At 39.7% G+C, this 144,179-nt stretch overlaps 1 protein-coding gene and 1 pseudogene across 5 annotated transcripts; both read left to right on the top strand.

The window, feature by feature from the left end:
• Positions 1-12,627: 12,627 nt before the first annotated feature.
• LOC116742235 lies at positions 12,628-38,889 on the top strand (annotated as a pseudogene).
• A 43,170-nt stretch (positions 38,890-82,059) lies between these two features.
• Positions 82,060-143,484, top strand: RNF19A (ring finger protein 19A, RBR E3 ubiquitin protein ligase). 5 transcript variants are annotated; one of them, XM_032609890.1, is made up of 12 exons: positions 82,089-82,327; positions 99,717-99,794; positions 108,243-109,008; positions 120,329-120,537; positions 120,989-121,030; positions 125,405-125,549; positions 126,384-126,546; positions 129,567-129,681; positions 130,188-130,349; positions 135,877-136,090; positions 137,787-137,930; positions 138,588-143,484. In XM_032609890.1, the coding sequence occupies exons 3-12, from the start codon at positions 108,335-108,337 to the stop codon at positions 139,276-139,278; spliced, it is 2,559 nt and encodes an 852-aa protein (XP_032465781.1). In that variant the 5' UTR covers positions 82,089-82,327; positions 99,717-99,794; positions 108,243-108,334; the 3' UTR covers positions 139,279-143,484. The 5 variants fall into 5 exon arrangements, with proteins under 5 accessions (XP_032465784.1, XP_032465785.1, XP_032465782.1 ...); XM_032609894.1 differs by lacking the exon at positions 120,989-121,030 and having other exon boundaries at positions 82,066-82,327; XM_032609891.1 differs by lacking the exon at positions 99,717-99,794 and having other exon boundaries at positions 82,068-82,327.
• The last annotated feature ends 695 nt before the right edge of the window (positions 143,485-144,179 follow it).

Below are 144,179 nucleotides of genomic sequence, written 5' to 3'. Positions count from 1 at the left end.
GAAAGAAACCTAATACAGAGTGTATTATATAGTTGAATATATGCCAACTATGACCCCACTAACATAAACTACAAAGATGCTTTTAAAATGAACCGAATTTGCAAATGTTAATATATTCCACATATTTTAAATGGTAATATGACTTTACCACAAATTCATCAGGGCAGTCAGAAGAAATGTGATATTTAATGAGGAAAGACTTAGTTTAACTAAGTCACTGAAAGATAAGTTATTATGTAACCTAGTGCTCAAATTCATGGAAAATAATTTTTTTCAAGTACATGTGACATTTAAATTGTTTAATAAGTCTTTTTGGGTATAGCAATTAGTCCAATGCCTAGAACAGAAAACATTTGTGAATGAATGAATGAACAAATGAGTAAAAGAATGAAAGCCAGTAAGAACACTTACGTTCTAATCTTGGCTTTGTCACAAAGTAACCAATTAGGTAAGTCAATTAACTTCCCTAGGAATTTCTTTCTTTTTTAAAAAAAATTAATTTATTTATTTATTTGGCTGTGTTGGGTCTTAGTTGCAGCACGTGGGATCTTCATTGCAGTGTGCAGGCTCTTTGTTGTGGTGTGTGGGCTCTCTAGTTGTGGCACATGGGCTCAGTAGTTGTGGCGCACAGGCTTAGTTGCCCTATGGCATGTGAGATCTTAGTTCCCCAAGCAGGAATCAAACCCACATCCCCAGCATTGGAAGGTGGATTCTTAACCACTGGACCACCAGGTAAGTTCTGAAATTTATTTCTTAACCAGTAAAACTAGGGGGTAGAATTTACTGGGGGTTTCAATCTTTAGCCATATCACTCTTTTTTCAAATAGAGTATTATTTGGAAGATGGCTGTCAGTGGAGGGGTGTGTGTGTGTGTGTGTGTGTGTGTGTGTTATATGTGTGTTGTGTGTTGGGGTGCATTCTTGGTTCCTTTTCATCTTCCCCTCCCCTGGTGATCCAAGAGTCATATCCTCCAAAGAGTAGAGTCTGAGAGCTACTGGTCTGGAGGATCCCTGAAGTCATTTCCAGCTCTGACACTGGATAATCCTATTATTGCCAACCATTTGGCCACAGAATACTAGTTGAGAAAATGTCAGAGAAAACTTAAGCCCATCTGTGGAGAGAGAATGGGGAAAATTGGGACATTTTGAACTGACCAAACTTGGTAGCATGTCTGAGAAGCCAGAAACAAAAGACAGAGCAGCTCTTTATTCTGATTCACTTTTAGATTAGGTTGTTAAATGGAGAAAATATAAATTAGCTTAGGCCCAGAGTCAGGTCTTCCAGAAGGATTCAAGGGGCAATTTCCCCAGCACAGTGAGGTGGCTTTTCTCAGCCTTCTCTGTTTAATGCTCTCAGCCAAAACATCACAGAGGAGAACTCCAGGCTTGAGAAAGTCATGCTATTAATACTAACCCAGCCCGCCCTACTGATAACAGATGTGGTTATAATGGGAGCTGAGTGAACAAAAACACATTTCCCCAACTCCAAGCCTCAAGCACATTTTCCATCCTCTGTAACAGATTGAAACACTGGCTCAGAGCAGATGCTTTTCCTTGCTCATTTGTGGGCATTGCTTCATGCCCTCATGGAAAAGGAGAATCTGAGGTCTCTAGTGGCAAGTATCTGCAGGAATTGGCAGGGCTGCAGAGAATCCCTCTCCCTTGCTTATAGGAACTGCTTTGGGGCTGGTGCTATGAAGGCCTTTTTGTCCACACACTTCATCTCTGAGATAACACATTTCTCAGAGAAAGGTTCCAGAAAGCTGAGCATTGCTGAGCTGAACCTTCACAGTCTTATGACTTATGCCTTGGCCAAAGCCACCTCCATAATCCTCTGTTGTGAACTTCATCCTGTGTTAGTGCAAAACCACACGCCATCTGGAAATAGCCTTGAGGAACTCATGCAATAAGAGACCAAACCCCAAAACTTCACCCTCCCAAAGCCAAGCCACCACAATCGATCACTTTGTCAACCCTGAAAGTTTCTCTGGGAAAAGAGACTGAGAAATGACGATGTGAGAACTGAATACTACGTCAGCAGCAGAGGCCTGATTGGAGCTTCTGGTTTCCAATCTTGCACCTAATAAATTAGTCCAGCCACTTCTTTGTACAAATTTACTTCTGTAGACTATGGGGAGAAACCATTGTCCAACAACGTGCATTTTATAGACAAGTTCCAAACCACATAGCCTTTCATTTTTCTCAACACAGCCCTCTGTGTTGAATGATTCGCTGTGGCTCTCTGAATAGCCTTCATCTGAGCATCTGGCAGGAAGGAATCTGATCTTCCAATGGATCAGTATTAGCTAAAATGTTTGTCGTTATATATACCCAGGAGTTCTGTATGCTTTGTTAGGTCAGCTCCTGTCCTTTTTGGCAGTAGCCTCAAAATCATTGTCAGGGAGCTTGGTTTATACTACCGCTGTGAAGTCACCCAGGGAAGCTCTTGTTTAGACTGGAGTTAAAGCCCTTGACTGGATACTTAAGCTTTCCCTTCCCTTTGTCCAAACTCCCAAGGATGGAGCGCCCCAGCTAGTGCCACACCACATCTGTATTATGTCTACTAAAGACGAGTTTTAGTCACCCAGAGCAGCATCCTTTAAATATTGTGTAATCTGGCTACCCAGCAATGTCTACAGTATGATCCATATTTGGTTATAATAAATGTGTTAAGACTGGAAGGAAATTCCCCGATCAATAACTGTCTTTCTCAGGATGGTAAAAATCTATATGATTTGTTTTCTTCCTCCATCCTCGTATTTTCCAAAATGTCTACAAAAAACAGTATTAGTCTTTTTGTTTCAGTATTTATTTATTTATTTGGCTGCGTCGGGTCTCAGTTGCGGCATGCGGGATCTTTCGTTGCGGCATGGGAAATCTTAGTTGCAGCATGAAGGATCTAGCTCCCAGACCAGGGATCGAACCCAGGCCCCCTGCATTGGGAGCGTGGAGTCTTAGCCCCTGGACCACCGGGGAGGTCCCAAAATAGGTATTACTCTTACAGTAGGAAAAAAAAAATGTGTGTATGTTGAGTGTGATATGGCTGTAATGCCATAACCAGCATAGAGTTTTCTCTCTAGAGAGCTCAAGCTCTCATACCTAGACTGTTTATTGAATTTCCTAGAAAACTTTCTTAGCCTCAGCAAAAGTGTTTTGAAGCAATGGAATCATTCCCAATAATATCAGAGAAGATGGGTTTGAGCACTTATAAACAGCAGTCCCACCATAATGGTGAAGAGTAAAGCCTCCCATGATACAACTTAAAAAGCCAACAGTGAGTTAGGACAGGCACAGCAACACAGCCTAGAAAACCAAGACTTGACGGGTTAAAAGACTTTGAGAAGCGGAGGTTAAGAGTCAGCATTTTTAAGATGTCCTTGTATGAGTGTAAATAGGAAGAAGGGCTCATAGGGTAAGTTTTAATAATTTAGGCAGCTAACAAAGGAACTTTATTAGACTCAAAATTGGCATTAATCAGAATTTTCCATTAGACTCACTTTCCTTTCCATGCAACACTCAAAATCTCAAAATGCTTAGACATTAACCAGTTGTTATGAGGACTGCATGTTCGTTATTATTTTACACAGGCTGTGGGATTATTTTTCACAATAAAATTTTAGAAGTTTATAGTTGCCTGATAAAGATTCGGCCTTGCCAAATTTTGGCATGCCTTGTTTCAGCGCCCTTCCCAGAGTGAATGTTTATTAGGATAATATGCTATAATGATACTTTATGAGAGAGGAAGTTTGCATGAGACATAATTTTGGAAACAGGCCAGGATACTCAGATGTGCTATCTTTGAATTCCTAAATCCTTTCTTGTTTTAACACCACTTGATTCTAATAGTTATTAAGTAGCCCTGGAAGAAGTGCCAGAGTTTTCTTTAGTAATTCATAAATCATACACATAAATGCCAAATCCCTTAAACAAAAGTCAGGATAGAAGGGTAGGCACAGAAACACACACACAGACACACACACAGGGAACCAGAAGACAGTGTGGAAGGAAGAGATTTTTCTGAAATCCCTCTTTGTGAGCAGAGTTGGGGAGTTGTGAAAGGGAAGCCCATTTTTTTCTATAACAATGGTATTCTCTTCCCATAAGGATGTTTCTAGCAGTGATGAATCTGAATGCATTCATCCACGCACTCCAATCATATATCTTTCATGACTAAAGAATATGTTTTTGCAAGATGACTGCCTGAAATAGAGATGGAGGAGGGGAAGGGGAAGGTAAATGAGCAGTCTGTAGCCCCAGAACAGGAAAATGCATCTTCTTGACCTTGGCCATGTGACTTAACAAGATAACCGCTAGTTCTTGGTGTCCCTGTTCTAGCCAAGAGACTCTGTGACATATTATTGGGTTCATAGATAATGTGAGAGAAAAGCCATGCTCCCTAAGCCAGCATCTCCTTTTTGTATCCTGAAAGGGCCTAAAAATTTGCATTTTGTAGTCACTTGAACAGGGGTGAAGATTAGAAAGAAAGCATGTATTAGAAGAGCACTGGTGTAAATCGTAGAAAGCACAAAGTCCCAGGCCAGACAGCTTGGGTTCAAGTTCTGACCACCACTTAGGGCTGCCAACTTCGGGCAAGCTTCTTTAACTTCTTTGTGCCTTCGTTTTCTCATCTGTAAAGTGGGGGATCATAACACTACCTGCCTCACAGAGTTTTTGAGTAGATTAAATAAAGTGATATATATATATATATAGCGCTAAGTCTACAGGTATCGTATGTGTGTTATTATATATTGAATACCCAATAGGTGCCAGACTCCATGTTAGGTGCTTTTATATAATGTTTGATTTAATCTTTATAGCAAATTTAAAAGGCAGGTAATATTATTTCCATTTTATATTGATAGATAAAGACATTGAAGCTCAGAAAAGTTCAGAAAATTCTCAAGTATACATGGGTAAGAGGCCCAACTGGAAAGCATCAAATCCAGGTGTGTCTGCTCCAGCATTATATCAAACGCCATTAGTGATCCTGGCTCACTTCAGGAGCTAATTGATAAACACCTACATTATAGTCTAGACCATTACATTGCTAATCAATTTTATTGATTAGAAAATTATTCTTCTCTGCATCATCATTTGTCTAACTCATTAAAATTAATGGGCAGCATTGGGAAATATGTTTGACACCTGAAATTGAGTCACTCTGGACCTTGGGAGAAAGCCCCGTGTATCATGGTTTTCAATGCAGTTGGAAGGAAAGAGAACAGTTGTTGTTCCTTCCTTCCCTCCTGCACCAGACAGGAAGGGCCAGCAAATGTACAGCTGCCTCTCAACAAAGTGACAAAGCCCAGGGCAGCCTTCTTTCCTGAGCTAGGCAGCATCTGCTAGCTCAGTTACCTGGAAGTTATTCTCAGATGGGTTATCCTTTAGGGGCCCCAAAGCACTCAGAAATTTGGGAACAGGGCTTTCCTCACCAAGCGCACTCAAGCAGGAGGCCGGCCTTCCTCACAGGCTGCCCTGCTCAGCTTCCTGGTTACACACAAGGAAGAGGGAAGAAAATGCAATGGAAAAACACTAATCAGAAAAAAAAAACAAAAACAAAAAACCCACAGCAAGCAACAGTGTTGAAATAGCACAATGATTTAAAGTTTGAGTTTATAGGAGATGTTGTAGTCCTGGCTGACATTTATCATCTTTATCTGCCAAACGTTGACAAAGTCCTTTGGAAGCTTCTCTAGGGGTCTCCTGCTTGGGCAGAGGGGATGGGGGTGGGAGAAGAGGGTGAGTATTGTTGGAGCCCAGAGAGGTAATACCTAAAAGACCCAGCAGACAGGATGCTATGACAGCACCATCAGAGAGAGGCTTTACAAGGGGTTGGTCTCTGTAGGGCACATGGGCTGGTCATGGCCAGAGAAAAAACATAGCTCATTGATACATCCAGAGATGAGCTTGTGACCTAACCAAAGTTACTAACTAAAGCTTTACTTTAGCACATCCAAACTGGTGTTTAAGATGAAAATAATAGATAGGCAGAAGGGGCCAACTTTCTCTGTTGAAAAAATGCTCCTAGACAACTTCTTTATACATGTGCCCTCTTTGAAGGAAATACAATGTATACATACTTGGATGCATAGAACTGATTAGCTTTTATTCATGTTACAAAGAGTTCTTTTCTTTACAAAAATTGTCTTTCTGTCTACTCTTAAATAGCAAGTTCTTTTGAAAATACATGCATCTTTCTAGGCACACAACTCTTTCTAGGCACACAACCAATACTCCTTGCTTTGCGTCAGTGATTCCCAAATAAGAATCCTACGTGTGCATCAGAATCATCAGGGTGTTTATTAGAAACAGATTCCTGAGCCCTTCCCCAATCCTACTGAATCTGAATCTCTGGAGATGGAAATCTGTGGAATCTATTTGTGTGTGTGTGTGTGTGTGTGTGTGTGTGTGTGTGTTTTTAAATTGTCTATGAGTTATAGTCTTTTTTTCTTCCAGTTTTATTGAGATAAAATTTACATACATCACTGTATACGCTTAAGGTGTACAGTATAATTATTTGACTCACATCCATCATGAAATGATGACCACGATAAGTTTAGGGGAATCTGTATTTTTAGGGTCCAGGTGATTCTGATGTGTGTGTAGAGCTGGAAAGCAACTCTCACACAATAGATTTCTAAAGTGTTGCATAATTTGAGTTTGGGATTAAAAAGAAAAAGGCAAAAATAAAGAGGTATAGAATACCTCTTTATTTTACTTTAATTGTTTAAAGTTTACCTAACCGTGAAATATTTGAAACATATGGAAGAGCACAAAACATAATAAGAGATGCTTGTGTATCCACCAACTCCATTCCTCATTCCTTTCACTGACTTGCTTCCCCACCAATGGTGTATTGCTAAGTCTACTCTCTGTACTTGGTTATTTCCATTACGGCGCTTAAATGGCTTGATATCTTATAAATTTGTTTGCTTTATGAGACTTTTTAGACAGGCTCATATTTTGCACTAGATTGATGTTCTAAGAGGGCAGAAATCATATCCATCTTATTCATTCGCCATTGTATTCTTAGCATGTAGCACAGTGCCTGGCGCATAGTAGGTAGTCAATAAATACCTTTTGAATGAATGAATAAGAATATACCCATCCCAAATGACATATTTTTTTGGTGGCAGGAAATAAAGAAATTTATAAAATAGTGATAATAGTAGACAGTAGTGCTTTTTAATGATCTTGGTTGGCAAAATTCAACAGACTCCAGAGTTCCAAAGTACTTTTTATCATGAAAGTGTGTTGAATTTGTAAGCAGCTTTTTTCTGCCTCAGTGGAGACGATCATGTGTTTTTTTTCCTTATCTTGAATTATCCTTGCATTTCAACAAACTAGGAATAGAAAGAAACTACCTCAATATAATACAAGCTATATATGAAAAAACCACAGCAAATATCATACTTATTGGTAAAATGAAAGATTTTCCTCTAAGACCAGGGACGAGGCAAGGATGTTCCCTTTCACTACTTCTATTCAACATAGTACTGGAAGTTCTAGCCAGAGCAATTAGGCAAGAAAAAGTAGTAAAAAGCATCCAAAATGGAAAGGAAGAAGTAAAATGATCTCTGTTCACAGTTGATATCTTACATGTAGAAAACCCTAAGGATTCCACACAAAAAAATTGTTGTAACTAATAAATGAATTTAGCAAAGTAGCAGGATACAAAATCAACACATAAAAATCAGTTGCATTTCTGTACATGAACCATGAACAATCTGAAAAGGAAACATATAAACAATTTAAAACAATTCATTTAAAATAACATCAAAAAGAATAAAATATTTAGGAATTAACTTAACCAAGCAGGTGAAAGACTTGCACAATGAAAACTACAGAACATAGCTAAAAGACATTAAAGACATAAATACAGTAAGTGCCCTACATATGAACGAGTTCCATTCTGTGAGTGCATTCGTAAGTCCAACTTGTAAGTCCAATTTGTTTGTAAGTCCAACAAAGTTAGCCTGGGTACCCAACTAACACAATTGGCTATATAGTGTAGTACTGTAATAGGTTTGTAATACTTTTCACACAGATAATACATAAAAAACAAACACAAAAAATAAAACATTTTTAATCTAACAGTACGGTACCTTGAAAAGTACAGTACAACAGCTGGCCTACAGGGGCTGCATCGAGTGAACAGGCAAGAAGAGTTACTGACTGGAGGAGGGAGAGGAGGTGGGAGATGGTAGAGCTGAAGGATCCTCAGCAATGGGAGACGGAGGGCAGGCTTCAATTTCACTCAGGGCTGACGTTGATGGAACGCACGTTTGCATCTTTGAAAGTTCACAACTGGAATGTTCAAATGTAGGGGACTCACTGTCATTCAAAATGTTTAAAAACTTGTATATGGATCTTGTGCCTGAACTCTGGCCTCAGATTTGCTACCCTGGTCAGAGGCACAGAATTGGACTGACTTGAGGGAAGGAGGTGGAAGTTGTGAGAGAAGGAAGGAGGCTGTTTGGCTTCCAAAAGCACTTGACCCCAAAGAACTGGGTTCTGGAAAGGCGGGGTCAAGCCAATCCCACTTTGAGACACACCTCGAAGGTAGTAAGGTCTCTGCCAGGGCTGTCTGCATGCTGTGTGAGGACCAGAAAATTGAGGCCCAGAGAAGTTAAGTGACTTTAGAGTTACTAGGCTCCTGATTTTCAGCCCACTGCTTTTTCTACCACAATGTTCAACATCCCAAAATATGTACTATTCCATCTTAATGTGTGCATTAGTATAGTCCTTATTTTTTAAGATAAATTTTATTTATTCATTTATTTTTTTTTTTTATGGCTGCTTTGGGTCTTCATTGCTGTGCGCGGGCTTTCTCTAGTTGCAGCCAGCGGGGGTTACTCTTCGTTGAGGTGCGCGGGCTTCTCATTGCGGTGGCTTCTCTTGTTGCGGAGCACGGGCTCTAGGTGCATGGGCCTCAGTAGTTGTGGCTCGTGGGCTCAGTAGTTGCGGTGCATGGGCTTAGTTGCTCCACGGCATGTGGGATCTTCCCGGACCAGGGCTCAAACCCATGTCCGCTGCATTGGCAGGTGGATTCTTAACCACTGTGCCACCAGGGGAGTCCCTCATCATTTATTTTTTTCAATTACTTCCTCCCATAAGTGGGCTTTTAAAAAAATTGAGGTATATGTCAGGTAACATACAATTCATCATTTTAAAGTGTATGCTTCCATGGTTTTTAGTATAGTCACTACTGCTTTCTAATTCCAGAACATTTCCATAACCCCCAAAAGAAACCCTGTACCTATTAGCAATTACTCTTCATTCTCCATTTCCTCCAGGCCCTGGTAAACACTAATCTACTTTCTGTCTCTATGGATTTGCCTATTCTGGACATTTCATGTAAATAGAATCGTATGACCTTTTGTGTCTGGCTTCTACCAATTAAGTGTGACATTTTCAAGGTTTACTCATGTGGTAGCATGTATCAGTGCTTCATTCCATCTTATTAGCTATATTTATGGGATTTTTTTAAAAAACAATTAGACGTTGGACTATTTATTTATTTACTTATTGACTTCACCACGCAGCATGTGGGATCTTAGTTCCCCAACCAGGGATTGAACCTGTGCCCCCTGCAGTGGAAGCACAATGTCTTAACCACTGGACCGCCAGGGAACTCCCAGAGCTCTCTATAGGCTTTCTATAGCGGATTCTAGACTGATAAAAGAGTAAGAGTCTTTCCCTCTGAAGATATTTTCCTGGAGGTAGAACTTAGACGTATCTGATCTGGGGAGTATGCAGCCCTTTTCTAGCAGGCAATTTCATTGCATGCAACTCGCCATGTGGACTTAATTTTCTCTCTCTTTGTACACACTCTTTCTTCTCTTCAGCTGGAGAGGCCTCATAACAGGAAGCATGCTTTCAAATTCAGCCAGGATATTGTGACCACCTTGTCCAGTCTTTAGCAGTAATGTAACTCAGAGATGCAATCAGGCAAGTGCTGCCCTGTAATTAATTCCCTTGCTTAAATATAATAAGATATCACAGAGGAAAATTCTACTAGACATTGTGCCTAATTGTACCTGAACATAGCCCAGGATTACTGAGCCAGTTCACCTAGCAGCGTACCCAGACGAATACATAGCTGGAATCAGAGGTAAACCAGCCCTATTTAAGCTACAGCTAAATACAATTCACTGCCTTGTTTCAGAGCTTGGGGTGAGTTGGGGGTAGGGGTAAGGTGCAGGGGGGAGGCTGGGCTGCCATTCGCTCTTTTTCAGCAGGAATATGCTATGCTTTCCTTGTATTATAAAATATCCCCCAAATGTGAAGTTTCTATAATTGGGAAAGCTGTAGTACCATTGGATCCATTCCAGGTGGATTTATCATCTATCATAATATAAAAAGGGAATTTGGCTTTATTTTTTAATGTTCAAATCTCTTTTAATAGGTTATATTGGGCATTCAGAATTTTTGGATTTTGTGATTGTCTTTTTTAAATTTGTTACTTTCTAGAAATTCCTTTGCTAGCTGATTTTCAAAGTTCTTCTCTGGAATAGGTGAAATGTTTCAGAAACCAGGAAGTCTTTCCTCCACCATGTTCATGGATAATTTGGTGTGTTTTCTTAGGAAGTTTAGGTAGGATTTCATTATGAGTATTTGAATGTTTGAGATAGGGAGGAAGATGAGCTGGGGGAAGTCACTACTTGATGGCAGGACAAAATGGGAAAGTTCAGCATTATTTTTCTCTAAAGCATGAAGTCCTACTCATGTGTCTCACATGAACTGAGAAAAGCACGTCGTGTAGCATTATTTGGCTTCAGAAATGCATTGTGAGAAGATCAAGAAGGTGCGAGTACTACAAGCCATCCACTCTTCCAGCACCTGTTGTTTGGCTGACCCACCTGTGGGTCCTTCCCATCTCCTTTTGCCCATCTCCAGTCATTACGTGTTCACTTTCTCAGCCTCCGTAGCTAGGAAAGTCCATTTGACACAGTCACGTGGAGAAAGCTTTTGCTTTTCTGATAAAAGAGGAAAGTATTGTCACTGTGACCCACTTCTCCTTTTCTTCCTTCCTTAAAAGTGGTATAATGCCTGGAGCTACAGCAGACTTTGGGGGCCGTCATCTTGTTAGGATAAAGAAAGGCCAAGAGAACTGCAGAGATATTAGCATGCACCACATCACTGAGCTGATGAATCCAACATCATTAACTGCCTACTTCTACCCTTTGTGTGTTTGGAGAAATGTAAACCCTGTTTGTTGAAATCGCTTTTAGTCAGATTTTTGCTACTTGAATGCACTGATCACTGATACAATTTATGGAAAGAACTTCATTACATACCCATCCTCTGCTTTACTAATATTTATTCTAACACTTCTTCCTAAATGTCCATCATTTGCCTCTTTTCTCTCTCCTGTGGATTTCAGTACTAAAGTCTGTTTTTATTGTCCCTGCAGGTTCTTCTCACAGAGAAGTTTAAGTTTTAATTTTTTGCATGTGATGGGGGGAGATTTACAAAATCAATTTTGAAAGAAATACATTCATGAGTAGTTTTATTTTCAAATCTAATGTGTGTTGTTCCATTTAGATTAAAGTGTTTCCTGAGGCAGTTGCAACCCACACGTGGCAGAACCAGTTGGTGTAGAACCAAAGAGGGAAACTGTGACTGGTCTGTAAGCACAAAGCTTTCTGACTACAGGCCTGTTTGTGCATGAAAACAATGCTTTCAGAAACCCATAACCTTTAGCAACCTCAAATGCCAAAAGCAGAGTGTGAAGTAACCAGAGGCAAAAAAAAAAAAAAAAAAAAAAAGAATGGGAGCCTTATTATTGAACTTTATTACAGTACTATACCTTTACATTTTTATTTCTTAGAAGAAAAAAAAATCTCTATTTATAATCATTTTCAATTTAATGCCTTGAATATGTGCATCTGGTCTGTTTAAGAGACTCTGAGTAGCTGATACATTGTTTTGTCTGTCAAGGATATTGTCCATTGTATCTCATAGTTTCCTGTTTATCAAAGCCCTTGGAGAAATTCTTCTGTCTGATCATAGAACTGAGAATATTTATAGCTGAGCAATAGGTTTATTTTTATCCCATGAATTGTAGCTGATTTAATTGTCAATGGGCTGCTGATTTTTGTTTTATTGGATGTTTAAAGAACAGGTATCCAAAATGGTGTACAAGTCTCACAGTGTTAGTTTCTGTTTGAAAAAAAAATGAGTTAGGTCAGGTTTTGATATAAAGGGCAAGAATGACTCTGGCCAATCATATACCCAACACGTCCACTTCATGTTTTCCGTTGACTCAGGACGTGCAGTGTTAACTAACATTATATGAATTTGATTCATCACTATCACCAGCTTTAATGACTTTTCACTCTAATGACAATCAACAAAGGTTAGTGGGCATTTAAGTTAACATAACAAACAGTTTTCAAAATACCTAATTGCTTTAACATCATGATTGAAGTTTATATTTCACTCAGGTCAAGTCCAAAATGGATGCAGCTTAACTTGAAGAAGAGACCAGCCTGGGAATCGTGAGACCTTGTGTCTAGTTGGAGTTTTGCCACTGATTCACCAGGCGACCTTGAGTGAGATAACCACTTTTCCAATCCAGAGCCCTTGCAACTCATGGCTCTACCATCTTTAATACATAACTTCCATGATTGCCCTGCTGCTCAGCGTCAAGCCTGCAGAAGAGGAAAGATCCTGGATGAAGGAGCCTGGAGAGGTTTTATGGGGCAGCCTACTCATATTTCATTGGCCGAAAATCAGCCCCATGGCTACACCTAACTGCAAGAGAAGATGTGAAACGAAGTCTGGCTCTGTGCCCAAGAAGAAGAGGAAACAGGTGAGGTGAGGACCCAGCCAGTCTCTGCCACAATGAAACAGATAATGAAGTAAAAGATACAAAGAGTTCTATAAACTGAAGAGGGATGGAAAATTCAATTAAATCTAATCACTTGGTGAAAAGATAGGCTACACCCCAAGGGGGACTGCAGAATTCTATCTACCCAAATCATGTGTTAAAAAGTGAAAGAGGCTGTGATAAAATTAGGATAAGGGTGAAATTTGAAAGACACTCTGGGATGCATGGCACACTCCTCCTCCGGTGACACAGTAGACAGAACCAATCCAACTATGAAAAGCAGCTCAGTGTGTTAACCCGTTGCTCAGATAGGACCATTCAGGAAAAAAATCCTAGTCTTGTATGTCTTACTGAGAATCTGTATGGCAGTTCTAAATAACTCCATCCTGCCTGAATTGCCCTCCTGCTCCCCTTGGCTGGTTAAAGTGACTTTACTTCCATGGAAAAGGTGTAGAAAAAATATGCAGATGATGAAGCCAATCAAACTTGTAGTATTATTACTTCCGTGTTAAGTTTTATGAGTTAAGTTTGTGTGTGTTATTAAAGGAGTTTGAAATGTTTAAGAGAATCTAACCAATTAGCCTTGTGATTTTATTTTGAAATGATAAATTGGTACTCCATTTGTGATTTTCATCTGAAAGTTGTAAAATAATTGAACATGTTCCTAAATAGTGTTTGAATGTTTAAGAGAACCCAATTTACGACAGGTATAAGTTAGTTTTATTAGATTTGTAAGAGTTAATTGAGATGTAGAAAGATTTTACTTGCTGGGTTTTGTAAGTGTTGCCCCATCAGGCATTTGAAATACTTCAGAAGATCAAATATATCAAATTTGTAAGGGTAGTTGAAAAATATTTTAGGAAACTTAATTACATGTGTAAACGTGGTCAGTTGAGGAAACTCAGTCTTTTTAAATATATAAGTTAATTGAACACTAATCAAATAACAAAAAAGCTGTCATTCTCATTTTTACATAAATCACTATTTACAAAAAGAATTTATAAGTTAGATTTATAGGTTAAGTTTGAAGACTTAAAAAAGGTAAAATCAAGTGTTCAACTTTAATAAACTGAATATTAATTAGAGTAGATATTAGTAGTTCCTTTTGCTCACAGATCTCTCGCACTTAAATAGGTAATCGATAGGAGTGAAGAAGAGGAAAGAGAGAGAATGATAGGCATTTTCTAACAAGCAGAACCAACAACACTTACACAAACTGGTTTCTTTCAAAGAAAGATATGTAAAGTAGTCAAACTCCTAGAAGCAGAGAGGAGAATGGTGGTTGCCAGGGGCCAGTTAGCAATACTGTTTTGTACACTTAAAACTTTGTCAAGAGGGTAGATCTCATATTAAGTGTTCTTACCACAAAAAGAAAAAAGATAGAATGATCTGCTTGTACTTAAATTTTTTTTTCAATTATTTTTCTAGTTGGTACATTGGCTTACTTTTTCATGTTAAGAATTAATGTATGTTTACCATTATAAATCTATTTTTAATGCATTTAAACATAGGTATGTTACTTCTCTGGGGTTCTTAACATTCCTGTTGGAAAACCGACTTTGTTTAAACCACAGAGCCCATTATGTTACTTAAGTGAGCGGACCAATCACCTAGTGGTAACAATAAGAGGCAAAGGGCACAGAATGGTGGAGGAAAGCACAAGATACCTTTAACATCTTCCCCCAAATACCAGGTGTAATAGCAACATTTCAGAGGAAACTCTGGTTGGCTTAGCAGGGTGAGTAAGATTTTGATGGATCTGGGAGGCCAGGCCACAAGTTGTTTTAAGGTAGTGGGCACCAGAGTACCATATGTTAGTTACATGGTGAGCACAGTTCCACGTTGTCAGTAATGCCCGGAAGAGTCTTCAGGCATTGGTGGGCAGGGTGGACAGCAGAGGGGAGAGATGCACTAGGATGGGCTACAACACAAAGTAAACCAAGGGAGTTGGCTGCTGGAGCTCAGAGCCAAAGGAACGCAGTGTGGCAATTACCGCAAAGCTGTGCTTCTGAGTGAGGACAGGGTTTCCATGAGGCTCACATTGTCGGTTTACAGTTCACTGAATTTAACAATGTGATGATGATAATGGATTTATTTTCCTTTTAAAAGTGACTCTGAGAAAGAGTTAGTAAGCCAGGGTCATAAAGACCTGGGCAAACCAACTGCTCTCACTGCTTTAGACAGCCTCGACCGTGGAGTAAAATCCAGTGTTATCTGCAAGTGAGGGGATTATTATGTCTCAAGGCTAATCAGCTTTAAGATAAAATTCTAGGATGGAATCTTTACTTTAAAAATCATTTTCATTAAGATCTGGAGAACAATTTTCAGCTATTATGAAGATACAACCTCTTAGCCATGCTTTTTAAAATATATACATATTTTATGACACTGTGGCAGAGAAAACAAGAGAAGCCCCTATATCCATTTTTAAAAATCTCCTTCAGTAACAGAATCCCTTGTTTTTCAGCTGGGGATATGGGTTCTCAGACACCACACCTTATGTCCCAGCTTCCCTGTTGCTAAGTTCTGACTGATGAGATGGGGACAGAAGTATTGTGCGGCAGCGTCCTTACAAGACACCCAGTGTCTGCTCTTTGCCCTCTTTTCTCCAGCCCCTCTGCCAGGACCCAGCCATCCTGGGCCATGAGGAGGCTGACCACTCTTAGGGATGACAGAGTGGGAGGCCGAGGGGGCCTGGGGCCTTGAGGACTTTGAAGCGCTTTCCACACCAGCCCTGGGTCACCTAACTGGACCGTCACAGGAGACAAAAATAATCTCATATTTTGTATAAGCCTCTCTCTGGGGGATTTTCTGTTACTTGAAGTCAAACTAATCCTCAGTAATATAAAAAATAAAATTCTGTTCTATTTTCTCTCACTCACCCTGTTAAAAATATTCTTTATCTTCTCTCCTCCTTCATTTCATTGTCTTCACAATTTGTCGAAGACTTTCTTTTCCAAAGACCACACTGTTGCCTAACATAGCTCTCTCCATCATTCTCCTTGGTATCCTTCTTTGATGGTGTCTTGTCTGATTAAAACATACTGTGATTGAACATCCCCAGAAGTACATAGTCTTATTACTTAACTTACTTTGATAGAGCTTTTTTTTTTGTTTTTTTTTTTGCGATACGCGGGCCTCTCACTGTTGTGGCCTCTCCCGTTGCAGAGCACAGGCTCCGGACGCGCAGACTCAGGGGCCATGGTTCACGGGCCCAGCCGCTCCGCGGCATGTGGGATCCTCCCGGACCGGGGCACGAACCCATGTCCCCTGCATCGGCAGGTGGACTCTCAACCACTGCGCCACCAGGGAAGCCCCTGATAGAGCTTCCAATTTTATAGCTGATACCAGATTTACTTTTGCATTTCCAATTTTATAGCTGATACCAAATTTACTTCTTAATTACATCCTCTGTCCAGCCCAACCAACAGTCCTTTGCCTCATCTATTCTGTCACTGAGGAATAAGGTCCTACTATCTGGGTCAAGTCACGTCCACACAATCAGGCCAGGCTACACTACATGCGGCCCTGGGTATTGGAAGTCATGATCCTCCCCTAATTTCCTGCTCACATAAATTTCCCAAAACTCGCTTTCCCCTTTTGTGAACACACACCTCCAGTCAGCTCCCCTAATCTTTTCTTCCGCCTCTTCTGTTCCTAAAGGCCATTCCCAGCAGTCATTCAACCTGCATCGAATCACAGTGCTCTCAGCTCTCCTCATTTCCAAAGTTTGCTTCTGTTCAACAGACCTTTATTGATACGCTCTCTCATGCCAAGCCCTACACTATGCTGTGGGGATATAAAGAAGATTAAGGCATGGTTTCTGCTCTTGACAGGAAGGGCATATAGCTTCCCCCTTTCTTTTTATACACTTAACATTCCTTCAATCATTGGTCCACATGGATAGAACATTTCCTAGGAATCGCCATGTTTTTCGGGGACGGGGGCTAAACCACATGACCCTGCTGTTCAGGCCGACAAAAGACATTCAAATGAATGTCAGGGGAAAGAATCTCTCTCTCTCATTCCTCTTTCCTTACTCCAACAAATTTTTTAAGATTTTTATTTATTTATTTGGTGGTGCCGGATCTTAGTTGCAGCAAGTAGCCTCCTTACTTGCAGCACATGGGCTCCTTAGTTGCGGCCCGTGGGCTCCTTAGCTGTGGCATGCAAACTCCTAGTTGTCGCGTGCATGCGGGATCTAGTTCCCGACCAGAGATCGAACCCAGGCCCCCTGACAATTTTGTACCAGAAATGCCTAATTTGACTTTTCCTATATGCTGCAGGTGAGATTTGGGAGGGAAGGGACTTGCTTGTTGCTTTTTTTTTTTTTAAATAAGTTTCTTTTTATTTTTTATTTTTTTTTTGGTGGTACGCGGGCCTCTCACTGTTGTGGCCTCTCCCGTTGCGGAGCACAGGCTCCGGACGCGCAGGCTCAGCAGCCATAGCTCACGGGCCCAGCCGCTTTGCGGCATGTGGGATCTTCCCGGACCGGGGCACGAACCCGCATCCCCTGCATCGGCAGGCAGACTCTCAACCACTGCGCCACCAGGGAAGCCCAATAAGTTTCTTTTTAAATATTTATTTATTTGGCTGTGCTGGGTCTTGGCTTGCCAGCACGCGGGATCTTCGTTGCCTCATGTGGGATCTTTGTTGCGGCATGCAGGATTCTTTAGCTGCGGCATGTGGGCTTTTAGTTGCAGCATGTGGGATCTAGTTCCCTGACAGGGGTCGAACCCGGATTCCCTGAATTGGGAGCATGGAGTCTTAACCACTGGACCTCAGGGGAGTCCCTTGCTCGTTGCTTTGAAGCAAAATGAAACTTGGGTCTAGAACACTTAAACCAATTGATTGGCTCCTATTGTTTCACCCTAACAGGATTATCTGGGTATCTTGCATGACAACCTGGTAAGTAGAAGAAGGTCCACCATCAGGGAAAAAAAAAAAGAAAGAAAAGAGTGATGGAATAGGGTATACCAGTTGTCTCAAGGAAATCTAAGACAAGAGGATGGGAAGAAAACTATGAAAATATAAATCTGTGAAAGGTTACATTTCCTTTGCTTTGATTCCTCCCATTCCCCCACAACTCCTGGGCTTTCCTCCTGGTCTTTGATCTGGAGGAAGTATCTGTAGCTCTTCTCTGGGGAGAAGGAAGTCCACCGAGGAGTCAGTGTTTCTACTTCTCTAGCTAGGCCATCTCCATACATGGTCCCCTCTTCACTGGTGGCACTCCCTAAAGATATCATCTTCTGGTTAATCTCTGCAATTAGCATCCACTAGGTCTTTATTATACTTTTTTTTTTTTTTTTTTTTTTTTGCGGTACGCGGGCCTCTCACTGTTGTGGCCCCTCCCATTGCGGAGCACAGGCTCTGGACGCGCAGGCTCAGCGGCCATGGCTCACTGGCCCAGCCACTCCGCGGCATGTGGGATCTTCCTGGACAAGGGCACGAACCCGTGTCCCCTGCATCGGCAGGCGGACTCTCAACCACTGCGCCACCAGGGAAGCCCCTATTATACTTTTTAAATATCTCTCTTCTTTCCTATTTTGAGTTTCATTACAAAGCCTTTCCTCTGTGAACTTAGGGCACCATGCCTGATCCTGGCCTTCCCCCATCAGCCACATGAGCATGTGGATGGGGATGGGGGCATCCAGGACAGTCCCCTCAAATGATAACTGACAGGAAAGATGAAAGTCAGGGACAATTACTACTGGAGACTTTTGAGATTTCTTGAAGTTTTTTTTGCCTCCCCCGTGTTTGTCTTTAGGTATATGTGTATATGTATTCATGTGACTTTATTTCCACCAAGCAGTAAAAACCTTTAAAAATAAAAATGAGGGGCTTCCCTGGTGGCGCAGTGGTTGAGAGTCCGCCTGCTGATGCAGGGGACACGGGTTCGTGCCCCGGTCCGGGAAGATCCCACATGCCGCGGAGCGGCTGGGCCCGTGAGCCATGGCCACTGAGCCTGCGTGTCCGGAGTCTGTGCTCCGCAACGGGAGAGGCCACAACAGTGAGAGGCCCGTGTACCGCAAAAAAAAACTTTAAAATAAAAATAAAAATGGGATTGTGTGCTTGTCTCACAATCACAGCAGAGGATGAAACTGAAGGGTGGGATGCATGCCTCTACACTATTCTGAAACTCAAATTAAAGAAAGGGACTCACAGTGAAGAGTCGCTGCAACCCTGGGAAGAAGAGGTAAGCAAAAGACATCCTTGGGACTTGTGTTATCAGTAAGAAGGAAAGAGTTGAGAAAGGACCCTGCTTGGGACTGAAAAGAGAGGGTTTTCATCGAAAGAGAGACCCAGCTCCCCAATATTTCTGTGGCATGATAGTAGGTTTTTGACATTTCTGCACATTTATAGAGTAGATGAATGAGAGTCCAAGTACTCTAAACTCAGTTGCTGGGACTTTTTCCTGGAAGCACCACTGTGTTTCAAGACAGAGGCCAGGATTCAAGTCCTGGGTCCTGAGACCCCTAGCTGTGTGATCATGAGTCTGCTCTTATGCTCACTGGCTTCTTGGTTTCTTCCTCTGTGAGAGGGATAATAATACCTGCTTACCTACTGCCCAGTCAACAGGTATCTATAGAATATAATTACACTCCAGGTACCAAGCTAGATGCCTGGAGCCAGCAGCCTCTCGTAGCTTACATTCTAGTTTGAAATCGGACGTGAACAAGTAACTGCAAGTGTGACATTGTCACAATGGAAAACTTCCCAGACGCATGGGCATGTTCACCAGGGCACCTCACCTAGGCTGGGAGGTCAGGGAGGTTTTCCTTGAGCAAGTTGTTTGAGCTGAGATGCAGAGGATGAATAGCAGTCAGACAGATGAAGGGGGAGGTGAGAGCTGGTCACGGTAAAGGCACAGCGGTGAGAAGACTCAGTGGGGGAGGATGTCGTGTGTTGAACCAAGAAGAGGAAAGAGTGACCAGGAGCACAGAAGGTGGAACAGACCATGCTTAGCCTCATGGGCTGTAATAGATGGATTCTAAGGGGAAACAAAATGATAACTAAATGTTAACATTTCTTGGGCCAGGTGGCCTGGTCATCACCTTATGGGTATCATCTCATTTATCTCTCCCAACAGCCCCAAGGTCACATAACTATTTAATGGTGGAGCCAGAACCCAAACTCAGGCAGCCTGTCCCAGCCCCCTCCCGCTGTAATGTGCTTTATATAAGAACTCTGCAGACTCGAAGGCAGTAATGCCACTGTCATATATGGACAGTTTAAACCCGAAAGGAGTCATTTCTCCTTAATCTCTTTTGGATAGTTCTATTTTTGTAGAAGGTGTTTCCCAAGGCCACAGAGAATGTGAAAATAAAGAAAGAAATCAGCTTCTTTTTAAAGAAACTCCTGAGGAACAAATGATTCTTAGTCAGGCTGTTTCTCTCTCTGGTCAACATCCTGGCAGGAAACTTCCAAAGTAAAGAGACTTGCTAAGGAAGGAGTGTTTTCCTTGCCTATAATTTGACTTCCTGTTTTGCTTTCCAAAATTTGCATAGATTTTTTAAATGCTTTTAGGAAAAGTGGGTTGTTTTTTCATCTTTTCCCTGAGACAAGATTTATGTTGGTGAGAGATCAGCCACAGGAGTTGCACAGGACCAGCTAGCTTGAGTTGCCTGGATATAAACTCGGCTACCTCCTCTTTGAAGCCTATTCTGTGTCCCTTTACCTGTTCACTTAGAAATACCCACTCCTTCATATGTGCTCTCACTCTGGCCCCACGTATTCCTGTGGCACGTGGTCAAACTTATTTGTTTATGTGCCTGTCACTCTACCAACTGTCAGCTCCTTGCAGGCAGGAACTGTCTGACTCCTGTGTTTATCCCAATGCTTACCCGGTGCCCAGCACACAGCAGCCACTCAATAGATGCTTATAGAATGAATGAGCAATGACCGCTTGAAGGGTAGCAGCCTTGAGTTAGTGCCTACTTTGTGACAAGCACTATGCCAGTCGTTTGCCTGCATCGTCTCTTTAAATTCTTATGAGTCTGCTAGGCAGTTTCTCTTATTCCCCACCTTTCAGGTAAGGAAACTGGGGCTCAGGGAGCTAAGTAAATCACACAGATAGCAAACAGCTGAGCCAGGAGTCAAGCTCAGGTGTTCTTTCCCATTACATCTCTTTGCCTCTTCCCCTAAAGTGGCAGATGAAGGAAGTCAGCAGTTCAGAGCCTTTGCTGATCCTAACAGATACTGATGAGTTTTTACAAGCTGTCTCCTATTTAGCACGATAAAGCTTGCTTCTGGGAACTCCGGCAGGATGAGGTTGTGGACACAATAACTGCCTTGATTTTCTGAGATCTTTCCTAGAAGAGGCTGCATGGAGTGGGGGACGGAAGGAGGCTGTGGGTCAACCAGCCGGGGTTCAGATCCTGGTTCTGTCACCAGCTGTTTGACTTTGGCAAGGCGTTCAGCAGTTCTGTGTCTCTCGTAGAGGGACAACCACACCTACTGCACAAGAAAGAGTCCATCAGAAGTTTCAAGCAGAGTTGCCGGTGCCCGGTGAGTGAGCACTGTATAAATGGTAGTTGTCTTTAATGTGAACGTGCCCAAGAGGTGACGATGTCACTGCGTCAGTGGCCTCTGGCTAGCCCTGTCCTCTAGCTGTAGTAGGCACAGGGCATCAGGCACAGCTCAGTCCCTCTGCCTGTAACACCCTCCCCCTTATCAACTCGGATGGCTTGATCCTCTACAAGACACCTTCCCTTACCTCCTTTAACCCTGCTGCATGGTTTGTTTGTTGTTTATTTGGTGGTTGATCGGTAGTTGGTTGGTTTCTGGTTGGTTGTTAGTTGACTGGTATAAGGGGGATCTTGGAATCTTGACATAAGCCAGGGGATGACAAATTCGAATCTGCAGGCCAAATTTCTCTCTCCCCCTATTTTGGGCCACGAAATAACAAAAGTTTTTACATTTTTCAATAGCTGAAAACATTTTTTAAAAGAATACCATTTCATGACCAATGAAAATCACATAAAATTCAAACTTCAGTGTTCATAAATAAAGTTTTATTGAACTCAGTCATGCTCATTTGCTTACGTATTGTCTACAGCTGCTTTCCTGTTACAAGGTCAGAACTGAGCCGTTGCAGCAAAGACTGTATGGCCCCTAAAGCCTAAAATATTTCCTGTCTGGCCCTTTGCAAAAAAAGTTTACCCATATCTAGCATAAGCAAATAGCAGCAGAAATACCCGACCAAACCTCTTCCCTTACCCCATCCCCCAAAACAGCCTCAGTTCAGAAATCCTTTCTGATTAACAAACTGCAAATAACTGCCTGAGAACTTTACAGAGTGCACACCATTCTTCACGCTTTGATTTTTATTGGACGTAATCACACCTGAGCTCAGCGCAGAGGAGAGAAAACAAGGTGGAAGTAAATGAGGAAGAGAAAGAAAGGGAAAGAGGGAGGCAGTGAGAAGACTAAGCAAAGTCATAAAGAAATTTGTTCCAAACAAGCAATAACGCCAGTTAGAGAAGATGATTAATTGAGCAAATGTTGTTGAAACAGTCTAGTATTTACTCAACTGAGGAACTGACCAGTTGACAGAGATGAACTCAAAACTCCTGGCAAAATTTGCCTGTTCCAGCACATGAGGTGAGGAGTGAGGTCTCTCTATGAGAAGTCACTGAATCCCTTACGAAGAAACAAGCAGCAATTTCAGTGGTAAAACCTTAATGTTAAAAGACTATAATAATCAACAAGGAAAGCCTCCGTGGAAAAAAGACGAAGATACTATTTTTAAAAATAGAAATTAAGAAGTATACACATTCACTTGATTAGCATAAATCTTATTTTTTTGAGAGAAAGAAAACCCCCAGTGATGGTAACATCAGAAAAGATCTGGTTTTATCCTTGGAGCCTAGGGACCTCATAGCAAGATTTCTAGGCACAGGCATAGGGATGGTTAAAATACCAGAATAAGCCTAGCAAGGCATTTCTCCTTTTTAAGATGAAGACCAGAGATGAAGACCACAGGAGCACAAGAGTTTGCCAAGGTCGAATCCCAGTGGGCTTTGTTTTTTCCAAGTATGCACTTGATACAGAGGAGAGATGTAAACTAAAGAGGACTCACTGAGGGATGTGAAAAGCTGAAATACTCATTTCCTCACCTCCAAGGCACCTGCTAGTAACAAAAGAAGATAAAAAAGGAGAAAGCAGAAAAGCAAAGCAGTGCAAGCAAAAAGATGCATGCACCCCAATGTTCCTTGCAGCACTATTGACAATAGCCAGGACATGGAAGAAACCCAAATGTCCATCAGCAGAGGAATGGATAAAGAAGATGTGGCACATATATACAGTGGAATATTACTCAGCCATAAAAAAACTAAATAATGCCATTTGCAAGAACATGGATGGACCTAGAGATTGTCATACTGAATGAAGTAAGTCAGATAGAGAAAGACAGATATCATATGATATCACTTATATGTGGAATCTAAAAAAAGGCTACAAGTGAACTTATCTACAAAACAGAAATAGAACCACAAATGTTGAAAATAAGCTTATGGTTACCGGTGGGTAACTGGAAGATTGGGATTGACAAATACACACTACTATATATAAAATAGATAACTAATAAGAGCCTACTGTATAGCACAGGAAACTCTACTCAATACTCTGTAATGGCCTATATGGGAAAAGAATCTAAAAAAGAGTGGATATATGTATATGTATAACAGATTCACTTTGCTATACATCTAAAGCTAACACATTTTAAATCAACTCTACCCCAATAAAAATTATAAAACAAAACAAACAAAAAAAGGTGGTACAAACAAGAAGAATAGTATACCAGTTGCAATGCTGTCCACACCCTGGTTCGTTCAGCATTTGCTTGTACTCCTGGCTCTCCCAATCCAGGGGTCCTTCATCTCCCATTTGGAAGAGTTTGTTCACAGGTTTATGCAAAAACTGTAAAGGGCACCCCAATGGTTGATTTCCACCAATTAAATAGCAAAAGGGGAAGAGGAAAATTAAAAGGAACCATTCTAATCGGTACTCCTGCAGACTGTCAAGGTGACAAAAGAACAAGCTAGTCTGAGAAACTGTCACAGCCAGGAGGAGCCTAAGAAGCCATGACGACTAAATGTATTAACGTCATGGATGGGGTCCTGGAACAGAAACAGGATATTGGGTAGAAACAAAAGAAATCCGATTAAAGTATGAACTTTGGTTAATAGCATATCAGTATTGATTGATTGTGACAAATCTACCGCAATAACAGAAGACGCTAATACAGGAGAAAACCTTGTGCAGGGTGTATGGGGACTCTATGTGTTAGCTTCACAACTCTTCTGTAAACTAAAGCTGATCTAAAACAATAAAGTTCATTTTTCCACAGAAGGAATTATTCATTCAGTGGACATTTAGCAAATATCTACACGGCAGGCACCCTGCCATGAGTCTCACTTGAAGTCTGGCGTTTCCGTGAATTTGCATCCTCCAAACTTCCTAATTGTCTCGCTACAGAAAGGGTTAAAGGAGTAAACTGTCCCCTTGACCTTGCAGTAACCAATGTCAGTGTTTTCCAAAGGTAAATAAATTCACTGTGAGATTTAATGGGTGTTAGAGAGAGAGGGAGAAGAGGGGTCATCTCTGGTTCAACAAATTTCAGAGAAATTAGATTAAAACAAATTAAACACGTTTCTTTATTATAGCACCTCTCAGGGCCTTTATTTTGCTTGTGCATATTGCAGCTATCCAAAAAATATCTATAGAATGCAGCATTTCCCCAACTTATTTAACTATGAAACTCTTTTATTGCAGAACACTTTTGGGGATTAGCTTCCTCCTGAAAATACTTTGAAAACACTATACAATCTATAAAGAGGACTGAAATAGCTGAAAACTGCCAAAGGAAAGGCCTGATACAGTGAATTGGAAAGAAACACGATGAAAGTGATCTCGTTAGACATTACTGATTTTTAACTGGTTGCCTCAGGGACCTCAAGAGCCAGAAATTCTGCCAAACTAATTGCTGAAAAATTTTTCATTTTATGCCCAAGGCCTTAAACAAGAGCCTAATGGACTGTGTGTCTTGTTAAATGTAACTGCACGAGGAAACTATTAACATTAGGCTCAGTTGATGTCCTTTGTGGCTGAACAAAAGGCATTTGTATCTCAGTCCTTTGAAAAGTTACACAGATTTGGGTGGGCAATGAATATTTGGTCGAGATTGGTTAATGCAGAGATGAATAAATCATCCCTATCTTGGGGAACAAAGACAATTCAGTTTGCAAATAGCTGCAGACACCCAAATGTACCTTGGACAGCTAGAATCTTAGGAACTCATTTATGGAAACTGTACATTTTATTCCTTTAGACACACAACTTTCTGAACCTAAATTGCATTTTAATTTAATCAGTTTGGGCAGTTGTATCTCTTCAGCAGAGATTAAAATAATAATAGGCTCAGATGGTGGGGGGGGTGTCAGTGGTCTTACAAATTTGTTTCAAAATATAACACATGACAGGGGATAAGACTTGACTCTTGACAACACATGCTTTGTTATGGGATACAGAAGTAGCATTTTTACCAACCTCTGACTGCCTTTAGCGCAATCCTTGAAGAATTGGAAAAATCTTGCTTGAGATGCATTTAAAGTAGCAGAAAAATTATTCTTGAGGAAACAGAAGACCTGTGATAGCGGAATAGGGTAAGGAATCAGAATTCAGCAGAAAGAGTGCAGGCTTTCTCCAGGGTGAAAGAGGTGGGTTTGAATCCTAGACCCATCGCGTGGAAGCTGAGTAACCCTGGGCAAGTGACTTTTGTAACCTCATCTTCCTCATCAGAAAAATGGGAACAATAATATCACATTTGCAAGGTTGTTGTAACAGAGAAAGTGTTTGCCTTTTACGGTACTGGACACCTACTATACCCTTAGTAAATGTTTACTCTAATAAGAAAGTACCATCTTCAATCTTAAACAGCAGAGTTTAGCAAGGATTCAAGCATCACCACAGAACAACTGGAAACCATGTTTATGAGAAACAGAGGAGGGAAAATTTTTCAGGCCAGCTAAAAGTGAATGCTGTATGGAAAGAACAACTTAATTTGCATCAGCAGGGTTTTGGAAGGCAGGCAAGACTAATAAACTTTTAGCCATTTGGCATAACTGAACTCAATTACAGTGGTTCTGCTTAAGTCAAGTTTGTCAAATGGGCTTCTCTAAAAAAAAAAAAAAAAATGGGCTTCTCTGTACTTCTCAGATCAAAACCTTCTAAAACTAGTAACTTCCTAGACTCAAATAAGAAAACTATTGGATCCTCAAAAATGAGACAATGAAAGGGAACCAAGGAAATGTTTCCTAAAGTACATTCTGCGTGTTATTCAGGGGGGAAAATCATGGAATTATATAATTTAGGAGCTGTTGGGTTAAACAAAGTTAAACCAGTTTCTAGGCTTCTTTGAAAAGTAATGCATATATATTCAACACATGATAAAAATTCAAACAGTAGAAAAGCACATAAAATGAAAAGTAAGATTTCTTCTCACTTCACCTTCTGTCCCCCAGTTCTTCACAAAATCAAGAATTGTACATTTCTTGTGCTTCCAGAATCATTGTACACATTTATAAGCATCTTATTTAATCAATATATAGCTAGATATAGGTAAATAGCTTACATAAGTGGTAGCACACTAAACACACTTCTGCATCTTTCTTTCTTCACTTAATATATCTCGGGGGAAACACTGGTTCACTTGGATCAGTAGTTTTCAACTGGGGGTGATGTTAGATACATCTTTGATTGTCACATCTTGGGGGGTGTGGGTACCACAGGCAACTAGTGGGTAGAGTTCAGGGATGCTGCTAAATATCCTACAGTGCACAGAACAATCTCCTACAATATAGAATTATCTAGCCCGGAACAGCAATGGTGCCGCTGAAATCTTGGTTTAGATCTATATCATTCTTTTTAATGGGCACATACTATTCCACTATATGGATGAATCATAATTTATATAACCAGTGCAATATAGTGGTCGTTTAGGTTATTTCAAGTCTTTTATTAGGAAAAAAAATCTGAAATGAATATTCTCACGCAATTGCAGAAGCATATCTATAAGATAATATTCTGTAAGCAGAAGGGGGGAGTCAAAGTTTGTGTGTATTTTTATCATAAATATTGTCAGTCGTCCTCCAAAGATAATATAGCAATTTACATTGCCTTCAACAATGCATGCAAATTCCTGTTTCCTCATATCCTACCCAAAACAGTGTAGTAACACGATTTTCTTTATTTGCCAATCTGGTTTAAACAGTGATAGTTTTAAAATTTGTGTTTACTTTTAAGTGAACTTGAACTTTTTTTCATACATTTAAAATCCATCAGTTATTTTTGTAAACTATCTGATCAGTTTTATTTAATACAACACTTCTCAGAGACTTTAATATGATCATCTGTATTGTGACTCTCCAAGAGATAGTGTTCAACATTTCCCAACTTTTATCCTTATAACCTTATTTTTAATAAATCACTTTCAGTAAACATGGTTCTGTAAAACACTCTTGAAAATTACTGAAAACAAGATACCAGAATAAAATTGACTTGTGAAAGGACTTTGAAAATTGTCCAAAGAATGTATAATAGTGATAATTATTTGGTGGCATTTTTAGCAGATCTGGAAACCCCTAACTCATGGTTAGAAGCAAGATCAATGAAAACTTGAGTTTTATAGACCCCTGTCAGTACTCATCAGGATTCTTTTCCTTGCAGACTAAAATCCAGTTGACTGAAACCCAACCAACTCAAACTAAGCTAGGCAAAAACCAAACCAAATCCAAACAAAAAAATTTAATTGCTCATACAAATGAACTTTGGGAAGGTCTTCGATTAAGCTGTGCCTCAAGCATAAGAGGTGCCAAGAACTCAGAATGTGAGGTTTTCCTCTCTTGCTCTCTCACTTTTCCCTGCTCCTCTGTTCAGCTTTATTCTTTCAGCTGAGACACTCGTTGTTTCTATCCCCAGTATTTCACTACTTCACCATCAGAGAGATTGAAACACTTGCTCTCAGGCCCCAGGTTCAGAAGTACCAGGGAAGAGCTGGCTTATTGCCCATCTCTGAGCCAAACAGTGGTGCCAGGGCCAGTAACCATGAGGAGGCTGAGCACCCATTAGTGCCTCGTGATGGCAGTAGGGGAGGAGCTTTGCCGAGAAAAAGAACAAAGAGCGGTCCTCTTTCACCAATAGATGACATGACATCCTCCATGTTAACAGAAGAGACAGAAACATCCCTGGAGAGTATAATCATCATGAACTAAGTGAAACTTGGCAAAGAAATTTTAAAGAATTTAATATTCAATGTCCTTGTGCAGCTTGTACAGATTTGCTAATGTTAAAAACAGCATCAGACACAGGAAAAAAGGTTCTTAATTCACTGGATTTGGACAGGTGAAGTAACAAATAACAAAAGGATTGCCAGCTGTGGGCCTTATGTAGATTTATAAGCAAGCCTTGCAAGATACAGAAAACCAATTCTCTGCTTCACATTCAAACGGCTAGAAAAGTACCCAATGGGGAACACTGGACTACTCAGTACAATAGTCTGAGCATTTATAAGTTGTATTAGCTTTCTAACCTCCCCGCCCCCCCCACTTTTTTTTTTTTTTTTTTTTTTTTTCGGTACATGGGCCTCTCACTGTTGTGGCCTCTCCCGTTGCGGAGTACGGGCTCTGGACGCGCAAGCTCAAAGGCCATGGCTCATGGGCCCAGCCGCTCCGCGGCATGTGGGATCTTCCCAGACTGGGGCACGAACCCGTGTCCCCTGCATCGGCAGGCAGATTCCCAACCACTGCGCCACCAGGGAAGCCCCCGCCCCCCCCACTTTTTTTTTTTTTTTTTTTTTTTTTTTTGGTACGCGGGCCTCTCACTGCTGTGGCCTCTCCCGTTGAGGAGCACAGGCTCCGGACGCTCAGGTCCAGCGGCCATGGCTCACGAGCCCAGCCGCTCCGCGGCATGTGGGGTCTTCCCGGACCGGGGCACGAACCCGCATCCCCTGCATCGGCAGACGGACTCTCAACCACTGCGCCACCAGGGAAGCCCCCCCCCCACTTTTTAAATTGAAGTATAGTTGATACTGTGTTAATTTCAGGTTACAGCAAAGTGATTTAGTTATATACACACTTTTTTTTTCAGATTATTTTCTATTATAGGTTATTACAAGATATTGAATATAGTTCCCTGAGCTATACAGTAAAACCCTTGTTGCTTATCTATCTCATGTATAGTAGTTTATATCTGTTAATCCCATATTCCTAATTTATCCCTCCCCCCTCCCTTTCCCCTCTGGTAACCATAAGTTTGTTTTCTATGTCTGTGAATCTGTTTCTGTTTTGTACATAGATTCATTTGTATTCTTTTTTAGATTCTGCATATAAGTAATATCATATAATATTTGTTTTTCTCTGACTTACTTCACTTAGTATGATATCCTCTAGATCCATCCATGTTGCTGCAAATGGCAATATTTCATTCTTTTTTATGGCTGAGTAATATTCCATTGTGCGTGTATCATATATATATGTATATATATATATACATATATATATGTAATCTTCTTAAACCAAGTTGTCTGTTGATAGGCACTTGAGTTGTTTCCATGTCTTAGCTATTATAAATAGTGCTGCTATGAACACTGGAGTACATGTATCCTTTCAAATTAGAGTTTTCATCTTTTCCAGATATATGCCCAGGAGTGGGATTGCTAGATCATATGATAACTCTATTCTTAGTTTTTTAAGGAACTTTCATACTGTTTTCCATAGCAGCTGCACGAATTTACATTTCCACTGACAGTGTACGAAGGTTCCCTTTTCTCTACACCCTCTCCAGCATTTATTATTTGTAGACTTTTTGAAGATAGCCTTTCTGACCAGTGTGAGATGATACTTCACTGTGGTATTGATTTGTATTTTTCTAATAATTAGCAATGTTGAGCATATTTTCCTGTGCCTGTTGGCCATCCGTATGTCTTCTTTGGAGAAATGTCTATTTAGGTCTTCTGCCCATTTTTTGATTGGGTTGTTTGTTTTTTTTGATATTGAATTGTATGAGCTGATGGTATATATTGGATATTAACTTCTTGTCAGTTGCATTGCATCATTTGCAAATATTTTCCCCCATTCCGTAGGTTGTCTTTTCATTTTGGTGATTGTTTCCTTTGCTGTGCAAAAGCTTTTAAGTTTGATTAGGTCCCATTTGTTTATTTTTGCTTTTATTTCTTTTGCCTTGGGAGGCTGATCTAGGGAAATATTGCTACAATTTATGTCTGAGAACGTTTTGCCTATTTTCTCTTCTAGGAGTTTTATGATGTCATGTCATATTTAGGTCTTTAAACCATTTTGAGTTTATTTTTTTAAATGGTGTGAGGAAGTGCTCTAATTTCATTGAATAACATGTAGCTGTCCAGCTTTCCCAATACCACTTGCTGAAGAGACTGTCTTTTCTCCACTGTATATTCTTGTCTCCTTTGTTGTAGATTAATTGACCATAGGTGTGTGGGTTTATTTCTGGGCTCTCTATTCTGTTCCATTGACCTATATGTCTGTTTTTGTGCCAGTATCATGCTGTTAGTTTGTTTTTATCTTAAAGTGTTTTTTTTTTTATTTATTCTTTGGCTGCATCGGGTATTAGTTGTGGCACGTGGGATCTTTCATTGAGATGTGTGGGCTCTGCATTGTGGTGCACAGGCTTCTCTCTAGTTGTGGCACGTGGGCTCCAGAGAACATGGGCTCTCTAGTTGTGGTACGTGAGCTCAGTAGTTGGGGCACCCTGGCTTAGTTGCCCTGCGGCATGTGGGATCTTAGTTCTGTGACCAGAGATCGAATGGGTGTCCCCTGCATTGCAAGATGGATTCTTTTTTTTTTTTTTTTTTTTTTTTGTGGTACGCGGGCCTCTCACTGCTGTGGCCTCTCCCGTTGCAGAGCACAGGCTCTGGACACGCAGGCTCAGCGGCCATGTCTCACGGGCCCAGCCATTCCACAGCATGTGGGATCCTCCCGGACTGGGGCACAAACCTGTGTCCCCTGCCTCGGCAGGCGGACTCTCCACCACTGCGCCACCAGGGAAGCCCCCACAAGATGGACTCTTAACCACTGGACTGCTAGGGAAGTCCCATCATGCTGTTTTAATAACTGTAGCTTTGTGGTATTGTCTGAAGTCTGGGAGGGTTATGCCTCCAGCTTTGTTCTTTTTCCTCAGGATTGCTTTGGCAATTCTGGGTCTTTTGTGCTTCCATATACATTTTAGAATTATTTGTTCTAGTTCTGTGAAAAATGTCATGGGTATTTTGATAGGGATTGCATTAAATCTGTAGATTGCTTTGTATAGTATGGCCGTTTTAACAATATTAATTCTTCCAATCTAAGAGCATGGGATATCTTTCCATTTCTTTGAGTCATCTTCAGTTTCCTTTATCAATGTTTTATAGTTTTCAGCATATAGTTTTCAGTTTTATAGTTAACTCTTTGGTTAAGTTTATTCCTAGTTTTTTTGTTGCTGTTGTTGTTGTTGTTTGTTTGCTTTGATGCAATTTTAAATGTTTTTTACTATCTTTTATTTTGATATTTCATTTTAGTATAATTGTAAGAAATGCAACAGATTTCTGTATATTAGTCTTGTATCCTGCCACCTTGATTAAGTCATTTATTAGTTCTAATAGTTTTTGTGTGGAGTCTTAGGGTTTTCTATATAGAGTATCATGTCATCTACAAACAGTGACAGTTTTACCTCTACCCTTCCAATTTGGATACCTTTTATTTCTTTTTCTTGTCTGATTGCTGTGGCTAGGACTTCTAATACTATGTTGAATAGAAGTGGTGAGAGTGGGAATCCTTATCTTGTTCCTGAATTTAGCAGGAAGACTTTCATCTTTTCACCATTGAGTATTATGTTGGCGTGGTTAGTCATAAATGGTTTTAATTTTGTTTAGATATGTTCCCTCTGTACCCACTTTGGTGAGAGTTTTTATCATGAGTGGATGTTGAATTTTATCAAATGCTTTTTCTGCATATATTGAGATGATCATGTGGCTTTTGTCTTTTCTTTTGTTAATGTAGTGTATCACATTGATTGGTTTGCATATATTGAACATCCTTGTGACCCTGGAATGGGTTCAACTTGATCATGGTGTATGATTCTTACGTCTGTTGTTGGATTTGGTGTTTGTTTTTTTTTAATGTCTTATTATTTTCAGTAGCTTTAATTATATATTTAAATTAGAATCCCCAATTCTTAAAAACCTTAATTTCCAGTGACAACCAAGAGGCAAGTAATAGTTACCAAAATCTGGAGAAACTATTTTAGATGATTTTTAGAACATAATTATTCTTATGGTTTACCTAAAAGCTCTTATCTCATTTATATTTAAAGTTTCATCATATCAAGTTATTTTTCTTGCTAACAAATTTGCAACAGATATAACAAGATTTCATTGAAATTTTATTAAACCTAGATGCAGTGAAAGTACTATACTTAATGTTGATGGCTCTAAAGACATGTCTATATTAATTAGGTCAACAAAATTAAACATTAATACCAGGTATTAATTTAATACTATGTATTTCCCAGTTCACATGAACCTGAAACTCATTTAGCTTAATTTCTCTTGTATTTAGAATTGTTTGGTTTGTAAGCACTTACTTTTCTTTAAACCAATTAAATAGAGCTCATTTACAGATTAACCTCAGCAATGTTATCCAAAGACAAACAGAGAGCCATCATAGTTCTCATTTCAAAATTTCATCCCTGAGTCAGGTACAGCAATGTAAAACCCATCAGTTTACAAAAGAGGATTAAAGTTGGTTTTCTGGCAGATGGAACAAATCAAGCTCACTTGTCTAGATGGCTTGTCTAGATGGCTAAACCCTTTCTACTAATATTTATGGAAAACAAGTCAAGTTCTAAATTACTGTACCTTGCATTTTAATGCAAGGTATTAAAATACCCTTTGCATTTTAAAAAGATGGCAGAGGTAAGGGTTCTTGAGAAGACCAGATAGGACATTTGCATCTCAAAGATACAGGCAAGTTTCTCCTAGGATGACTTTGTTTCCCCTTTGTTTAGTATTTACAAGCCTCTTAAGATCTCCCGTATTTATTAGAAAAACAATCAATTTGTTCCCCACTGTCAATGTTACCCGGCCCCCTGTGGGGAAATCAGAATCCGATGCCTCAAGTGCAAGGAAGTCTGATGGCCTCTTACAAGATATTGGGGCAAGGGAAATTGCCCTGCTGTGTAAGTGGCTCCCGGTCCAAATTGGGTGCCCTGTCTGGTCTTAGATGGTGATACTAAACCAGGTCCCTGTGCCCCAGAGGTTACCATAGAAACTTCTATTTGATCCCCTTGGGTAGGGGAAACAGGAGGCAGTGAATATGTTGGCGGCATGGGAGGGGGCGGTTGGAACAACTGCTGGTGCCGCCAGCTCGGCCACTGGGGGAGCTGGATAGGCTGGAGGGGGGTTTCAGTTTTGAAATAACATGTCCCCACTCTCATTTTTTTCTGTTCACTTGTAGAACAGGTTTCCCCTTGGGTTTCCTTTCAGACCCCTGCACCATAAGGTGGCAGCCCTCTGACTCCTTTTCCTTCTGATGCAATATAGCATAAATGCTCCTACATATGGAATCTCATCTCTTTTCCCTGCTCTTTTTTTTTTTTTTTTTTTTGCTCTTTTTTTTTAAATAAATTTATATATTTATTAATTTATTTTGGGGTGTGTTGGGTCTTCATTGCGGTGCACGGGCTTCTCATCTCAGTGGCTTGTCTTGTTGCGGAGCACAGGCTCTAGGTGCGCGGGCTTCAGTAGTTGTGGCATGCGGGCTCAGTAGTTGTGGCTTGAGGGCTCTAGTGTGCAGGCTCAGTAGTTGTGGCGCACAGGCTTAGCTGGTCTGCGGCATGTGGGATCTTCCCGGACCAGGGCTTGAACCCATGTCCCCTGCATCGGCAGGTGGATTCTTAACCACTGCACCACCAGGGAAGTCCTTCCCTGCTCTTTGCAGAACATTTCTAACTGTGAGATTGTGTAATAATTGAGTGAGCCATTCAGGGGCCATCATTCTTCTGATCCTAACATATATTGGGTCCACACCCTATTACAATAATACATCATGTCTTTCTTAGTCATAGGCTCATGGGTATGTTTTGCCCATTTATCTAATATATTCCCCAAAGGGCTCTCCTTCAGGATAGATATTTTCCACTTTTAAAAGTTTGATAACACCAAGACAGAAAAGACGCAGACAAATTCCAACACAAAAGGCACAAATTCTAGCACTGATGCACAGAAAACCAAGAGAAAACCAAGACAAGACCAACGAACCAGTTCCCGAATCGGGTAGACTTACCCTACAAAACCAATGAACTAGTTCCCAGTGAACCACTTCCCAGAATCAGGTAGAGTCCAACAACAATTCCCCCCTACAGCAGGGTACCCCCACCAGATTGGCTTTCCCATAAAGGAAAAACCCAGACTGAGGGGGAAATATGTTCCTAGCATGCATACCGGAGTGACTTACCCTCCAGAATCGAATCGAGTCCGTCGACTTGTAGCCCCAGATGGAACCGAAGTTCCCCAAATGGAAGTTTGTCGGTTCCCTGCCTCGACTGCCAAGTGCTGGGGTAGCTGGTGCCACTTCAAGGGAACTTTGAAGGGAAGATCCTCAGGACAATGGTCCTGGCAGCTGCTAGGGCCCTGCCCCAATATTCCCTGAGCGGGGCTGGCTAGCCATGAGCAGCAAGGCTCCTGGCTGGCTAAGCCAAATTTGTTACTGAGTCCAAGCTCGCCCTACTCGCTGGACGACAGGATAACGAATCGGAGATGAGGTGTTGAGGCAAAGGAATACAACTTTATTTGGAAATCTGGCAGACTGAGAAGATGGCAGACTAGTGTGTCTGAAAAACCATCTTATCTGGGTCTGGATGCCAGTTTCTTTTATAGAATCAGAGAGGGAGAGGCGGTGAGGAAGTGAAGTAAAAGGGCCATCAGTCTTGCAAAACATCTCCTGGAATCTAGATGCGGTTTTGTAATAGCTTTCTGTTTGCTGCTGTAACATTACCACAAGCTTAGTGGCTTACAGGATACAAATTTATCTTACAGTTCTGGAGGTCAGCAGTACAAAATGGGTCCCAGTGCTAAAATCAAGGTGTTGGCAGGGCTGCATTCCCTTCTAGAGACTTCAGGGGAGAATCGGCTTCCTTGCCTTTTCCAGTTTCTAGAGGCTGCCCACATTCCTTGGCTCTGGTCCCTTCCCCCCATCTTCAAAGCCAGCAGGTTCAGCCTTTCTCACATCACATCATTCTGACTCACTTCCATTGTCACATTTCTTTCTCTGACTCTGTCTCCTCTTCTGCCTCCCTCTTCCACTTTTAAGGACTCTTGTGATTGCATTGTGCCCATGCGGATAATTCAAGATAATTTCTCTATGTTGAGGTTGGCTGATTAGCAACCTAGATTCCACCTTCAATCCTTTTAAAAAAATTAATTAATTAATTTGGTTGCTCCAGGGCTCCTTAGTTGCGGCAGGCAGGCTCCTTAGTTGCGGCTTGCAGGCTCCTTAGTTGTGGCATACGAACTCTTAGCTGCAGCATGAGTGTGGGATCTAGTTCCCTGACCAGGGATCAAACCCGGGCCCCCTGCATTGGGAATGTGGAGTCTTCACCACTGCACCACCAGGGAAGTCCCCATCTTCAATCTTAATTCGCCTTTGCCATGTAATGTGCCACGTTCAATGGGGATTAGGATGCAGACATATTTGAGGAGGCATTATTCTACCTACCACACAAATTAAGAACTTAAAGACAGCATCAGGAATTTACTGGGACATGCGCGTTCCTGCCGAAGCGGGGTGAATGTCCCAGCTCCAGGAATTTGTGGCAGAGTGGGCAAATAACCGCGGCTCTCCAGGAGCCCCGATGCTCGCACCACGTTGAGGCACCAAGCAGGCGAAACCGCAACACATCACCTGGGAGGAGGAGCAGGGCGACCAGGAGGACCGCAGCCGCAGTAGGGGGCCCCGGAGCATGCATACGCGGCGCCGGCGGCGGGGGAGCCGGGTGCTCCAATGAACTCCCCAGGGGGTGGCGATGACGTGACTGTGGACCGAGCAGGGATAAAGAGGCCTCGGCGGGAGGAGACTCACATCTGTGAGAAACGCTGTGCCAAGTTGTTCAGTTTCTCAGAGTTCTTAGACCATAAGAAAAATCGCACTAAACATCCACCTGTCCTCATCATGAACGACAGCGAGGGGCCGGTGCCTTCAGAAGATTTCTCCGGGGCTGTGCTGAGCCACCAGAGTCACACAGCCCAAGCAGGAAGGATGGTCACAGAGAGGATGATGGCAGCTCAGGGGACACGAAGGAGAAGCCGGGGGCAGAGTCCGTCATGTACTTCAAGACGGAGGCCGCCCTGCCACCCACACCTCAGGACATAAGCTATTTACCCAAAGGCAAAGTGGCCAACACCAATGTCACGCGTCAAGCACTACGGGACACCGAGGCGGCCGTGAACCGGCGGAGTGCGGACGCGCCCCCAGCCCTGCTGCCCGGCGCCAGCAGCATCCCCTGGGTCCTCGAGCAGATCCTGTGTCTGCAGCAGCAGCAGATCCAGCTCGCGGAGCAGATCTGCATGCAGGTGAACCTGTGGGCCTCCCACACCCTCCACTCCAGCGGCGTGGCCAGAGCCGACTCCCTGAAGATGCTGGGCGGCCACGTGTCCCAGCAGGCTTCGGCGGCTGTGGCTCTACTCATCCGGAAAGCGGGGAGCCCAGCTTTGCCCCCTGGACACCTTGAAACCAGCCAAGCTACCTCACACCAGCATCCCTTCCGTTGCCAGCTCCGCGTCCCCGGTGCTGACGCCCTTCACCCTGAAGCCAGATGGGACCCAGGTGCTCCCCAGTGTCCGCTCGCGCCCCTCGGGGATGTTGCTACCTCAGGCCCCAGGCTCTGTGGTCTTCCAGAGCCCCTTCTCCGCCATGGCATTAGACCTGTCCAAGAAAGAGAAAGGAAGCCACCGAGTGTCTCCCCGGTACATGTCAAACCCAAGGACAAAGTCCTCTACAAGCACAAGTGTAAGTAGTGTAGCAAGGTTTTGGGGACTGGTAGCTCCTTGCAGATCCACCTCTGCTCTCATACCGGAGAGATACCCTTCGTGAGCTCTGCCTGCAGCCACTGGTTCACCACCGAGGGCAGCCAGTATCCCCAGGTGAAGGCAAACCCCCAGCTGTTTGCCGAGTTCCACGACAAGATGATGGCAGGCGGTGGCCTTCCCTACGTGCTCTCTGGCCCTGTCTCCATAGATGAATCTCTCTAAGGAGAGCCCATCTTTGCGATGGGGACCCCCAATGTAGGGCTACCTCAGAATCTCTTTGGGGACTAACCCCAAGGACCTCATGGTGGGCCGTTGCCCAACAACCTGCAGCCCGGGCCTTCTCCGGAAAGTGAGGATGGATCCATCCTACCCGGGGTGAGGTTAAACCATAATTCCCTGAGGGTTGGTGGCTTCCAGGGGAGTGGGACACCTGAGCCGGTGTCAGAGACCCTGAAATTGCAGCAGCTGGTGGAGAACATCGACAAGACCACCGCCGATCCCAACGAATGTCTCATATGCCACCATGTCTTAAGCTGCCAAAGTTCCCTCATAATGCATTACTGTACCCACGGGGAGAGGCCGTTCCAGTGTAAGATCTGTGGTCGAGCCTTCTCCACCAAAGGCAACCTGAAGACGCACCTCGGGGTGCACCGGACCAACACGTCCATAAAGATGCAGCATTCGTGCCCCATCCGCCAGAAGAAGTTTACCAATGCGGTCATGCTGCGGCAGCACGTCCGGATGCACATGGGCGGCCAGATTCCCAACGCGCCTCTGCCGGAGAATCCCTGTGACTTTACGGGTCCCGAGCCAATGACGGTCGATGAAAATGTCAGTACAAGCGTTGTCTGTCATGATGATGTCGAGAGCATCGATGTAGATGAAGTCTGCTCCCAGGAGGCCCCTGGCAGCTCCTCGAAGGTCCCCATGCCCCTTCCCAGCATCCACTCGCCATCACCTACTCTAGGGCTGGCCTCGGTGGCTTCCCTAGATGCCCCGGGGAAGACGGGTCTCGCTGGTCTTGTCCTGCAGCGACAGAGCAGCGGAGAAAATGGTTCAGTGGAGAGTGATGGCTTGACCAACGACTCTTCCTCCTCAGTGATTGGGGACCAGGAGTATCCGAGCCGAAGTCAAGATGTCCTGGAGACCACATCCTTCTGGGCAGTCTCCCCAGCCAATAGCCAAGTGGAGAGTGTCAAGTCCAAGTCTCCTGATGCTGGTGGCAAAGTGGACAGCTCCGAGAACAGCCGCACTGAGATGGAAGGTCGGAGCAGTGGCCCACCGATATTTACCTGAGCCCAGCCAACCTATGTCAAAGTTGAAGTTCCTGGTGCATTTGTTGGTCCTGCGACCATGTCCCCAGGTATGACACCCTTGTTAGTGGTCCAGCCCCGAAGACAGGCCAAGCAGCACAGCTGCACAAGGTGCAGAAAGAACTTCTCACCTGCAAGCGTGCCTCAGATTCATGAGCAGACACACACTGGGGAGAAGCCTTTTGTGTGTAATGTTTGTGGGCGAGCTTCTACCACCAAAGGCAACTTGAAAGTCCATTATATGATGCATGGGCCAACAATAGCTCGGCACGCCGTGGCAGGAAGCTGGCCATGGAGAACACCATGGCTCTATTAGGAACGGATGGAAAGAGGGTCCCTGAGATATTTCCCAAGGAAATCCTCGCCCCTTCAGTGACTGTGGACCCTGTTGTGTGGAACCAGTACACCACCATGCTCAACGGTGACCTGGCCATGAAGACCAACGAAATCTCCGTGATCCAGCGTGGTGGCATTCCCACCCTCCCAGTGTCGCTGGGGGCCAGGTCTGTGGTGAATAACACTGCTACCTCCAAGATGGACGGCTCCCAGTTGGCCATGGGTGCCGAGATGGAGAAGCCGGGAGCTGCCGACAGCATCCCCAAACACCAGTTCCCTCACTTCCTGGAGGAAAACAAGATGGCCACCAGCTAAGCTCCAGGAGAGCGCACATCGAAGGAGCAGTGCAGTGACCTCTCTAGAACTGTACCTTTTTTGTTTGTTTTCCTTAAAGATCCCCATCTCCTCCAGTTTTCTTCCTGATGTGCAAATAATGTTTTGAGTTGTGACCGCAACCTCAGGCACATCCTATAGTCACAATGTTGCTATGCTGCTTTGCAAAAACAAACAAACAAAAAGAAAAAAAATCATACTAAAACAAATACGGACTAGTAATTTTTTTTAATTTTGGAAAGAAGCGAGCCTTGCAGAGTACTTTTGTTACTTGCAACAAACTGTATACATAAAACCTTTGTACAACCTAGAGTAACTGTTTCCAAAGACTGTAGCCTATTTCAAGTTGGAAGGTGTTGAACCACCATGGAGAAGACAACTGTTTTGCCTGTTTGGGGGTTGGGAGTGGGTAGGTGGGTAGTGTGTACTTACTTCTGGGGTGACTGTATGCTGGTAAATGGACGTCTGTTTAGGGACCTGTTTTGTATTCTCCCAACCCTACACCCATTTTTCTCTTCTTTTGTGAATGTACTTTTTTTTAAACCAAGGTTGTAGAATTCCAAATTTTTTTTCAACCTTGGAGCCTTAAGTAGAATGCCCTAAAGTGGACGGATTTTAGTCCTTAAGAGAGTCAACATGTGTGTTGCTGCTTATTTAAATGCAGTTCAGTTGGAGCCCCAGGAGTGCCAAGGTCCTCCCTATGCTTTCCAGATGCCCTTCTTCCTAAAACCAGGAGAGGTGAGCACCTGAGCAGGGAATCTCAGGTGACTTAATTTCGTTCACCAGTGCCTACTCTGAAGAGCTGGGTATCCGTTCTTGAAGAAACAAGCTCCCCAGAAGGGCATGCTTTCTTATTATATACTAATAACTTCTTATACTAATTTGTACCAGAAGTTCCTTGATTGTGACTTATGCCAAGTAATTATGAAGATTTTTATTTTTTTTTCTGAGTATTGCATGAAGGCTACCAAGTTGGAACAGGCAAGCCTTGGGTGTGAAAGCTTTAATCTATCGACGTCATTCATGTGTTATTTTTGTAGCTATAGTCTCTATTTTCTTATTTGATGACTGCTGAAGTGTTCCTAGGCCCTGTCGTAAACCTAAGAGTTGACGTATTCGTGGAGCAGCTGGAAGTTCAAGATGTTGTTGTGGTTCTTTTTTTCTTAATCCCCCTTTTGTATATGTGATATTAAGCAGACAATGAAGCTTTACTCTTGAGGAGTTAACAAGGAAGGAGAAAGAAAGACCCACATTTCTGGGTGAAGTCTTTGCCCCTCAATGTGGAAAAGTGAATTGTGACTGTTCTCAAGTCTGTCTCTCAGTAATTGCACCTGATTTTAGGATCCAAAAAAAATTTTTTTTTGTTTTGCCAGGTTGTCCCTTTCCTTCTGGAATTGTAAGTGAACACAGTAATAGGACCTGTTTACGCTGCGAAGTGGATATTGTTACAGACAATACACCAGAGGCTTTCTCACTTGTTAAGCTAATAATGCCTTGCGAATGTATTATCTACAGAGAAACCCCTGTAGTTTTTAACCTGCTGATGCTGTCTGTCTGTTGGAGAATAAGTTTTGGTTGTCTCACCAAAAAAAAAAAAAAAAAAAAGACAGCATCAGCATTTTCTCCTGAACCATCAAAAAGATGATTGACATTTGAAATACTCCAAATGTATAAATTCTAAAGTTTAAATGTTTGAAATGCTCAGGAGACAGTTTACATGGACATGGAAAGGTAAGTCTCTCTGTAGGCTAACCCCTAATTTAGAGACAAGAAATTTATTGGAAAAAAATCAGGTTATTTTTACAAACTGGCTATTTATCTTTGAATAATTCAGGAAAAATTCCCCATTGCTTAATTTCAATTATATCCTCCCAGCAACAGTACTAATCATATACAATATAACCATAGCATTCCATGGTACCCACATGTTACATTTTGAAATGTAAAATACCCATAACATAAAACCAGAGGGGAAAAATTCTTAGAAAGCATTTTAAAATCAGCAAAGCATTATCCTTTTCTTAGCCAACAGGGAAGCTTCTTCATAATACCACTGAGATTACTCCCTCCTTCCCTGAAGCCAAAGTTATGCTTAAAGCTGCCCAAATATGTAAAGACAATGATGAATAGAGTTTCCTGCAGATACATCACCAAATAAGAAAAAGGGTGAATTTTATGGTACATGAGTTTTGGTATTGAATTATATCTCAATAAAGATGTTACTAAAAAAAAGTTCAGAGACTCATAAGTGGTAGATCTTCCACGTTTAAGTAAAACTAGTCTTTTCAATAACAGTTTATATGTACTGAGTACTTATTAAGGACCAGAATTTTTCTAAGCATTCTCTTAGAAATACTCATCTAATCCTTACAATAACCCTATAAGATAAGCACCTCACACATAAAGAAACTGTGGCTTGCCTAAGATCACACAATAGTAAATGGCAGAATTGGGATCCGAACTCAGGCCATCTAAATTCAGAGTCCTATTTCTTAACCAATTCACTGCTTATGTTCTGAAGCACTATACTGTGCCATACTGCTTTCTTGAATGCGTGGAGTCCCTTACTAGAACACAATTATTTGGAACCCAATTCAAATACTACTAGATATTCTAGCAAAGAACTATGGTATAAGAGGAACTTATTATTGCGCTCTAAATAGCTGTATATTTTGGCAGAACTAAATAATATAATCAAGAAGAATCAGCCTACAGTCAAACCTGGTTTGATAAAATATGAAAGGTTATAAAGTAGAACAAGTCATCATAGACAAAAACCCCTTCCTCCCAAGTCCAATAGACGTTTGTTATTCTGCTGTATGCCCATTTAAATTTTTATCAAGAAGAAAAATGATGCAATTAGAGAAGACCATATATTACACGTCCCATAAACATTTTCTTTAGTAGTCTAAACAAAGTGGTTTGACGTCAAGATAAAATATAAATATCTTCAATAACCACTTTGATGTATAACCGCCATTAGAATTTCTATGTCACGTAAAAAAAATACCTTTTTCCTTTGTTTCGATTTCTGTTAAGTTATTTTGGTGGGGAAAATTGAAGTCTATATGAGAAATGAGGGAAGATTTCAATAGAATTTGTTTTTTGTCTTCACAAAATAAAAGGCATACATCTGTTAAACAGAACACAAAAGGATAAGGTAGTAACAGTTCATGCTTTATAATAAAGGTGACATTTCTTTGATCTTTTGTTTTAAAATTAAGCTCAAGTGTCCTGCTTGACGAACTAACATTCACAAACCTAATGTTTTGTGCCTTACAGGCTGCACAAAGTATAGTCTTCTCAGAAACTGATGGTGCTAAAAGTTTCCTGCATACAAAGGCATATTATCACTCTCACCCTGTGCCAGGGTTTCACAGGATACTAGGACAGGGGGTTGGAGTAAAAACTGCATCAGAAGAGCAGGCTAGTTGGCTTGGATGTGTGCCTGTATTAGAATTCCCAGTACAAACGTGAGCAGTATGCCTGTGAGCTTCTCTCAGGGATGTGGAAAAGAAGAAAATGTGGCAACTAGCTACTTACTGACTGAGCTTTTTCCATTGCTTTCTTCCATGTCTCTCTTATCCAAAACCCCAGGCTTCATCTCCAAGATGCCTTTCTGATGCCTTCCGACATCTGTTCTATACTCCGCCACCGCTGAGTCTTTGTGCAAGCTGCCCAGATCCCTGGAGAAATCGTCCTCTTTCTACTAAACCCAACCTCCCTGTCACCACCTGCAACACATACATACATACACCTTCTATGCTTTTTCTTCTTCAACTCACCACTGAACTCACTTAATTCCAGGATTTTTTTTTTTTTTTTGATACGCGGGCCTCTCACTGTTGTGGCCTCTCCTGTTGCGGAGCACAGGCTCCGGACGCGCAGGCTCAGTGGCCATGGCTCATGGGCCCAGCCGCTCCGCGGCACGTGGGATCCTCCTGGACCGGGGCACGAACCCGTGTCCCCTGCATCGGCAGGCGGACTCTCAACCACTGCACCACCAGGGAAGCCCCAGGAATTTTTCATTATCTTTCTCATTCATTCATTTGATAATTTTGTTCAACCAACATCCACTCATTTAGAACAAAAACTATGTGCCAAACATTGCGAAAACAACCTTTAAGTGACATTTCTTCTAAGCAATTTTGCAACTAACTAGCGCACGTGTATATTTATAGGATAAATCTGTCTCACTCTCCGTCCTGTTGCTAGATGGGGGCTTGCTGGATCTTTGTAGCACTCTGGACTCTGGCATACTACTGATACTCAATAAATTCTAGTTAACCTACTAAGAGACTGATGCTGCCAACAGCAGCTATTCTAGCTACACTTCACAGTAAGAGAAAGTAAATGCCCTTTGTCTCACATTTCTGAGCCACGCCACTCCAGCCGACTTTTGACCCATCCTCCTCCCTCCCCCATCCTAGTCACCAAAACAAACATGGAATATTTATGCCCAATAAGTAACCACATATCCCATTCAACTTTGGCCAAAAACAGGAACCCTGAGGTTCAGAATCCTAGTTTGTTGTTTAAAATACTGCTTGTTATCTGTGAATTAAAGTGATGTCTTAGAATACAGGGACAAGGAGACAGGATTTGAGTCCCAGGGCTGTCACAAATCAGCTGTGATATCCTGGGCAAGCCACAAGTTTTTGGAGGTTTAGCGTCCTTATCTGTAAGACGGAAATGCTGGTACCTGCTTTCAGAGGCTCCTTGGGAGCATGAAATAGGGACTGTATAAGAGGGTGTTTTGGGGACTTCCCTGGTGGTGCAGTGGTTAAGAATCTGTCTGCCAAGGCAGGGGACACAGGTTCGAGCCCTGGTCAGGGAAGATGTCACATGCTGCGGAACAACTGAGCCCATGTGCCACAACTACTGAAGAACTATGGTCAGAGTTCTGCATCTCTCTCTCCTCCCCAGTGGGCTTTCCTTATTGACAAGAGGGGGGAGTGCAAGTTTTGATTTGTGGTTTAATTACATACTGGCTTTTGAATTTCTGAAAAAATTTTTCTAAGTAACAAATACCTGCTAAGCATTTTTTATACATTATCTTAGGAGGAAGATTTGAATTTATTATTCTGATTGGGAGTAAAAAGATAGAGTAAAAGATTATATAATAGATGGTTTTCAGATCAATGGATTGGGGATGATACAGTTTCCCACAAAATATTCATGGCATGGGTTTTCCAACTTTGTAAACTTCTGCCTGACCCAAATGGACCCCCTGCTTCAAAGTGGGGCTCCAGACGTCAAGGTCTTACAGATGGGGTCTATTTTACTCCTAAGTGTCTAGGGAACCAGTATCCCCCCTACAAGTCATGCCCACCCCCAATGACCCTGCCTAGTGAACATGCCAACCCCAGAGAAGCATTTCTTTTATTTTCTTCCGTATCCAACCTGTCCATTTGCTCTGCTGCATTCCCGGAACACCTTCTAGGTGTCCCCGTTGCCATCAAACCCCTGCCTTCTGCCCCAGGGAGAAGGAACATGCCTGTAGTTCCATTCAGGAACTAGAACCTCAGATGCCCCCAAAGAATATGTGAGGGTTTGATAGGGTCGTTTTGAGTCTGTCTTTTGATGCTATCCACATTTTCACATTTGCCTCCCTTTTATAAAAGGTAAAACATCTAACCTTTGGCCTCGTTTGATTACTAAACAATGTGTCCAATAGATGAGGCAATCCCATCTCTGTGCCACTCATCCCTGACACCCATCCCCAACACCTGTCCCTTAGGAAGACACACCATTCTTCATGAGAGGTCCAGGCTGCCCCTTACCACTCGGTCTGAACTGGGGTGCGGCTTCTTCTCACAGCCATGCTATTTGGTCCTGTGCACCCTGCTTTACTCCTCTTGAAGGAGGAAGTTTGGCCCTCAAATCAACTCTGATACTCCACTGCCTACTGCTTCCTTCTCTCCCTCCAGCTGCTTCCTCTCTTCCCCCAGAGGAGCTCTCCCAGCTCAGTGAATAAATTCAGCCCCATGACATTTGCCCCCTCATTTTTAGAGTCTCTCGTTACAGTTGTAATTTGCCTAAACTTACACAACAAAACCGTGGCAAAAAAATGTCACGATAATCCAATTCATTTGCTCCCAGGAACTTTCTCCAGCAAGCTGACTCTGTTTAATTAACTGAAGAGCCCTGTCTCTCTAGTGTATATTCTTAGACTATTGGTCCATCATTGTCAACTCCTTTGTGCTAGTTTTTTATTTAAATTGCAGGCATAGTTGTCAAAAGATCAACAGCAACATTGAGACATAATTTATCTGCCAGCAACAAAGGAGGCTCATAGGTAAGGAAGACAGACAATCAGGAAAAAGAAAGGTCTGTGGATAGACTTGCTTCCGCTTTGAGAACAGTCTGAGTCAGAACAGACAATTACAAGCGTGTTAACTGGGGCACCAGCAGGACGAATCTCCTTCCATTCTAATTCACAAAGGTGTTTATGCCCCAGTTACCATTGGAAACTTTTACTTATTTCTTTGGGCTTTGAGGTCTATGACCTGGTTTTCAGCTTACCTTTTCTACTTGGCCTACAGCTTCCATATTCGAAAGCACAGGGCAATTCCATTTTATTCGAGGCAGGAATGATCTTTCAGGACTACTCCTGAATGAGAGTCAGGAGCAGGGGAAAGATTTCTCCTCTCTTCCTCTCTTATCTCCTCTGCATTCTTCCCCACACAGCCCCAGGGCCCTCCTGACTGAACTCGAATTCTCCTATCAGCTCTTCAGCCTTGAGTGTAATCAGATGGGTTTTGCACTAAGTTAAACTTGAACTATCATGAGAAGAGATACACATTAAGTCTCATCAGTCATTTGCATTTTGATAAAAAGTAGTTGATAGTATCTCTTTTCCACTTTCCCACAGGGCAGGTTTTAAGAAAAGGGAAAAGAGCAAATGGGTCATGGACACTGAGGGGGAATAAGGGTCATGGAAGACTCTAGAGTCCAAGTGCCTACATCACAGTCTAGCCAAAAGCAGGGTCAATAGGGATTCCTATTTCCAGTTCTGCCACATCCCCTTGGCCCCATGTGGTATCCAAAGGCAAACAGCTCACTCCTCTCATCACTATTTAAGACATGGGGGGAAGAAAAAGTAAATGGATTGCAAGTGGGGAGCCAAAAAGAGATCAAGTCAGTGGTTAGGGGTGAGGTGCGATTCCTTAAGTTTAACCTTATTTTCTTGTTAGTCAGTACCCCAGTGCAAGTTCAAGTCTTCAAGCGATCTTTGATTTCAGAGTTACAGGAGCCAAGTGATGTACAACAAAGGCACAATGATTCTTGGAGTGAGATGGGGAAGGAAGCCAATGGCCATCATCTTGGGACATTGAGTCTGATTTTTGATTAAAAACTTGACCCAGAGATTTCTGAAATGTGAATGGAAAAATAGCCATTTCAAGACTGCAAGCAGTTTTCAGTCTTATGAGCAAGGATATCTATAAGGGCCAGTCAGGACCAGCTGTATAATGTGTAGGGCCCAGTGCAAGGTGAAAATACAAGACCCTTGTTCATAAATTTGTAAAAATTCCAAAATGGTGACAGCAGAGCACTAAAACAAACACCCCTCCTAAGCACGGGCCCCTGTGGAATTGCACAGGGTGCGGCCACATGAAACTGCCCATGGGGCCATTTAATTACTCAAATGTGGAGTGTGGAACCTCTTCTCACATGGAAATGGTTGAAACATGACTCCAAGGAGCAAAACTGCTGTTTAAAAAACATGACTTTCGTAAAGACAAGAATCTGGACTGTTTGACTTATCACCATATCAGTGAATACAGAGCAGCTGCTCACTAAATATTTGCTGGGGGGAAAATATGAATAAACAAGCATAAAATAACATGTGCAGTAGGAAGCTGTGTTGTTACAGACTTGTGTCTGTTTCCAAGTTTTCTCTGTAGTGACCAAGAGACACATGAAAAGATGCCCAACATCACCAATTATTAGAGAAATGCAAATCAAAACTCCAATGAGGAATCACCTCACACTGGTCAGAATGGCCATCACCAAGAAATCTACAAAAAATAAATGCCGGAGAGGGTGTGGAGAAAAAGAAACCCTCTTGCACTGTTGATGGGGGTGTAAATTGATACAGCCACTATGGAGAACAGTATGGAGGTTCCTTAAAAAACTAAAAATAGAGCTACCATATGACCCAGCAATCCCACTACTGGGCATATACCCAGAGAAAACCGTAATTCAAAAGGACACATGCACCCAATATCCATTGCAGCTCTATTTACAATAGCCAGGTCATGCATGGAAGCAACCTACGTGTCCGTTGGCAGACGAATGTATAAAGAAGATGTGGTACATATACAAAGGAATATTACTCAGCCACAAAAAGGAACAAAATTGGGTCATTTATAGAGATGTGGATGGACCTAGAGACAGTCATACAAAGTGAAGTAAGTCAGAAAGAGAAAAACAAATGTAGTATATTAACGCATATGTGTGGAATCTAGAAAAATGGTACAGATGAACCTGTTTGCAAGGTAGGACTAGAGACACAGACATAGAGAACAAACGTATGGACACCAAGGGGGGAAAGGGGGAGTGGGATGAATTGGGAGATGGGGATTGACATATATACACTAATATGTATAAAATAGATAACTAATGAGAACCTGCTGTATAGCTTAGTGCTCTGTGGTGACCTAAATGGGAAGGAAATCCGAAAAAGAGGGGATATGTGTATACATATGGCTGATTCACTTCACTGTACGGTAGAAACTAACTCAACATTGTAAAACAACTATACAATTAAAAAAATTTTTTTCTCTGTAGGAAACTGACCCTTAAGTGCAGGTAAACCATTGCCTGTGCTTATGAAAACATGAATATTCTTTAGGAAGCATTTACTCGAGCAAACCAAGGGGCTGTTCGCATTAAAGGGCTTGAGAGAATCTGAGCACATATGATACCCTAGAGTTGAGAGGACTGAGTGTAGCCCCAGTTGGGAGCAGGCCCTTCTTATCACTCCTGAAAGGAGCCCAGAGCCTTTCTTTTACCTCAACTGTTAGAAGCATGAGGAGTGTGTCTTGAGGCATTAGTACAAGCAGTGGGCTTAAGACGATGGGCACTGCCGTCAGACTAGCTTCATTATTACCTTATTGGGCAAGTTACTTAATCTTTCTGTGTCTTAGTTTTCTCATCTATAAAATGGAGGGATAATATAGTATCTGCCTCAAAGGGCTGTTTAAAGGATCAAAGGAGTTTTATGTGTCACACCCTTAGAACAGTACCTGGAACATGGTGAGTGCTATATAAGTATTTGCTGCTTATTATAACCCTCTTTGGAAGGACACCATTGCCTGTGGCAATAATGAGGCCCTTTCAAGCACCTTCCCAGACAGTAAGCTTTGATGAAGGGAACAGGAACAGAAGAGAAGGAAAAGGCTGGACGCTGCCAATCAACAAGTGTGTGAGCACTTCCATGCCTCTTCCCCTACCTTAGCAAATTGCCCAAAATAGCCAAGGAAAGGAGGGTTCTTTACTTGGTGGGGCCTTGGGGTGAGGGGTATTGGGGGTTGACAGCCTGCAGGCACAGGAACTTCAGGCACCGATGCTATGATGTGACTTGACACTACTTTTATTAGAGGCAGACTGGCATCAACACATCTTGACGGACATAAGCAAGGGTTCTAGAGTCAGACTGAATTCAAGTCCTGTTCTATCATGTGGTCAAAGCTAATCTAATGGTGTAATTCGAACTCAACCGTGAGTGATCATCTTTCTAAAAGGGCAAAGTTGAACTGGGGATTCTAAGTCCTCCTAATTTCTCACAGAAGACCAAATCTATGTTTGAATAACCAAAAAGTCTGCTAGCCTAATAGGCACCTATGTGCTAGTCAGGAAAAGTCTTCATTTCTTGAGCCTGACAGGGCTCAACCTGGACTTTACTCCCAATTCCCGCTCTTTCCAGGAGCCCTTGTTCAGCACCTAACCTTAACACGTATAATCTGAGCACAGTTAACCAATGTAGTTACTATTTTAATTTGAAGGAAAAAAAAACTTGGAAGAAAAATGTCATTTAATTAAAAAATAATAAAGTCTATGGGTTTTACATAAATTTTTGCAACTATTCGAGATCAGGAAGACTGAATCCTGAAGGCCAGGGCCAGTCTTACTCTTGTAAGAGAATTAGGATCCTAAGCAGAAAACAAGATATATGATCATTCTTAGACGGAAGTGTTAGTAAATGGTTTGCCAAACAGAGATTGGAATTGAAAACTAATGGTTACTCTCACCACCATATATGAAGCATAGCAGTAGTAATAAAACAATTTTCCTCATGAATTCTTTAAGCAAAAAATCCTAAGAGTAATTTGAGAAAGTTGTATAGTAAATTATCTCTGCCTTTCTGAAATAGGGAGAAAGCAGATACATTAAAATATCCTCTACATGTAACTTACATATAGCTGCAAGGTATAATGAAGTCAGTAGTAAAAGATGTGAAACCCTTGGATTAGGAGAGAAGAAATGATTTAAAATTTCACAGTTACCACCGATTTTGTGTATTTTCCTGGCTTGTATTCTCCCGTGATCTCTAGAACAGTCCTGTCAAGAATGCTTCCCAAGACTGGGGATTTCTTTCCCTGGTGGTATGGAAGGATGAGGGCTGGACTGAGTGAGGATATGGGAGTGTCAGTTTGCACTTTACCACCAATCAGCTGGACTGCATGAAATGACCTTCTTTTCATTCTCCATCTGGGAAACTCCTACTCATCTTTCAAAACTCAGCTCAAGTGCTACTTCCTCTCGGAAGTGTCTGGGTGCTTATACACTTTGCTCAGTCTCTTTTAGAGTGTTTTTTGCTGTTTCATAATTTTGGTGTACCATACATGGTTTACTGACTAAAATATAACTTTCTCAAAGGCAGGCAACGTGACCTGCTATCTTTATTTCTTGGGCACCTAGCACCATATTTGACTAAATAAATGATTAATTGAATTAATGTCGCTAGGTACCTCATGCAAACTCTCTGGTACTGCATTTTCTTCATCTGTAAAAGGAAGGCATCCATCTGTTTTCTCAAGTTCCCATCCAGTTCAAATGCTCCTTGAATGTATAATATTTAGTTACAGATATTCCATCCAGATCTTTTCTAGGGGTAGGGCAGACAGAGTTACCTCTGGGATTCTGCCATCTCCTCTTTGTACCCTCTCCATGCATCCGATTCCCCTGCACGTCCTGGATATGACTCTTTTCCACAGGCCCTTGCACTCAGCTACTTGTCAGTAGTGTCAAGGTTAAGAGCACAGATCCTGGAGACAGACTGTCTGAATACAAATACTGGCTCTAGCACTTATTAGCTATATGACCTTGGGAATGTTATTTAACCTCTCAATTCCCTAATTTTCAAATAGGGATGATGATAATGATGGTAATAATAAATTGCATCTACCTCATAGGGTGTCTAAGACAGGTTCTGATCAATCAGAATGAATGCCAGCCTTCCTGGACATAGGACTCTACCCCACCCCACGCTGAGTGTGTTGTTGTTGACTGTTTTAGAGAATGAGAAAATAAGGTTTTAGTAAAAGATGCTACAATAGATTTTTTTAATAGGCAAAGGGGGAGGCATGATCCAGATCAACAAGTCCAGGTCCTAGAAAGCTTACCCCAAGACAGGTTTCCAAGCTCTGTTGATTTCACAGGCAATAAATAATGAGACCAGGCTGTGGAACTTACTCTTCCTCTGTCTACTTTTTATCAGAAAATAATATTAGATGGTTTCTCAAGAGTTATGTTTCTCTGATCATATCTGCAACTTAAGAAACGTTAGTTATTTTTAATAATAGTAATTAATAGTAGAATAACACTTTATTTTTTTTCATAAGATTCTCACAAGCCTGTGAGATGGGTAAAGAAGTTATTATCTGCTCTTTTAAAGGAGTGATCACTAATCTATTGTATTTAGGATTGTTAAACATGTAAGATTTTTGGCAATGCTTTGGAAACTTACATGGACATTGATGAATCGGCAGAGTAACTCAGATTTTCTCCATCAATTTCCTGGAATCTAATTGTAAATCTTGGACGATTTTAGAGTCTAAGTATAATAACTTATATTAAATGGATCCATAGCTTAGAAATTGTTGCTGTCACAAATAATATATTACTTCACTTACTCCAAGAATACAAGGTAAGTAACTTTTTAAATTCACAGAGCAAACTAGAAATAGACATGCCAAATTCATAGATTAGGTATAAAACTATGTAGCAGCATACCTTTGAAATACAAATCTATCAGGAGCTCTATAGACCACCTCTCCTTTATGGAAATGAACATGGTGTTTGGTCACAAATTAAAATTCCACTTGACGGAATACATGGTGCAGAATGAATAGTCTTCACTCAAGCAATTCACAATTATACTCCTAACCCTCTCGCATTGTTCATTATATTAATACAGACTCGACTTTTAAGGGAATGCTTGACAACGGTTAAAACTAATACCTTAAAATGTAAGCTCGGGTATAGATACAGATCTATGGAAGAGATATCAATATATAATAGCTGGATCTTCTGTATTGAATTCTAGATGGGTATTTGTTTGCTGGTAATCTTATTTGACAAGTCCAGAGAAAAAGAATTATATCAACTCATCACTAAATGCAATTCCGGCGATGCTTTCTTATTCCTGAGAGCAAGTGAGGTAAGCAATCTTTTTTTATTGAACAGATTGATGGAATAATATTTTGGAAAAATTATAGGGAGTAAACAGATGGGAAATGGGAGAAAAGCCACATGGGTAAGAAAAATCATGAGTTTTCACTATATAACTATAAAATATAAAGGACAATTCTTTTGGGAACTCCATAGGTCACTTGATTCAACAACAGTGATATATTTTCGTTTCAGCAAAGCTTCTAAACTTTGGGAGTATGGGAGTTTTATGACATACGGCTCTCAGCACCAGCTGTGACAGAGAAAAAGGCCTGTTGATAGAATAATTCTGATTAAGATAATGAGATCCTTGGCTGGCCACATTTAATAGCCTCACAGGAAATTTTAGGGTGGAAGTAAGCCAACAAGCCCATCTTCATTTGCCCTTTCCTTTGAGTTGGCATAAACAGTAGACACTTACTTATTTCTCTGAAAAATTAATTCCTTAAAAAATTTTTAATGGAGTCACTTCACATGGTAGTCCAGCCTATATTTTAAATTAGGTAAAAGCTTTAAAATAATTCCCTATCTTACTGGCTTGCTACATCCCCTTCTTGTCCTCATTATGTCATCCTGGGCATTGTGTCATGACTACGAAAGGTGGAGGGAACATTCAAGAACTGGAACCATTTGAGATGGGAGTGCAGGAAGGAAATGCCCCATAAGGAACTCTGAATCCATGTAGAGAAGGATCTTAAATGGCTAGGATTAGACCACAGATGATTTTTTTTTAATTAATTAATTTACTTTTGGCTGTGTTGGGTCTTCATTGCTGCTCGCAGGCTTTCTCCAGTTGTGGCAAGCGGGGGCTGCTCTTAATTGAGGTGCACAGGCTGCTCATTGCAGTGGCTTCTCTTGTTGCAGAGCACGGGCTCTAGGCACACGGGCTTCAGTAATTGTGGCAGGTGGGCTCAGTAGCTGTGGTTCGCGGGCTCTAGAGCACAGGCTCTGTAGTTGCGGGCTTAGTTGCTCTGCGGCATGTGGGATCTTCCCGGACCAGAGCTCGAACCCGTGTCCCCTGCATTGGCAGGCAGATTCTTTTTTTTTTGCGGTACGCGGGCCTCTCACTGCTGTGGCCCCTCCCGCCGCGGAGCACAGGCTCCGGACGCGCAGGCCCAGCGGCCATGGCCCACGGGCCCAGCCGCTCCGAGGCATGCGGGATCCTCCCGGACCGGGGCACAAACCCGCGTCCCCTGCACCGGCAGGAGGACTCCCAACCACTGCGCCACCAGGGAAGTCCCGCACAGATGATTTCTAATTAAGAGTGCTATGGATTGAATCATTGTGCCCTCTCCAAATCCATATGTTGAAATCCCAACCCCCAACAGGATGGTATTAGGAGGTGGAGACTTTGGGAGATGATTAGGCCATGTGGTTTGAGTCCTCATAAACGGGATTATCACCTTTATAAAAGAAGCCAAGAAAGCACCCTTGCCCCTTCCTCCATGTAAGGTTACAGGGAAAAGGCAGCCCTTAATGAGACAACAAGCTCTTACCAGACACCAAATCTGCCAGCACTATGATCTTAGACTTCCCAGCCTCTAGAATGATGAGATATAAATGTTTGTTGCTTAAAAGCCATCAAGTTTATGGCATTTTTGTTATAGCAGTCCAAATGGACTAAGACAGGGAATTTAGCATAATCAGATTTGTGCTTTAAAAAAAATCACTCTGGTGACAATATGGAGGACAGATTGGAAGGGAAAGACATTGGACTTTGTGATATTACTTGGAAGATTCTAGAAATAGGCTGAGGGGAGAAATGCTGAGAAACTGAACTAAGACAGTGACTCTGGGAATAGAAAGGAGAAAACAGATTCAAGACTAGTCATCAGGTCTTGTCCATTCTCTCTCTGAAGTACCTCTACCAGTTTAGTCAAATGTCTCAATAATGCCCTTTAGAGCATCCCGCTTTCCTCAGTCCAGGATCCAGTCCAGGATCACATATTGTATTTGGTTGCTGTCTCTTTAGTCTCCTTTAATGGGGAAACATTCATCAGTTTTCCATTATCTTTCATGACACTGACATTATTAAAAAGTACAGGTCAGTTCTTTTATGGACCGTTCCTTAGTTTTGGTTTGCCTGGTGCTTGCTCATGATTCGATTCAGGCTATGCATTTCCAGCTGGAACACCACATATGCAATGTCATGTCCTTCACAGGGTCACATCTGGAGGCCACATGATGTCTGCCTGCTCCTCATTGGTTATATTCATCTTGATCACCCAGTCAGGGTGTTGTCTGGTTACTCCATTGTACAGTTACTGTTTCCCTTTTTGACCAATAAGCAATCCGTGGGGAAATACTTTATTACCATATAAATGTTCAGCTCTGTGGCAAACGTCCCTCCCTGGATTGAGCATTCTCTCTTTTTTTTTTTAATTAATTAATTAATTAAATTTTGGCTGCATTGGGTCTTCATTGCTGCGCGCGGGCTTTCTCTAGTTGCAGCGAGCGGGGGCTACTCTTCATTGTGGTGCACAGGCTTCTCATTGCAGTGGCTTCTCTTGCTGCGGAGCACGGGCTCGAGGCGCGCGGGCTTCAGTAGTTGTGGCACGCAGGCTCAGTAGTTGTGGTGCATGGGCTTAGTTGCTCCGCGGCATGTGGGATCTTCCCCGACGAGGTCTGAAACCCATGTCTCCTGTATTGGCAGGTGGATTCTTAACCACTGTGCCACCAGGGAATTCCGATTGAGCGTTATCTGATGATTCCTGTCCAGACGAATTTTTACCATGTTGGTTGCAAAATGGTCATTTTTCCAGAAGCTCCTTTTTTAACTAGACATAGTGTTGCCTGAAATCTATATATATGTATATGAAATATATATATGATATATAGTTGTGGTTTTGTGGCTAAATTCTCATAGAACTGTTCTGTGGGACTTCCGGGAAGTCTCCTTAAAAGCACAGGGATCGGGGGTGAGAGGGTGGCAGGTGTTTATCTCCCTCCCTCCTCCTTCCTGCTGCCTATAACACAAACATGATAGCTGGAGATCTGTCAGTCAACTTAGACCACCTTGTATCTTGCAAATAAAATCCTCAAACAGGATTTTGAGGATGCCATAACATCTTCAAAGAAAAGAAACTTGGGTCCCTCTTGACACCGTGAAACTTCCAACCAGCCGTGGACTGCCTACGTCCAGACTTCTATCTTGTTTAAGCCACTATTTTGGGGCTCTCTCTTACAGATGAACAAAAACTTCTAGCTAGATACATACTTAGTAGTTGAATCTTTGAGAAAGTATAGGCAGCTTCCTAGGTAGAGCATGAAGTAAGAAGAGAGAAGGGTTAAGGATTAGTGCCCTGAAAATTACTGAATAGTAAAGGAGCCAGTGTAGAAATCTGTGAAAAAATCAAACATCAGGACAGAGTGGTGCTTCCAAAATCAAGGGAATAAAGAGGTTGAAGGGAGAATGGCATGAACAGTTCAAATATCGTAAGAGTTCAAATGAGATAAAACTGAAGAGCCTCCACTGAGTTTGGCCATTACAGGTCTTTGGTCACTTACCAAGAATTTTATTAAAATGCTCATTTTCAGTGGTTTCCAGGAAAAACATTTTACAAAAATGAATAAGAAAATTCTCTGCCCTTTGGAGCTTACTGTCTAGAAGGAAAACAGAAATTCATAATCACAATATATAGCATATTATAGGACTTAAAAATGGTACATGATAGGAGCCGTGAAAAAAGGAACTGATTTCAGCTTGATGTACTAATTGGAGGATATAAGGTTTGAGCTGAACCTTGAAAGATGATTGGAATTTCCCCCATGAAAAGGACATTCAAGACTAAGAAAACAGAAAAAGCAAAGATTCAGAAGTTACAAAGTATAGGATTTACTCTTGAAACATCTCACTTTTCTGGTGGTGGTAGGATAGGGTTTTAGAGCCTTGGGTGTAAGGTGATAGGGCCTCAGAGGTGGGCTGGGGCCTCACTGTGGAAGGCTGCATAAAACAGCAGAGAGGACGGACTTTCTTCTATAAGCAATGGGGAGCTACCACAGGTTCTTAAGGGGCAAGTGATTACTATAAATGTTTTATAAGGATGTGACTAGAGACCAGGTGTCGGGAGAAGAAATTAGTGATGGGGATTACTTAGAAGATTTTGCCATGGTTGTAACTAAATAACATGAGCATAAATATGGGCAATGGCAGTAGGAAGGAAAGGAAGAGGATGAATTCAAGAACCATTACAGAGGGTGGTGAAGGGAAAGTGTCCTGAAAATATTATTACCATAGGATTCCCGTCTTTGTAAAACACTACCCCTAAACCAGGCTTGGGAGACCTAAACAAACCATGGAGTGATTCCTGCTGCTGTTGGTGTAGCTTTCCTCCCTAATGCCAGCTGGAGTAGCCTTCTGCTAACTATGATAACAGTGAAGAGCAGTCTGTGATCATCAGAAGTCATTATTCTTTAGAATACCCATCTAACAAAAGCTTGCTACCATTTATTAAGTACCTAAGTGACAGTCACTGCATGAGCGCTTCGTGTATTTTACCTAGAGATCTTTACATCAATACAGTAAGGAATAATTTTCCCATTTATCAGGTGTGGAAAATGAAGCCCATTGAAGGGAAAGAACTTGCCCAGGGTCACTCAGGACTTTCCAAGTCCAAGGCACTTAGCCTGATGGAGATGATGACCAAAATGCACAAAATCCTTTGAACCTTTACTAAAACATTTGCCTTTTCAGGATAGCTAAATTTCTGTCTTTTCCCTTTACATAAAAAAAAAATCCTCCTATCTAATCTCTTGTCTTTCTTACTAATATACATCCAAATACATTGCAAGTATTTCTGAAAAAATTATTTCAACATTAGGCCTTCCATGTACTTGACTTTCTTTTTTTTTTTTTTGCGGTACACGGGCCTCTCACTGTTGTGGCCTCTCCCGTTGCGGAGCACAGGCTCCGGACGCTCAGGCTCAGCGGCCATGGCTCACGGGCCCAGCCGCTCCGCGGCATGTGGGATCTTCCCGGACCGGGGCACGAACCCGTGTCCCCTGCATCGGCAGGCGGACTCCCAACCACTGCGCCACCAGGGAAGCCCTACCTGACTTTCTTGACTTCAATCCACAGTCATATATTAGATGATGCTCCTAAGTTTCCTCCATGTGCTGAACTTGGATTCTTTGTGTTCCAGCTAACAAATGATTATTTAAGGTTGGAGAGGGAAGTTGGCTGGTAGGCAACAGTCTGCCTCACACTGTTTGGACAAATATCTGAATAGTTTACTGCATTTTGCCTTTATTAAAAGAGTATAAAATATAGATAAAAGTGCTGATAATAGGAATAAGAAGCATTGGTCTTAAAAATTTAATACAACCATGACAGTCAGAAAGGAGCAAATCTTCAGCCTCCTCAGATGCTTTTTAGACTTCAACTGATTAATTTTTATCCAGTTGTGATGGAAAAATGCAAAATTGAGAATATGAGTAAAGTGCTAGAACCACATTATCAAAGATTACATCTACACACACAGGAATAAAATCCTCCCTTAAAATATATAATTCTATTATTTAGCTTTCACACATTTTACTCTAATTCACATTTTCACAAACTCATATATGAAAAGGGGACTCTCTGCTTCTCTTTATATTCGTAGTTCTTAAATCTTGTGGGCTTTTTAAAATAACTTTTCTCATTTCTTCCTAACACCCACCTTCTTTTACCCTTAACAGAAGTCTAATGCTGCCATTTCCCTATGTTTAGCTCAGACTTTTCCTCTCTGTTCTGAACTGCAACCCTCACACCTTCATTCCTTTCTATCAGTTGCACTTGCTTTCCTTTCCCCTAAAATGTTTCCTAAATGTCTGGATGATTTTTCTTCCCAAAGTGATCCTAAGTGCCTTTAAGCAAAGAGATTAGGAACACAGTCAACATAAAGAAGTAAGAACTAGAAATAGAAATAACTGATGTATTGGCAGCTTCTCAGTATTTTATTCCATGTGGATTATTTCTTGATGGTGCACTTTAGACCACAAGAACTATTAGAATTCCTCTGCTTGGCACGGTCTTGAGAATCCTGTTATAAGCACCAAATGTAAAATTAAGAAACGAAATTTAGTGAATAGTGCACACAGAGGACCTAAATTCCAATCTAATGTCTGCCTTTTGTATAATAATTAACCCCACAAAATCTTGCTCATTTTAGACTCAGTAGAAGGAAAAACAAAGCTAAATTCATGAAAAATGTGAATCAGGGACTATTTGTAAAAGCCAAATCGTTGTGTTATTTTCCTATACCTAGAGTAACTTGAACTGCTGAGGAGGGTTTTCTAAACTTTGCCTACTCTAATGATCGAATAACACTTTGGGTAGTTAGCAGGACCAATTTAAATATAAATAGCAAATGCATGTATCGCCTTAGAAACCTTTCTTCTTTTAAGTAGGCTAGCATCCTAACCACACAATCACTGTCTCACTTAGGGGACTAATTTGCTCTTGGGATAGCACTGAGAGTTAGTTAGTCCCTCCAAGAATGGTTTTGTTAGAGATTTACATTTTATTTTAATCTCAAGAATGAGGGTTACATCTCTGACAAAATTAGAAAGGGTTAGAAAGGGATTCACTGAATGAAATAGCATATGTGATTTCAACTGTGAGGGACGGGGTCAAACATTGTCTTAAGTGGTAACCCCCAGACTATCGCTTTCCATTTATCATAAATAATTAGGTGGTAGTTTTGTTATGTCATCAAGTGCATGGGCCTTGGAGTTAGAAAAACAAATCTGGATTATACTGAGAACTTGTGGATTTTGAAACACTTAGATACAGCACTTAACTGATGCCACCCCATGGCCCCCCACCCCCCAAATTCTTAGGGACAAAATAAAGGGACAGCAAAGTGCCATTCAAAACCCACAAGATTTAGAGTAAAATGACCAGTTTGTATCTGGAGCACATAGCACTGTGACTTTAGACAAGTCCTGTAACCTCCCTGAGCCCGTTTCCCAGCTACAAAATGATACTACCACCCTCAGAATGCTGTTTTGAGTATTAAGTTCAATCATGCATAAGAAAGTGCTTGAAAACTGTTTAGTATCATTCAAATGCTAGAGTAAAAATGGAGGAACATTTAATTTGCATTTGATTGTTTTTAAAATGAAACTGTTCTTGTCTTGGCCAGGGAGAAAAATTTCCTCCAACACTTGGCATCTTTTGAAAAACCAATAAAAACTCTTTCACCCATGATTGACTTGTAATCATTTCATACTTTTGTGAAAAGAAGGAAACATGATTTCAAAAGTAGTGATTTTAGACAAATTGTCAAATCACCCCTACACTTGTGACAACTTTTGGGTCAGGAAAGTATCTCCATGTAGATGCAATGTGGAGTTTAAAGTGTTTTTTCACAGAAACATCAACAACAACTTTTAGCTACGTTGTTAAAAATTAAATTTTCCTTATGTTTCGTTTAACATGAACTAAAGTTTTACAAAGATAATCCAGTAATAGGATCCTGAGAGATGACAGGCAAGCATTGAAGGGAAGAATTGCCTTTAATATATTTTGTATTTATACATGAAGGAAAACCAAGATAGTGACTTTTGACTAGGCTAGATCATCTAACTCCAGATGGTGAAGGTAATATCATCAACAATTTGTTTATTGTTAGCAGGACTCTAAGCACTGAATGGAGAATAACAAAGAGGAAACATAAATATGTAATAACACATCACCTATCAGAGTTCAGAAATGTAGAAATTTCACTCTGGCTGAAATGCCAATCATCTTCCCCCTGCCGAAGTCTCCTCAGAGAGCCTGTTGCTCTCTGACCAGCTAATTTGACCAGGGACAGATACTTGGCCCAAACTGAGTCAATCAGATTTTCAGAGACAGGAAGGCTGAATTGGATGGTGCTGGCATTGAAGACGCAAGGTCATGATGCAAGGTCATGCATTGCCAAAATCGACAGCATGGCAGCCCAAAGCCAGCGTTATGAAGGAAAAGAAAGTAAAAACTCTACAGAGAAGCAGAATAACTAATTTGCAGAGAAGAAGGTGGAGCAGATGTGAAACAGGACAAAGAGATTAGGGAACCAAGTAGCTAGAAGGAGAAAGGGAAAGAGAAAGAGGATGAGAGAGAAGCTCTCTGACCATGCATACTTCCTTCGGTTGGGTTCTGAATAATGTCTTAAAATAAGTCTCCTTTCCTTTCCTTGTATGTTTTGGTTCCTGAGAATCAAGGGATACTTTAATAAGCCATTCACTGATTGGACTAGAGCCAAAAGTAAACAAGAAAGGCGTCTGAACGGTCAAATTACATTTCGAAAATACTATCTACTAAAGTTCACGTGACACTAAAAGTCTTTCATTGCTTATTTAATTTCTTATAACAGCTTTATTAAGATATAATTCACATAATATAAAGTGCACCCCTCTTCAATTACCTGTTTACTTTAAATTTGTTTTAATTCCACCAAGCTTCCAGATTTCATGTCTAACTCTATGAGTAGCCCTAATAACGAAGAGAGAATGGCTAGTAGAAGCTAGCACACTGCAGCAATAAAGTGAGTTGACAGCCTAGCAGCCAAGGAGGAAATAGAAAAACTGTAAATAGGAGAACAATAATTCCAAAAGGGAAAAAAGGAGCAATCTGGGGCCACGTAGAGTGTTTTCGTCAGGCTTTTCTAGTTCCGAGGAACAGCTCAAGTTACATCTAATATTAGGGGAAGGAGTTGTAAGGAAGGAAGAAAACAAGGATCTCAACTCCTCAGGGCCTCGTGGGAACCACCAACGGCCAAATCACCAAACCTCTGGAAGACCAGGCGCTGTAGCAGCGCCAAACCTCAGGAAGACTGGGACTAGGACGCCATCGAGAATCCAAGGTTACCCCGGGACTTCAACATCGCACATCGTCACCTCAGTGATCAGTTATTTACGGCCTCAGCTCTCCCCTCTGGCTGCGCTTAGCAGTGTCTTGCGTCTTCTCTGTCTCCCCTGACCCACTTCCTCAACCCCTCTTTGGAATTTATAAGCTGCCAGCTCTTGACCTATTGCAACCTGCAGACTCATTCTGTTTGGCCGGTGTGGTGCTTTCACGTTTCGTGTTCCAAAGTCTTAGGGTGGGGCATGAACTTGGCAGTCACCCGAATCTTTGCCAGGCCCGGCTACCTTCGCCACGCCCCCTTCTCTCATTTGCATAGCCCACCCCCGCTGCTGAAGGTCGGAGTTGGTGATTCCTGCTCTCTACCTCTTTTCTACCTCACAGCTTGTGCTTAGCATCAGACTTGCTTCCTCATAACTTTGGCTTATTCTACCCCATTGGCTCTCTGTGTACATGTTTCTAGCTCCCACTGTTCACCAGTAATTCCCAGCTCAAATTCCCCAAAGGGAGAATCTGAACCACACCACCCAGTTGTGGCTAAACTTTTTCCACTGGTCCATGCTGTAGACTGCTGGCCAGCCTAGAGCATGGCTGCTTTAGGACAGGAGTCCACTCTGGGTCATCAGGTGTGGCTGAGGAACTGCAGGGCCTGTGGAGAACAGAACACAGTTGTCTGGGGCTGACACCTCAGCAGGGCCCATGAGCAGTGCGGGTACCTTTAGTTGGGGCTGAGGGAAAGGTGTCTGCAGTAATTGTCCAGCCCAGTGAAGTCTGAGGGACGTAACTCTGCGAAACCTTAAAAAGACTGAGAGAATCAGGTTCCATCTAGCGTCCTCAAAGTCTGTGATCCTAACATGGAGTCTTTAAGAAAAGGTTAAATTGTGTTCAGTGCTCTCTGTCTAAGGAAACAGTGATGTGTATAGTATGCTTTGGAAGAATTTTGAAAATCATGAAAGTAAAAACGATGGAAGCTATTTAATGTGTATTCAGATATTTGAGAAACCTGGATGGTAAAAACAAAACAACAACAACAACCAAAAAAAACTTCATTTTCCGTTGAAATAGGAATTAGTCCTACAAAGTTAAGAACAGAAGCTCGGAACGTTTTCTAATCCTGGCTCTGCCACTTACCAGCTAGCAAAATCTTTAGTAATTCATTTCCTCAACTGCCTCATCTATAAAATGAGGGTAATAACAGTACCTATCTTGTAGAGTTGTCAGATTAAACTAAATATTCCAAATAAAACCTTTAGAATGGGTACCTGGTGCATAGTTAGTGCTAAAAATTAATTATTATTATTGCTGCCATTGTTTTGTTATTATATAAATAAGGGAGTTATGTACTAATACATTAGTAGGATTTTTATAATGGTTGATAACTGTCAAGATTTTCCTCTTTGTACGTATATATTCTCTTTAACATTTTGTTCTAGCTCTGTCACACAAATTATGTATTGTATTTCCACATGAAACAAACTGCTTCAGTTGACTTGCTATACTCTATAACAACAGTGTTTTGTTTGAGGGGATCTGAGTTTATTTTAACCCTAGTGCTGGTCTGTCTATCCATTAGCTTATCTTGGTGCCTAGACTGAAAGGCAACCCTGGCAAGGCAACCTTCAGAGCAGGCCCCTAGGTGGATAGCTGTCAATTCAAAAGTAAACACCTTTGAAAAACAACAAAGTCTATAGCTGATGCCAAAGGATTTATCTAAAGTCAGTCTCTTTGGCGTCTCTGGCCAGTTCTAGGTTGACTTCCTGCCTGGAAATAAGACAGGAAAGTGCTGGAATGGGTGAACGCCAAAAGGGCTGAGGCCTGAAAGAAGTGGCACTCAATGAAACCATTAGAATCAGTGATGGAGCTTTAGAAAACATATCACTGCTGGCCCCACTTTACACCAATTAAATTCTAAACCTCAGGGGTAGGGCAGGGGATGGGAGAGGGCAAGCAGCCATATTTTTTTAAATTAATTTTTATTGGAGTATAATTGATTTACAATGTTGTGTTAGTTTCTGCTGTACAGCAAAATGAATCAGTTATACATATACATATATCCACTCTCTTTTAGATTCCTTTTCCATATAGGTCATTACAGAGTTTTGAGCAGAGTTCGCTGCAAGCAGCCATATTTTTAAAGCTCCCCAAATGCTTATAATGTGTAGCCAGGGTTGGAACCCCACTAGGGCTTCTGCTAATTTTCTTCTGCCACTGGGCAGGCCCCCCTCAGAAGAGAGGCTTCCGGGCAAGAACAGAGGAAAGGCGAAAAGAAGACCTTGCCCAAGAACCTGCTCATCATTGCAGCCACCTCAGGCGTTGGCCAGGCCTTACCCTCTGCTCAGCACTGGGTAGAAACCAAGTGGAAGGAGACAAGAGGATTGTGATTAGCGTCTCCTGCCTTCACAGAGCTTTCAGAACAGTTGGGGAGTCAATATTAGCACACAAGAAATGGTCGCAGAACTGTGAAGCATTACTTTGTGGCTGTGATTGAAGAGGCATGCTCTGAGAGTTCAGCCAAGGGTGAGGTGAAGGTCAACATGGAGGAGACAAAAACCTCCTGAGGATGAATCAGATCTGGGCACAAAGGGAGCCTGGGGAAGGCAGTTACAAGAACAGTGAACAGAACGAACAAAGAAAGGGCGTGGGGGGGCACAAACAGTGATGAGACCACTCTATCGAGGATGCAGGATATTCCTGGGGAGTAGTAGGAAATGCACTTGGATGATTTAAGTAGACTGGGGCCAAATTTTAGAGGACTGGTGTATTAGCCTGAGTAATCTAAATGTCATGAAATAGGAATGCTGTCCTGGGGTCTTCAGTAATAATAGGCAATGTTTCTGAGTAATCTAACAGAATATTGGAGGAGACTAGAGATAGCAAGACTGAGTAATATTGATTGTTTCAATAATCCCAGTGTAGAAAACAAAACCCTGAAGGCCTATTGGTTACCATAGAAACAGATGAAGAGTAAATCCTAGAAATAGCTGTACGTTCCTTTTGTATGTGCTTATTTTGATTTTTATCAGATTATATAATATATGCACATTATAAAATTTGAGAAATCACAGAAAAGTAAAAAGGAGAAAAATGCATAATCTCTCTAAATACAAACAACCACTGCTTTGACATATTTTTTCCAGTTTTTCATATATTTTTATGTGGTTGTGATCTCACTGTCTAAGCAATTTTGTATCCCATCTTTTTTTTTGTTTTTTCTTTTTGCGATACGCAGGCCTCTCACTGTTGTGGCCTCTCCCGCTGCGGAGCACAGGCTCTGCACAGGCTCATGCCGCTCTGCGGCATGTGGGATCTTCCCGGACCGGGGCACGAACTCATATCCCCTGCATCGGCAGGCGGACTCTCTACCACTGCGCCATCAGGGAAGCCCTGTATCCCATCTTTAATATAATATGTGTGAGAATTTTTCTACATCCTTAATAGCTTTAAACTTTATTGTTACATTAGCTGTGTTGTCTCTATTGGTATGGATGCACTGTGATTTATTTGTAGGACAGTAGATTTCAGATTTCTTTCAATTCTTCCCCTGTTAAAACAGTGCTGAGGACTTCCCTGGTGGCGTAGTGGTTAAGAATCCGCCTGTCAATGCAGGAGACCCGGGTTCAAGCCCTGGTCCGGGAAGATCCCACATGCCGCGGAACATCTAAGCCCGTGTGCCACAACTACTGAGCCTGCTCTCAAGAGCCCACGAGCCACAACTACAGAAGCCTGCGCACCTAGAGCCCGTGCTCCGGAACAAGAGAAGCCACCACAATGAGAAGCCCACGCACCACAATGAAGAGTAGCCCCGCGCTGGTGGCAACTAGAGAAAGCCCATGCACAGCAACAAAGACCCAACACAGCCAAAAATAAATAAATAAATTTATAAAATAAATTAAAAAAAAAACCAGTGCTGAGTAGAAGTATATCTCTATATATTAAATGTGCCCATCTTGGTTGTTATATCCATAAGATAAATTCCTAGATACGCCATTACTGAATAAAAATTTTTTTTTAATTTAAAGCTCTTGCTACTTACTGAGAATTTGCATTTCAAAGTATTGAATTAATTTGCACTCCTGCCAACAGAATATAGCAATGCTGTTTTCACTCTAATTATCTTTCCTAATTTGCTAGAGTAAAAAAATGAAATCTAATTTGTATTGTTTTAATTTGTGAGGTTGAACTTTTTATGTGTCTATTAACCACTTGTATGAATGATTTGTCCATTCTCTTTTCCCATCTAGAAATAGTAAGAACAAACAAATTTTAGAATTAGTAATATACTGAGGATGAAAAAGAGAGAAGATTCAAAGTTCTTGGCCAAAATAAACAAGAGAAAGCAAAAAAATAAATAAACAAAATGAAAGGTCAGATAGCAATCTGGAAGAAAATTGCAACACATATGGCAGAAAAAAGTCTGCTTTCCAAAAAATAGAAAGAGCTTATACCAATCAACAGGTCAACAATCTAATAGAAAAATGGGCAAAGGACATGACAAGTAGTTCTAGAAAAGGAAATACAAGTGGATTTTAAACGCAAACTGATACTCAGCCTCACTCCCAATAAAATATGCAAGTTAAGATGAAAATGAGATAGCATTTTCACTTAGATTTGCAAAAACCAAAATGTTTAATAACAGACTTTCTCAAGGAGTTGTTGGAAAACAGGCACTCATCCATGGTTGATACACTGTTAATTTATGTGATCACTTTGGGGGATAATTAGACAATAGATATCAATGTGGAAAGTAGACATATCCTTTGACCAACAATTCTACTTTTGGAATTTATCCTACAGATAATTCACAATTTGCACAAAATACTATATAACTCAGATAATCATTGCAAATTTGTTTATAGGAGCATAATATTGGAAACAACCTAAGATACGTCAATAGAAGACTATTTAAGTAATGCATGGTGTATCTGTACAGTTGAATATTATGCATCCATTAAAAAAACAGTGTGCCTTTGTGGGTACTGATATAGCATTTCTCCAAGGTATTTTGTTGAAAAAAAAAGTAAGGTGCAAAGACTACCACTCTGTAAAAGGGGTGAGGGTGGGCAGGATAGATATTCATTTGCTTGTATGTGCACAAACTTGTTTTGCATTGATACATGAGACACTGACAATAATAGTTGCATGGGGGAGGGGCATTGTGGGAACTGAAGGGCAGAGATTTACAAAGAGAATTTTCACTCTATCCTTATGTTCCTTTTGAATTTTGTGTCATATATCTACAATGGGAAAATGTGACTGTTAAGAGTATGGCTTTTCTACATTGTGTAAAACCAAGGTTCAAAAAGGCAGCTGCTTGGATTCTCTCCAAGTTGTGACTTGGAGTAAACTGTATTGTTAGCATTCTACCCTGGACTGTAAGCCCAAGGTTGCAGTGGCTGTCAACGTTGACTTCCCTGTTGAATCACCAGCATCTAGCCCAGATGGGAGGTGTTTAATAAACATGTCTTAGATGAGTTCCAGGATTCTAATCTAAAGAACAGAAAAATGAAACTGCCAAGAAAGAAACAGGTCAATGTGAAAGGAAGAGTCAGAGACAAAGGCATTTAGGAGTGTAAAGAAGATACCTTGCAAAAATGTTGCAAGGGTATCAGACTTCAGAAGGAGTGGATCAGTGCCAGCCTGCTCCTCCTGTACCAGCGCTGTTGTCCACAGCAATGTCAAAGCTGTGGAGAGGAAGCTGGAGAGGTGGGCAGGGCCGAATTGTGACGGGCCCTAAACAGGATGCAATGGAGTGAGAAGAATGAATGACAGAAGTCAGAAAGAAATTGAAAGCCCAGACATATTGTTCAGACTACTTTGGCTTCAAGAAACAGATGGAAACCAAAGAGGGCCTTTATTGGCTTGTGTAACTGGGAAGTCCAGAGATTTGACAGTATCGGTTAGAATATTCTTTCTTTCTCCACCCAGCACACCCACTTTTCTGTGCTGGATTTATTCTCTTGTAGACTCTTTACACATGCTGGCTTCTGACAACTCCAGTTTTATAATTAACTGGTAGGTGGTCCCAGTAGTTCCTAACAGTTCTAGTAAAATCTTAGAAATGATACTTATTGGACAACTTGAATCGCATGCCCATCCCTGAAATAATCCTGTTCAAACTACTAGAAGACCAGGCAAGTGTCATAGATCACCGCTAAAGGGTTAACACCACTTTAATTTTATGAACCAAGAGTGAGGGAGGGGTAGTCCTCCAAAGAAATCAGGATGCTGTTTCCAAACACAAAGTGCTGAACAAGTAAAAACAATAATAGCACTCCACTCTAAGCAAAAACAAAAGATCAAATGAATATTTTTCCATTCTTTAATAATAAAAATTGGAAAGCATCTTTGGAGGGAGAAAAAGTCAAGATGCTAGAGATGGTGGGAGAAATTGTGGGAGCAAACTCTGGAAGAAATGGGAAGTGAGAGTGTTCAGATGGAAACACTGGTGGTAGAAAATAATTATGGACTCATAGGGCTGGGAAGGATCATGGAGACCACCTAATGCAGCTCCCTTTCTTCTATTCTGCGAGCCTCCACCCATGAATTAGGCTCCCTTACAGGACCATTCGAACTCTACTTGAACATATTCGTAATGGATAGCTAATGATTTCAGAAAGTATTTAATTTCATTGTCATACAGGTTTGATTCTTTAAAATGTCTGCTTTTCATTGAGCTGAAATCTAGTTCTCAGTTTGCCCTCTGGGTTAACAAACCTCAAGGCTACTCTTTTCATCAGACGATCCTTTAAGAGTTGGAAGACACTTACATTCCTTCCCTAGTCTTTTCCCTTTCAGCCAAGCACAACCAGTTCTTTTGACCACATATCAGGCAACGTGGTTTCCAGCTTTTTCTACAGCCTAATTGTCTTTCTCTGGATTCACACTGATTTATATGTGTCTCTCTATATCTTTATCTTTATTGCCTCCCTTTATCTGGACACTATACTTTACTAATGCAACTTAAGATTTCATTGGCTTTTTTTGCAACACTGCACAAACTCTCCCATTTTGAGCTTGTTACCAATAAAATCCCCAGGTCTTTTTTCTCATGAATGGTTGCCAAGTCAGGTTTTGTAACTATGCAAGTGGTATTTTTTTTTGAGCCAGAAGAATGGAACTTCCTAATTTTTTCTTTTCAGTCTCTTCTTGTTGTTTCTTTCAGACTCCACCCTGTTACTTCCCTGCCAAAATGTGACTCTTTATAACCGGGTGGTATAAGGCCTATAGACCTTGCTTCAAAAGAAGAACCCTCTGGCATTCCATTAACCCAACAGGTCTTTTGGCTTATGCGTGGGTCAGTTCTCATGCCTGATTCCTAAATAATCTGATAATCTGGTTTCTATTCTTTGCTGATGCCTTGGTCATATGTTGCACCACTAATAAGTGGGCAGCCTTTCTAGCCCATAGCTTGTGTGTGTGTGTGTGTGACAGTTGATGAGCTTTGACCTGTGTTTCAGGTCAGTCAGCTTTGTTCCAGCTGTTCTAGATGAGCAGACACCGGTGCCTATAAGCTGTCCCCTCCCCGACACCCATGGCCAATGAAACAGTAGCAGCCAGGTCAGCTCCAGAAAGATGTAGAATTAGTCACATCTGGCCTATGCTTTAAAGCAGAGTTGTGAGAGGCCTAACTAACCATCACCCTGTAGCCAAACTGTCTGATGAGTCTTTGTTCGACCAAAGTCCCAGATTCCTAGATGTCCCCCCACCCTGCCCCAGTCCTTACTGGAACTAAAGCCCTCTTTACTTTTGCTGTGTCATCTAAGGTTCTGATTCCATTATGAATCTCTCATCTGGTTCATAGAAGACACTTTTCAAGGAACAATACATCTGCCCCCAGAATTTGGAAAGGCCTCCTTGATCTAAGATTTGCTCACCACTTATTTTCTTAAGAAGCCAATATCTAGAAGCCTTTTCCTACACATCACCCCCGGCCCCCCAGACTAGACCCTTTGCATATAGACCCTCCAAAGTGAACTAGCATTCACCTTGCTCCTTGGACTTGATGATTTTGACTGCTGACCTCTCCCTGATAGAGGCTAGCTTGCCTCTATCAGGGAGAGGTTTAATTCATCTCCACTGCTTTAATTCATCTCCATGTTTGCTTTAATTCATCTCCACGTTTGCTTTAATTCATCTCCATTGCTCTCTCAGCCTCAGTACCACCCTCCTATCAGCTTGAGCCTGCTTCTGCACCAGGAGATGCTAAGTACTTGAGGCTCTGGGAAAGTGCCAATTATGATAACTAAAGAAAATGTGCAGCTGTGACACTGAGGGTGTGGTCAAAAGTGGAGCCTCTTCTCTGACCCAAAGAAGGAGGGGGTACATTGTGCCAGGGGTAGATACCAGCTGCCCTTTCATCCTGTCTCCTGTAATGCATGCATTCAAGACCCAGTGCAGTCACCCTTAAAGCAGAAGGACTGAGGTCTCAGACTCTCACTACAGTATAGGAGTCACACCTCGAACATTTGAAGGGCCTACCTGTTTGCTAGGATTTAGTTCTCAGTTTTCCCACAAATCTCTATAATAGCTCATTGTCAGACTGTATCAACAGCAATAAAGAGATGATATATTTGTGCTTCTGGCTCACATATTCTGTGTCCCTGATGAAGAAATGCTGGCTTGAAGAGCAATGGTAAAGCAAAACCATCAGTGATGCTCTCATCACCTTTCCAAACTTGTTTTGTGTGATGCCCTTTTCGTATTACTTTAAAAAGAGGAACCAGATGTTTTCCTAAGGGGAAATTTCTAACACCTTCTTTCTGAAAAATAAGTCACTGGAATTGAGAGACCATACACTCGGGATTTTCTAGGTTATGACCACAATAAAGTAATGGATGACATCACCTATAGGGGAGAGGTTTTCATGAATCAATGCAGTAAATAGAGTATAAGAAGTAATTACTAAATCTAACAGGAAATTTTCTAGTTCCTAGATACTGGAACAATCTTCCTTACCAATCCAAAATTAGTAGATCAGAAAATTAAAATAATTTTTCTTTATATTTGCTAGCCAGTCTAAGATTAAAACTGAAAAACCAAGCTTAGATGTGTGTGACTTTTCCAGAGCAAAATAGAAAGTACCTGGAAGGCAATCCAAATAAAATCATTTAAAAAGAAGTAGTGCTGACATATCTGCCGAGGAACTGTTCACCAGAATGTTTAGACCAGGTCCAAGAATGTCAATCCCCTGGCTCCTATTCTGATTGTTTTGGGACAGAACACAAATTTCAAAAGGAAAAAACACAAGATAGCATTACTCTGCCAATCCTGAATTTGAAGATATTAGCAAATGTATTCAGTGTTTTTTCATCAAAGTACAGCTTTGATTTAATACAGACTGTTTAAAGGATTTAAGAGAAATATCATTTATTTCAGAATAAAAACTAATGAGAATGATAGGGAGTAAGGTCTTAGAAGAAGGAAGAAGGGAATGAATTCAAGGACTCATGGGAAAGGATGTAAGATTGGCTCGTCTTCTGAGACAGGAGGAAAAATAAGAAATACTTGAGTAAGAGACAGAGAGAAATGACACAAAGAAAGGGAAGATTAGAGGGTTGATGATTCCCTAAAGGCCTGGATGTTTCCAGTAAAGCAATAAGGGCAGGAAGCTACCTTTTTCCCCTCGCTAGACTGTAAGATCTGTTAGGGCAGGGACAGGATCTGTTTTGTCCCCTACCGTATTACCCTGCCACTTAGCACAGTGCATGGCACATTGTTGATTCTCAATTAGTACTCGTTGAATACAATGAATGAAAGAGTGTGGGCACTAGGGACTTAGAAGAGTGGGACATGCTGGGAATGGCTATGTTAGGAATCAACCAGAAATGAATAATGTGGTCGCTAATCTGAGGTTAGGTGGTATGCATTTAAGTTGAATCAGCATTTCTCTGAAATTCAGAAGCAAGAACAGAAAAGCAGACAGACGGGAACTGGCGTCACAAGAGAACAGAATGGAAAAAGGATAAGAGGGTCTAGTATGCCTGCGAGAGTGCTGAAGGTCAGGCTGAAAATGGGGTCAAGGATGGGGACAGACTGAAAGCAACAATAGATTGCCAAGGTCACAAGATTACAAATACTTCTGAGTGCTTTAGGCAAAGAGCCCCTTTAAAACACCAGTGTAGCATATAGCTTTGTAACAGGCTGAGCATCCAGTTCAAATTTTTACTCTAAATTCTGTGAATATTCAGACGTGAATTGTATCTTATAGCCCAAATTCTTGTAGCCCAGTGTGTTAATTAAATGAATAAAAAAGGGAGGAGAAAAAGAAAGAAGACATGATTGACTTGTGTTATGTCTATTAAAATTATGAGCTACTCAGATTTTTTGTGTCTATAAGTGTATATAAGTATTTGGGGGTGTATGTGTAATACTATTCACAAATACACATTCCATCATAAACATCCCCAGATATTTTCTGCAGTATTGGGGTTGATAGCAATGATTGGAAAATCTGTCAGTTGAGTTCTGCTCTATCTTCTGTGTGGTAGGATGGAGCCAAGATCTGGTAAATACTGGGCTTGAAGACCCAGGGGACAGGCTGGAGATTTGGAATTGCTGAGGACAGAGAACCAGAACCAAATTCCTTGTCCAGAGCCCAGTTACTGAAAGGAAAGGGCCTAGAAATGACACAGTTTCACTAGGATCAAAGACCGTGGCACCAGCCAGGTCAAACAGAGGGACAAATTGGCAGGTACCATATAGAAAGTCAAAATCCAGAATTACTATGTATTTGCCTCTTTGGAAGGCCCCAACATCAAACCCTTTGCTAAAACCCGTCAGCTGTTTAAGTTCTCTGCCTTCAGTATCAAACATATCAATATTTTCCCTTCTAGGATTTTCTATTTAAAAGGTGAATCTTGGGCTTCCCTGATGGCGTAGTGGTTGGGAGTCCACCTGTGGATGCAGGGGACACGGGTTTGTGCCCCGGTCTGGGAAGATCCCACATGCCGCGGAGCGGCTGGGCCCATGAGCCATGGTCGCTGAGCCTGTGCGTCCGGAGCCTGTGCTCCGCAACGGGAGAGGCCACAACAGTGAGAGGCCCGTGTACCGCAAAAAAAAAAAAAAAAAAGGTGAATCTTTGGAATTAATTTTCTTATCACCTCTTCTTGAAATGTTATTATAAATTCTTTTAATTTTGTTCATGTCGTTTCTTCTGCAAATACATGTACTCATATACTTAGGATTCTCAGGTTGGAAATTCTTCACTTGTGAAATATCAATGCAAAGGTACATTAGAAGCCTAATTAAGAGAAACAGTGACTCATTGTCAGTTGGGAGTGAGGTGGGAGAAGAGAATGAAAGGAACTTCCACTCTCCTCCAGATATCCTAAGTCTTCAAAACTTAGGAAAGTTTTGAATGTTTCAATGTTTCAAGGGAATCCATTGTTCATTTAAAAGGAAAACAAAAGCTCTACACTTGTTTTCCTGTTGGGTCTATAAATCAGTAAAATATTAAGGTGGAAACAAAAGAAATACCTCTTTGCAATTGATCATCTACTTCAGTCATACAAGTCCTTGTATTTGATTGTGTTGCAGATTTATGCTTCTAAAAATAGTATGTCTCAAGTATTCTTTCTAAATCCCAAAGTGCTTGCTACTAAATTATTTTCCCTCTATTCAATGCTGAATCACAGAGAAGATAATTTAAAAGATCTCATGTGATGTATGGAACCAACATTGTACAAAATCTGGACCGGGCACCCTCCTGTTCCCGGTAAAAAATGAATTATCATACAACTTTACTGTGTGGGAATTTTTATTTGAACAAAGCCATCTCAAAATCACTGCACTGTAGCAATTGTTTAGTTTCCCCCTCATGTCCTTGAGATATATTGTTTAAAATTTTTGCTTTTATCACAGGATATAAAACAAATTGAGATTGAATACAGATCTCTGGCCCAGAGACTTCAGATATTTTTCTCCCTCGCTCAGTTATCCAACTGGTTTCAAATCTTATTCTCTTTGATCATGGACAAGAATGTTGGCTTGGCACAGTCATTTTAGCTCCAAACTTGTGTTTGTTTGTTTTTTTTTTGCCAACTCCCAAGTATGAATTTCAACAAGTTAACAAAGTTAAATTCTCCCCTCTAGCCCTAAATGTCAGTTGATGCATTCAAGGTATGACATGTCATCTCTTGTCCATCTTTTTATATCGTATAGACTTTTCAATTAGCCATTTTGAATTCCAGCCACATTTGCTAGGAAATAACTGTTTAAATACATCCTCTCCTAACACATTTCTGATGGGATTCCCCTGGCAAAGGTAGATGGGATTTTTAAAATTGGAACCATACTAGAAACAGAATTGTTTTTGGTAATTGCGGATGAGTTTCCTGGCTAGCATACATGGAGCTAAAGTGACAGTTCCATTGAACAGCATGGATGGCAGAAAAGGATGAAAGATGGCACCTGCAGAACAGCTGTCCACTCCCAGTCGGGCTTCGTTCGGACTTAGTTGTCTCTCCCCAGTGTTTTCTCCCTGCTTAAATGTTTTGTATCTTCTTACTGTTTCAGTGCTGAGATTCTGCCAAAAATACTAAACACGATTTGAAAGGAAAAGAAAAACATAGAGATAAAACTTCCCAACATAGTATTACAGGGAGGAATAACATTTTCTTTCTTCCTTACAATTCTATTTTCCTATGACAGACTATCTTCAATAAAAGCCACTGAATCCAATATCCACTCATCTTAAAATAATACTATTGATAACAGCTAATATTTACTGAGCTATTACTAAGTGCCAGGTACAGTGCTAAATGCTTTACCTTTATTATTTCATCTAATGCTCCCAGAAACTCTAAGAGGGAGATATTTTTATTACCCTCATTATAAAGATGAAACAGATATAATGGAACCTTGATCTATGAGCATTTTTCTGCCTGTACTAGTAATTTTAGACCTTTTATTGGAAGGTCTCTGAGAATCCAAGTGCACACATGTATTTTTTCACCCACTGAATATGAATACCTACAAGTATAATCAAAGTGGGAGGGGGCCACAAGATGGGTTATAGTATTTTTAAACTTTTAAAAGAGTATCTTTAGTAATTCTGCTTCTACGTATATACCCCAGAGAAACTCTCCCATTATACCAAAAGAGATATGTATAAGAATGCTCATTTATATAGCAGTTAAAATGAATAAACTAGATTTTCATGTATCAACATGGATAGATCTTGAAAACAATGTTGTGTAGGGAAAAAAAAGACTATAGAATGATATGGATTTATAATATATTTATGTAAAAAAATAATATCATTTAGTAAAACTGATGTTTGGAACGTAAAACAACAGAATATGTTATTTGGAAATAAGCATTTTTATAGTAAAAGGATAAAAATATGAGCCAGAAAGGTAGAACTTTCAGGATAACAGTTACCTTGGGAGGAAAGGAATAGGATGGGGGGAAGGTACAAAGTAGGCTTCAACTCTTTGTCTCATTTCTTTTGCTATAGAAAATAATGCAAATATGAGAATATGTTAACATTTGTTCTGTCAAGAACTACATGAGTCTGCTACCTTATTTTCTGAAAAACTTTTATATTTTAAAAATAATTCCATCTTAAGAAACACAAATAGGTGTATTCACACTGGAAAAGGGCAGGGATCACTATACAGAGCATTATCTCCATAATTTGGGGGTAAAACTTTTCTGAAGCAGATTTAACTAGGTGCCCAATTTATTTATAAAATAACTCAGTATACCATCCATAGAACAGCTAGCTTTGAGTCTTATAAATTCAGTGCAACCTCCAAACTAAACTAGTTATAAAATGTATTCTTCAGTAATTTCATTAAGGTGAATTTTGTGGTTTTATATTAGCTGCAAACCGCAAGGAGCCAGCCCCCAAGATCCCTGCAATATTATCAAGGCCAACAGAAAGAACAGTTGTCTGGGGACTGTCACGGGCCACACGCTTCTGGCCAAAGACTCCTCTTCGTGGGTCATCATTATTACCTGGACTGTACATCCCCAAATCTGACTCCCTGGCCACCCCTCTTCCTTCCCCTTTCTTCATCTCCAACAGCACAGGATTTCACTGTGAAGGTAAGCACTCCTGATTGCTATCTAACTAGGCCATGTGGTTTCGGTAGTGAGCGCTCTTCATTACATGATTTGGTATAAGGTTCTGGGTCATAGCTAAAAATATTTCAGCTTGAAAATTAATCTAATCTCGTTTGTTTTCTTTTGTTTGGAATATTTTCACTTTTTAGACAATAATGTAGTTGAAGAATGCTATACCCAGCATTACTTAAAGTGCCATTTATTTGTTAACATTATATTTTGTAAGTGAGAAAAGTATTCCTCGTGTACATTTAAAAATAATCCCCTTCAGTTATATAACTAGCAATCAGTACCAGTTTGTTTGTGGGCATGTGTTCATATACATTTTTTATACCTGCCTTGTTTCAAATAGCATAAAAGCTGGGTTACAGATATAGATAGATAGATAGAGATATAAATAACACCAGAAAAATTAAATCTGAATTCAGTGAAGACATGGAAACAGAGGATTTAAGTCAGGAGTGAGTTAAGTATGTAAAGTGCATCCTGTTCAATATTATACACAGGCAGGAAGGATGCCTCATACATGGCTCTAAGCTTCCTCGCAGCCAAGGAAAATACTGTCAGTCCCACAATTGGCTATCCAGAAAACAAAACAAATGGGGATAATACACAAGGGAAACACAACTATACCAGGTGCTAAAACTAAAGAAAAACATTTTCCAGATATTGTTAGAGTAAATATAGCAATAAATTTCATGGTGCTTTCTTATAAATCCTTTAATATAGGCCCAAAGTATGATACCAAAGTAAGTGCATTAAGAAATCAGAGGGAAGAAAGGAACCATGGCATGGAGGCTGGGAAGGTAGGAAAGGGGTAGCAAAGGCACAATCCAGGGGCTATGGCATTGCAACTGTTGGTCTTGACATGAGGCTCATTACCAGGATGACCATATAATTTATTGTCTAACCCAGGCCCCTTTGAGAGTGAAAGGTGGTACTATTGGGACCTCCCTGGTGGTTCAGTGGTTAAGACTCCAAGCTTCCACAGTAGGGGGCACGAGTTCGATCCCTGGTTGGGGAACTAAGATCCTGCATGTCCCGCAGCATGGCCAAAAAAAAAAAGAAAGGTGGTACTATTAATTAAGCCCACACACAGGTATAAGCCTGGAGTGTCCTGAGCCACCTGGGACATACAATTACACTAGGTCCTTGTTCCTCACCCAGTGACATCCTGCTCCCATTGCAGCCCACCACTGTGGACCTTGTCAGCCAAACTCATTCTGTCCAACCTGGAGTGAGTCTAACCAGCTCTAGTTATAGGCGACTCTGGGGGGTTCTGGCCCAGGTCACCAGCATGGGGTTGGCTTGCTCATGAGTCAGCCAAAGAGGGAAGGTAATCAAGAAAGACTGGAGTAAGCAACGGGCAATGTCATAATGGCTGAAGCACTTAAGCTATAGTTCTCAAACATGTGATATGAATTACCCAGGAATCTATCTTAGTAAGCACCCCAGGTGATTCTAGCAATGATGCTTCTAGCCTAGGCTTTGAGAAATACCACCTTAAAGGCTTATTAAATTGCCCTTCAGGGAGTCTAACGTTCCTACAAGGAAGAGTACCTTGGGTGGGCTTTGGGGAGGATACAGTACCAGTTCCCCTGTGCAAGGTCAGAGCAGTGAGATAGGTGGATCAGAGCCGCTCAGCGTTCAGCTACCTGAATGACTTTTCCATTGAGAGGCCTAGGTTCTCAATTTGGAAAAGAAAAGGTCTTTCCTCTCCAGATTCTCTATATGGTCCTAACAATTAAGAGAACCACTCAAGCCGGGACACAGACGACCCCATTTTTTAAAATCCTAGCTGGAATATCTCCCACTCTAGTGAGTTTCCCTTTACCTAGAAATAGTAGCTAACATTTACTGATGATTTGCTACGTGCCAAGCCTAAGTGTTGTATCTGCATTTACTCACTTAGTCCTGAGAACAGCCCAATGGGAGAGGTACTGTTTTCACCCCCATTTGATGGTGGGGCATGTTGAGCACACCCAAGGGGAAATGTACACAGTGTGGTCTCTGTCTGAGGCACCCTTGTGGTAATGCAGGCCACAACCTTCACAGTCTTACATACTGGGCCCAGCGTTGTGGGTTATAGAAGTTTGGTAAATTTCCCAAGGTCCCGCAGCTAGAACCCAGATTCTGAAATCTCATAGATGAGAAAAAGGAGGGAACTGGCTAAGAAGACATTTCTATGACCTGCCAGGAAGGGAACTGGACCAATTTGGGAATCAATATATGTAATCACAAAAGGACAGGTAAGAGTGAGCAGTTAGGAAGTAGCACGTTCCAGTGAACCAATTGTGGCAACTGAGAATCTCCCAAGTCTTCCTGGATGAGGTCCCAAGACTGCCTCCCCAAACCGTGTTAAATGATGATGGTGAAAAAAAAAATCTAAGCTCCCCTTCCCGGTTGCATATTTTCCAATGAAATGACCCTAAGGCCGAGCTTCTTGCTTCCAATGTCCTGTCCGGTGTTCCTACAACATGTTTTTGTCACACTTTTGGCCCTTGTATTAGAGTGATTTTCTATGTGTCTGTTTCCTTGCCAAGCTTACAAGCTTCTTGAAAGCAGGGACAATACTTTACCATATCTGTATCTCTCATTGCCCAGGGAAGGCATGCCACATGTGCATGGCTAGGCATCTTTGATTGCTTCCTTCTTCTCTTCCTTATGTGTCAGGATTAAGCTACCTGACTTCAAAGTGTAGTGGAAAAGACCTACAAAAATAATGAAGTGCTTTACACAGAAAATTATAGATAGGCACAGGATTGCTGTGGAGCCAGAGAAGATGGGCTCAGCTTAGCCTGTGAGGGCCAGCGAAGGTTGATAAATTGAGCTAGACAGAGAGAAGGGAGGGGGCGCTCTAGGCAGAGTAGATGGCATGTGCAAAGAAAAGAAGATGCTCATGTGTGAGAGAGAGAGAAAAGAAGGAGAGGAAGGGAGAAAGGAGAGAGGATTTGTGGTACTGCAAGCAGCTTTGTGTGGTTGAAGAAGTTTTCACTTTGTGTCACCAATGGAGGGGGCTGGGGTAGGGATGGGAGAAGGGTAGGAGCTCTGGAGCCAGACAGCCTGCAAGGTCCAAATCCCAGCTCTGCCACTTACCAGCTATGTAACTTTGTGCAAATGACAACCTCTCAAGCCTCAGATCCTCATTTGTTAATGGGATAATAATAGCACCTACCTTTTGGGACTCATAATTAAATGGCCTAATACTTATAAAGCACTTAAAACAGTGCCTGTCATATAATATGCATTCAATAAAGAGTAGTTATTATTGTAACCCCATTGCTCTCTTTCTCTCATTCCCTACTTTTACTCCATTCCAAGTAAGTCTTATTAATTCTTCCTCTAAAACAAATACCAAGACCATCCTCTTTTGTCACCACCTTGGTCCAAAGAACTATGATTTCTTTCCTGGATTCTTGTAGTAGCCTCCTAACTGCTCTCCCTGTTTCTATTCTTGCTCTGTTACAATCTGATCCACAAAACAATTAGAGTGATCCTTTTCAAAGGTAAATTGGGTGTCACTCCACTTAAAAATCTATTGTTTCTCATCACACATCATCCCAACCATTTAGAATTCTTATCATGACCTTAAAAGGTCTTAAATAGGGTTTCCCTGGTGGCGCAGTGGTTGAGAGTCCGCCTGCCGATGCAGGGGACACGGGTTCGTGCCCCGGTCCGGGAAGATCCCACATGCTGCGCGGAGCGGCTGGACCCATGAGCCATGGATGCTGAGCCTGTGCATCCGGAGCCTGTGCTCCGCAGCGGGAGAGGCCACAACAGTGAGAGGCCCGCGTACTGGAAAAAAAAAAAAAGTCTTAAATAATCTGGCTGCCTCTAACCTCTCTAAAACTACATCACATTCCCTCTCACTCACCACGCTTCAGCCTCTAGTTGCCTTGAACTTGGCAAGTTTGTCTTGCTAGAACCTTTGCATCTGCTGTTCTCTCTGCCTTCCCCACCCCGTAACTTGTTTGCCTCCTTCTTGTCTTGTACTGGGTTGGCCAAAAGGTTCATTTGGTTTTTCCCATAAGATGGCTCTAGTAGCACTTAGTTGTCTTTAACTTCATTCGAAACAATTTTGTTAGATTGTATGTGACAGCTGTCATATCAGCGTGCATTTCAAAAAAAGACATCAAAATTGGTGAATTTTTGTGTAGCCATTTTAATATTGAAGATGGAAGAAAAAAGCAACATTTTCGGCATATTATGCTCTAGTATTTCAAGAAAGGTAAAAACGCAACTGAAATGCACAAAAAGATTTGTGCAGTGTATGAAGAAGGTGCTGTGACTGGTCGAACGTGTCAAAAGTGGTTTGCAAAGTTTCGTGCTGGAGATTTGCTGGACGATGCTCCACGGTAGGGTAGACCAGTTGAAGGTCACAGAAATCAAATCGAGACACTGGTTGAGAACAATCAATGTTATACATGTGGGAGATAGCTGACATACTCAAAATAACCAAATCAAGCATTGAAAATCATTTGCACCAGCTTGGTTATGTTCATCGCTTTGATGTCTGGGTTCCACATAAGTTAAGCAAAGAAAACCTTCTTGACCGTATTTCCGCATGCAATCCTCTACTTAAAAGTAATGAAAACATTCCCTTTTTAAAACAAATTGTGACGGGCGCTGAAAAGTGGATACTGTACAATAAAGTGGAATGAAAGAGATTGTGGGGCAAGCGAAATGAACCACCACCAACCACGCCAAAGGCCGGTCTTCATCCAAAGAAGGTAATGTTGTGTATATGGTGGGATTGGAAGGGAGTCCTCTATTATGAGCTCCTTCCAGAAAACCAAATGATTAATTCCAACAATTACTGCTCCCAGTTAGACCAACTGAAAGCAGCACTCGATGAAAAGCATCCAGAATTAGTCAACAGAAAACGCATAATCTTCCATCAGGATAAGGCAAGACCACATGTTTCTTTGATGACCAGGCAAAAACTGTTACAGCTTGGCTGGGAAGTTCTGATTCATCCTGCTGTATTCACCAGACATTGCACCTTTGGATTTCCACTTATTTAGGTCTTTACAAATTTCTTTTAATGGAAAAAATTTCAATTCCCTGGAAGACTGTAAAAGGCACCTGGAACAGTTCTTTGTTCAAAAAGATAATAAGTTTTGGGAAGATGGAATTATGAAGTTGCCTGAAAAATGGCAGAAGGTAGTGGAACAAAAGGGTGAATACGTTGTTCAGTAAAGTTCTTGGTGAAAATGAAAAATGCCTTTTTTTTTAAACTTAAAAACCGAAGGCACTTTTTGGCCAACCCAATAGAACCAGCTCAAATGTCAGAGGAGTGGACTTTAGTTTGAGACACCAAACTGAAGTAACAGGCTCCCTGGTTTCTATATGTTACTCTGGTAAATTTATTTCCTTTTGTTTATGTCTCTGTTGTTATTTACTCTGCCTTCCCCAACTCTGTGCTCCAGAATATATGTTCTATGAGAGCAGAAACAAGGCCTGTCTTTTTCATCGCTGTATTCCCAGTTTCAATAACAGCAAAACTCTCTGCCTGAACTAGGCACCCAATAAATATTTATTGAATTGAAATTGAATGAATTAAAAGAGTAGGGAAAGAAGGGAGAATGCTGCCAAAAATGAAGGCACCTGGGGCCAATTATTATGCTTTTGCAGCAATCCAGTGAGAAATGATGAGGCCCTCCAGTGGTTTTCAACCTTGGCTCTGCATTGGAATCACCTGGGTAGTTTTGAAAAATACTGATGCCTGAGCGTCATCCTCAGGGCCCCTGATTTAATTGGTGGATGCAGCCTGGGTGTCAGGATATTTCTTAAAGCTCCAGAGGAGATTCTATCATGCAGCCCAAGGTGAAACCACTGCCCAAAGGCAGAAGGGGGATATAGAAGAGAGTGAGTGCAAGGATGTTTAGGACATGCAATAAGCAGGACTTGGTGGTTAACTACAAACTGGAACTGATGAAAAGGAGGGTGCCTAGGAAGAATCCTAGATTTCTGGCTTGGGCCTGGGTAAAAGAGAGAGGCAAGTTTTGAGAAAAAGATAACAAATTATGTCTTGGACAGGCTTAGTTTGAAGTGCCTGTGGGGATTTGAGTGGAGATGTTCAATAGATATTTCTTTAATAGATTTACGTTGCCCTAGTGAAGAACAGGAAATCCCTCTAGTTTTTAAGATGACAGGGAAAGGCATCTCCGGAAATTATGACAGAGTACAAGACCATTCCCACTCTGCACAGACTCTTTACTCAAAACTCCCTTCCAAGACAATGCCCCATCAGTTCTGAAATGTTGTTCAACATGTTGATATATTTACAGGAAGGATTATATTATGGATGGGTACCATCCCATAAATCCATTTAACTTACTATTCTTGTATTACCTGTAGGCTTAAAGTATCCCACTGATTAAATTGCTGGCAGCCTCCAAATAGCATTTAAAGGAATATATAACAGCTTTAAAACTTTCTGATAAATGAAAATGAACATACCCATCATTACTTCCTTTAAGAGTTGTGGTCAAATATACTTAGACCTAAACTGCTTAGAAACCTTGTTTAGTTTAATTGGTAAATATTTACTGGGTTACCAAAGATACCAAGTACCCTCTGAAAGACCATGGCTCCTTGGTTTGTTTCTAATTTAAATTAGATACACTAAAATAAGGATTGATAGGGGGATATATTTAGTTAAGTAACAGATGGCAAAAGGACATTCTGTCCAGCATCTATCACATTCCTGTTTCTCAGTATTCCAAAGAGTGACTAAATCTTGAAATCAACTAGGAAGGAATGGACTGAATGTGTTTATTCAATGAAGATGAACTGATGCCCAGTCATGTGTAGGTTAAAAAATTCAAAGGGGGTATGGCTGGCTTCAAGGATATGGGGGGTGTAACGGATAAAGCGGATTAAAGTAATTCAGAAGGTATCAAACATAACTGAAATATGAATTCTGAATTCTTAAGGGACTCTGTGATATCAAGTGGGAAAAAAAGAGGTGAGTGGAAGATATTCTCCGAACCCTCACGCAAGGTGTTCAACTGTGGCTAAGGGCTGTTCCTAGCAGCCCCTGCGGAAAACTAAGGTCTGTTAAAAGAAGGGGGTTGGTGGGGCGCCGCCACCCTGAGGGAAGGACATTTCCTCCCGGAGAGGTTTGAAACTCGCTGCAGCACCACGGCCCTGCTCTCCCTGGGGCTGCCAATCTAGCAGGTGAACTGTGAGAACACAAAGGAATGAATAATGGCGTGCGAAACGCCGAAAGCCGGCTCCGCAAGTCCAGCATCTCCCTACACCTCCAGCCACTCCCACCCGTTCTTGGAGGAGACACCTGCCCCACAGCCCGGCCCACTTCGGGGAAGTCTTGCCGGATGATGGGCAGGAAGGGCCGCTGATAGCCGCGGGCGGGTAGACAGGGGGGAGGGGCCACACTCCCAGCAGCCCAAGTCGCTGGCGGGGAGCTCCCGGGCGTGCGCGGAGCGAACACCAGCGAGCGAACAGCCGCGTCCCAGAGCCGCCCGCGACGGGCCGGGTGGGCGTGACGCCATGACGCAAGGCACGCGGGCGGTGCGCAGGGGCGGGGCGGGGGCGGGAGGAAGGAGTGGGAGGAGGGGGCGGAGACAGCGGGGGCTGAGGGAGGGGGAGAATGGCAGTTGCGGCGCTGGTTCCCGGGAACAGCAGTCAAGACAGAACTGCGGAGGAGGAGTCCGGGAAAGCGGCAGCCTGGACCCCTCCTCTCCGTTCCCCCCGCCCCAGCTGAGAGGCGCCTTGGCGGGTCTGAGGAACCCTCCTCCGTACTTCCTTTGGCTGCTGCCGCCGCCAGGAGATGGGCCTGCTCGCCCGCAGCCCTGCGCCCTGCGTCTCCCTGAGGAGTTGAAGGTACGGGCGGGTACGGGGGGAAGCTGCGCCCGGGAGCCAGAGGGCAGGGGCGGCTCCAGTTTCCGACACGCGGCGCTCCGGCTGCTACCCTTGCGCCCCTCCCCGGGACGGAAATGGATTCGGAAATCCCACGGGAAAGGCGCCCCTGCTCGTGCTCGGCGCGGGGCCGGGGCGGCCCGGGGGTCAGGCCTCGGGCTGGTTCCGCGTCCCCGGCTTGGCCCCCGGCGCTGGCGTTCCCTCGGCCGCGCGGGCGGAGGGGAGGCGTGGGATACGCCCCGAGCTCTGTCCTCCTGGCCCGAGCAGTCTGGGGCGAGGGCGGCCGACCCGGCGGTGTTGTGACGGGCGGAGGCGGCGCTCCCCTCCTCACTTCCCCAGCCCCTGGAGCAGGCGACGCGGAGGGCGGCCGCGGCGGGGAGGTGGCGGGGGCGGAGCGCATTCCTGATGGGTGAAATCGGCTCTAACGGGACTGATTTCCGGGCCTCGCTGCAAATTCGGAGCCGGGGCCAGCGCCCCCCACCCCCTGCGGCTGGAGGCCTCGGGGAAAAGAGAGGCAGGCACTGGGGAACGTTCATCCGGGGGACTGCCACCCCCTGCAAAAGCAGAAATTAGACGAAAAATGGTGGGGTCTTGGGGTGAAGTATGTCTTAAGAGGGGTCCTCCAGGATTGTCTCCCTCACACTAAACCTTCAGGGAGTTCTCGGTCTTCATCCAAGCCAATAATGCCACTATTTTTAATTTCCAGTTTTTCCTATCATTTGGCTTCCCCTCTGCCGTTGCCCTCCCCCCTACCCTTTTCATTAATGGGAAGAAGGAAAATAAGTTCAGGGTTCATTAACCTCGCGACAAAGGGCAGTAAATAAAAGAGGGGAAAGAATGGTTAAGGCTACATATGGGAGAAAGAAAGGTCTTATTTTTTTCCCATTAGCTCTTGAAGGTGGAAATATACGAACGATGTTTTATTCTGGTTAATATTTACTATTCAAAATGTTGCGGAACGTCCTGTTGGGTGGACGTTGGAAAGAACAACATTTAAATGCCTCTGCAGTTTTCAAACCCAGGTGTTGGCTGCAAACGCTAGTATTAAATGTTAGTAAACGGTGGAGGAATAAAGCAATCCTTTCCTCTGATCGGTTGCCTTAAAATGTGATTTTTCCTTAGCGTTCCACTTTTCTTCTCTTTTCTTCTCTTTTTTTGGTAGTAACATGGCTGTCTTTTTATTTATACATATGTATTTTTTATTTTAACCTAATTCCTTGACCCTTTTTGTTATGTGAAATCTGACGGTATGCCCAAGTTTCATTTTCGGTTTTGCCATTAACCATCTTAATGAGCATCTTTATGAGTCAAACTGTTATTACCATATTGGCTTGTTTATGCTTCCTTAACACCCAACTGTCAGAACTGAATCAAAATGTAAATATTTCTATTTAGAAGATGGCGATGATCTATTGTTGACGCTTATTTTCAAATGTTCTTTGCTTGCTACGTGCAATTCCATGGTAAAGATCTAGAATTAAGTCTTGGGACCTAAACCACATTATGCAACAACAACAACAAAAACCCTTTTTATTTGTTAGTTTTATTCCTCTTTCTATTATTGTATACAGTGTAACTGAAATTTAAATTTCATGTGTCCTCAAAAACTATTTTAATGTCACCACAAGGTGTCTTTCTGAGGAAAAAATTACATTTGGCAACTAATGTTAGTGTAGTTTTTCAATATCTGTGACTTCCAGGAGGATTCCAGTAAGATTAACTTTTAAAACTGTAACATTATTTTAGGAATTGAAACACAACTCAATTTTTAGTCTTCAGATAGTAGCTACTTGAAATATTGTTGTTTCGTTTGAATGACGCCTCAGTTGAGCATTAGAGTTTATATAAAGAATGGTCCATTTTACTGTCTTCAGACCAGTATTGGAATTTTAAAAATTTTGGTGGTGATTTGTAGAATTTTGGGTGCCTTTTTACTTGGTTAAATGAAACTGTTTTTTTCTACTTAACATATGAAAGATACTAAGATTATTGTCTGTTTTTAAAGCTACTTCAGCATTTTAGTGGAAAATAAATGTACTTCACACATTTGAAATAGAGGAAGTCATAAGGTCATATTTTTGCAGTTGTGAATTAAGACACTTGGAGTCGCCTCTCTTCAATGGGATCAGATTGAAAGATATTATTCTCCCGGGGTTGTTAGATGGAATTAAATATAGGTAATTTAAAACAAACTCTTTTATCATTTGAAAGACTCTCTTGTATATTATGGCAGGTTCTCATTTTATCCTTAACACTTCCTTAGATTTATCACAGAAATTCTTTGGTTTCTAATCATCCCTGCCCACACTGCCCCACCCCCACCCCCCCAACCTGGAGGGCGCTGAGGATTGAAAAACGTAGTTTTCTGAATTTTTCAAGGAGGAGAAGGAAGACAAATATCTGTGATAACACGTCAAAATCTCTGGTCAGGTGCTGGGCAGAGAGTAAGCTAGGGATAAATTTTGTTGCATTTATATCTGAATTGCCTCTTTCTATTTCTTCCCTACTCAGGTTATAAAGGAAATCTTAGAGAATTGTTACTTGTTTTTCTGATGCTTCTAACAAGTGACAGTTGATTGTCAAATGCAGGCTGGTTTCGTGTTAAGCTTTATGATCTTTTATCATTTAAGGCCCATGTAAAAATTAGGCCATTTTAGGCTGAAGGCCAAAAAAAGGTTGAATTTTGAAATTTATATTTGATTGTATTGGCATTGTGTTTGGCAAACTAGCACTAGTAGTTTAATGATGGTCTGAAAGGACCCATGGTCGTACATGAAGTACTTTAGCTTAAAGGTTTTGGTTTGATCTTTTTTTAAGCAAAATGTTAATCTGATTACTTATGGAGATCACCTAAATTTTCCTTAGGTGATTTTTTTTCTCCAGTCAGGAGTAATTATTATTTTTCTTTGGCTTTTTAATTTTTTTTTTTTTTTTTTTTTTTTTTTAAAGGTCAGGTCTTTATTTATTTTTGGCTGCATTGGGTCTTTGTTGCTGCGTGTGGGGGCTACCCTTCATTTCAGTGCGCGGGCCTCTCACTGTGGTGGCCTCTCTTTCTGCGGAGCATGGGCTCCAGGCGCGCAGGCTTCAGCAGCCGTGGCACGCGGGTTCTAGAGTGCAGGCTCAGCAGTTTTGGCGCACGGGCCCAGTTGCTCCGCGGCATGTGGGATCTTCCCAGACCAGGGCTCGAACCCGTGTCCCCTGCATTGGCAGGCGGATTCTTAATCACTGCGCCACCAGGGAAGTCCCTGGCTTTTTAATTTTTAAGTCATGAGGTACCAGCTTTTGTTAGTTTTGTATAACCCTGAAACAACTATATATATAACCACACCTGCACAGCTAAAGACTGGGATACTGTTCCTTTGCTAAACACATCTGTATTTCAGATGACGGTAGAAAAAAGGCAGTGAAATCATTTTGGGTGTTTAAAACTTGGATACTTTGTTCGTTTCTCAATAGCTGTCATATGTCAGTAATACTTTCTGTATTAAACTGAGAAAAATTAGCACCTTTTGATAAAGTAGTTTTTGCTTGTATTGCTCTCTTTGTAGCTGTCAATAAAACCTGAACAATTAGTTTATTAATGACATTTTCTTGAAAGCTAGGATATTAGCCTAAAAAGCATTATACATTCTTGTTCTATTGATGTTACCTACTATTTTCTTTCAAAAGTCATTTACTTGAGAAATGCTACTTGTTAATTTGTTTTTGAAGTCCTTCTTGGTAGAGTTTCCTTTTTTGTGTGTGAGTATACCAGCATTTTTTTTTTAACATCTTTATTGGAGTAAATTGCTTTACAATGGTGTGTTAGTTTCTGCTGTACAACAGAGTGAATCAGCTATATGTATACATATATCCCCATATCCCCTCCCTCTTTCGTCTCCCTCCCACCCCTCTAGGTGGTCACAAAGCACTGAGCTGATCTCCCTGTGCTATGCGGCTGCTTCCCACTAGCCATCTGTTTTACATCTGGTAGTGTATATATGTCTGTGCCACTCTCTCACTTTGTCCCAGCTTCCCCTTCCCCCTCCCCGGGTAGAGTTTTCTTCTGTGAAATCCTCAGTAGGATAAAACTAATAAGGAGTTGTTTTACCCCTCAAATACATTTGTGCGTTGAATTTTGAAGCAAAATCCTCAGAAATCACCCTAGTTTGTTTAAGCCGAAAAGAAACTTCAAACCTCAGTCTTGGGTTCAAAAAAACTGAACTTAGCCCCTTAAAATTATGTACACTTAACATTTTCGACCTCTGTCCTCCTCTGGAGACCCCTGAAAGTATAAACAGTCCTGCTGTAATGTGAATAGCAAGCAAGGTTGCTAGTTGTAGAGACTTCTGGTAGAGATGAGCCGTAGGAGGGAGCAAACTAGTTAGAGAGAAGGAACAAGAAACCAGGAGAAGCTATAGGGAGTGAGATAGTGTTAAGCTTCCAGATGAATCGTATATAGCATAATAATATAACTAATGTATCACAAAAGTAGATGGCCATTACTATAAATCTGATGATTTATATTTTGTGATTTCTAAGTCAGGTATTGGCATTTGCTCCCCAAATGGTGAAGTACTCTAAGTTATTCTTATGCATATGAGATAATACATATGAAATGTGCAGTAGAAGTGTAGGAGATAATGTAAACTGTATGATGCCAGGGACCATAATCTTTGTTCACTCTTAAGGTCTCAGCACTTAGCATAAGGCTTGACAATGATAGGTGTTGGATAAATATTTGCTAATTGAATAAAGTTATGTATTGTAACTATTTCATAACTCTCTCTATAGCAGGGCTATCTAATAGAAATATAATGTAAGTCATAAATTAAGATTTCCTGTTAGCCACATTAAAAGTAAAAAGAAACAGGTGAAATTAATTTTCATAGTATATTTTATTTAATGCAACATATACAAAACATTATTGTCTCAGCATGTATTAGTGAATGACTTTACATTCTTTTATTCATACCAAGTCTTCAATCCACCATGTGGTTAACACTGGACAGCACAGCTCTAGGAGTATTTTGTATGAAATGTTTTTTCCTTTCCACAGAAATTCTTTTGTCTTTTTTGATAGTCTCTTCTTTTGTCTTTTTTGATAGTCTCTTTCTAACATGTCTTTTGAGTCCAAATACAGAAGCACATATGTCATTGAATTGGAATTACTGAGTTGGATTGAAAGTCAGGATACCTGACTTCTTTCATTTGTACAACTTTCCCAAAATGGCTCTGCCTCACTCTCTTTCCCTGTCTGTAAAATGAGGGAGAATGTGCTATCATCTGTTTCATTTGATTAGTATAAATTATGTCTTTGAAACACTCTTAACTACTCAGACAAGACTATTACAAAATAGATTTTTAAGTTATTAGTAACTTGTCATAGCAAATCTCAGTATAAAAACAGAAGGAAAAAGTACCCATGAGACTACTGGTGCGGAGGTCCTGTTACCTCCCACACTGGAATAAGTTACAATGAATGAATCAATACAAGATGCTCCTGTAACATTGAGTCAGGAGAGGTGACTAGGTCTGCTCCAGAACCAGATTTTAAACCTCTGATCTATTTAAATATTGCCTTAACTAATTTATCCTTCAGTTTTTGTTTGCATGAATAACCTACACTTCTTACATAGGCATCCTTAAATCAAAATAATGAAATAAGGTCCTTTGGGAAGAGAGGGTGGGGACTGATTAAGTGCATTTAAGTGGGGGAAAATAAAGCAAACATTTAGAAAAGTCTATCATCACATCCTATAGTACAGGATATGTACTATATAGCACAATAACTGATTCTTTTATCCAAACCAGGGGTTGCAGTGGTTACCTGGTAAGCAGTTACACATAGCCAAATACAGCTAAATCAAATACGTAGCCAAATCAAATAGGTATCTCCTTATAGCCATATCCTTTCATTAAAAATAATAATAATAGTAACTTTTAAAAAATTATAGATGAACATCCTTTGGCTTTTTGCATAAACATAACACACTTTACTGATGACCTTAGTAAAAATTTCTGGAGTCATGTAGTAGATTGTGTGGTGGCCCTCAAAAAGATGTTCACATACTAATCTCTGGAACCTGTGAATGATACCTTATTTGAAAAAAGAGTCTTTGCAGATGTAGTTAAGGATCTTGAGATGAGGAGATCATCCCAAGTTATCTGAGGGGTCCAAAATTCAATGGCAAGTTGTCCTCATAAGGGAAAAGCAGAGGGAAATTACAGATAGACAGAAGAGGGGAAGATGCACAGAAGAGGTGGAGGCAATGTGAGGCATGGAGGCAGAGACTGGAGTGATGTGGCCACGAGCCAAGGAATGCTTGTAATCACCAGAAGCTGGAAGAAGCAAAGAACAGATTCTCCTGAACCCCCAAAGGGATCGTAACACTGCTGAATTTGAGGCTTTTACCTTCCAGAACTGTGAGAGAATAAATTTCTGTTGTCTTAAGTCACCCACTTTGTAGTAAGTTGTTAACAGGAAACTAATATACAGTCAAAAGTAAAAAGATCTGTGCTTACCTTTGTTTTGTATTATGCATTGTGACTCTCAGAGGCCAGAGAGCCCTTCCTTTAGAATTCTTATCCGTTTTGAGAAGTATCAGAGGAAGTGTCTTAATACCCTCAAGTCTGAACAGGCCTAAGAAATAGCTTATATCATGTAAGATACACTGTTATTGTCTCTCAGGTCGTTCTTAAGATACAGTTTATATTTAGGGGAGGGGGCAAGTGTAATACTGATGGGATAGACCAAGAGGTTTTGTCTCATGAGGGCATGATTCCTTCCACCTTCCCTGTCTCCTTTACTGGAGCCTCCTCTTCTACCCTATATCTTAAAGTTGGAATGCCACAGGGCTCAGTCCTTACCCTTCTTTATTTATTCCTCTGGGGACTTCATCCATGCTTGTGATTATACCCACCATTCGTATAACAACTCTTCCCAAAATTTTATCTCTAAGCCAGACTTTTTTCCTGAACTCCATGCCTGTCATGTGGGTATTTGGCTGTACATTCTCACCTAAGATTTAAAGGCATCTCAAACTTAAATGTCTGAAAATGAACCCCTGCTCTTAGCTCCTCCCTGAACTTGTTCTTTTCACAGCCTTCTCCATTTCAGTGGACAGCAGTTTCAGCCTTCTGGTTAATCAGGGCAAAATCCTCTTGGAATCCATCAGGAAATTCTGTCAGTTCTAGTTTCAAAAGATATCCTTATGCCCATCATCATCTCTCTCCTAGAGTATTGCAGTAGCCTTTAAACTGTTCTCCATGTTACTGTCCTTACTTCTTTCTTCTCATTCTATTCTTAACACTAGAATTATCCTTTAAAATTATTCAGATTCTAAACTGTCTCTGTTTAGAAGCCCCCTAAGTTTGCCCATCTCGCTTAGGATAAAAGCCGTAGTTCTTACAGTGGTCTATAAAGCCATACACAACCTGGTCCCATAACGTTCTGACCTATCTCGTATATTCTTTTTTTGCTCACTTCCCTCTGGCCGCATTCTGGCCTCTAGGCTATTCCTTGAACATACCAGGCACATTCCTACCTTAAGGCTTTGCAGTGGCTGTTGCCTTTGCCTTGGAGGCTCTTTCCTCAGATTTCCTCGTGGCTAACTCCCTTCAAGTCTTAGTTTAAGTGTCATCTTTTCAGTAAGCTCTGATCACCCTTTAAAAAATTGTAATCAGTGCCACACGTACACACACTCTTGATTACCTTTACTCTGCTTAACATTTTTCCCACATTCTAGCAAAGAATCACAGTAAAATATTTAAGTGAAGTATTTAGAAAATTGTAAACTTCTATATAAAAGCATGAAACAATTTTTAGTAGTTCTATCTGTAATTACTGACCTAGAATGATTTGTGGAAATAAGGTAGGTGTTGGGCCTTGAAAGAAGAGTAGGAGTTCAAAATAAGCAGAGCAGAGAAGGTGGAAAAGAGTATTCAGGCAGAGACAAAGACATAGGAAACATCATGGAGGTGAAACTATGTTTTGTTGATATATTTAACAAGTAGACCAGTTGGCTAGAGTGTGTTTTTAATGTAGGAGAATGGTGAGAGACTAAGATTGCAGAATGCCATGTAAAGCTTAAAGTTTGTTTACCTGTGGGAAGCAAATGGATGTTTGTAAGCAGAACTTAACAAAAGACCAACGTGATAATTCAGAAACCAGGTGATTAATGAACGTCTTGTGGAGGAAGTAAAGTAGTAGAAAGAGGACTGAGACTTTGGCTCTGCCACATTAGCTGTATAGATAAATATAAATAATCTCCAGACCAGCACTATCCAATAGAACTTTCTGCAGTGATGGAAACATTCTAGACCTGCACTGTCCAGTATGGTAGCCAGTGGCCACATATGGCTGTACAGTATTTGAAATGTGACTAGTGTAACTGAGAAACTGGAGTTTAATTTTTTTAAATTTTAATTAATTTAAACTTAAATAGTCTCATATGGCTAGTGACGATACATTTGACTGAGTAGCTCTAGAATACAGTTTTCTCACTTATAAAATGTAAGGTTAGATTGGAACATTAGTGGCACTAGAAGGATAGGTTCCACAGCCAAATAAAGTTGATGCAGTGTTCTGAGAAAAGCAAATGGTATCTAGCTAGCAGATGCACCTGTGCATGACTAGTATTTGTGAAACAGTTCCAGGTTTGTATCCTTTTCATTTTTTGTATCTCCATGACTTATTTGAGATCCCCTCTGTCTCTTGATTGCTGATTTTTTAAATTGGTCTTTAGGTTGATGCTTCCTATAGTTAAATAACTAATACATCTAATTTAATAGTATGTTTTATAAATATAGTTAAATCTATCTTGTTTCTTTTGAATTCTTAATGAGAAAGCCATAACAATGAAAAACCTTTATGATTGTTTACCTGTTGTGTAATTCTTACCTAGATTCTTCTGCTTTCTTTAGAAAATACTCCCTTACTTGTTTTCTTCCCCTATAAAATTAAGAAATATTTCATTTGTATTTCAGTTTTGATTTTATTTTCGGGGGACATGTTTAGAGAGAAGCTCTATGAATGCTGTGTCTCCAAAGGAAAATAGACACATGTTGCTTATTGTGCCTTTTGTTTCCCAAGAGATATTGTTCCTTCTGAGAATTACTTTATAATTTAAAGAAAGTTTTAAAAATAGCTTTTAGAACTTATAATCAAATAGCTCTTCCAGCCTGTGCCCTACCTAGTTATGTACATACGTCATAAAATTAAGCGCACACACACACACACGCGCGCACACACACACACGCGCGCACACACACACACACACACACACACACACACACACACACACTGATTTACCCTAACTAGAGGTTTCCGCTTCCCCCACCCCTCATGTTCTTTAGGAGAAAGTGACAAATGAAATTCCAAAATTGGAGAGGCAGGATACTGCTGTTATCAATACTTTTTATTAAAAAAAAACAAAATACAACTTCCAGAAAAAATGGTAAGGACAAAATTAGCCCAAACATTTAATATTTGTAATTGTCCAAATAGTAGAATTATTCAGATTAGTGATGAAACCGGTAAAATTCAGTTTGCAAAGATAATACTCATTACACTGGATTTACTAAGACCAAAGAGTATACCAACACGGTAGAGAATTTGGAGATATTTTTAAAAGAACAGAAATATTAATTGTCCACTTTTAACCGTAGAGTATGGTATGTATTACAGCTGTCTATATATTTGTATATTAGAATCATAGTCTTTCAGAACTAAGGGGCCTTAGACATTACCTCATCCAATCACTTTAGCTTTCAAATAAGGAAGTTGAAATTCAAAAAGTAGACAGTCTTGACTAATATCAGACTAGGTTAATATTTCCCTTCTGTTGATGTATAGCAATGAGTATTTTAACCAGTTCAAAAATATTTTTTGGCAGTTGGATATCTTTTTTAAACCTATTTAAAAATTTTTTCATGTCTCTGGGCCCTCTTATCATACCCATCGTTTTGCACTATGCTTTTCCTACCTTCTCCCTATTGGTGTATTGTTTGCCCTTCTGAACAAAGAGTGCCTGGAATGGGCTAGTCAAAATGTTTTAAATGTTTTTTCTTTAATTGGAAAATGGAATGAATAATGCTTTTTCTTTCTGCAGCAGATTTTTTTTTTTTTTTTTTTTTTTTTTTGCGGTACATGGGCCTCTCACTGCTGTGGCCTCTCCTGCCGCGGAGCACAGGCTCCGGACGCGCAGGCTCAGTGGCCATGGCTCACAGGCCCAGACGCTCCTCAGCATGTGGGATCCTCCCGGACCAGGGCACGAACCCATGTCCCCTGCATCAGCAGGCGGACTCTCAAACACTGCGCCACCAGGGAAGCCCCAGCAGCTTATTTTTGTAATGGATTGAGTAATGAGTATTATTTGTAATGAGTATTATTAAAACCACGTAGTACCATTCTATTCTACCTCCCAAACAAGAATAGGCTTAAATAGATAAATGTAGCAGGTGTATGTTTGTGAAGCTGTTTAAGAACTATCTCTTTGGGGAGGCTTTGTGGCATATGGGAATAGTTTATTCTGAACTTTTAGTTTATGTTTCTAGGCGATCATAGGAATTATGTTAAGGATAGAGCTCAAGGTAGTATATTTGAGTCTTGATAAGCATTCACTTTCCAAAAAACTTGCTGGAAACTGATATGTGCCTATGTTAATGCTCTGTTGAGTTACCTCCACCTCCCCCATATATAAAAGTAGTTAAGTTGAAATTATTTACCCCATTTTCAATATTAGACCACTTGTCATAGGTTTGTAGCTGTATAAACATAACAAGGCTGAAAACTATATTTATGTTGGAGAAATTCGTGTATTATAGTGATGTATTCCAAACTTGCAAATGGCTAACTATTCTGATGACATTAGACAAGTCATTTCAGAGCCAACAGTTTGTTTCATTTTATTTCTAACCTTAAGCATGATAATCTCTTTTTAAACAGTTTTATCCAGTAAATGGTTCAGTTACATTTGTGCCATCTCCTCAGATATTTGTAATAGTTATAGCTAATATTTGTTAAGTGATTAATATGTCATACTGATGCTGGATTCTTTATATATTTTATTTAATCCTAGTAATAATCTTGTGGACTGTAGGTTATTTATTATTCCTACTTTACAGTTGAGTAAACCGTCTTAGTAATTTAATGCAATGTCACACAGCTAGCTAATAAGTGTCAGAATCTGAACTTGAACCCAAACTTTGTGACTCCAAAGTCTGTGCTTTACGGTCTGAATAAAAAGATGCTATCATTACCCCATATTTGTATAGTATTTTAAAAATTTCCCGTCCAAGCTACTCGTAAGTTATTCCCTCATTTTATCTTATCTTGGGTAAGATAGTTGTGTCTGAAACAGACAACCCCAAAATCTCAGGCAGAACACTATAAAAGTTAATTTCTCACTCACACAGAGAACCGTGTGGATGACTCAGGTATCCCAATTCCTTCCATCTTGTGACTCAGCTGTCCCCAGAGGCCTACTTGGAGTCAATCACTAAAATTACTATATTCAGCCAGCTAGGGAAGAGGGAAGAAAGAGAGCTCAAAGGATGATTGAAAGGATGATTTAGGGGCTAGTCCTGGAAAGGGCGTAGTACATCACTGTACTCACATTGCACTGGCCAGGACTGGATACATGGCTGCATCTAGCTGCAAATGGAAGGAAAATGAAACAGGTGGGTATAAAACATCATCTCTGCCACAGATGATACAGAGAGGTTATTGCTGCACTAAAGCCACAAAACCACTTGGTAGCTATCTATAGAACCCAGATTTCTTAGATCTGCGTATAATAGGCTCATGTTTCTGAGGAGACATTCCAGTAATTGAAAGGCTTTTTGGTTGTATTTCTAGCACCATTGCTGACTCTTTCTCATTGGGCATCAAACATTTTACTTCTTTGTGCCTGTTACATTTTAAATAGGAATATTGTTATTGACTTACCTTATGAGGAATGATAAACTTAAAAAAAAGTTTTTCAGTGGTAATTGCCATTTTAAGTGAAGATGACATTATTGCTTTATAATATCTTTATATTTATACTCAATTGTCCTTTGAATATACAACAGTTAGCCTTTACTTGTTAGATTTTGTTTTTTAAACATGTGATGAGTTATTCTAGGCTGTCTACATACCTTATATTTATTCTTGCATTCTGAATCTGAGACATTTGTTTAGGGATGAACGTTGTTTTTTAATGTTCCCCCAAACTTAACTCTTTTGGAAGGAATTGCAACTTCAAATCTTAAAGGAATAGAAGTATGTTCTAACTGAGCTAATAGTTATGAATATTGTACTAATAATATAAATTAGTGAGAACAGACACAATTTACAGAAACTGATGGTAACTTTTACTGGCAAATTAAATTCTTCCATCTCTTCAGTAGCAGTTAACCGTTTGTTATACTTTAGACTCCTTGGAGAATCTCTTGAAAGCTATGGATTCTATCTCTAGAATATACCTATATTCACAATTTAGTATACAGTTTTAGAAATTTCATGGATTTCTCTGAAGCCTATCCATGCATTAGCTGCTATTTTTAAGCATTTTTATCCTTCTCCAAAATTTATTATCGTGCCTATTATATTTTTACTTTAACAGACTGTATAAAGAGATGTTTAATGAGTCAGAGTTTTTATAAGATTTTTAAGGAGAGTCTGTCTCCTTAATATTATTTGGACAGCAAGAATTATGCCCAGAGCCTGCACTGCTGCTGTAGCTGAATTTCCAGCTATATTGGGGAATAGATTTATTAGAGGAAAATATGACATTTCCACATTTGACATTGACAAGATGAATGACATAAAATAACTATCAACATTTAAATAACCTTTTTGAGCAATATCAAACTTCATTATAATGAACTTCAGTGATTTATCACTGTTCAGAGAAAGCTGTATATGAAAATCCAAGTAATTTAATGCCTCAAATTTCTCTTAATGAACTTCTTGTTCAGATGTACAAAGGTCTGTTTATTTGGGGCCAAAATTAGCTTGTGTGCGGATACATCATTTCTAGTACATCACTTCTAGTTGTGGTCGATCAAAGGATGGCTTATGATAGTTAATTCTGTTTTTTGGTAATCAAGTACTACCAAATTGTACCTAGGCATATTTAAATTTGTTATGTTGTTTGCAACTCTGTATATAGCAAATGCTATGGAAGATGAATATTTCCTTTTTTCAGTGCCTTTGGAACCTTTAATTAACACTAGAGGAAGAGCAAGGCCAAAAAAGTGAATTAAGTTTCAAGGATATCCCCCACTGTTTATTTACCATATTTGTTTCTGAAGTTATGCACAGTGAGCTAAATTAATTTTCTCTATACTAGATCATTTGGTCAGATAACTAGTGATTCTTCTTTGTACAACTTAAATTGTCTGCTATTTATTATACTAGAAAGCCATTGTCACTGTGAAAAATAGAGTGCTGTCAGAAGCACATATTTATAGTCTTCTAGAAAAAAGCTTTAAATGGGATATTGATAAATATTTGTTCAGATTATGGGACTATCATATATGCTCAAATATAAAATCAAGTCGTTTTTCTTTCAAAATTATGCTTATGAAAAAAGGGAATCACTTTATTATAATTTATATCCTTGCCAAGTCACTAATATTACTGTTTGGGGAAGACATAGTCTGAAATGTCTTTTATTCAGTGCTTGGTTAGAATGCACTAGAGTGAAAGTTCCACAGAACAAGGGCCTTGTCTGTCTTGTTCACTATTATATGTCTACCACCTAGAAGAGCATTTGGCACATGATAGGCACTGAACATATTTGTTGAAAGAGTAAATGAATTAATGATTATAAAGAATAATGAATTAATGCATGCTTAAGCTAAAGTTTCCTATGACAGCATCGTATACAGATTCAAGAATACTGTATCTCAGATCCTTTGGTAAAGGTCTCCTTTGGAAAACCGCCAAATGTTTTCCCCCAAAGTGTATACAGCTTTCCTCTTGAGGAAAAGTTCAATCAGCACAGGGCAGCTGAAAATCAAGCAGAAAACTAAAGTCTTACTGGCCTAAGGTGTCAAGGGACGGAATTTGGGACTGCCAGAATGGCTGGAAATTGAGTGGATAAATCCCAGAAAGGAGGGAGTTGTAGTAGGATAGCCCTAAAATCTATGAAAAAACTCCCCTGAAATACCTAGGTGACCCCTGAACTCTGCAGAAAGATTCCAAGGAGCTCAATGGAAAATAATAGCAGTTAGGTTGAAAAAGCTGACTAGAGATTTCACCTGCTACTCTCTGCAGGGGAGACAATTTGGTGTTTGATTCCCACCAAATTAAGGGGTTTTAAACATTTGTGCCCAGAGACCCATTCTAAAACACAAAACCAGCCTCCACAAGTTTGACTTTATTAGCCAGTGATTTAACTGCCAGGTATAATAAAAATCCTCACTCTTAGGAGCAGATAAGAAGCTGTAAAAGTCTCTACTGCATAACATCCACAAAATCCAGTTTATAATAGACAACTACTAGACATGTGAAGAATCAGGATAATGTGATTTAATGTCAAGACTATCCACCCCAAAATGGTAGCTGACCCTAAAATTAGCAGAATTAGCAGACTTTAAAGCAACTGTAATATATTCAGTGACCTAAAGGGAGATGCATGATCATGATGACTGAATAGATGGGCAATTTCAACAGAGAAATAGAAACTATAAAGAAGAATAGACAGTCTAGAACTGAAAAGTACAATATCTGAAATAAACATTTTACTGAATGGATTTAACAGCAGATTGGAGAAGGAAGAGGAAAAAGTTGATGAACTTGAAGCTAGATCAACAAAATTTGCCAATCCAAAGAATGGATAAAAAAGATTACAAAAATGAACAGAGCCTTGATGGCCAGTGGGACAGTATCAAACTAACATGTGGGGCTTTCTTGGTGGCTCAGTGGTTGGGAGTCCACCTGCCGATGCAGGGTACACAGGTTCGTGCCCCGGTCCGGGAGGATCCCACATGCCGCGGAGCGGCTGGGCTCATGAGCCATGGCCGCTGAGCCTGCGCATCCGGAGCCTGTGCTCCGTGGCGGGAGAGGCCACAGCAGTGAAAGGTCCATGTACTGAAAAAAAAAAAACCAAAAAACTAACATGTGAATAGCAGAAAGAGATAAGAGACAGATATAGCAGACAGTCGGGCAAAAAATATGTTCATTGAACCCCAACTAGGATAAATAAAAGGAAAACCACATCTAGGCGTATCTTAATCAAACTGCCGCACGTCAAAGGTGGAAAGAAAATGTTAATGCAGCCAAAGGGGGAAAAACCCCACATTACTACAGAGGAATTACAATACCAATGAAGGATAACTTAATCAGAAATGATTGGAGACCAGAAGACAATGGAATGACCTATTTAAAGTTCTGAAAGGATAAAGCTATCAACCTGGAATTCTGTATTCAGAACAAAATATCCATGAAAATGAAGGTGAAATAAGGACATTTTTCAAATAAACAAAACTTGAGAGAATTCATTGCTAGGAAACCTGCAACACCAAGAAATGCTTAAGGAAGTTGTTCAGGCTGGAGGGAAATGACATCAGACATCAGATGAAACTTGGATCCACAAGAAGGAATGAACAGTACCAGAAATGGTAAATGTGTCTATAAATAGATTTTATCCTCAGAAAATACTTTGTAAGCATATAAAGCAATGAAAGAAGAACTTGGTAGATGTGACTAAATAAACATCTTAAACTTCTTCAAAAATCACAAAGGGCAAATATTAAGAGGAAGTTAATATGAAAGATTTAAAATCAAAGAGGACCATTAATGTTCCAGTGTTAAAATGGGTAAAAAATATGAACAGATAAATCATTGAAAAAATAAAGAGGGCTGTAAGCGTGAACAAACGTTCAATTTGTTTAGCAATCAAAGAAATGGAAATGAAAGTACTTACTTTTTTTTGCCACTTAGAAAAAACTATTGAAATGATATAGGGTGTTGATGAGAATTCAGGGAAGTAAGCACCTTTCCAGTTGGTGGGAGCATAAATTGGAATGAAACTGTTGGGTAGTTTATTTCAAGAACATATTTTGGAAGTCCATACCACCTAGGTAGCAAGAAATTCATACACCAAGAAGTAGCCTACCAAATTAGGTCAGAGATAGGTAGAAAGGAGATCATTATTCAATTAGTGGTGTTGAGATAACTAGCTAGCCATTTAGAAAAACTCAAATTTTGATCTCTACTTAGTCCTAACATGAAAATAAATTGAAATGGATGAAAGATGTAAGCAATAAACAAATCATAGAAGTACCAGAAAGAAACATGAGCAAATTTTAAAAATATAATCTTGGAGTGAGCAAGATGTTCCAAGACAGATATAGAATCCAAAAGTCATAAAGAGAAAGATATGTTAATTTGAACACACACACACACACACACACACAATTTTAAATTCCTACATTGGAAATTACCATACAGTTTTTAAAAAAAATTATTTGACACATAATAGCAAAGTTCCTTTACATAAAAGGCCTTATACCAACAGCAGGATATGAACATGTGGTTAGTTCACAGAAAATGAAATGTGACTTGGAAACATTTGAGAACCACATATAATACCAAATATATAGTCATTAAAATTTTTTCTTTATTCCTCATCTTCTTTCAACCTCTCAACATAAGTATATATGGCTGAAAAAGTTTAATGGCCTGTTATGCTTTTGTAATATAAAATAGTATTTTAGTAGCATCTAAAATAGAAAGTCTCATTTCTTTATGTTCTTGATTCTCACTTGAGTATGAGATAGCTCAGGCTTCACTAGTGACCAGAATTAATGATCAGTAGAAACTGCTGGGAATCTCTGTACCTATTCCCTCCTCACTTCAAACAAACAAAAACAACTTTATACTTAGTCCTCTTTCTGTTCTCTTCAACAGTGCTATTGTTTTTGCATTCTACTTTTATTACATTCATGTTTTAGAGGTGCTGAACATCTGGGTGTCAGACATCAGTAAAAGAAATTGAAATCAGAAACCGTAGGTACTCTTTGCTCTTATACTTAGCATTTATCAACACAAAATTATTGGATTTTCTCTGTCTTACCTTTGCAAGAAGTAACAGAAGAAACCTAATTTTAGCTGAATAACAGAGGCAGAAACATATTCAAGAGTATAATGGGGTTTTCTCTTGGTAAATTAATTTCTTTATTGTCTATAAACTTTATTTTGCCTAGCCTTCTATCTCAAATACCCTTTCATGAGTCTTAAATCACATAGGCATGTGGGTGGTTAGTAGATGCTACTAAAACATTTGTAGTTAGGATATGTTTATTGGTTGAATATTTTAAATCTGTAATTCTTGAAGTTGGATAATGTCAGGATATTCAACATGTCTTATTTATCCTGTAGCACAAGGGTCCCCAACACCCCTAACCCACGGACCACTGCCAGTGGCAGCACAGCAGGAACCGGGCAGCACAACAGGAGGTGAGTGGCAGGTGAGCAAGCGAACCTTCATCTGTATTTACAGCCGCTCCCCATCGTTCGCATTACCGCCTGAGCTCCACCACCTGTCAGGTCAGTGGCAGCATTAGATTCTCATAGGAGCGCACACCCTACTTTGAGCTGCGCATTTGAGGGATCTAGGTTTCATGTTCCTTATGAGAATTAATGCCTGATGATCTGAGGTGGAGCTGAGAATATGATGCTAGCGCTGGGGAGCGGCTGCAAATACAGATTATCGTTAGCAGAGGGGTTTGACTGCACAGAGACCATAATCAATTGCTTGCAGACTCATATCAAAACCCTGTCAGTGAGTGGCAAGTGAAAACAAGCTTAGGGTTCCCACTGATTCTGCATCATGGTGAGTTGTATAATTATTTCATTATATATTACAGTGTAATAATAATAGAAATAAAGTGCACAGTAAATGTAATGCACTTGAATCATCCCCAAACCGTTTCCCCACCCCCGTCCATGGAAAAATTGTCTTCCATGAAACCAGTCCCTGGTGCCAAAAAGCTTGGGGATGGCTGCTGTAGCGCTTGTGGGGTAAAGATTCTTTTCACAGTTTAAAAAGCTGGATGTAGTAAGGTTGTGTCACTTACAGAGAATCTTACAGCAATAACAAGCCAAAAGCAAAGATATGAACGGAATCCTCAGTTCCTCACTTCCACTTATGTGTGTTCTGCATCATAATTTATTCATCCAGTGTTTATTAGGCACCTACAATAAGTTACAAGTTGTATTAGGTACTAGAGATACAAAGCTTGTCTTACATTTCACTTCAGCTAACATTTAGCATAGTGCCAGGTTTTAGCACGTGCCAATTTCACTTTCTTCTCATAACATCTATTTGAAGTAAGTGGTATCATCCATATTTTGTAGTGGAGATCACAGACTCAGGAATGGACATTACCTGAGATTTTATAACTAACAGTGGCTGACCAGATCTTGACTCCCAAATTCTCTTCTTTATACATCCAGACTGGGTGTTTTTTATTTGCCCCATCAGATCCACTCCTCATCCTTCCTTGACTTTCTCTGTGCCCCAGAGGAGGTTGACCTAGTCTAAGGACTGCCTCACTTGGGCTCCTTTTTTGGTTTCTCATTGGATTTAGCCAGTGTGAGGCATTGGTGGATATTGGAGATCCAGAGAAGAGAGAAGCTGGGTATTTATTCTTCCAGTTGCCTTTTGGCAGCTCTCTCCCTGCTCCTTCTTTCAGAAGGCTGGCAGTGGCTTCCTGAGGACTTTGCCATCCCTGTTACTTCCTTTAAACCCTGCCCACACCTTTGTAAATGAGCCCTTCAGTTATCTCTTTGAAACTGCTTTGTTTTTTTGCCAGGACCCTGACTGATACATACAGCTTTTCAAACATGAGCTACTATTTTGTATGGATTTGAGTTTTCTAACTGTTTTTATCCTGTGTTTATAAGTTGAGCATTTAAAATCTGCAACACATTTTCATGTCAAACAGTATTGTAATTGTTTATTAGGTGCTTCACCTGGAATGGTCAACTTCCATAATTTTTACGAAGAATTAAAAAATAGCGTGCTGCCAAATTAGATGTATTTTATGATGCATCCGTACGAAGTTATCAGCACTTCTACTACATCTTTGGTCCCTAAAGCTTTGACACGTCGTAGAAATACCTTTGTTGTGGGCTATTCCTATTTCTTAATTCCGTATTCCTCAAGAGGTACAAAAAAGTTAGAATCAAAGAGATCTTGACTTTAAAGAGGTATAAACACTGTGGGCTAGAGAAGGTTAGGTAAGCAGGTTCAGGTCTTTGTCCTTCATACCAGTCTCAGGTGATAGTCTTCAATTTAAGTACATAAAAAGGTCAGGAGGTGGGGCTCCTTTGCCAGCGATAAAAACTAATTTTTCAACCAGTTTCTTCAGGGGGATGAAAGTGTGTAGCAGCAATTGGCAGAGAGTCTTCGTTACTTGTTGGAGTTGTGCTAGACTGGGAAAGAGGGGGAAAGAGAGCCATTTCTCATATTTTAATTAGCAGGTGATTGGAATTTCTTGTGACATTGGTGTTAAGAGAATTGCCTCCTATATGATATTAGATACTTGGTTGAAAATACATAATATGGGGTCTACTTGTATTTTACTCTCCTTTTCTGTTTCACTAAGCTCTTCTAGCATCTGCAATTACAGATCTATACTTTTATTTAGAGGGGAGAGGTATCCCCACTAAGCCAACAGCCATAACATCATGGAGGCCAACCTCAGTTATCTTTTTCCCTACTGCTTTTCTTCATGTTATCGATGTGTTGTACTTCGACAAATCCTTGTGATAGTAAATCAGTTTAAAGAATATCCAAAGTTGGGGATTATTAGGAGTTGTATATATTTCAAATTACATCATTAAGTACATTTACTGCCTCTCATCTTCTGTTCCTGCTCTGAAATGATGTAAACTACTCTAGGTTTTTAATACATAATTTATTTTGCCTTTGATCCAGTAGACCTCATATTTGTCTTTGTAAACTTGGTGTGAACTAATTGTACGTTTTAAAAAGTAGAGCATGTATATGCCTAGGAGGCATGACAGTGAAATAACAAGATTTTTTCTTGTGCTTATGAAATAGTATCATCACTTCAGTGACATTGTGTCATTTTAAGAAATACTCATTTGGTATTTATTCACAGTGTCTATGTTCCTCACTTCATCTTGGGTGTGTGTGGTATTAAAGAAATCACAATACTCAAGTTATACATTTAAAACCTTATTAAAACATTGAAGGTAATCAGGGCAGAAAAACAAGTGAACACTGTAAAAATTTCTTATCTGAGTTATAACATGTGAGTACAGTTTAGTTAGGAGGAGAGAAAAGGGAGTGGCATTTCAGATGGGGGAATGGCTTGAATAAGGCATGGAATTGAGGGATAGTTAAGACCAGCCCTAGATGATATGTAAAATATAATTGTCTTTTGTTTTCTGAGACAATTTTTGAGATACTGATAGTGACTGGAGTTGTTTCATGAAGGCAGCTGCAGACAGATGATGGTACTGAGGCCGAGATATCAGAAGACCTGAATTTGACCCTGAACCCTGTTATTTCCTAACTGTGCAACATTTACCCTCTCTGCACTTCAGTTTTCTCATCTATCAAATCAGGATAATACCCATTCCATAGGGCAATGAAATTTAAATCAAAAATGCTTTAAAAGCACTTTAAAACTCTACTGTGTAGTGGTATTATTATATACAACATATTTTCCCTTCTTTTTCCAACCAGCAACCCAGCTCTTTGTCTTAGAACTCAAATAATATTTTTGTCTTAATGGTGTGTGCATTTATGAGGCCGAACATAACAGTAGTACTTACAGATTGATACAATTGATAGTTTAAAAAGTTGAGTTCAAAAAGAATAGTACTATATTAAATGATGCAAATAATAGATTTTTATTTTTCATTGGAGAATAAAATCAGCTTTTTCTAAAAATAAGTAAAGTTTCTAAATCACTGAAAGTTTTTTTTTATAATTTCACACATTTTTGTCATCTGTTCAAATTGGCAGAATTTCTGTAGTGCTTTTTTGTTTTTTTGGTGGTTAAGGGTAGTCTCAGAAATCCAAGTTAGTTTACTAATTTCTAAGTGTTTATGCAAATAAACAGTTTGATTAAAAACTCTTTGTTGTGGGTGAACCACATAATCTTAATTTCATATACCACTAGAATAATTAGGTTTAGTTCTTTACTTAATACTCTTGAGTCTCTAATTTCCTATCTGCAAAGTTAGAGTAAACTTTATGTATATGGCTAAAACTTGTATATTGTAAATCACTGAGAGGAGGGGAAGGAGGGACGAATATGTCCACACTTCAGGGTGGTGGGGTGAAATATTGACTATATCTTTTGAATCTGCTGTTATGCAGGGCCTCTTATTAATCTTGTAGGTGGCTTGCAAGATGGCTTCCTTTCTTTTTAAGATGAATTCTGTAATAGCCTATAGTTTGTCATAATGTCTGAAAGACTCCCTCTAAATCTGGTGAAAATGGACTCAGCTGTTTTCAAAAGTTGTAGTAACAGAGATAAATTTAATATATATAAGTTTATAACTATTGGTTTTGTGATATATATTTCTTCTCCAGACATATCGCATTGAGTACAGAGACCCATGTCTATCTTGTTTATGGTGGTAACCTCCTGAGGTTTAGCACAAGCTAGGCTTAGACTTTAACTTTGAAATTAAGCCAAAGTCCCCTTGATTGAGGCATTCCCAATACTGTTGAGTCACATGCTTTTAGACACCTTTCATGGATTTTTTCTACGGATAGTCATTAATTTATGTGGGTTTTTTTTAATGTCTCTCATATCTCTATACATAGGTTTTTAAGTACTACCTCACTATAGGCTGAAAATGACTATAAACTGAGGTTGTTTTTTTTTTTTTAATGGCACTTTTATTTTCAGTACCTAAACTAATGAAAAGCAAGGAGCCTTGATTTGGAGGCCAAGCCTATAGAATTCTGTTTTTAAGTGAAAGTGTTTAGCAGACTCTCTTTAGAATTAGTGGTTCTTGACCAGCGTGTGCAACTAAATTACTGAGGAACATTTTCAAAATATACAAGTTCTGGACCACATCCTCAATTTGATTGGGTAGCTCTAGAGTGGAATACGTTTTTTGTTGTCGTTGGTGGGGTTCAATTAGCTGGGTTTTTTTTTTTTTTTTTTTTTGCGGTACGCAGGCCTCTCACTGTTGTGGCCTCTCCCATTGTGGAGCACAGGCTCCGGACGCGCAGGCTCAGCAGCCATGGCTCACTGGGCCCAGCCGCTCCGCGGCATGTGGGATATTCCCAGACCCGGGCATGAAACCGTGTCCCCTGCATCGGCAGGCGGACTCTCAACCACTGCACCACCAGGGAAGCCCTTAGCTGGGTTTTTTTTTAAACTATACGCAATAGATGCTCATGATACAATTGTAAACTATGCAGAAAGCAGAAAGTGAATACTAAAGATTATTCTCCCCAAGGTAGCCATTGTTAATGGTTTAACATTATTCCAGAAATTGTGTACGTACATGTAAACCTCTGTGGGTGCGTTTTTTTCCACAAATGGGTTCATACTATACATACTATTTTGCAGTTATTATTGTTCACTCAGTATTATGTAGCGAGATCTTTTCCTTATCGTTACATGTAAATTGTGGTTGGTTCCTTTATTTTTACCAGTTCCCTGTGGGACACAAGTTATTTCCAGGTTTTGTGTGGGGCTTGTTTGCCTTGTTTTGTTTTGTTTGCTTGTATCAGCTAGGCTGCAGTGAGTTTCCTTGCACAGTATTTCTTTGCACACTTGTGTCATATTTTCTGAAGGATAAATTTTACATGTAGGATTGCTGGTCAAAGCAATTTTGAAGTTTAATAGATAGTGCCAAATTGGTTCCCCAGAGTTGTGCTGATTTGCGGTCCTCCCAACAATATGTGAGGTGCTTCTTTCAATACACGTTCACCAACCCTTTCAACCTTTGTCAGTCTGATGTATACAAAGATGGTGTATCTAGTGTTTGAATTTTCATTTCTTTAGTGTTGTTGAACACTGTTTCCTATCTTCCTAATTTTTGTAATTCTTTTTCTCCAAACTTCCTCCTTATATCCTTGCTCATTTTACTGCTAGATTGTACATCTTTTTCTTACTTATGTGTAAAAGCTGTTTGTATACTAAGGAAATTTGTTCATTGTTATACGTGTTTTACTAATTTATCACATCATCCTACTCTGTAGTATTTTTTACCATATAAAAATATTAAATTTTTTAGTATTCACATTTGTTTCTTTTCCTTTGATGCCTATTTGTTTATTTGCAGAATGTTTTAGGAAGTCTTCCTAAGTGGGATGACAGTATATTCTAGTTTGCCCCTGTTATCCTAGTTTAAATATTAATAGCACCTCCATTCACTCTTACTAGGTTCTTTTTTGGATAATGAATGATATGGGTATCAAATTTCTAAAAGTGTGTTTTGAAAAATTCTCCAGCTGATATTCATTAAATACCACTGGTTTAATGTTTTCAATGATAAATTCTTAGGACAGAATCCCCAAGATAGATTCCCTCTACAGTTCTGTTCATTGATACATATATTGAACCCTGGAGTACAGAAAGCATTTTGAGATGCAAGAGAAAATAATAACTATAAAGAAGAAAATATGCAGAAATTTTTAGTTCATTTACCATCACACTCTGTATTTCCCTCAGAATTAAGGGAATATGCTGCAGATGATGGGAAAATATAAACTGATAGACATGAGTAAAGTTTGCCTGAGTGAAATTGTGTGGATATCACCTCAGGGAGCTTTTTTTTTCTTTGACCTTTAATCGTGGTATAACAATCACCGAGAAAAATGCATTAATCATGAATCTGTGGGTCAGTGATTTATCACAAAGTGAACATACCTTTGTAACCACTATACATGTGCTTTTTCCTTTGTGTCTCTCCTCAAAAGGTAGCTACAGTACTGACTTATAACATCATAGATTAGCTCTGTCTGTTTTTGTTTTGTTTTGTTTTGTTCTGTTTGCGGTACGTGGACCTCTTACTGTTGTGGCCTCTCCCGTTGTGGAGCACAGGCTCCGGACGCCCAGGCTCAGTGACCATGGCTCACGGGCCCAGCTGCTCCGCAGCATTTGGGATATTCCCGGACTGGGGCACGAACCTGCATCCCCTGCATCTGCAGGCGGACTCTCAACCACTGCGCCACCAGGGAAGCCCAGCTCTGTCTGGTTTTGAACTTTATTTAAATGGAATTATACAGTACACATCCTTTTATGAGAGATTCATTCTTGTTTTATGAGTAGCAGTATTTTGTTCATTTTCATTGCTTTCTGGTATACCAGAATGTGGAATGAATATACCACAACTTGTTTATCCATTCTACCGTTGATGGAAATATGGGCTGTGTCCAGTGTTTGGGCTTATTATAACTAGTGTTGCTGTGAATATTGTTATGTAGATGTTTTGGTGCATGTGTGCATTCATTTCTCGTGCATTTATATCTAGGAGTATAAATTGGGTAATAGAGTATCCATGTGTCCAAATTTGGTAGATACTGTTAAACAGTTTTTCAAAGTAGTTTTCCAAACTCCTACCAGCAGTCAACATCTTTGCTAATATTTGGAAATGTCAGTTGGAATTTTAGCCATTTTGCTGGGTGTGTAGTGGTCTCTCAGTGTGGCTTTAATGTGTACAACAAATGATGTTGAGCACTTTTTCATATTCTTTTGTGAAGTGCCTGTTATGTCCCTCATCCATTTTTCTATTATATTGTCTGCTTTGTCTTGTTGACGTCTAAGTATTCTTTCCATATTCTGGTTACTGGTCCTTTATTAGTTTTATGTGGCAAATGTCTTCTCCCACTCCCTTAATACTGTCTCTTCATTTTATTGTAGTCCGATTTAACAATCTTTCATTTTATGGTAAGTACTTTAGTATATTTTGTTTAAGAAATCTTTTTGTTGAAATATTCTCTTCTGTCAACTCCTAGAAGTGTTATGATTTTACTTTTCACATTTAGATCTATGAACCATGAATTGATTTTTATGCAGGGGGTTAGCTATAGGTTAAGTTCCTTTTCTCTTCTGAGATGGTAACCAGTAAAACAGTACTATGTTGTTTTTGTTTTGTTTTTGACAAGGCCATTCTTTATGCTCAGCAGTGTCACTTTTGGCAATAAGTCAAGTATCCATGTGTATATGTGGGACTTTTTTCCTGGACTGTGTTCTGTTCCACTGGTCTTTGTATCCATCTTTGTGATGTACCACACTGTCTTCCTAATTACTGTAACTTTATAATGAGTCATTATATCTGGCAGTGTAAGAGCATCCCCTGCCCCCCCCACACTTTGTTCTTCACAATTGTGTAAGCTCTACTTAGCCATTTGTATTTGCATGTCCATTTTATTGTCAATTTTTTTTTTAACTCCTAAAGGCAGTGGGAATCATTGAGGTTTGAGTGTGATAAAAATCATAAGTTTTGTACAAGATTTTTTTTTTTGTGGTACGCGGGCCTCTCACTGCTGTGGCTTCTCCCGTTGCGGAGCACAGGCTCCGAACGCGCAGGCTCAGCAGCCATGGCCCACGGGCGCAGCCACTCCGCAGCATGTGGGATCTTCCTGGACCGGGGCACGAACCCGCGTCCCCTGCATCGGCAGGCGGACTCTCAACCACTGCCCCACCAGGGAAGCCCTGTACAAGATATTAAGAATAAGGTCAGCTCAAATCTAGACTCTTAAGATTAAGTAATATCCTTGTTATATCAGCATTGGTTTTATATTCTCTTGTAGACTACTCAATAAACTGGCCTTATTTAAAAAAATCAAAACCAAAAACTAATGATTAAAGAACATACTTGTTTGAAGTTTCATAGAGAGTTTGTAAGTTTAAGAAACATGCAATTAAATAATCTTGGTGTTTTTGTTTTGTTTTTCAGAACATCTGTGATAAGTCTACCATAAATTGAACTCCTTTAAGAATTCTCTGAAGGAACCAAATAGGATTTTCTTACATCATGACTTAATCTGAATGCAAGAACAAGAAACAGGTGTTATCTCTAAATATAATGAAGGGCTGTGTGTAAACACAGACCCTGACTCAATTCTGATGAGCATTTTAGACATGAGTTTACATCGGCAAATGGGTTCAGATCGAGATCTTCAGTCTTCTGCTTCATCTGTGAGCTTGCCTTCGGTCAAAAAGGCACCCAAAAAAAGAAGAATTTCAATAGGTTCTCTGTTTCGGAGGAAAAAGGATAACAAACGTAAATCAAGGGAGCTAAATGGCGGGGTGGATGGAATTGCGAGTATTGAAAGTATACATTCCGAAATGTGTACTGATAAGAACTCCATTTTCTCTACAAATACCTCCTCTGACAATGGATTAACTTCTATCAGCAAACAAGTTGGAGACTTTATAGAGTGCCCCTTGTGCCTTTTACGGCATTCTAAAGACAGATTTCCTGAGATAATGACTTGTCATCATAGATCTTGTGTGGATTGCTTACGACAATACCTAAGGATAGAAATTTCTGAAAGTAGGGTTAATATCAGTTGCCCAGAATGTACTGAACGGTTTAATCCCCACGATATTCGCTTGATATTAAGTGATGATGTCTTGATGGAAAAATATGAAGAATTTATGCTTAGACGGTGGCTTGTTGCAGATCCTGATTGTAGGTGGTGTCCAGCTCCAGACTGTGGGTAAGAAGATTTTGTTTGATTTTTCTTGAGTTAATTTTTTTCTCTGTGGATAAAATAAGAATTTGCTGACTGTTACTCAAAAGAAAAATCTTAACATGCCAGGTAATTCATTCATTCAGTAGACAAAAATATGTTTGAGTATGTACCATGTGTCAGGGACAATGTTAGATATTAAAGGCAGGAATCTTGTCTTACTCATTTTTATATTGTCTTTGCATTATATATTCACTTAAGACTGTTTTCAGAAGAAAAGGATAAGATGGTAGAGTGCAGAATCTAGTCCTATTTATTTTCCCCATCCATTTGGAGAATTTTTATTTTATAATATATGAAATGAGCAGACATTTTGTTTGTTTGCTTTTGGTGGGGGAGTCACTCGTTTAAACTTAAATGACCCTTTTGAAAGGCACCTTAATGCGTGCCACAGTATGATGTGTTCATGAGTTGATGTGTTCTTGAGACACAAGATCTAGAGATTATGTAATACTTCATTTACCTCAAGCTTTTGAATTACAAATACCATTTTCCCAATATTTAAAGTAAAATAATTTTGCTTGTATATTTGGTTACTATGTTAACAGCAGCTCCTGTTAATAGGGTATTTACCATGTATGGTTGTCAGAACTAGAAAAAAATAGTCATACGCTTTTCACGAATAAGGAAAGCCATAAACCCTGGATGAGTTTAGCATACCATTAGTAAGCCAGAGATTATAAATAAGAGTTTGGGAAAACCCAGAACTTCCAAGATTATCTGGGTATAATCAGAGACAAGGCTGAAATGTGAGTTTGATTTATCAAATGACAATTTCAGGACTCTGATCAAATCCATTATTAAAAACTTACTGAGCAGCAAATTTTCAGATTGTATTTACCAATTCCATAATTTTAAGTGAGAAAGGTAATAGTATGTTTTTAGCCTGTGCAAATTCCACCAGTTTTCCCAGGTATCACTAGTACTTGACTGTCCACCAGGGATTTCTGTGAAACATAAAGCATTAAAAATATTGGATTATCTAATTATTTAACATTTTATGAATTCATTAGTTGTGTGAAGGACTCGGAGGTACTGTTTAGTATCACATTTGTATTATGATCTCCGATACTGCAGGATGCTTGTACTGTAACATAAATAACAAAATAATATATTAAAGATACTATCTAAACTGGGCCAAGGTTGGCTGTGCTTCCAGGTGTATGGTAGAAGCAAACTCTGGACCTGTGAAGGGTTAAATTCTCAAGAAAAAGATGGGGAGAAAATAGGGATAATGAACAGTGCCTTTAAATAATTTGAGCTAGAGAAGAAGAGCTTAGGTACGATTGTATCACTCTTGATCCTGTGGACCCTTGCAGAATATTTTCACTAATGCAGGTGTGTACATTCATTAGAGTAGATTTCAAGTTGATTACAAATTTTAGGTTTAAAAAAAAAAGCCTTTTGCAAGTCATTATAGCAAATACCCTATAGCAAGAGTTCAAACAGAAGTATTTTACATTTCATCTGGACAAAGTGTGATTTTCTAACTGTCTTTCATGGAACCCCAGGATAAGAGGTGTTTCACAAGTTCCTTTAAGCATTTAATAGCTTTAAAAGAAAATGTGTGAAAATGATGGAACAAATTAAAAGGAGGCTTTTGTGTCAGAACCTGTGACCAGGAGAGATTGAGAGAGTAAATCCAGGAGCACAAGCTTTCTGGTCACTAAATAGGTATGTTCTCCTGTGCTGGGTTGATGGATCATGTCATCATAGTGGATAATATCAACACTATCAAGCTAATAGAACACAATAGATAGGGCTGACATAGATTCTCGCTTGTCTAAGAACTTGATTTGGGGACTTCCCTGGTGGCGCAGCGGTTAAGAATCTGCCTGCCAACGCAGGCAACACGGGTTCAATACCTGGCCCAGGGAGATCCCACAGGCCACAGAGCAACTAACCCCGTGTGCCACAACTACTGAGCCTGCGCTCTAGAGCCCGCGTGCCACAGCTGCTGAAGCCTGCGCACCTAGAGCCTGTGCTCTGCAACAGAGAAGCCACCGAGATGAGAAGCCCGTGCGCTGCAACGAAGAGTAGCCCCCGCTCACCACAACTAGAGAAAGCCCGTGCGCAGCAACGAAGACCCAATGCAGCCAAAAATAAACAAATAAAATAAATAAATTTATTAAAAAAAAAAAAAAAGAACTTGATTTGGGGGGAAGAATGCCAAACCAACTGGGAAAGGATTGATTATTCACCATATAGAATTGTGAAAATTAGCTATTTAAGGGGAAAAAATTAGATTGTCACCACATATAATAAATTAAAACAAAATCAAAACAGATTACAGAGGTAAGTTATATAAATAAAAGGACAAAATTAAAAAGAAAATATAGATTGATTAGATCACTTACTGCTATATTATTTAGTAAAATTGAACACACATCCTGTAACTTAGAAGATCCACTCCTAGTTAAATGCCTCAGAGAAACTCTTTACTTGTGTGCCAGGAGACATCTAGTTAAGAGACATGTTTAAGAATGTTCATAATAGCAAAGAAACAAAAAAGTTCATTAACAGTAAAATGGATAAATGCATTTAGTCTCATGGTTACCTCTTGTGAGGAAGAAGAAGGGATGTGAACTTCAAAGGGGCAATCAAGGAACTTCTAAAGCCACAGATAAACAAGGTAACCATAGGTTCTGGTCTGCCCAAGATAGTTCCAATTCATGCTTATTGTACTGGTGTAAATTTTAATAGCATTACCTTTCTTTTTCAGGTGTTCCAGTCAGGTTGTGAATTATATGATCACCCTACTGATACTATTCTTAACTTGTGTGGTAGATTCAGGGGGTATTCATTTTATTATTCTTTATAAATCCTTTGATGTATATGACATTTCTCAGTAAATTTAAATTTTTTTCATAATCTCATACTCTTAGGTATTTTGCACATTTTCTTCTTATTGAGACATCATTGTTAAAAAATAATATGGCTTAGGTATTCTAAGTATTTTGGAGAGGAAGACATGAATGTTAACTCAAGTATAGAATAATCTTAAAATAATAGAAACACCTACTTTAATAGATTCCTTTATTATGAAAACCACTTGTTTGTTACATAAGTTTAACAGAGAATTAGTCTTGATTAATTTGGCTATAAATTAATTTTTGGTTTTGGTGGTTGTTAGTAGTCTTACGCACAAAGGACAAAGAAAACATGTCACAGAGATTAATCACTTTGTGTATTTTCATTTGTATTCAATTTATGCTGGCTCACTAGATTAGAAAGAGCATATTTTATATACTTGATTATGTTATAGGTTTTATGGTTGTGTTATGTGGAAAAGATCACCTGTGACAAAATTTATACATATGCTTTGAAAACATAGAATACTGCATAAGACCTCATTACAAATTACAATTGTACTTAGCATGAGTGTGGACAGACCTGATTTTGAATCTCTATCCTATCATGTTTTAAGGATTGAGAAGGTTTTTAATGTTATTGGTAGCATAATTCCTAGCACACAGTAAGCTTTTTATAGTTCTTATTTATCACTCCTCATCTCCATTTCTGAAGTTTTGTTTTTATTTTTTTAAATCAGACAGTTCTTCAAATATTTACTGCACCCGTGTGCCAGGTACTGGGAATTTTTAATAACTAACAAAAGATGAAAATCTCTGCCCTCTTGGAACTTATTAAAATCTTTGGATTCACAGAGAGAAATTTCTTATTTAAACTCCATTTATTACTGAAATCTGGCACAGAGGATACTGGTAAATATCTGACTGTTTGACAGTTATTCATAGCAATGCAGAGCCAGTAGTACATACTAGGACCACAGGCATGCGTGTAGTATTTTAATCCCTTTCATTGTACAGCACACTTGAAAGACTTTTTTCCAGAAATGCTAAATGTGAAATTATGTTTTCCTCTTGCTTTTGATACTTACCAAAATGACCATTTTCTGTATCTGACACCAGTTTTACTTAAACATGTAGTTTAACACACTGAGAAATATTGCCCTTAGCTCAGAGTAGAAAGAAAACCTGACCTGGTTTCTATTTGAGACCTCTGAGGGTTTCTGACCTATAGTCTTTCCTCTCTTCTGAGGGCCAGGGCAGATTAAGCTTGTTTAAAGGACAGTATGTATTTCTGAAAACCCCTCTTGCGAAGGGGTCTAGGAGGCCAAACCTGTGTGCTGTGATTTAGAACTGCTGCTGCTTCTAGAACATGCCAGTCTATACAGGTTCAGAGAAAAATCTGGCCATGGCTGAGGAAAAGAATTACAGTGAGGGACATGTAGGAGGGGAAGCATAAGACTTGCCTTGGATAAAAATATCTATTACCTCTGCCTAGGAGGCTTAGTTTGTACATTGTCTAGGCAGATAGCAAAAAACTGGCATCTTGGTTTCTGTCATCACTTGTTTCAATTGGCTAAGACTACCCATCTACTAGCACACATTATCCATGTCATCTCATGTGAGTGCTTTTGACTTTACTGGGGAGATTTGAATATGCAGGAACATTTATTATACTAGAATATAGTTAATGATTTAATGTCTGTGAGCCCCTCAAGAGTAAAAATAAAAAGTATTTTTTTCTTTATAATCACAGGTTAACCACATGCTCAATAAAGAGTTATTGAATGAACACATCTGAATATATGCCATTAATGTAAATCATATGTCTTAGGAACAGTTAATAAACCATTTTTAGGCAGTGTGCTCAACTATAATCAGGTTTGTTAAGCTTTGAGCTGATTTACTGACATTTAAATGGCTCTAAATAATAACTTACTCTGGTGGAAGATACTGTTCATAATGGACACTGTTCATAATGGAGTGGCACCATAGGCTTAGGAACTAAGGAACATGTATTTTTAGAATTTTACTCTATCTATATGACTCTCATTCCCGTCCTCCAAAGAAGAGTTTTAGCCATATCTTGCCCGTCTTTTTGACATGCTGGAAATGCTTTTGTAGGCTAACCTTTTAGAACAGAGAACAGGTCCAACTTTGATTTTCTCCCGAGGAAACAAGTACATGTGTCTGAGAAAACAAGAACCGAGTTGATACATAAGACACAGGAGACATATCAGCTTTCTTTTACTAATTAGCTAAAGAAGTTAGCTTTAGATATGCATCCCAAATGGCCTAACACTCCACCCTGAAATTAGAGAGACTTCTGCAAATAATCTGGGCGGTTCTCTACAACCGTAGACCTCCCCTCCCCTACAGCATGTACTGGAAAGCAGAACAGAAAGCATCCTCTCTAGGAAAGCAGATCCTGAAAGGGGGAACCAGGAGATGAGCCTCACTTTGTCTAGACCGTCTCTCAAATATATTAATTAAGTCACTCCTTTTCCACGGAATAATAGTAACTTCTTGCTAATGGAATCATGAGCCTGTTGATTTGAATATAAAACTTGACTTTTCCCCTTAACTGGATCAAGTAATTTTGGTATTTCTGATTATATTTTCTTTGTTCTTTAAAGGTTGTGTTAAAGCTTTGTGCTTTTGGGGGAAAAGTTATCTTGGACTCCTGGATAATCTTTCTTTTTTCTCATTTTTTTAATTAAAAATTTTATTGAGACTATTATATCTTTCTTAGGATTCCATTTCATGTTTGGTATAGTTTGTTCTTCTTACTTGTTCCTTCATGAGGAATTTGCTCTAGGCAGAGTATACGACCCTAGTTGGTATTCCTACCTCCTCAATGCTAATTTGTGGAACTCTAGTACTGTGAAACACTCCCAGGAAATAACATGTCATGGTCAAATAAATTTGGAAAATAATGTTTACTATATATGTACATTATTGGTATGTTAAAAATTATTTTAGCAAATCCTATAGTAAAAAAACAAACAAAAAAGTACTTTAATTTTGCTTAGCATGTCCCTAACTTGACCATTGAGTTCTTTCTTAGTATGTTTCACCTATTAACAATCCAACAAATAGAAAATATTTCTGGAAAAACTGCCTGTTTCAGTCCTTTTCCGTCTTTCCCACTTTCTTCCTATCCCTCCACTGCTGCTAAGTAGGAATGTTTAATCATTTCAAGTAACTAGAGATCTTCAGCTGAAAAATAGAGACAGAAAGTAAGACCTGAGTTAAATAAGGGATCATAGAAGGAAACGGAACTATCTTCTGAACCAAGATTTGTGTACTGTTTAAGCCAGAGATGTTTACTTAGTTAACTAGTAGTATTCAGTTATTTCTGTGACCTTCTGCTGAGCCTGTTATTTTCTCAAATAATACCTGATGCATTAGAGCATTGAAATTTTTCTTTAAAGCAAATATTTTGTATTTACTTTAGTTTTACCATTTGCTTCCATTATAATTTGAGAGCTGTTCTCCAGTGGAAAATAAGTTTGGCTCCCACACAATGAAAATCATCTTCAAGAGTCCTAACATTCTGTTTTCAAAATATGTGAATGCTAGGTACATTTAATTGCTCGATATATAATAGAATGTGCTTTACACAGTTACTGAGATTGAATGTGTATGAAAACGGAACACTTATATAGTAAACTCTCAATAATTGTTAGCATAAGAAAAAGGTTCTAGACAAAATACCCTAACTTTTATAGTTATCAAAATTCACAGTCATGAAAATATTTGGTTAGTATTGTTAAAGATAATCCTGTTTTTCTTTGGAACTTGCTTAGATTGAATGGGACTTAAATGTTTAGCTCTGGGGTAGGACGTCTTAGCTTTTCTATTTAAAAAAATACTGCAGGGCTTCCCTGGTGGCGCAGTGGTTGAGAGTCCGCCTGCCGATGCAGGGGACACGGATTCGTGTCCGGGAAGATCCCACATGCCGCAGAGCGGCTGGGCCCGTGAGCCATGGCTGCTGAGCCTGCGCCTATGGAGCCTGTGCTCCGCAACGGAAGAGGCCACGACAGTGAGAGGCCCACGTACCGCAAAAAAAAAAAAAAAAAAAATACAGAGTAGCATAAAACAAGTTTGATGTACTTTATCTCTAACATTTTGAATACATATGATGTACTGTAAACTAATTCTCTCTTTTCCTTTCCCCCACCTCTCTCTCCTCTTTCTCTCTCCTCTCTTTCTCTCCCTCCCTCCCTACACACACACACACACACACACACACACACACACACACACACACACACTGTTTTATTTAAACAACATAACTTTTTGTTATTACTAATTTTTTAAAAATTTATTATTTTTGGCTGCGTTGGGTCTTCGTTGCTGCACGCGGGCTTTCTCTAGTTGTGGCGAGCAGGGTCTACTCTTCGTTGTGGTGCGCAGGCTTCTCATTGTGGTGGCTTTTCTTGTTGCAGAGCACAGTCTCTAGGCATGTGGGCTTCAGTAGTTGTTGCTCACGGGCTCTAGAGTGCAGGCTCAGTAGCTGTGGTGCACGTGCTTAGTTGCTCCGCATCATGTAGGATCTTCCTGGACCAGGGCTCGAACCCATGTCCCCTGCATTGGCAGGCCGATTCTTAACCACTGTGCCACCAGGGAAGCCCTATTATGTCCTAATTTTTGAGATACATCAAAATCTACATTTTAAAAAAAGCCAAGTGGCCAGATGTTTAATCAGTATTCATCCAAGGTCAAAGTCAAATATCACCAGTGATGAACTTTTGAGATACAGGAATAAATATAAAATTTTAAGAATTAATTTTTAAAAATTAGCCATCATATTAAATGTTCGACATCATGATGCGGGAATGGTAATTAACTAATTAGCTAACATGTCAGCTGTTAGTTTGCTCCCGGTAATTACACTGCATATTTTAAAAATTCTAAATAGATATCTATAAGCAGTCATTTTCAACAAGCTTAAGTCTCTAGACTCAAAACTTTAATATTTATCTTAAAGCAGTTTATAAAGCTCTTTGGAACTCTGATTATTGAAAAGAAAATATGAGTCCTCAGTTTTTTCACCATAACCCTTCATGTTTTTATGGATATTTTGCCAGATTTTGGAACTTGTGAAATCTTGAAATGGCAAAATTGACATTCTGCTTTTAATTCTTCTTGTCAAGATGTGAAGAATTCCCTAAAAGGGCTTTTTCTTGAAAGGCTGTCTCTAGATAGCCTAAATCACTAACTAGAAAGTAAGTCAGTGCTTAAAAGTTTTGCTTAGTGATATACTAGTACACTGAACAGCCTCTACAAAGGTTAGAATTACGATATAGCCCAATTTCTGCTAATCTACCTCATATATTTTTATAAATATTTGTTTTCCCAGAAAGAATATTTTCTTCCTAGATTTATCTAGTTAAAGCAATCTCGATGTTCATATTTACTGTAAATCTTTCCCTATTTAATTATTAGAAAGTTCTTAAGCTTGTGTCTAAATTTGGCTTTCACAGTCATCACTAAGAATTACTGCATTGTATTCTTGCAGCACGGTGTACATTTATACTTCAGTTGTCCAGTAAGATTTCACCATATAAAGCAGTAAGCCTTTTTACTTACATTATTTATATAGATGTAGAAATGGTAATGGTCATTAATCAAGCATAAATGCAGAGGTACTAGAAATGTCATTGAAACAGTCATTTGCTTATTTGGCCTTCTAAAGGCCAAGGCCAAAGCTGAAGCTGTTTTTGGCTGAATACTGAGGCTAAGCCAAACTTTAGTGAATCCCTATTTTATGTTTGGGAAAACTTAGTTGTAGGGAGATTGCGTAGCTTACATAAAATTATACAGGTAATAAGTGGTAGAAGTGGAGTTTGGTAGTCTAAACTTTTCTTCTGCTTTTATAAATTGTGACTGACTTAAAAAAATAGTTGGTCATAACATAGTCCCCTACACACACACGGGTTTCCCCATTCTGTCTCTCGCCTTCCCTCCTTTTTTCAAGAAAAAGTAGGGTAGAGAAGAGGTTTAGAAGAGAATGCCGTTTCCTTTTCACTGAAATTACTACTATTATAAAGACTGCTTTAGATTATAACTTCGGAGAAAATAGTTTTTCAAGAATTGTTTTCTTTTTATTGAGACTCCAATGAATAAGCCATCAGGGAAATGGAACTTTCCTAGATTACCCTGTGTTGGTTTAAATTGCCTTTAATTCAGTCGTGTTTGAACACATTTATGATAGACAATGGTAGTTTGAAAATGGCCTATCAAAAATAAATTGGGGGCTTCCCTGGTGGCGCAGTGGTTGGGAGTCCGCTTGCCGGTGCAGGCGACACGGGTTCGTGCCCCAGTCCGGGAGGATCCCACATGCCGTGGAGCGGCTGGGCCCGTGAGCCATGGCCGCTGGGCCTGCGTGTCCGGAGCCTGTGCTCCGCAACGGGAGAGGCCGCAGCAGTGAGAGGCCCGCGCACCGCAAACATAAATAAATAAATTGGAATTTCATATGTAAAATTTAAGTTTAAAGGGTGAGATACTAAGGAAGCAAGAGGTCCAAAATTGGAGGAACTTCCTTACTCCTAACATTTTGCATAATTTAATAGAGTAATTCAATAAAAATCTCTGTTACAACTATTATTTAAATTTTATTCCAGTAAGAAGAGGAGCCCTGAAAAACTCCCCTAAATTTCTAGGCAAAATGTTTGATATTTACAAAAGCCTCTTATGCATAGATGACTTGTTTGTTTCTCTTTCAAACACTAGGCTTTTTAAACTGAAAGTTTTATTGAGATGATTGTAGATTTATGTGTAGTTGTAAGAAATAATACAGAGATATTCTTTATATCCTTCAAACAGTTTTCCTCTGTGGTACCATTTTGCAAGGCTATAAAGCAATATCACAACTAGGATATTGATATTGATACAATCTACCTATCTTATTCAGACTTCCCGAGTTTTACTTGTATTTATCTTTGTGTGTGTATTTAGTTACATACCATTTTATCACCTGTAGGTTTGTGTATCCATATCCACCACCATAGTCAAGGTACTGAGCAATTCCATCACAACAAATATCCCTCATATTGCTCTTTTTAAATACATCCACCTCGCTCCTGCCTGCTCCTTGACCCCACCCCATTCCTAACTGCTGGCCACCACTGATCTGTTTTCCATTTCTAAAATTTTGTCATTTCAAAAATGTTATATAAATAGAATCATAGGGCTTCCCTGGTGGTGCAGTGGTTGAGAGTCCGCCTGCCGGTGCAGGGGACACGGGTTCGTGCCCCGGTCCGGGAGGATCCCACATGCCGCGGAGCGGCTGGGCCCATGAACCATGGCCTCTGAACCTGTGCGTCCGGATCCTGTGCTCCGCAACGGGAGAGGCCACAGCAGTGAGAGGCCCGCGTACCTCAAAAAAAAAAAACAAAAAAAAAATAGAATCATAAAGTATGTAACTTTTTGAGACTGACTTTTTTCACTCAGCATAATACCCCAGAGATTCATCCAAGTTGTTAAGTGTATCAGTGGTTCCTTTTTGTTGTTGAGTAGTATCCCATGGTATATATGCATCACAATTTGTTTAACCATTCACCTGTTGAAGAAGGACATCTGGGCTGTTTCCAGTTTTGGGGCTATTACAAATAAAGCTGCTGTAAACATTTGTATACAGGCTTTTGTGTAAACTTAAGTTTTCATTTCTCTGGGATAAATGTCTAAGAGTGCCCAGAATTTATTTTAAGTCAGAAATTCTTAAAGTGCCAAAAATATTAACTCAGAAAATAGATATTAGTCACAAATCCGCTGTTCTCAGGTTTTTTTTCTGAAGCAAAATAACAAATTTCCTGATGGAGAAATTAGAGTTTGTGTACCTTTTATTAGGAGATTGGCACCGAAGACAACTTCTGCCATGCATCTTAAAAACAAAAATGTGAGAATTTATGCATAAACTCAAGATATTCACAAAATGTATGAATTGGCCTCATTTGCCATTAACTGATAGGTATAGCTGATCCATAGTCATTATAATTTTAAATAGGTAATTTTTTTATCTTTCTGATTTTAGCATTAACAAGTAGTTGTAAAAATTAGAAATATGTAAGTATATAAAGAAGAAAAAACCCTAATACCAGGGAAACTACTGTTAAGACTTTTGGTATATTTCTTTTTAGTCTTTTCTATGTGCATATGATACTAAATAGAATTTTTATAAAATTAGGACTAGGCTATATATACAGTTTGGTGTCCTAGTTAAAAGTTGAAAGTTAAAAGTTGAAAATTAAACTTTAATAATTTTTTTAGGCATTTATATGTCTTCATTTGTGAACTGTTTATTTTTTCCCCATTTTTATATTGATGAGATAGATAGTTTTAGGGTTTATGACTGTTAGCTCATGCATAAATAGAAAACTTTTTCTGAAATAGCATTTAAATTGGATACTATTTTTACTTAATGAGTATCTCTTATTTTACATCACATTTTAAATCTTTTTTCTTGTTCTGTAAAGGTATGCTGTGATAGCATTTGGATGTGCTAGCTGTCCAAAATTAACTTGTGGGCGAGAAGGCTGTGGAACAGAGTTTTGCTACCACTGTAAACAGATTTGGCACCCCAATCAGACCTGTGATGCTGCTCGACAGGAGAGAGCCCAGAGTTTACGTCTGAGAACTATACGTTCTTCGTCCATTAGTTATAGTCAAGAGTCTGGAGCAGCAGGTATTTACATCTAACTTCTTCTAGTAAATATTTGACACATATAGAACACCAGTTATTTTAATTTAAAAATGTAATATTCAGTCCTTGTATCCTTTCAATTTTCTAAAGTGTTTTACGTGTTAGCATTTCTGTCCCAGAAGCACTCATTCTTTCTGTAGAAGAAAGTGGTATTGAGTTGGAAAGATTTTATTGTCCAAAAAAAAAGGAAGAAAGGAAGTGTCAGTGATGATTTATATAACTGATAGCTGAAGATGGTCTGAAACTGATGTTTATAAAGGTGTTTTATGTAAAGCTTAGCAACTATTTTAAAAAATATATTAATTTTGAAGATATTACCCTTAGAGATTATTTCTTATTGTATAAATATCACCCAGTTACAGATTTAAAACAGTATTTATTTTTGGAATCCTTTTCATTTACATGTTTTGTGAAATACAATTTTTATTTACAGATATTACCAATTCCAGGATCAGGGATTCAGAATCATACCTTGGTGAGGAGTACACTAAGAACTTTGTGTCTTTGGCTAGGAATTTAAAAATTACTTGGAGATCTGTACATGAGCAAACATATACATCTCATAAATCTTAAAAAATTTTTTAAAAGTCTGAGCATCTTAATGTTCTTTGAATAAAAATTCAAAAAACTAATATTTCATAGAATTTTCACTGTTTATTGGAACTTCAGTCATTTTTAGAAAAATATTAACTTTTTTCATTGATTATAAAAGGAAAAAACTTGGAAAATACAGAAATTTATCAAGAAAATAATTTATATTCCTACTAGCAGTGTATTAAAATAGTCATGTACTTTATGCTACTAGAAAAAAAAGTCTTAATATTTAAAGTTGAATTTAAAATTAAATAAACTTTAAATTCAACACTTAATATTTTATACAATGGACATGGATTTTCTTGCTTGTTCACTGGTTGACTTGTTTTATTTCCTAAAGATTTGGGGTAGAACTCCAAAGGTATTAATAATAATCTGTAGGTATTGGTTCAGAAGCAATTCAGAGAGGACCTGAGTATACCTACACTGTCCTCTGTAGAGTCAGCTATAGCTATTAAGTGGTCCCCTTGGAAATGATATCCCTCTTCTCTAAGTGGGGATGGATATTTATTGCTTACAGGACACACAGACATATAGAGTAGGAGAATGGACTCTGGAATCATCATCTGGATTCGAATTCCAGCTTCTTCACTTATTCTCTGTGTGACCCTGAGGAAGTTACTTGCCTCATCTATAAGATAAAGATACTAATAATACTTAAATCCATAAGGTTGAAACATTTCCTAGCTCATAGTAAGTGCTTTGGCTGTATGAGATAGGGAAACTTAGAGAAACCACAGTCCCCTGCTAGAGATTTGCATATATCTGAACCATCATTAAAGAAAAAAAAAAAAAGAAAAGAAATGACTAAGAGATGACTTTTGTTATTAATTTTAGAGTAAATATCATGATTTACTCACATCCCAGAGAATGTTGGTCTTCCTTATAGTCATCGTGGGGGATTTTATGTTTATTTAGCAGTGCTGTCCTGGAATGCCTTACTGGTCATAACCCTTATACGTTCACTTAAAATTATCCCTTTAATGTGAGTTTGATTTCTGGGGATAACCAAAAGTTCCGTTGCAGCTAAGTTTAACACCTAGAGTAACATACCAAGTTGAATCACTGGTTTGGTGTGGATCCAAAGTAAGATGTGCTTATATTATCATGAGTGTGACTTTTATATATATATAAAGTAGCTTTGAAAGTAATTATGAAAGAAAAACTTCCAAATGATTTGAGTTAAATAGTAGCATTGTTGGAATAGCCTCCCTCCCAAGGTGATTATTTTAAAAAATAAACTTCATTTGGAATTTTTCCATGTTGATTTAAAAATCTTATCTCATTGTTCTGAAAATATAAGGTACATGCATTTTCACCTACAGTGTTCCAAAAATAAAAGCTCTCAGAACAAAAGTTTAGTGGTAGTTTCCTTGATGTAATCTATAAAAAAATTAAAACTTTGAACTTGGCTTTTCACTGACTTGTGGAAAGACAAGAGGAAAGTAAACTACCATCTGAAATAGTTTTATTAATTCCTATTGTTCTGGGTATCGTGGTGTTTCTTGGTCTCGTTATCATGATACATTAAAAAATAGTCTGCACTTTTAATAATAATTGCTTGGTATAATAATAATAATTGGTTGGCTATTTCTTTCTAATCAGTTACCTGAAGTTAAATAAGTATGCTTAATTATATGGTACATTAAATAATTTCTATTATGATTATATTTGTCTTTAAACTCTGACAGTATTGCATCTACATGAGACTCTTATAGCTACCAGGGAGTTAACACACTTTGAGTTACTGCATTTTAAATGAAACACATATTTTTCATTTTTGTTACCATGTTTCTCCTCCTTTATAAAAATATATTTAGGGCTTCCCTGGTGGCGCAGTGGTTGAGAGTCCGCCTGCCGATGCAGGGGACGCGGGTTCGTGCCCCGGTCCGGGAGGATCCCACATGCCGCGGAGCGGCTGGGCCCATGAGCCGTGGCTGCTGAGCCTGCGTGTCCGGAGCCTGTGCTCTGCAACGGGAGAGGCCACAGCAGTGGGAGGCCCGCGTACTGCAAAAAAAAAAAAAAAAAAAAAAAAAAATTTAATTGGCTCAGCTCCCCACCTACCCCTATCCCCTATTACTACCACCCCTAAAGATATTCACTGTTAACATTTTGTTTTAAGTCTTTATAGGCAATGTTGCAGGGGCAGGGGAGTTTTAAAACAATTTTTGAGAACATAATATTTGGTAACCCAGTGTTTTTTTCTTAATATGACAATGGCACATATTTTAACAACAAATAGAAATATAGTAATTTAAAAAGACAAAAGCTTTGCCAAACACTTTAAATAGAAATGGAAAACATTTTTTTTTTTTTTTTTTGTATAAAGGAGCTGTGGATTAATTGATGCTTGGGGAGTGGGGCATCATTTGACCATCTAATCATTAAAACAGTTTTATTTAGGATTTTTGCATTTGGAGACTATTTTGAGAGAAATACATTATCTAATATGCACAGTAAAAATTTTTTTTTCCAGTTTGTTGTTCCAGAAACGAGACAAAGCAGACAAAACAGCTTTTTGTAGACAAACAAGTATGCAGAGAGTGAAAGCATGCAAGTACAAATATATAAAAGAGACACATATCATTAGATTGCTTATGGTGTTAATTCTCTAACATGTAATCTTAGCATATTAAAAGGCCTTTTTGTGTTTTTAGAACCATGAAAATGAATGGGAATATCACCTGTCAGTTTGTTCTGAAGATTGCATATGTCAGAGCCAAAGCCTAAGTCTTCTTACTCTCACCACTAATTGGGATATTTACTATTTGAGAATACTCTGAAATGAAGAAGTTTATCAATTAATATGCCACTTAAGCAGAGTATTAGCATTTCTTTAATGTACTAGCTATTATATTAGCTATAAAAGCCAGCTTTTTTTCATTCATGCCCAGTGTTAAAAACATTTTCATGCAGACTTTGTGTTCTTTGGATCATTTAAATCATGACTTATGGATTTTTAAATTTTTATATTCTAGTAATTATGTGTTTTGGTCTGGCTGCATAGAGTTGTCAGTTTGCTCAAAATTGTTTGAATCATTAAAACAGTAATTGTGAGCATCGACCAGTTCTTAAGTTAAAAAACAGCTTTGGCCCTAAATGAAGCGCTAAGGAAACCTGAATTCACTGATAAAGCACAGGTAAAATTTGACCATAAAACTTGTAGAAAGGAAAATAGAATATAGCTTAATGCTTATCATGTAAGAAATTGAAACAAATACTTGAATTCAGTGGCTTGCACTATACATATCTTTTCTTAGCTGTCTTATGTGTCGTTCGAAAATACAGGTGATTACTAGTAACAGTAAATAATTACTGGTTGCTATTTAAATAGATGCCAAAGTTCAAAATAGTTGCATAATTTGAGATAACTCTTATTCTGTGTCAGCGATTCCTAAAGTTATGTACCACTTGATTGTAACTTGGCATCTTTGTGCATTGTAACCATATTACTATACGCGAAGCATACCACAGCATTTGAATAAATGAATAAAATGGACGAAGTTAACTAATTAAAAACAGTCATGAGCATAACCAACAAATGGTTGCTTTAATTCTGAAACTATTTTCCATTAAGTGTTTATAACCATACAACCCTTACTTAACCTCTTACCTCCTCCCTTTTATCTGAGTTCTGATTCTTTGCAAGGCCCATCTATCTATTGTATGAATTAAAATATGAGAAAAAGGCTGCTTTTCTACAGATACCGGTATTATTTTTACAGTGCCTATAGTTGATGTTACCTAGAAGAGAGGAGTAAACTCATAGTGCTATTTTTATGTAGTGCTTCAGGTTACTATCAAATTGTCACTTGCTGTTAGTATTCATTCACTAAAGGAATAGTATACGGAATATCTACGTTTAATTTAAGTGGAGATGGTTAGAAAAGTCCTAGAACTTGAAGTGCTGCTCATTGAAGACAGCTATGGGGTGGGGACAAAGACAAACTTTATATAGTTCCCGGTTTGTCTAGAGCTGCCCTTGGTTCTCATTTCTCTTTTTATTATTTTGTTATTCTTTATTCTCATTGTTCTGCTACTGTTGGAAAAATGTTTACAGTTTGAAAATTTAATGTAAAATATGTCCCTTTCCTTGGAAGGGAAAAAAAAGTGCTTTATATACTAAAATTAGCAGGCTAAAGCTATCGGTTAATAAACCATACATGTTAAGATATTTTGGCAGTGCTATAATTATCTACTAGAAATTGTTATTTTTAGACTAGTCTTGTATACTAAACGTCTATTTTCTTAATAGCTGATGATATAAAACCATGTCCACGGTGTGCTGCTTATATAATAAAGATGAATGATGGGAGCTGTAATCACATGACATGTGCTGTCTGTGGTTGTGAGTTTTGTTGGTTGTGTATGAAAGAAATCTCGGATTTACATTATTTAAGGTAAGCTTATAGAAGGGGCTATTTATGTCTAAATATAATTTTATATTGTAAGACAAAAGGACTTTTTTTGGAAACAGCATTATCCTTAGTATTCTTAAGCTTGGAATTTATATGATACTTGAAGAGATCTATTTTATTCTAGCTACGTAAATTTAATAGGAACCCAATTATTGTGCCAGTCATTTGAGATTAATAGCTAGTCAAAAATAGGAAATGGAAATTTCTTCTTTTTTTTTGTTTGGCTTTGTTTTGTTTGTTTGTTTTTGGGCTGCACCACGCAGCTTGTGGAATCTTAGTTCCCCGACCAGGAATTGAACCTGGGCCTGACAGTGAAAGCGCCAAGTCCTAACCACTGGACTGACAGGGAATTCCCGGCTTTGTTTTTTGTTAAACTAGAAAGTTAGCATTTAATACCCCATGTAATTATGGTAGGTCATAAATATTTCCATTTAATTTTCTCATAAATTTCCTCATTTAGGCCACAGAGTGAGTTTATGATATAATCAGATAATTATGTGCCTAAAACAGGGATAAAATAAGCATATTTTGCATTAATTTACTCTTCCAAAACTAATCTAAGGTTTTGAGGCTAATGGAGGACTAGGGATAAATGTTTAACCTGAATCCCAGTTATCAGTATCCTTTTAATGTAATTTATGGTGGTGCTTACCTTGATATTTTAGCTTTTAGTAAACTCAGAATTCAAAGGAAGGGGAAAAAAATCCTCATTCCTAAATTTGAGAATTCTTTTATAGTTATTGCTGAATGTATTGTAGTAAATTGTTACTGTGATGTTTTGCAACAGTTACTTTACATTGTAATTTTTTCCTTTAGTCCATCAGGATGTACTTTTTGGGGGAAGAAACCCTGGAGCCGAAAGAAGAAAATATTGTGGCAGCTGGGAACACTTGTTGGTGCTCCCGTAGGAATTGCTTTAATAGCTGGCATTGCTATCCCTGCCATGATTATTGGCATTCCTGTATATGTGGGCCGTAAGGTAATATGCTTGATTCCTTGTTAATTTATTATCTTATTTTAAATCTTTAGATTTAGGATTGATGGTTTTGCTTTGTGTTTGTTTTGTTTTTTTATTTGTTTATTTGTTTTGAAAGACAGAGGTCATTTTTGGTATCTTAAGTGTAAAACAGTTACTATTTTTTCATGAGGTAATAAATTTTCAGTGTTTGGCAAGCTTATATGTATGCATAAAAAGTAGACTTGCTTTAAAATTATCTGAATCTGAAAACTTCAGTACATTTGCATTATAAACTTTACATATGAAATATTAAAGAATCCACACCTGACATTTTTTCTCATGGATATGTCCTTGTAAAGTCAGGTCTATAAGGTTAATAGAGAAATAACATATGCCCTCAGGCAAAGAACAATTAGCCAGTTCCTGAATTATTTCCAACTTGAATTCAAAGCTTTTTTTTTCTTCAGATTACTGCTATTAGTAAATACACTATTTTGTAGATTACAACAATTTTGTGAAAGTCTGAACACCCAATACTTGCCACTGGCCTGAGTGATACTTCATTGGCTAAGCAAATAATTCTTTTTTGAAAGATTAAAGGGATAATTTACAAAGTGGCTAAGAAGTCTGCTGCTGCCTAAATTAGTAGAATATCAGAATTGAGAAGTAACCTCAGAAATGATCTAATCCCAACCCTGTAGCCAAGCAGAACAAAGTATAGGAATTTTAAAAAGGGGAACTAACATTTGTTGAGTTCTAACTGTGTGGTAGATGTTTTATATACTTTGACTCATTTTAACCTCACAGCAATTTATATGTTAGAATATTGAAGTTTAGGAAAATTTATGTAATTTATCTTTAGTTACACAGGAAGAAGCAGAGCTGGGATTTAAACCCAAATGCACAAATTCTTTATATAAGATCCCTGATAAATTTCAAGCTATCCATTTGGGCATTTCAGTGATGGGGAAACCACCATCTCATGAGGCAGCCCATTCTGTTGCCAGGGAGCTGTAAGTGTTAGAAAATTCTTATGTTGAGTCAGAATCCATTTCCCTTTTAATTGTTTCATTTAATTCTAGTTCTGACTTTCAGGACTCAAGACAAGGCTGATCCTCTTTCATACAACAGCCATGTTTTTTTATGTTCAACACATATTACTTTTATAATCAGAAATAACAGTACATACTATTTTTTTAATTAGCTTGAGACTGAGGACAAACATATTTATGGGCCGAATGTTTATTTCAGAAGGTAATTGTTTAAAGTCCCAAACATAATACTGATTATAATAATTTTTCGTAAGTTGTCCAAAGCAAGGTTTTGCCGAAAACAAAACTATTCAGATACTTAGAAGTAGAAGGGAAAGAAAGACTGTTGTACTGCATACACCTGCAAATAATTTATAGAGGAGAGATTATTTACCTCATTGTTCAGTCTTAGGTGCAGTAACGAGTCTCCTTTTTGCAAACCTGTACTCAAATGGTTGCAAGTTGATGAATTAGTTTTCCACTGAAACAGTGTTCTCTGGGGTGTGTAGGGTTATAAACCAGCCCAGGAAAACCTATTAAATTGATAAAGTACCTAAAAGCTGAGCCTTTCTTTACAATAACAAATAGCAAATGTGGCACAAAATAGTAAAACAGAAAAAATTAAGTTGAACCAGAAGTAGTGGGCTGATATGATCACTGTAATTGAACATTGGTGCTTGAGGATGTGGAATTATCTGGAAGACTCTTTCTCCTGACAGCCTGCCTTTGCAAATCTGCTCCATCAGTTTGTAGCTTTGTCTTTTTTCTGCTTCAGTGCTGAGTTTTGTAGGAATGGGGGGGCGAGGAACAGGTATTAGCTAGAGTACTGAAGGATAATGAAAGGTACTTTGGGAAGGTCTGCCATCTCTGCCTGTATGGACTATTTAGGAAGTGTAGAGACCCATTCCCTGGAACATATAGTCAGTTCTGGGAAACAGAATTCTGACTAGGAAATAGAAATGTTCCTTGTCCCATGCATGTTTTGCCCACCTCCCCATCCCAGCCTTTTCACTGTTTAATACATCCCATAAGACTCATTGTACTTTACAGCCTTCAAAATAACCACATAATAATGATAGATTACTTTATTATGCCTCATCTGTAATATTGTTTTTAAGTCAAGTATTTTACTTTAGAGACTACCTGTACCCTTTTGAGGCTGTTTTGAATCTGTCTTGAAACAGGGGGAAATGTACTTTATTAGCTTTAGCCCTTGAAAATCACAAGAACAAAGATACTGAGCTATTTCCTGAAGTTCATATAATAATTTCACAAGTAACTTTCATGGTGATATTAAGTTCTGTTTATTAACAACACCTGTACTCTACAAAGATGCCAAGTAGATGTAACTCCTGTCCTCTGGCAACATTATTTGTTCTTTTTTTCTCTCTGTACCCCTTACTTTGAGCTATAAATGAGAGCCCAGGATCCTGAGTCATTTGATAACATTTTTCTTTATAAAAAGGAATCTGAGAAAAAAATTGATTCTATTTAGTGATGTTTGCTTATTAGTACTGCTTTTTAAGGTCAGGGTTTTTTTTTTGTTTTTAAAAGACTGTAAACCTCTCCTAGAAGCCAACTAATTAGGGATGCTTATTTAGAATTCTGTGGAATGATACATTTCTTAGAAGTAATCCTGTTGATCTAACATCCAACTCATAACTATGTTGAAAATAATGTTCTTAATTCCTTCTTCTTTGCTCAAAACATGATTTATACTCTTCTTGAATAAGATTATAAGGACTACTTTTACTCAAGATTGATTAAACACAGAGTAAAATCTATTAAATCACTGTCTTATGTAACCAAACTATTAATAAGGAGCAAATTATATATAAGAATATGGTTTAAGAGCAATAATATGTTTACCTTGAATTTGGACACTTAACTATGAAATTATAAGGTAAATCATTTTAAACTTCTAACAAATGTAGGTCTGTTTCATTTAAATTAAATAAGTAATATGTTTTTTCTTTAACCCATCACCCCCATTTTTCTTTTTAATTCAAGATTCACAATCGATATGAAGGCAAGGATGTTTCAAAGCACAAACGGAATTTGGCCATAGCAGGTGGTGTAACATTGTCTGTAATCGTATCTCCAGTTGTAGCTGCAGTAACTGTAGGTAAGAAATGCTTAAAAATTCTAATTACCTCAAATTTTATAGAATTAAAGTTTTGTGGGAGAATTTTGAAAAACAGAGCATTATATTGTTGAAGATATGAGAGTTACTTTATTTATTTATTTAGGGTCAGTTTGAGCCTACAGATAGCCTCTCATTCTGTAACTATATTGGTTAAAAGTAATATAAACTCAAGAGCCTAGCCTTAGGGATAGTTGGTAAATTATTAGTGGTTAATATCCCTTCCTCCCCACCAAAACACCGTTTAGAGCCCTGGCACTGAAAAAGAAAAAAGATTTACATCTTTTTTTTAACCTCATATGTGTCACCTGAGGCTAGAAGCTTTGAATCTGCTTGCATCCTTTAATAGTTGGGTAAATCTGCTTTTGGCAAGAGTTGCAGAACCCTAATACTTTTCTCCTGTACACCTTCTCTTGAAAAGACTTCTGAAATGTGTGTTTCTGTAATTTATTTTTTGGTTTGTAATGACCAATTTAATTCCTCTTTAGGTATTGGTGTTCCTATTATGTTAGCTTATGTCTATGGTGTTGTTCCGATTTCTCTCTGTCGAAGCGGAGGTTGTGGGGTCTCAGCAGGCAATGGAAAAGGAGTCAGGATTGAATTTGATGATGAAAATGATATAAATGTTGGTGGGACAAACACAGCTGTAGGTAAGTCCTTTCAGCAAAGGAAGAAAATGTACGTACTAGTAGTAATAGTGTAAGGCTGTAGGTAACATGCAAGTCAGAATTCCCATTGCTCTCTTACTAGCCCTAATAGTATTCACCCAGAAGTACATCAGAGAAATGAGCTGCTGAGGAAAGGTGAATGATGAAAGAGGGTGGGATGGTTCTGGGTACCTATAACCTCCGATGGAAATGTAATGTCTTAGAGATTCTAGATTATTTTGTGTAAAATGTTACAAATCAGTAATAAAAGGACAGAAGAGAACTGCAGTTCATAAAAGAAGAAATGCAGATGCCCAATGAGTAGAAAATATCTTTAATGTTATTCAAAGAAATAGGAATTATAACAAAAACTGGAACATATAAAGGCCCTCATAGACTACCATTAGGAGTATAAGTTAATAAGCTTTTTTAAATGTGCGTGTTCTTTTTAAAGAAATTCCCACAGTTCTTGTTAAAGAAATTGTCTTAGGGAAGTACAGGCATACCTCGGAGATGTTGTAGGTTCGCTTCCAGACCACCACAATAAAGCCAATATCACAATAAAGCAAGACATGAATTTTGGGGTTTCCCACTGCATATGAAAGTTATGTTTACACTATACTGTATATTAAGTATCTACCTGAATTTAAAAATACTTTATTGCTAAAAAATTTTAATCATGTGAGCCTTCAGCAAGTCATAATCTTTTTGCCAGTGGAGGGTCTTGCCTGGATGTTGGTGGCTGCTGACTGATCAGGGTGGTGGTTACTGAAGGCTGGGGTGGCTGTGGGAATTTCTTAAAACACGACAACAGTGAAGTTTGCCGAATTGATTGACTCTTCTTTTCAAGAATGATTTCTCTGTAGCATGCAATGCTGTTTGATAGCATTTTACCCACAACAGGACTTCTTCCAAAACTGGAGTCAAACCTCTCACACCCTGCCGCTGCTTTATCGACTAAGTTTTTTCCTTTGCTCAACCGTAAGAAGCAACTCCGCATACATGAAAGTTTTATCATCAGGTTGCAGCAATTCAGTCACATCTTCAGGCTGAGTCGCTAACTCTAGTTCTGTTGTTATTTCCACCACATCTGCAGTTACTTCCTCCACTGAATCTTGAACCCCTCAAAGTCGTCTATGAAGGTTAGAATCAACTTCTTCCAAACTGCTGTTAATGTTGATATTTTGACCTCTTTCCATGAACCACAAACGTTCTTAATGGTATCTAGAATGGTGAATCCTTTCCAGGTTTTCAATTTACCTTGCCCAGATCCATCAAAAGAATCACCATCTATGGCAGCTATAGCCTTACAAGATGTATTTCTTAGATAATAAAACTTGAAAGTTGAAATTACTCTTTGGTCCATGGGCTGCAGAATGGATGTATGTTAGCAGGCATGAAAACAACAGTAATCTCATAGTACCTCTCCATCAGAGCTCTTGGGTGACCAGGTGCATTCTCAATGGGCAGTAGTAATACTTTGAAAGGAATCTTTTTTTCTGAGCAGTAGGTCTCAACAGTGGGCTTAAAATATTCAGTAAACACATGTGTTGTCATCCAGGCTTTGTTGTTCCACTTATAGAGCACAGTCAGAGTAGATTTAGCATATTTCTTAAGAAACCTAGGATTTTCAGAATGGTAGATGAGCATTGGCTTCAACTTCAGGTCACCAGCTGCATTGGCCCCTAGTAAGAGGGTCATCCTGTCCTTTGAAGCTTCAAAGCCAGGCATCGACTTCTCTCTAGCTATGAGAGTCCTGAACAGCATCTTCTTCCAATATAAGGTGTTTCATCTGTATTAAAAATCTATTATTTAGTGTAGCCACCTTCATTAAGCATCTTAACTAGATCTTCTGGATAACTTGCTGCAGCTTCTACATCAGCACTTGCTGCATCACCTTGCTTTTTTATGTTACGGAGACGGCTTCTCTCCTTAAAGCTCATGAACCAACTCTGCTGGCGTCAGACTTTTCTTCTGCAGTGTCCTCACCTCTCTCAGCCTTTGTAGAATTAAAGACAGTTAGGGCCTTGTTCTGGATTAGGCTTTGGCTTGAGGGAATGTTGTGGCTGTTTTGATCTTCTATCCAAACTACTACAGCTTTCTGCATATCAGCAATAGTCTGTTTTGCTTTCTTATCATTCATGTGTTCACTGGAGTAGGACTTTTAATTTCTTTCAAGACTTTTTCCTTTGTGTTCACAGCTTGGCTAAATGGCACAAAAGGCCTAGCCTTTCAGCCTGCCCTAGCTTTCAGTGTACCTTCCTCACTAAGCTTAATCATTTCTACCTTTTGATTTAAAGTGAAAGATGTGCAATTTTTCTTTTCACTTAAACATTTAAGAGGCCATTGTAGGGTTATTAATTGGCCTAATTTCAATATTGTTGTGTCTTAAGGAATAGGGGGGCCCGAGGAGAAGAGAGAGAGATGGGGGAACAGCCCATTGGTGGAGTGATCAGAACCCATACACATTTATCAATTAAATTAGCTGTCATATATGGGTGCGGTTCATGGCACCCCAAAACAATGACCATAGTAACATGAAAGATCACTGATCGCAGATCGCCATAACAAATATAATAATAATGAAAAAGTTTGAAATATTCCAAGAATTACCAAAATGTGACACAGAGACGCAAAGTGAGCAAATGATGTTGGGAAAACGGCGCTGATAGACTTGCTTAAAGCAGGGTTGCCATAAACCTTTCACTTGTTTAAAAAACAAACACAGTATCTTTTTTAAATTAATTAATTGATTAATTTACTTTTGGCTGCGTTGGGTCTTCTTTGCTGCGCGCGGGCTTTGTCTAGTTGCAGCGAGTGGGGGCTACTCTTCGTTGTGGTGCATGGGCTTCTCATTGCGGTGGCTTCTCTTGTTGCAGAGCACGGGCTCTAGGCACACAGGCTTCAGTAGTTTTGGCGCGCGGGCTTAGTTGCTCCACGGCATGTGGGATCCTCCCAGACCAGGGCTCGAATCCGTGTCCACTGCATTGGCAGGTGGATTCTTAACTACTGCGCCACCAGGGAAGTCCCAACACAGTATCTTTGAAGCGCAATAAACTGAGGTTTGCCTGTAATCAGGCATATGTGCAAAGATAATGTTCTCTTCCTTACCTCCCGTTCTCACTTGAACTCACTCCAATCAGATTTTGGTCCCTACCATTCCAAAATTTCCTCTCTGCCACTCCACCAAAGCAGAGTCACCAGTCACCTCCATGTTACCAAATATAGTGGTCAATTCTTGATTTTCATCTTACTGTAACAGTACACCTGACATGGTAGAGCATGCCCTCCTTCTTAAAACATTTTCTCTACTTGTTTTCTGGATAACCACTTCTCATCTCATCATATCTCCTGGCCACTCTTCAGCTTTCTTTGCTGGTTCATTTTCCTCTCCTAACCTCTAAATTTTGGAGTTTCCCAGGGCTCTCAGTTCTCAGATTTCTCTTCTTAATCTACACGCACTCCCTAGGTAATCTCCTCTGTTAAATAATATATAGACAAACAACTCTTCAGTTTATGTTTAGGCTAGAACTGTCCTCTAAACTTCAATTCATACATCTAACTCTTCTACCTAAGCTGCACTGGAACGTCTAACAAGAATTCCAAGCTTAAGAGTCTGTAACCAGACTCTTCGCTCTAAAACCTGTTGTCCTCTCAGTCATCCTTCCCTTGTTTAGTAGCCTCTTCATTCTTGCTGTTGCTGTGCCGAAACCTCTGCTGCTGATGACTCTCCCTTCTCCCTTTTTACCCTACGTCTGATCCGTCAGCAAGTTTTGCTGCTTCCTTCAGTATTTAGCCATAATTCCACCATTTCTCACCATCTGTACTGCTATTCCACTAGTCCAAGCTACTCTCTTTTATCCTGGGTTATAGTAATAGCCTCTTAAGTGATCCATCAGCTTTCAGCTTCCACTCACCATTCCACATAATGATATTTTTAAAACATAAGTTAGATCTAACTTGTGTTCAAAATTCTCCCAGTGCTTCTAACTGTACCAGGGGCGGGGGGATGGAATCGACAGTTGCTACCATGGCCCATAAGTCCCCCTCTGGTCTTTGCTGAGCTACATCTCTGAACTCTTCCCTTATACCACCTGTCCTTAATGTTGAGGATGCCAAACATACTTCCACTTATAGGCTTTTAAACTTGCAGTTTCCTCTGCCTGGAATACTCTTCCCCCAGATAATTTCATGGCTCATCTCTTCACTTCCTTTGAGTCTCTGATCATACTATATAAAACAATACACAGGCGCTTGCATGTGCACACACACATGCACTCCTCATCACTCTCACTGCCTTTTACTCCCCTTTACTCTGCTTTATTTTTTCTCACAGCATTTATCACCATATAATTTTATTTATTGCTCTCCCCAACTAGAGTGTAAGCTTTTTGAGGGCAGGTTGTTCGTCTCTTTGATCCACTGTGTCCCCAGTACTTAGAAACAGAGTTGGGTTATATAATAGGAACTCAAATATTGGAGCAAATAAATAAATCCTCCAATATAAAGCCTGTGAAAAGTATTGTAAGATTGGAATATAGTGGTATCAGATCTTGAAATAGCTTGTAGACAGTCGGAACTGTGGAATATATCAAGAAGTCAACTTTTGGCCCATTCTTATTGTCCTAGAGAATACTAAGCTCTTTAAATAACACCTTATTGAAAACTGTCACATAATTTTTCTCAAAGTCAGCTAAATTCTTCAACCGTCAGGTTCTTTATAGAATTCCTAAATCTTCTTGATTTTCTTGTAAAGTACAGGCATACTTCATTTTATCGCACTTTGCAGCTAATTGCATTTTTTGCAGATTGAAGGCTTGTGGCAACCCTGAGTTGTCAGATGATGGTTAGCATTTTTTTTAGCAATAAAGTATTTTTTAATCACTGTATATACATTTTTTTTAGACGTAATGCTATTGCACACTTTTCTATAGTATAGTGTAAACATAACTTTTATATGCACTGGGAAACCCAAAAATTCATGTGACCCACTTTATTCTGATACTTGCTTTATTGCCATGGTCTGGAACCAAACCCACAATACATATCTCCAAGGTATGCCTGTAGTGACCATTTAAAACTGAGGGCATCCTTAATCCAACTTTACCCTGTGAGATATTTCCGTTTACTCTTATTCCACGGTTATGTTTTGTGTCCCTGACTCCAGACACCTTTTCTTTTTTTTCTTTTTTTTTTTTTTTTTGCGGTACGCGGGCTTCTCACTGTTGTGGCCTCTCCCGCTGCGGAGCACAGGCTCCGGATGCGCAGGCTCAGCGGCCATGGCTCACGGGCCCAGCCGCTCCGCGGCATGTGGGATCTTCCCGGACCGGGGCACAAACCCGTGTCCCCTGCATCGGCAGGCGGACTCTCAACCACTGCGCCACCAGGGAAGCCCCAGACACCTTTTCTATTCCTGTGTATGTTTTATACTTTATATGAAAATATGTCCTATCTGAAATCATGACAGACTTTATGGAGAGGGAAATCAATAATCACACTTATTTAATTTCTTTGAAATATTTGCATTTAGACACAACTTCAGTAGCAGAAGCAAGACACAACCCTAGCATAGGGGAGGGAAGTGTTGGTGGTTTGACTGGCAGTTTGAGTGCAAGTGGAAGCCACATGGATCGAATAGGAGCCATCCGGGACAACCTGAGTGAAACGGCCAGCACCATGGCGCTCGCTGGAGCCAGTATCACAGGGAGTCTGTCAGGAAGTGCCATGGTGAACTGTTTTCACAGGTGAGAAAACTGTGCTTTGTGTTTTGTTTTGGTTTGGTTTTGCCTTAACTACAAATTATTAATTATTATAGATGAGGAGAGTTTTGAACACAAAGCATGATGATGGCATATAATCTTACTGTGTCAGGGTTGAAAACAGTAAGGTTTCAAACACGGAAATTTAGTGGTAAACAGTGAGTAAGGAGATTTGATGAGGTAAAAACCAAGTCTAAGGGATAACATGCCATTTTTTTCACTGCACTTGTCAGATTTTATATTATGAGTCAGTGCTGGAGCTGCCTCGGTGAATACTGTAAAGGCAGTGATTAAGCTTGGACCTTACCACTGGAGGTGGCCACAGCTGTTAGGAAATGAGACGCTGGCTGAAGCCTGGGGGAGCAGGTGGAGTCAGGATATCCGGAAATGCAAGAACTGAGGCCGATAGAGTCTGCCTGGGTCCTTTTATGTATTAATGGTTATTTAATTCTCACGAAGTCTTTTACCCAAAGCCATGTAGATAAGTAGGATAAGTTAAAGCATTTTTATCTTCTTTTGTTACCTCTTTAATTCACTTTTCTTTACTTTTGTTTACTAGCTTTGGGATGTTTTTTTAAACGTAGGGGAGAGTACATGAATTAAAAGATAAATCAGGGCTTCCCTGGTGGCGCAGTGGTTGAGAGTCCGCCTGCCGATGCAGGGGACACGGGTTCGTGTCCTGGTCCGGGAAGATCCCACATGCCGCGGAGTGGCTGGGCCCGTGAGCCATGGCCACTGAGCCTGCGCGGCCGGAGCCTGTGCTCCGCAACGGGAGAGGCCACAGCAGTGAGAGGCCTGCATACCACAAAAAAAAAAAAAGATATATCAGTTATGTTTATCTTATTTTTAGGTAGTGTGCTTTTAAACACAAACTCTTAAGTTATAGTGGTGTATATTATGTCTCTTTTTTTTGATAAATTTATTTGTTTTTGGCTGCATTGGGTCTTCGTTGCTGCACAAGGGTTTTCTCTAGTTGTGGTGAGCGGGAGCTACTCTTTGTTGTAGTGCACGGTCTTCTCACCACGGTGCCTTCTCTTGTTGCAGAGCATGGGCTCTAGGTGCACGGGCTTCAGTAGTTGTGGCTCGCAGGCTCTAGAGCGCAGGCTCAGTGGTTGCGGCGCACGGGCTTAGTTGTTCTGCAGCATGTGGGATCTTTCTGGACCAGGGCTCAAACCCGTACCCCCTACGTTGGCAGGCAGATTCTTAACCACTGCGCCACCAGGGACGTCCCTATTATGTCTTTTTTAAAGAGTCAGGTGTTAAATTTGGAACTATTTTTAATATATAGATGCCCAGGATTTTTTGAGGCACTGATTTGTCATGTAGAATGGTTTTTAATGTATTCCGATTTGGTGTTTTGCACTAAAGTGTGGCAAGCAAAGCACCGCATCATAAGAATATTGGAGCATGTTTAAGTTAAAATCCTTTATGTTCTTTTTGTATTACTCTGTTATTACCTTACTTGGCAGACAGCTAATTTTACCATTTTATCTGGATGGCTGGTACTGTTCAATGTGCTGCAGTAGAATTTGAATAATCAAATAAAAGGAAACTTAAAAAAATAATGTTTATAGTTGTTTCTAAAATAGCTTCTTGTTACTAAATTATTGAAAGATACATTCTCATAGTAGTGTTGATATTATATGTAGTTGATTTTTTTTCTAATACCCCTCTCTTTAAGGTTGGAAGTACAAGCAGACGTACAGAAAGAACGGTACAGCCTAAGTGGAGAATCTGGCACAGTCAGTTTGGGAACAGTTAGTGATAATGCCAGCACCAAGGCAATGGCAGGATCCATTCTGAATTCCTACATCCCATTGGACAAGTAAGGAAAAAATTGTTATAAAGTCAGAAGTATTTTTAAAATTAATTTGTAAAGAATTATCCCTATCATTAGGCAAAATTATTGTGAATAATGGTTATCTACTATTAGGTTCTCTGCAAGAAGAAAGTGGTGAGATGTCCAGAATAGGCAGATCCATAGAGACAGAAATTAGGTTAGTGGTTGCTAGGGGTTGGGGGGAGGGAAGAATGGGAACTGGCTGCTAATGGGTTTCTTTTGGGGATGATGAAAATGTTTTGAAGTTCAGTAGTGGTGATAGTTGCAAACTCTGTGAATATACTATAAACCACTGAATTGTGCACTTGAAACAGGTGAATTTTATGATATGCAAATTATATCTCAATACAACTGTTGTGAAAAAAAAAATGGAGAAGGTAGCATAGTACCTGGAATAGCATAAGCAATGAGTGTAGTTGCTTCTGTTTTATTTTAAATTGAAGTATTATTTTAAAGATAGTCCTCTTATTTCAAGCAACTTTTTTCTATTAGTAGAATGTATCCTGCATTAATTTGTTCTAATAGCTTTTATATAGTCTTTGAAGTTTTCACACAGAAGCCTCTCCCCCTTTGCTGTCATTTGCATTTTTCTTTTTAAAAAGAGGAAGTCAGAAATTTATATGTGTTACTCTTATGTTCCAGAGAAGGCAACAGTATGGAGGTTCAGGTAGATATCGAGTCAAAGCCATCCAAATTCAGGCACAACAGTGGAAGCAGCAGTGTGGAGGATGGCAGTGCCACCCGAAGTCATCCTGGGGGTTCATCCAGTGGCTTGCCTGAAGGTAAATCCAGTGCCACCAAGTGGTCCAAAGAAGCAGCAGCAGGAAAGAAATCAAAAAGTGGTAAATTGAGGAAAAAGAGTAACATGAAGATAAATGAGACCAGAGAGGACATGGATGCACAGTTGTTAGAACAACAGAGTACGAACTCAAGTGAATTCGAGGCACCATCCCTCAGTGACAGTATGCCTTCTGTAGCAGATTCCCACTCTAGTCATTTTTCTGAATTTAGTTGTTCTGACCTAGAAAGCATGAAAACTTCTTGTAGTCATGGTTCCACTGATTATCACGCCCGCTTTGCTACTGTTAACATTCTTCCTGAGGTAGAAAACGACCGTCTGGAAAATTCCCCCCATCAGTGTAGCATTTCTGTGCTTACTAAAACTGCTTCATGTTCAGAAGTTCCACAGTTGAATCATATTGCTGAAGAACATGGCAACAGTGGTATAAAAACCAATATTGATTTATATTTTGGCAGTGCACTAAAAGAAGCAAATAACAACCATTCACATCAGACAGTGGAATTAAAAGTTGCAATTCAGACTGATATATAGACCTATAAATGCTGCAAAATAATTACCACTTGAAAAACCTTGTTTGGAGCTGGTTGAACTGCACGTGACTATTTTAAGTTTCAAGTTGCCAGCAAACGCTGGGTTGCATCATCATAATGCAGATACAGTTTCTGTGTTCAGCAAAGCATTGTGTTTCGTGTGGATCTTAATTACCAAACTATGAAATGAAGGCTTTAAAAGTGCATTATTGTAAGGACAGTAATTCTTAAGAGAATTATGTTTTGTGTGTTTGCCACAAAACATTGCTTGAAGCACATACTTGTGTATTTAGATAGAAATTTGGCTTAATTTATAATCAATATAAAATACTAATGCAGTTCTACAGCATTCTTATGAAGAGAACTTGAGGCTTAGGGCTAAGTGGTTAGTGACATTTTATTGAAACCACTAAAAGATACTGTTTAAAGAACCTTGCAGGTTACTCGCAGTATACGATACACTTTGTAACATTTATGTTCATAACTGGGCATAAATTTCATTTTTTTCTTCATATGCAGTGTGGATATATACAGCTTAATGCAGCCCATTTGCTACCATTTGGATACTTAGACACTTTGAGCAAGATTGTGGCAGTTTTTGCACAACTTTGAAATAGAAACACCTGGTACCCTATATATCTTGTATATTGTTGCCATCTTAGAAGAAAAGTGTAAAAGTAGGTAATTAAGTATACTGACAGCACCAAATAAAATATATAAAACTGCAAAATAAAATTCCATTAGTTTATAAGTATTACAAAAAAGTCACCTTTCATTAAGGGGAAGTTTGCACCCCACTGATTCTTGGTGCCTTCAGAATAGAGTAGATTTTAAGGGCCGCTGTATTGTTTTCCATAATGTCCTCTCTAGCCACCTTGGATTATGTAGAAAAATACAGGGTAGAGAAACATAAATATGATTAACAATAACAATGCTGAAAAAGTATTAGCCTACCAAAGACACACTCAGGCTTTAGTGAATAACTTTACATAACCTCAGTTTTTAGCACATGTATATCTTCTCCAATCATGAAATCAAAGCACGGTGCAGAGTTTGTACTAAGGAGGGGTCTGTATATGGCTGGCTTTATTTTCCTTTGCTTTTGTTTATGGAAGATGTTCAGCTGACATAAACAGAAGTTGGCCAAAATATTGCCTATACTGTTAACTTCCAGTATAATTCACTTAAATAAAACAGGCTAACCTCAGTTAAAATATTCCATCTTATGTGTTTCTTTTAAGTATTACCATTATGGTGCTACAGAGCTTTTTCTTTTGATAAAAAGAAAAATGCCATGGGCTGCAGTCTTCTTTCATCATTTTTCTCACCAGGCCCATTAATATGCTTATAACACTAGTGCCAGTTATTTTATTTTATAATGCTTATTATGGTATTTGTATATTTGTCTGCATTCCAATTTTGTTCAATAGTGAGTGTGTAAACTGCATACATGAAATAAATGTAAATACTAATGTATCGCTGCCTATGGTTTGTGCACTGACATTTTTATAAGAACAGGAATATTCATTTGCCATGTGGCAAATTCGTAAATATTGCAAGCCACTGAGAGGATTCTGCATTCTAGTCTCAGCCTAGAGGGAAGCATCTGCTGAAATTCTCAACAAACAATGTTAGAAACTATCCTTTCTTCATGTCGAATACCTGCCTTTCCTCCAGAAAGAAGCTGCTTTATTCATCAACATAAATTCATTTCTTTAAAGTATGTTGGTTGAAAAGTAAATAGAGCTGTCGTTTAAATTGTGAAGAGATAAGCATTATAAATCCTCATCTTAAAAGAAAATAGGGTTTCCCTGGTGGTGCAGTGGTTAAGAATTTGCCTGCCAATGCAGGGGACACGGGTTTGAGCCTGGTCCAGGAAGATCCCACATGCCGCGGAGCACCTAAGCCCGTGCACCACAACTACTGATCCTGCACCCTAGAGCCCGTGAGCTACAACTACTGAGCCCGTGTGCCACAACTACTGAGCCCGTGCACCTAGAGCCTATGCTCTGCAACAAGAGAAGCTACTGCAATGAGAAGCCCGTGCACCACAACGAAGAGTAGCCCCCGCTCGCCGCAACTAGAGAAAGCCCGTGTGCAGCAACGAAGACCCAATGCAGCCAAAAATAAATAAATAAATAAATTTGTAAAATAAAAACAAAGATTAAAAAAAAAGAAAAGTAAAAAGATCTTAAAAGACTTCTAAGAGATTCTACTCTGGCAACATTAGATTATGAAACTAGAGCCATTTAAATTCAAGCTAATAATTGTAATGAAACGCTTTCTATTCTCATAGCCTCTATAAAATACATAGATGGTTTTTCTGTTTTCCTGTTACATAGTTAATACTTCATGAAAATAATATATATGAATATGTTGACTGCCTTCTTGACATTTCTGTAAAAAAGCTAAAGAGTAAATGGAAAGCTAAATGATCTTAGGAGGAATACGGCAAAGACGGTGCCGAGTTAGGAGGCCTGTGCAGTCGGTGCACCCCATCCCTCTCCTGGTTGTACCCCAACCAGTACTGCCTCAGTCTCACTTTAAAAATGGCCTAATCCTTTCAACTGACTTAAGAAGTTCCTTCAAACTTGGATTAATTAAGGACCAAACCAGATTCCTCTGGAGCTCAACCTTGGGCTATCATAGCATAAGAGAATACTCCACAGTTCAAGACAGGCCTTAACACATCAAAATCTTTTAAAAGCCCTTTACACTTTGCTTTCTTTAAGGGGAAAATCGCATAGTGGTGAGAGAAAGAATACACAGATAGTGATCATATACCCTACTGTTTATTGTGTGGGCTACCAGTTTAACTGAATTCTCTTAAATGTACAAATTTCCAGCTTCAGAGCACTGAGTTAGTAAGCTTTTTATGTTAAATTTATACAATTCATCTTTCTTAACTTATTTTCACCAGAACTTGGGTTAATTTGTAAATATGTAAGATTTTCCATAGTATATTGTCTAGTTAAATACAAATTTTGGAGAACTTCCCCATGATGATGGGGAAGGAAGACTCTAAACTCACCTCCTCCCACGGGCACACCAAAATTACAATGATTTACAGAGGAATTATCTATGAAAATGACCTGAAGACTGGCAGATAAGATTTTCCACAGCTAAAGATATATAGAAGGGGCCACAACAGATGCGTAGAAGGGGTGGAGACTCGGTATAGTCAGGACTCACACCCCCAGGTCAGTGACCCACAAATGGGAGGAATATCACAAGCACAGAGGTCCTCCCCAGGGAATGAGGGGTCTGAGCCCCATGTTGGGCTCCTAGCCCAGGAGTTCTATGCCAAAAGATGAGCCCCCAGGACATCTGGTTTTGAAAATAGGGCTTTTGAAAAACATGCTGATTCTAAAAAGCAGAGCTTATGTTTGAGAGCTGGAGGGCTATAGGATAGAGAGAGTCTGCTCTTAGAGGGCACATGAAAAGTCTCACGTGCTCACAGTCCCAATGCAGAGGGAGAAATTCGAAAGGAGCCCAGGTCCTAGGCCCATGCGCTTTTGCACAGCAAAGGAAACCATCTATCAAGTGAAAAGGCAGCCTACTGAGTGGAAGGAGATATTTGCAAATGATATGTGTGATAAGAGGTTAATATCCAAAATATATAAAGAACTCATACAACTGAATATCAAAAAAAATTCCGTTAAAAAAATGGACAGAGGACCTGAATAGACATTTTTCCAGAAAAGACATACAGATGGCCAACAGGCACATGAAAAGATGCTCAACATCACTATCATGAGGGAAATGCAAATCAAAACCACAATGAGATAGCCCCTCACAGCTGTCACAATGACTGTAATCAAAAAGACAACGAAAACAAATAAGTATTGGCGAGGATGCGGAGAAAAGGGGACCATCCTGCGCTGTTGGTAGGAATGTAAATTGGTGCGGCCACCATGGAGAACAGTATGGAGGCCCCTCAAGAAACTGAAAGTGGAATTACCAAATGATCCAGCAATTACAGATCTGGGTATTTTTGTGAAGAAACAAAAACACTAATTTGAAAAGATATATGCACCACTATGTTCATAGCAGCATTATTTACAATAGGCAAGATATGGAAGCAATCTAAGTGCCCATCAGTAGGTGAATGGATAGAGAAGGTGTGTGTGTGTGTGTGTGTATACACACACACACACACACACATACAGTGTTGGCCAAAAGTTCGGGTTTTTCCATGTGAATATAAGCCATAAAGAAGAATGAAATTGTGCCATTTGCAGCAACATGGATGGATGTATAGGGCATTATGCTAAGTGAGGTAAGTCAAAGACAAATATCATATGATCTCACTTATATGTGGGATCTAAAAAAGCAAAATGAAAACAGACTCAGATAAAGAGAACAAATGGGTGGTTGCCAGATTCGGGGGAAGGAGGGTGCTTTGGGCAAAGTAAGTGATGAGTATTAAAAGATACAAACTTCCAGTTATAAAATAAATGAGCCCCAGGGATGTAATATACATCATAAAGAATATGGTCAATAATACTGTAATAACTTTGGAGACAGATGGTTACTAGATTTATCATAACGATCATTTTGTAATGTATGTAAATGTCAAATCACTATGTAGTACACCTGAAACTAACATAATATTGTATGTCAACTATATTTCAATTAAAAAAAAATAAACTTTGATCACCAAAGGATAAAATATATGTTGAAAACCATCAGAGCTACTAATTCATACATAACATGAGCAAAATACCTAAACTCCTACTCCTTATATCATTTTGCCAATTTTAGAGTCAATTAAGATTTCCAGCTGCATTTTATATGGCTCTTTTAATGAGTTTGTTTCATTTATTTCCCTTAATTAAGTATGAGATATCATTGCTTAAAGCCAGTATTTACATACTGGTTGTTTCTGGATGCCCAAAATAG

This window comes from Phocoena sinus, chromosome 17, assembly GCF_008692025.1.
Source record: "Phocoena sinus isolate mPhoSin1 chromosome 17, mPhoSin1.pri, whole genome shotgun sequence".
Classification (NCBI taxonomy): Eukaryota; Metazoa; Chordata; class Mammalia; order Artiodactyla; family Phocoenidae; genus Phocoena; species Phocoena sinus.
The sequence above is the reverse complement of the archived record's forward strand: the minus strand, read 5'-3'. Positions and strand labels throughout refer to the sequence as shown.

Excerpts from the sequence above, each read along its gene's own strand:
- RNF19A (XM_032609891.1), top strand. The coding sequence starts at position 108,335 with ATGCAAGAACAAGAAACAGGTGTTATCTCTAAATATAATGAAGGGCTG. Across the intron at positions 125,550-126,383 it reads TCGGATTTACATTATTTAAG|TCCATCAGGATGTACTTTTT; the intron begins GTAAGCTTATAG and ends TTTTTCCTTTAG. Across the intron at positions 130,350-135,876 it reads TGGGACAAACACAGCTGTAG|ACACAACTTCAGTAGCAGAA; the intron begins GTAAGTCCTTTC and ends ATTTGCATTTAG.